This window comes from Ailuropoda melanoleuca, chromosome X (assembly GCF_002007445.2).
Source record: "Ailuropoda melanoleuca isolate Jingjing chromosome X, ASM200744v2, whole genome shotgun sequence".
Lineage (NCBI taxonomy): Eukaryota > Metazoa > Chordata > Mammalia > Carnivora > Ursidae > Ailuropoda > Ailuropoda melanoleuca.
Window position 1 is genome coordinate 73,736,334 of NC_048238.1, and position 144,179 is coordinate 73,880,512.

Consider the following 144,179-nt stretch of genomic DNA (forward strand, 5'->3'; position numbering starts at 1 on the left):
TGGAAGTATTCTAAGTTCTAACCAAAAAGCACCATTTAATTACCTCACATTCTATATATACACAAGTTGAAATACACAGTATGTATATACCTTACCATGAATATCCATGGAATATTCTAAGGAGAAAAGATGTTGCATAACCATGGGGCATAGTATGTTTCCTTTTAAATGAAAAGAAATTCAATGCACCATCGGGATGTAAAATTGAATATTGGCCTATATATGTTTGCATGCATGTGAAAAATAATATTAAAAGATAATCAGAAGCTTAAAATTAACATGTAGAGTGAAAGATCTATAGGGGAGATTACTAGTATTTCCTTATTGGTCAATAATTATGCTGAAATATTACTGCATTTGATATGGAAATTAAATAGAACACCATGCTCATATTTAAACAACTTGTTATAAGGTGTTCAATAAATCAGTTAGGCCATGAGAATTTCCCACATGTTAACAGGTGATCAAAGAACTGACTATCATCACGAGTAATATAGGTTGTATTAAGAGCAATAGTAATAGTAATAACAGGGATGATGATTATAAAAAGGATAAAAAGGATTTAAAAAGTATAAAAAGGATAAACATCTGTTAAATGCTTCCTTACCTTGCATGCAGTGTGCTTAGGGACTTAATGTAGATTAATTTATTTCATCATCACAACGAATGCATGGCATGGAAACCACATTGATCTGTAACGTAAGTTTGTTGTGAGGATCAGATGAGGTGACAAATTAAAATATTTTAGGAATCCAAAATGGGAAATCAGCAAGAACCATTATGTTATAATTACTTAGCATTCCATATCTAACAAAATAAATATAGTTATGTATGCATTTATTGTTTACAAATTACCTATGTGAAAGGAAGTTCTATAAGTGCTTCTTGTTAAAATTAACACCTACCTTTTCATAACTACACACACAAATGCACAAAAACACACATATACCGACATATCTACACAAAATATTTTAGCTTCTTCTATTAAGAGTTGATATATATTTGTTGGATCATAGGGAAGGTTTTAAAATTAGGGTACATGGCACTTAATTTTGTTATTCAGAGCTCTGCAATGTAGGACTTTCTCCATATTTTATGTAAGACAATGAGAACAATAGAGTTTTCACTAAAAGTTTGATTAGGTTATCAAAAAAATAGAAACATAGAAAGAAATCTATTCCACTCACTTTATGTAGGATGTTTAAAAAAATAAGAATTCTTTATTTGTTAAGGTTTTCATTCTTTTAAGATTATTAGAAATATTTAATATTATATTAATATTAAATTATTACAATTGACATTTATTTAATGATTAGTTAGCCTGGAGACTCTGGTAACCAATTGTGTATTATTTCATTAAATCCTCACAAATCCCCAATAATGTAAAATTTTTGTTAATTTTAACTCATAATCTTTTGAGTGTTGAATGAGGTGAAATATGTAATATATTCCTAATACTGTATTTGCTTCCAGACCAATTAAATCAAAATTACTAATGAAATTGTGATTTCCTTTTCGAAAACTCCTAATGTATACATCAATACTCTTTTCTATTACTGGAAAGAAATACTACTATTTCATAGCCCAAGCATGATAGCTAATGGTTGACTAGAATCCAAGTGGCTGCCAAGGTCCAGTTGTATTAACTGGTGGCAAGGTTTCCTACTTGGGTGTCTTAGTCAGCTTGGGCTGCCATAAAAAATACCATAGACCAGGTAGCTTAAATGACAGAAATTTGCTCAACAGTTCTGCAGTCTGGGAAGTCTAAAATCATGGTAGGTTTCACTCTGAGGCCTCTTCTCTTGGCTTGCAGATGAACATCATCTCACTGTGTGCTCACATGACCTATTCTTGTGTGGGGACAGATGGGATGGAGGAGAGAGCAAGCTCTCTGGTCTCTCTTCTTATAAGGGCACTAATCCCATCCAGACCAGAGGCCTGTCCTCATGAATTCATCTAAATGTATCTCCCAAAGCCCCATCTTCAAATACCATTACTTGGGGGGGGGGTTAACGCTTCAGCATATGAGTTTTCAGAGGACAAAAACATAACACTAGGCAATTAGTAGGTAGGCTCCACATGAAGTCTTTACATAATGACAGCCTTCTAAATTAACCACTGAAGGAAGCTTGACAAGGAGCATTGGCAATAGGAGGCACCAAATTAAATAATGGGCTGAGTGTACATCCTTTTAAAATGATGAAAAGCACCATGGAACAAAATGAACAGGTAAATTTATATTGATTCCTATTGGCAGCAATTAACTCCTCCCACAAGTCATTGTTTGTGGTTTCCAGAAGTTTATTTTAAAATTAACTGCCTATATCTATATATTTACTCATCTATCTAGTGATATATTCATCTTGGCATGGATCATGTTCGGGTTTGGTAGAACCCTTAAAGTGTCCCCTGGTGGAAGCATTCCCTCTTGAGAAGCAAAACCTCTAAGCTAGCAGAACCTGAGCATGTAGAAACAAGAAACACAAATTCTGTAAGTGGGTCATTGTGTTGGTTCTAATACATATGTATTCTAGCTATTAAGAATATAGTACCACATGGGGCACCCTGGCTGGCTCAGTCAGAAGAGCATGCGACTCTCGATCTTAGGTTCATGAGTTCAAGCCCCATGTTGAGTGTAAAGATTACTAACATAAAATAAAAACAAATATTAAAAAAAAAGAATACAATACTACATATCAGTTGTTGATATATGAGTATATATTCCTTATTCTGGAGGACAATATTCCAACTCTGCAAAGTGTTTTTCTCTGTCTGGTGACTTACCTAAGACTTTAACAAGCCATTCAATCAAAGTATTGGGCCAGCTGATGCTGGATTATACATTATATTATCAGACCAGTGGTTGTGTGTCTGTTGCCACACCTTCTTCACCATAGAATGAGTCCCATGAATCAGACATTTTGTAAGCTTCAAATTGTGACACCTGCAGAAATACTGAGGGCAGAGAAAGCAAGATAAACCCATATCTGGAGAAAGTATCAATTCTGTTAAGGACAAACCACACCATCCTCTATGGTAGAATTGTCTGAAATAATTAACTGACCCCAGAGATTTGGCTATTCTCAGTGAGTACTCCATGCTTTTGAACCCATGTATTGCCTCCTTCCTTACCATCATGGCTACTCCACTCAAACATCCATTGTGCAAACACTGAAGTGGACCAAGGACAGAGGCTGGCTGACAAGCATGGAACAAGTCAGAGGTAAGGTTGTGCAAATGTAATTTGGTGATCCAAATGTGTCTGCTGCTCCTGGACTCAAAGGTGGTCTCTGCTAAATGGAGTTGCCATTATTTTATCCATGACCTTGCCAGAAGCAACAACAGCAGGAAGATGTCCTCCATTTCACTTCTACCTCACAAATAATCTAACAAGTCTGTCTAATTGGTAGAACCTAATTCACTATCAGAGCTCTAACTGCAATTAGGATGGAGTTTCAGCTAATCAATTCTCAATATCTACTACATTTATTAGAAATTTATGTGCTTTGGGGCACCTGGGTGGCTCAGTCGGTTAAGCATCTGCCTTTGGCTCAGGTCATGATCCCGGAGTTCTGAGATTGAGCCCTGCATCAGGCTCCCTGCTCAGCAGGGAGTCTGCCTCTCCCTCTCCCTCTACTCCTCCCCCACTTGCTCTCTTTCTCTCACTCACTCTCTTTCTCAAATAAATAAAATCTTTTTAAAAAAAGAAATTTATGTGCTTTTACTCAAAAATGCAATTAGTCTATTATTCTTAGTTATTTTTACCAGGCTTGTGTTAAGGTTTTGCTAGATTCATAACATTAATTTAATATCTATGCTTGTTTTTGTGTGCCTGGATTAGTTTGCATAGCATAAGAGATACCTATTCTTTGAAGATGTTTGGGAGAGATTTAACAATCTTTCTAATTTCTTTTTACACTTAATATTTTTATAATAACAATTGTTTCATATATGTGAGAGGAATAGGATAGACCATGCCATGGTAACAAACAACAGACAACTCAACATAATCAAACAGCTGCATAGGGCAGTTCTCCTCCAAGTGGTAACTGTTATGTTGCTTTGAGTTGTGACACTGCTATCTCAACCCAAGACCTCCTCTTTTACCATAAAAAAGGAGGAAAGTACACAAAAGCAATTAAATGTTCCTGTCATTTGTCCTCACAACCCATTGGCCAGCATTAGTCATATGGCTTTATTTACATCCAAAATGATGGTAAATGTGATCTTCTATATGACCAAGAGGTAGAGGAGAAATTGATATTGGTGAACACTGATAATCTCCATCACAGTCTACCAAATATTTGTTTCATTCTTCTTTCCACAGGGAAACCATACTGGCCTCCTCTCCAAGGAAGACTGTTAAGAAGGCCAAGAAGTCCCTCAATCTGCCATCTACAAGCTCAGAAACCAGAAAAATCAGTGGTGTAATTCAGTCTGAGTCTGAAAGCCTAAGAATTGGGGGCTGATGGTGTAATTCCCAGTCCGAATCTGAAAGCCCAAGAACCAGAGTACTGACATACAAGGGCAGGAGAAAATGAATGTCTCAGCCTAAGCAGAGAGAATGAATTACCCTTTCTTCACCTTTTTGCTGTATTAAGGCCCTCAATAGATTGATGGATGTGTACCCACATTGGTGAGAGCAATCCACTTTACTCAGTCTACTGATTCAAATGCTGATCTCTTCTGGAGACATCCTAACAGACACACCCAGAAACAAGGTTTTACTGGCTCTCTGGGCATCCCTTAGCCCAGTCCAGCCAACACATAAAGTGAACTATCACACTAATCAAAACCAGCAGCAATCACCAAACACTACTATCACTCCTATGACAGTACTAACATTTTTTTCTAGCCTCTTCCTCTATATTTCCCTACTAGAATTGTTATCCAAACTCTTCCCTTATATTTACAAATTCCCTAATTATATGTGCTAAGCCTATTATAAGTTACAATTTCACCAAAGTTTTGCCACTGAAAACTCCCACCACAAAACCACTTAGCCAATGTCACACTTCAGGTTTTTGTTAGGTCAATACCATACTTTCAGTACTGGTTCTGTATTAATCGGGTAGGTTAAGCTAGACTATGGTAACAAACAGTCCTACAATCTCAGTAGTTTAACACAACAAAATCGTGCTTCTGACTCACACAAATTACACTGTGGATTCAAGCAATTCTCCAGAATATCTTCCCTCTATATGGTGACTGAGTAATCAGGCTACTTTAATCTTGAAGCTCTAGCATCTCAACACAAGGCCTCCTCATTTGCTGCAGCTAGAGAAGAGAGGTGGTAAGAGAGTTGCACATTAGCGATTAAATATTTCTTTTTTTAAGTTTTTAATTTTAATTCCAGTTAGTTAACATACAGTGTTATATTAGTTTCAGGTGTACAATGTAGTGATTCAGCAGTTCTATACATCACCCTGTGCTCATCACAAGTGCCCTCCATAATCCCCATCACCTATTTAACCCATCTTCCCATCCCCCTCCCCTCTGGTAACCATTAATCATCAGATTGCTCTCTCTAGTTAAGAGTCTGTTTCTTGCTTGCTCACTCTCTTTCCTTTTCCTCATTTGTTTTCTTGACTTTCAGATATGAGTAAAATCATATGGTATTTGTCTTTCCCTGACTGACTTATTTTACTTAGTATTACACTCTCTAGCTCCATCTATGTCATTGCAAATGGCAAGATTTCATTCTTTTTATGGCTGAATAATATTCCATTGTGTATATATATACTACCTCTTCTTTTTTTTTTAAGATTTTATTTATTTATTTGACAGAGATAGAGACAGCCAGCGAGAGAGGGAACACAAGCAGGGGGAGAGGAAGAAGCAGGCTCATAGCGGAAGGAGCCTGATGTGGGGCTCGATCCCATAACGCCAGAATCACGCCCTGAGCCGAAGGCAGACGCTTAACCGCTATGCCACCCAGGCGCCCCTATATACTACCTCTTCTTTATCCATTCATCGATCAATGGACACTTGGTCAGCTTCTGTAATTTGGCTATTATAGATAACACTGCTATAAACATAAGGGTGCATGTATAACTTTGAATTAGTGTTTTTGTATTCTTTGGGTAAATATCCAGTAGTGTGATTGCTGGATCATAGGGTAGTTCTATTTTTAACCTTTTGAGGAAGTTCCATACTGTTTTCCACAGGGGTTGCAACAGTTTGCATTCCCACCAACAGAACAAGAGGGTTCCTTACTCCCCACATCCTCACTTGTTTCTTGTTTTGTTGATTTTAGCCATTCTGACAGGTGTGAGGTGATGTCTCATTATAGTTTTAATTTGCATTCCCCTGATAGTAAGTGATGATGAACATCTTAGCAATTAAATATTTCAACCTGAAAACAAAAAAATATAATTTCTGTTCGTAGCCTATTGTCCAGAACTAGTTAGATGGCCTTAATTACAAGAGGGCTAGGAAAAATACCCTTCCAATGTGCGTAAAATGGAAGAAGAACCAGGCACTGTTGAACTCCAGTAATGTGTATCTCAGATACTATTGGAAATATTATAGCTTATAGGTAAAGAGTACAACTGGAGTTCACAAGCCCTAAATTCAAGCCCTAGCTTTGCTATTTGCTATCTGCTGTCTTATAAATGGCTTAAACCCTGAGCCTTGTTTTAAAGTACAGATAATAATAGCTATCTAATTGGATAATTATTTATTTTAAATGCTATTATGCTTATACATTGCTTAGCACAGCTCCTGGCACACAGGAAACATTCAATTTATTGTTCTATATAATACATGGTACATTAAGACATTGTGATCCACTAAGCCTTGATCATGACCAGTAAAATCTGCTGCAGATAATCTCAGGGAAATCATGACAGTACCACTTGTAATATACACATTATGACAGTTCTCAGTCATTTACCAGTCTTTAGCTGACTGGGAAAATACCGACACTGTTACACTCCCCACAATAAATTAGAGTGAAGACCATGATGATAGCAATGTATTGACAAGAAGAAAATTAATGTGACAGAGGCTATTTCATTTTCCTAAAATATCAAATTTTGTAGAACAATGGTCATTTACTATAATCAGGAGCTACTCCAAAATTACATGGTGAAATAGAAATTTGAAAAGGAAACACATAGCAAAAGCAAGTAAATGACCCTGAAGGGCCTCTCAAAAGAGCTGTTTGTAACATCCTTTTTATCTGGCTTCTGCAAATGCTATTACAACACCTCCTCCTAAGTAATTTTGCCCAACCTTTATCTGTCATCAATAAGGATTTTTTAATAAATAAAATTTTATAATTCATACTACCGGAATGATGTTTTGGCCCTTCTAAGGAAATAAGCATATATTACAAATAGAGATTTTTCTGTGAAATGACTCATAAGTTAAACATATTTTGTATGTTCATGGCACTAAATACTCAGGGTTTATGCAATATGTTATTTTTTCTACTTTTTGGTACTAAATTTATTATAGGTTTTAAGCTTATAATGATATATTCATATCAGACAAAAGTTTTTAAAATTTGTATATTTTTTCAATCTGTGATTAAATGTTCTTTAAGAATTATAAAATTAGCATGTGTTCACTGAAAACAATGGAATAAATAATATAATGATCTTATTAAAAATACATATAATTCCCCCACACACACACCCCTTTCCTCCCTCACCTCGAAACTCCAGAAATATCATTCCATACTTTTCTCTATATTCTGTGTGTATGTATTTTACTTGGTATATCATGAATATCTCTCCAAGTCATTAATATGGATATAACTTATTCTTTCTCTGGTTGCTGAAGAAAATGCTCTGTTATAAATATACAACAATTTGTTCAGGCTTCCACCCATTGGTGAATAATGTTTTCCAATATTTTGCCATTATATATAATGCTTCACTAAGCATTCTTATATGATCCAGCAATTCCACTTTTGGGTATTTATCTGAAGAAAACTGAAATATTAATTTGAAAAGATATATGCACTCCTATGTTCATTGAAGCATTGTTTACAATAGCCAAGATATTGAAGCAACCTAAGTGTCCATTGGTGGATGAATGGCTAAAGAAGATGTGGTATGTATCTACAATGGAGTATGGTTCAGTCATAAAAAAAATGAAATCTTGCCATTTGCAACAACATGGATGTACCTAGAGGGTATTATGCTAATTTAAATAAATGAGAGAAAGACAAATACCCTATGATTTCACTTATATGTGGAATCTAAAAGACAAAACAAATGAACCAACAAAACAAAACAGAAACAGACTCATAGATACAGAGAACAATCTGATGGTTGCCAGACGGGAGGTGGTAGGGTTGGGCAAAATAGAGGAAGGGGATTAAAAGGAATAATTTTCTTTAAAAAAAAAAGGGGGGGGGCGCCTGGGTGGCACAGCCGTTAAGCGTCTGCCTTCGGCTCAGGGCGTGATCCCGGCGTTACGGGATCGAGCCCCACATCAGGCTCCTGCTATGAGCCTGCTTCTTCCTCTCCCACTCGCCCTGCTTGTGTTCCCTCTCTCGCTGGCTGTCTCTATCTCTGTCGAATAAATAAATAAAATCTTTAAAAAAAAAGGAATAATTTTCCAGTTACAAAACAAATAAGACACAGGGATGTAATGTACAGCATAGGGAATATAGTTAATAATACTGTGACAACTTTGTATGGTGACAGATGGTAGCTAGATTTATTGTGGTGATCACTTTGTAATGATGTATAGAGATGTTGAATCACTATGTTGTACATCTGAAACTAACATAATATTGTATATCAACTACACTTTAATAAAAATATAAGCATTCTTATGCTTAGATCCTGTATCAATAAAAAGTATGCATCTCACAGTGACATAGGGAGAGGAAAAGAGTTACATTTCTCTTGGTACTGAATCTGAAGTGAAAAATGTCTGGGATAATATATACCAAAACCATTTATAGATAATTTCTTGGAAATGGGCCTAGGAGTGGGGTCACAGGGCAACTAAATATTATTTTACAGATTTTCCCTCCTATTTGCTTATCTAAAACATATACTACCTTTATACTCAGAAAAGTAAATGAAATTAAAAATTTGAAGATAGACAGAAATTATTCCTTCTGTAACCAATTAATAAAGTAATGCTATGGGCAGTATGAACATGGAAGGATGCTAAATATGCTGTGGAGGGTTTTTTAAAAATTATTTTCAAATACTTTATTAAAAATGTATGAACAGGAGTCCAGAGTCTCTCGTGGTTTGTCTCCTGGGAAACAAATTGAAGGTTGCAGAAGGGAGGGGGTGGGGGGATGGGGTAACTGGATGATGGGCATTAAGGACGGCACGTGATCTGATGAGCACTGAGTGTTATACACGACTAGTGAATCACTGAACACTACATCAAAAACTAGTGATGTACCATATGTTGGCTAACTGAATATAAATAAATAAATAAATAAATAAATAAATAAATATCCTCAACTGAAAAAAAAAAACCCAACTAATGATGTACTATACATTGGATAATTGAACTTAATATAAAAAATGTATGAACAGTATATTAGTTCCTAGTGCTGCCATAACAAAATACCACAAACTAGGGGCACCTGGGTGGCACAGCGGTTAAGCGTCTGCCTTCGGCTCAGGGCGTGATCCCGGCGTTATGGGATCGAGCCCCACATCAGGCTCCTCTGCTATGAGCCTGCTTCTTCCTCTCCCACTCCCCCTGCTTGTGTTCCCTGTCTTGCTGGCTGTCTATCTCTGTCAAATAAATAAATAAAATCTTTTAAAAAAATACCACAAACTAGATGTCTTGAAACACGAGAAATTTATTCACAGTTATGAAGGCTGGAAGTCCAAAATCAAGGTGTCAGCAGGTCCATGCTCTGTCTGAATGCCGTAGGGGAGAAATTCTTCCTTGCCTCTTCTAGCATCTGGTAGTAACTGGCACCTATTGGATTCCTTTGTTTGTAAATGCATCATTCCAATCTCTGCCTTTATCTTCACATAGCCTTCTCCCTTTGTGTCTGTGTCTTCCCATGGCATTTCTCTCTTTCTGCATCTGTATCTCCTTCCTTCACTCCATATAAGGACACAAGTCATATTAAGATCCTAATCCAGTATGATCTCATCTTAACTTGATTATATCTGCTAAGGCCCTATTTCCACATAAAGTCACAGTCACAGGTAAAAGGGGTTAGGACTTCAACATGTCTTTTGGGGGGATACAATTCAAGCCACAGCAATAGAATAATAATGTGGAAGTTTATAGACCTAAATATAAATACCAAATGTTTCGAGATGATAAGATTACTGATTACATATATTTCATTATTTATAATTTTCAACATCTTTTAAGATTTTTCAATGAACATTTGTTCATTTATAAAGCTGAAATGGCCTATTACATTTTATTATACACACACACACACACACACACACACACACACACACACGCAGCTTTATCCTTAGGTGAGGATGGAATTTTCCATGGGGCTAGTTTGGTTAGTAGAGTGTTGCATATGTACTTGATATCAAGAGTTGTCTGACTCTTGTCAGAGTGTGTTTCTCTTAACATCTCTCTTCACAGTATTATAATCAGAGTAAAGGGAACTGAAAATGCTACATCCCATTTTGTTAGACACACGACTTCTCTTCACACATGAACACATATACATCCTTGTATTTAGTTAAGAATGGAACTTTCCATGGCTGAGCAGTGCAGTCTGTACATCTTTCATTTCTAGTTGCCTGACTGCCCTAGGGGTGTCTTCCTTGTCATCTACCTATATAGATGACTAGCTCTGGTCAGCAGCTGCTACTTATCAGTATTTCTATGCTTTCCAAGGAGAAGAAGAGAGATCACGGAGTGAAGGGGAGAAAGAAAGAGAATAAGGAAGAAAGAGAAGTTATTAAATTTTATTTTTCTTACTGGTTATGATACTGTATGAATTATTTGCCTATATACATATACACATACATACAATGGAATACTAAAGTAGTCTGATAAAATGATTGAAGTCAAACTCCTTGAAGTGATATGGAGTGATATTAAATTATATAAAAGAAGTAAATTCAAAAATAGCATAAATGATTCCTTTTTTTAGGAAAAATGATATGAAAACTGACCTCATCATGTTGCACACCCCTCTCCTTGTTTTTCATTTATGGTAGAGAAACTGTCCCTAAATCTAAGAAGACTACATTATAGCCATAGTGCTTTAGTTGAATTGTGGTTCTGAGTCTGATTTCTTGCCAACTAGCAAGGCAAGCTGCAGTTATGACTTTAACACATTCATAATTTCTACTTTTCAAACAGATTTGGAGGGAGAGTGAGAATTAGCAACTTGAAATGTAGCTCATGACACAGTTTGTAGCATGGTTAGGGCTACCTTCAAAGATTCTACCACAAAGATGGTAGACCAGGAGTGAGTCATGAGTGATAGGAAGAGCAGGCCCACCTGCTGTGACTACAGATAGCCATGGGCTCTGATTTGGGCTTCCCCACTTCCCACATGAGCCCAATAGCGTTCAGTTCCTTGCCCCACTGCAACACTGTGCTAGGTCTTCCTTTTTCTAATTTGCATATCCAAATAGGTGAAAAATGAAATCTCTTTATTATTTATATTTGGATTTAGTTAATTGTTAATGAGTTTGAGGAGGTTTTTTGGAGGCAGGGGAAGGCGGTTTGGTTTTTACATAACCACTGGTTTTTATTCTGTTTGTAGGAATGTCACTTCCACCCAAATTTCATTGGCCAAAGTCAGTTTATAGCAACGCCTAAATCCAATGATGTTGAGAACAATCCAACCACACACCTAAAGTGAGAACCAGAATATTAGGCAAGTGATGATATTGACTACTATAGACAGATTTCCAGAAGTGGAATTGCTTGGTCAATGATAAGCATATTTGAAATTTCCATAAATATAACTTTCAATGTTCAAAAGGAATATAGCAACCAAATTTCAATAAAAATGTGCAAAAGTGCCTATTTCTACACATTCTTTCCAGCTCTGGATGTTATCACATTTTTTGCAAATATTTTTAATGAAATACAGCATACATGAAGTATCAATGTACAGCTTGATACTTTGGCTACAAAATGAACACACTCATGGAACCAACACATAGATCAAGATATAAAACATCACCTGCACACCTCCATGTCCCTCTCAGTCATTAGCTCCACAATGTAAACCCTATTTTGACTTCTATCACCATACATGAGTCATGCCTTTTTTTGGAACTTTATATAAATGGAATCATACATGCATATTCTTTTGTATCTAACTTCCTTTGTTCAATATTGTATTTGAAATGTATCCATGTTGTTTGTGATAGTACTTCTCATTCCTTCCACTGCTACTACAATTTTATTGGATGAATATATAACATCATTAGTTTGTTGTTGATAGCCATTTGGGTTATTTACTATTTTGGACTATTACAAATAGCATTGCTATGAACATTTTCATTCTTTTATTTTGGTTCACATATATAGACATTTCTGTTGCGCTTATATACCTGACTGGAATTACTGGGTAATATGGTAAGCTCTGATATGTATAGCCCATCAGTTTTCCAAAGTAATTTTGTCAATGTATGTTCCCACCAGCAATGTATTAGTTCCCACATCCTTGCTGACATGTCTATTTCTTTTTTAATTTTAGCATTCCTCAATGAATGTAGACTATTATCTGATTGTGATTTTAATTTGCATTTACTTGATAACTAACAAAATTGAGTGCCTATTTATTGTCTTATTGGCCATTTGGATACTGTATTTTTGATACAGCTGTTGAAGATTTGTCACTAAAAATAATTGGGTTGCCTCTTTCTTCTGTCACTCCTGGTGCTACTTGTGTGCTCATTAGATGTGAACCTGGTACCTATTTTGTAAAGCAGCAGCTGAGGAGACTCTGGTGCTCACCATGACTGATGAAAAGACCAAGGGAGGATTCAAGACTGAGAACAATGACCATATTAATTTGAAGGTGTCAGGACAGGATGGTTCTGTGGCACAGTTTAAGATTAAGAGGCATACACCACTTAGTAAACTAAGGAAGGTCTGTTGTGAATGATAGGGCTTGTCAATGAGGTAGATCAGATTCCTATTTGATGGGAAGCCAATCAATGAAACAGACACACCTACACAGTTGGAAATGGAGGCTGAAGATACAATTGGTGTGTTCCAGCAGCAGACAGGAGGCATCTACTAAAAAGGGAACCTGCTACTTTACTCCAGAACTGTTCCTCCAAACCAAGAATGCATTCTCAATTAGAAAACTGAAATTTGGGGGGCTCCTGGGTAGCTCAGTCAATAAGCATCTGACCCTTGATTTCTGCTCAGGTCATGATCTCAGGGTAGTGAGATAGATTCCTGTAATCCAGCTCCACACTAGGTGCGGAGCCTGCTTAAGTTTCTCTCTCTCCTCCCTATGTACGTCCCCCTCTCTTTCTCTCTCCCTCTCTGAAAAAAAAAGAAAAAAAAGAGAGAGAGAGAGAAAAAAAGAAAACCACAATTTAGTTCCACCGCATCACGCCTACTACAGTGTGGTTTTCTCTGTTCTTTCATGTTCCCCTCCTGTTGTTTTATTGTACATAAAGTAACTGGGTATGTGCCCAAGCATATTGCATTTTTTTAACTAAATGGCCAGTGGTATGTTTTGATCGACATCGAATGGAGATGGGATGGGGAAAATTACTGGTTCTGTGAAAATGCCCTTTCTCCATAAGTGGCATGCTCATTCAGCTCTTATCTTTATATTCCAGTAAGTTGTTTTGTTCTCACTGTTTTAACAAAAAAAGAACATAACAATTCTTGCATAATTTGTTCAGTTGGAGAATTTTAATGTTTTTCATTTACCATTGTAAAACCAAGGACAATTTTATAACTTTTTTGTATGTAGCTGTTACATACAGGAAAATCTGTCCTTAAGTAGGGATTAAAAAAAAAGAATCCTTAGATAGTTTTCCCTTCAAGACAAGCATCTTGTTGTTTAAATAAACTTCTTGTTTAAAATGAAAAAAATAATAAGTGGGTTGCCTTTATCCTTATTGATTTGTAGTTCTGTATAATTCTGAATATAAGTCCTTTCTCAGATATAAGTATTGAAAATAGTTTCTCCCATTCTGTGACCTGTCTTTTACTCTCTTAATAATGTCTTAATTTTAATAAAGTAGAATTTATTTTTTTGCTTAGGGTAAGTGCTTCTTGTATCCTTTTTAAGGAATGCTTGACTATATTAAGGTCACTAAGACACTGCCTTATATTACCTTCAATAACTTTTATTTGTTTCACCTCTCACTTTTAATCTATGGTCCATTTGGAATTTAATTTTATATATAGTTTGAAATAGATAAAAAGGATCATTTAGATTTTTTTGGTAAGCCAGTTGGTCCAGAGCCACTTACAAAAGGACCATTTTCTCCCCTACTGCATTGTGATGGATTTTTTTAAATCATAAATTGAATGACAGTATACATGTAGATATCTTTTCAGACTCTACCGTTGTTCAGTTTTTCTATATTTGAAACAATAGCACACTGGTTAAATTCTTATAACTTTGTAAAATAATTTGGTTTCTGTAAATCTTTAAACTTTATTTTTTCTACAGGATTTTTAATACTGTTATTGTCATTTGTGATTCTATGTAAAATTGAGAATTCATTTGTCAATTTTAATTTAAAAAAGCTTACTGGGATTATTATTTTGATTCAGAGATCAAGTTAGGGAAAATTAGCATCTTTAAAATATAGAGTCTTCCATTTGCATTAACATGGATGGAACTGGAGGGTATTATGCTAAGTGAAATAAGTCAAGCAGAGAAAGACAGTTATCATATGGTTTCACTCATATGTGAAACATAAGGAATAACATGCAGGACCACAGGGGAAGGGAGGGAAATCTGAAGGGGGAGAAATCAGAGGGGGAGATGAAGCATGAGAGACTATGGATCCAGGGAAATGAACTGAGGGTCTCAGAAGGGAGGGGGTAACAGGGTGATGGGTATTAAGGAGGGCATGAGTTGTAATGAGCACTGGGTGTTATACACAACTAATGAATTGTTAACCCTACATAAAAAACTAATGATGTACTATATGTTAGTTAAATGAACATTGTAATTATACACACACACACACACACACACACACATACACACACACACAGAGAGAGAGAGAGAGAGAGTCTTCCAATCCATGGCCAGGGTACAATTCTCTTTTTATTTAGGTCTTTGTTAATTTCTCTCAATGTTTCTGTAGTTTTCTTTGTAAAGGTATTATACACCTTTTGTTAATTTTAATCCTCAGTATTTGATAACTTTTGAAACTAATACCACTGGTATTTTTCTTTCTATTTTCTGCTTGTCACTAACATAGAAATATAAATCATTTTTGTATACTGTGATGGTTAATTTTATGTGTCAAGTTGACAGGACTACAGGGTGCTTAGATATTTGGCTAAATGTTATTTCTGGGTGTATCTGTGAGGGTGTTTCTGGATGAAATCAGCATTTGAATAGGTGGACCCATGAAGTAGCTTGCCTTCCCTGGTGTGGGTTGGCATCAACCAGTCTGTTGAGGGCTTGAATACAACAAAAAGGCAGAGGAAGAATCTAGCCCTTCTTGCCTGATTGCTTGAGATTGGATATCAATCTTCTCCTGCTGGCCTGGATCTTCATTGTCAGGCCTTCAGATTGAATTACGCCACTAGCTTTCCTAGACCTCCAGCCTGCAGATGGCAGGTTGTGAAATTTCACAACCTCCCTAATTGTGTAAAGCAATTCCTTATAATAAATCCCTTCCTATATATATCCTATTGGTTCTGTTTCCCTGGAGAACCCTAACCAATACATGCAGTGATCTTATATCAGGCAAACTTGCTAAATTTATTTATTAATTCTAATAAGTTTTTTGTAAATACTTTCAGAATTTACAAACTCACAACCATGTCATCTGTAAATAATGAAACACTTATTTCTTCCATTCCAATCTTTGTAAGCTCCATTTCTCTTCCTTGATTTATTTCCAAAATATCCAGTTTGAGGTTGATTAGAAATGGAAATACAACCAGGTCTTATTTCTGATCTTAGAGGGAAAGCTTTCAATATTTTATTATTAATATGCCTTGTGTTGGGTATGTTTTATAACCTTATATCAGATTAAGAAATTTTTCTTCAATTTCTAGTTTTCCAGGATTTTTTCACATGAGTAGTGTTGAATTTTATCAAAGACCTTTTTTCTGCCTCTATTGTGATGATCATATATTCTTTTCTGTTAATGTGATGAATTACATTATTGACTTTTATTTATTTTTGTATTATGTTCAGGTAGCCACCATATAGTACATCATTAGTCTTTGATGTAGTGTTCAACGATTCATTAGTTGCGTATAACACCCAGTGCTCATCACCACACTGCCTTTTAAATGTTAAACCATTCTTTCATTCCTAGAATAAATCCAACTTGGTTATGATGTACTATCCTCATAATCCCTGGATTTATATTGCTAATATTTTGTGTAGGAGTTTTGCATTTACATTCACGAGATTTGGTCAATGGTACGTCTTTCTTATAATGTTCTTGATAGGTTTTAGTGTAAAATTATAATGGCCTCATAAAACACATAAGGAGATGTGTCATTGACTCTTTTTTTAACTTATGAAGTAGTTCAGGTAACATTCATGTTATTTTTTCCCTGAAATATTATTGAGAAATCACTGTGAATCCATCCAGGTCTGGTATTTTCTTTGTAGGAATATATTTAATTGTGGAACCAATTTATTTAATATGTATAAGACTATTTGGATTTTATATATCTTCTTGAAATCAATTTTGGTAAGTTGTGATTTTTACATAATTTTTGCATTTTATGCAAATTATCAAATTTATTATTCATAATATCTTCTCATCCTTTCAATGTCTATAGATTCTGTACTGATGTCCCTTTTTCATGACTGATTCTTGTAATTTATATTTTCTCTGTTTTTCTTGTAATATTGCTACAGATTTATCAATTTAATTGTTCTTTTCAAAGAACCAACTTTTGGCTTTGTTAATCTATTGTCTGTTTTCTATTTTTTTGATATCTGCTCTTATCATCTTCCTCCTCCAATCTTGGAAATTAATTTGCTTTTTTTTTTTAACCTTATTGAGGTGGATGTTTAAATCGTTGATTTTTAGCCTTTCATCCTTTCTAATATATACATATAAGGCTTTATGGCTTTAAAACTCTCTCTAAGCAATGCTTTGGATGCATTAGACAAGTTGTAATGTCATAGTTTTATTATAATTCAGTTCAAAATATTTTATAATTTCTATTTTAGTTTATTTTATTCTTTTTAAAAAGAGAGAGAGAGAGCGCATGCACATGCACGTGTGTGAGGGAGGGAGGGGCAAAGGGAGAGAGAGAAAATCTTAAGCAGGCTCCATGCCCAGCACAGAGCCCAATGCGGAGCTCAATCTCATGACCTGAGCTAATATCAAGAGTTTGACACTTAAGTGACAAAGCCACCCAGGCACCTCTATAATTTCCACTTTGAATTTTTCTTTGATATTGGGTTATTTAGAGTCATATTGCTTAATTTCTCAATATTTGGAGGTTTCTAGTCTCTTAATTCTACTGTGGCCAGAGAATATACTCTGATTTCAGCCACTTGATATTTGTTGAGAATTGCTTTGTGGCTCAGCATATGGTCAGTTTTGATAAATAGTCCAGGAACAATTTGAAAAGAAATGTGTATTCTACATTTTTTGCATACAATGTTCTAAATATGTTAGGACATATTTATTAGTCTTGTTCATGCTTCTATACCCATACCTTTTATTTTGTCTGCTTATTCAAAATCTCCACACGCATTTGTAGATTTATCTATTTATGTCTGGAGTTCTGTCAGCTTTCACTTAATACATTTTGGAGCTATTTTATTTTCTGCATACCACTTAAGGTTTTCTCTAACTTGTTGAATTGATCCTTTAATCATTGTGATATATCTAATATCTCTCATAATGCTTTGTGCCTTAAAGTTTTATTTGTCTTATAGTAGTTTAACTATAGCTACCTTATTTTGGTTCATGTTTGCATGCTGTTCTTTTTCAACACTTACTTTCAAATTTTCTATGTCTTATTTAAGGTATGTTTCTCATAAGTCACACATAGTTGTAATTTTTTTAAATCCAGTCTGACAATCTTGTTTTTCAATTGGAGTACTTACTCCATTTATATTTAATGTGATTACTGGGAAATTTGGGTTTTAAGCTACCATTTTATTACTTGTTTTCTATTTGCCCTCTCTTCTTTATTCTGTTTTATTTTTCCTTTACTGATTTCTTTTAGATTAACCAAGTTGTTTATTATTTTATTTTTAACACTCTTGTTGCTTCTCTGTGATACCTTTTTTTAATTAATAGTTTAGTTCTCACAATTATAACATCCTTCTTGGCTTATTAAAATCTACCTTAAGATAGTGCTTTCATCACTTTCCAGACAAGGTAAAAACCTTGTAACACTTCAACTCATTTACACCGTCTCATTTTTTGTGCTATTATCATGTATTTTAATTATACATATGTTTTAAATTTCAAAAGATACCATTGTTGTTCTTTTGAATAGACAATATTTGTGCAGATTTACCTATATTAACTCTTTTGGTGTTCTTCATTCCTTCTTAAATTACCTTGTTTCCATTTGGGATCGTTTTCCTTTTTCCTAAATAACTCCCTTTAGTATTTCTTTTAGTACATGTCTGATAGTAATAAATTCTCTCAATTTTTGTGTTTCTCTTAAACCTTTTTGATTCACCTTCATTTTGAAAGAATGCTTGCCTGGTTGGAATATATTTTGCTCAGCACTTTGGAAATGTCAGGTCATCTTCTTCTTTCATTATTTCTTTTGAAAATTCAGTTGTCAAGATTATTGTTGCTCCTCCTGGGTGGCACAGCGGTTGAGCGCCTGCCTTCGGCTCAGGGCGTGATCCCGGCGTTATGGGATCAAGCCCCACATCAGGCTCCTCTGCTATGAGCCTGCTTCTTCCTCTCCCACTCCCCCTGCTTGTGTTCCTTCTCTCACAGGCTGTCTCTATCTCTGTCGAATAAATAAATAAAATCTTAAAAAAAAAAAGATTATTGTTGCTCCTGCAAAGATAATGTGTCTTTGTTCTCTAGTTACTTTAAAATTGTTCTCTTTGCTTCTGGTATCCATCAGTTTTACTTTGATGTACCTATGTCTGGTTTTCTTCCTCACTATATTAGTTTTCTATTGTTGCCATAAAAATTACTATAAGTATAGTGACTTAAAACAACACAAATTTGTTGTCTTACAGTTTTGTAGGTCAGAAGTCCAGTATATGTCTCAATGGCTAATATAAAGTTGTCAGCAGGGATGAGTTTCACTCTGGAGGCTCTAGGGGAAAATCCATTTTTTTTTACTCATTTAAGCTGTTCACAGAATTCAATTCCTTGTGCTTACAAGACTGAGGACCCAGTATTCCTGCAGGCTGTAAGCTGAGGGCCATTTCCATATTCTAGAGACTACCTGCATTCCTTGGCTTATGACCCCCTCCTCCATCTTTAAAGACAACAATGATAGTTCAAGTCCTCATTTCACATCTTTCACCACTGCCTTCCTTTTCCACTTTTAAGGGCCCCCCTAGACTCAGGACACTCTTCTTAATCAGTTGATTAACAACATTGATTTCATTTACAACTTTAATTCTTTTCTATCATGTAACATAATATATACACAGTTCTGAGGATTATGATGTGGACATTTTGGGGGATGAATTAATCTGCCTGCCACAGTCATTGTGCTGCTTTAGATTCATACAGCATCTAGAACATGTAGCTTGAGAAATTCTTTCAGTTGTAAAAAAAAAATCCTTGACAAGTATTTCTTCAAATACTGTTTTTGCTCTCTTTTTCTCTTCTTCTCAGATTCCAAGTACATATATTCAGATCTCTCCACCATGCTATTTCTGTCTCATTCTTTTTTCTATATTAGCCAATGTTTTTCTCTCTGAGCTTTAGTCTGGATACTAGACCTATTACTGTCCTGTCCAGTAATCCTCACTTCTGTTCTGTTTAATCTTTGTGAAATTTATCCATTGAATTCTTAATTTCAGTTATTTGATTAATTATTGATTTTTCATTTGACTTTATAATTTTTTATCTCTGATAAAATTATCTATTATTTATTTATTGAACATATTATTCATAGTTATTTTAAAGGCCATTCACTCTATTTACTCCAACTTTTTAATCACATACGTGTTTGTTTCTGTTGTTTGTTTTCTTAATTTTTTTTGGTCATTTTGTCCTATTTCCTAGCATATCTGGTAATTTTTTTATTGAATGCTAGACTTTGTGCATAGAAAATTGTAGTGCTTATAAATAATATCTTCCTCAGAAGATGTTTTTTTCTAAACAACAGACATAGTGGGAGTAGATCATCTTAACACAGTTGAGGCTAGTCTATTGCTAGTTTAAGCTTACTCACATGGTGCAACCCTTCCTGAAGCTCAACTAAAAGCGTAGGTTGTTCACTAGGGTATTTTGGAGATTCCTGAATTCCTATTTTTGCCTTCCTAGCATTCTGTGATATTATGACTCTGTTTAGCTTTGTCAAATTTTAGCAGCTACTTTATGCTTGGCTTCTTTGCCTCTCACCCTGAACAGGCACAGGTTAAAAGTAAGGTAATGCCTCAAGAAGAAATTTCATGCAGAATGTTGATCATGCTTCTTTGCAGATATATATATATATATATACATATATATGTAATATTGTCTGTTTCAGCCATAAAGAAGAAGGAAATCCTGCCATTTGTGATGACATAGATAAACCTTAAGAGCATTATGCTAAGTGAAGCAAGTTAGAGAAAGACAAATACTGTATAATCTCCCTTATATGTGGAATCTACAAAAGCCAAAATTATAAAAGCAGAATAGATTGGTGCTTGCCAGGGCTGTGGGCTCTAGGGTGAGTTATATGAGGAGATGTTGGTCAAAAGCTACAAACTTCCAGTTATAAGAGAAATAAGTACTTAAGACCTGACGTGCAGTATGATGATTATAGTTAATAATACTGTAATGAATACTTGAAAGTTGCTAAGAGAGTAAATCTTTGTTCTCAGCATAACATCAACAAAAAATGTAATTATGTGAGATGAAGGTTGTGTTAACCTTATTGTAATCAGTTCACAACATATATGTGTATCAAATCACCACACTGTACATCTTAAACAAACAATGCTATATGTCAATTATATCTCAATAAAGATGGAGAAATGTAAATAGAGTAATGTCTGCAATTCAAAATATCAGCTGCCGTTTTTTGCAGGATTTGATAAGTTAATCCTAAAATTTCCATGCAAATGTAAGGGACCCAGAATAGTTAAAATAATCTTAGAAAAGAGGAACAAGGTTGGGGCACTCACAGTTTCTAATTTCAAAACTTACTACAAAGACACAGCTATCGAGACTGTGGGTCACTGGCATAAGAATAAATCTATAAATCAGTGGAATAGTATTGAGAATCCCAAAAGAAATCTTGAAATTGTGGTTGACTGATTTTTTTTGACAAGAGTAGCAAGACAATTCAATGGGGAAAGAAGTCTTTTCAACAAATGGTGATAGAACACCTAGATCCATAGACCAAACATGAAGTTGAACACATACTTCACATCACATAAAAAAAATTAACTCAATATGGAACATAAACCTAAACTAAAAACCAATGAAACTTTTAGTTAAAAAACATAAGAGTAAGTCTTTGTGACCTTGGATTATGCAACGGTTTCTTAGATATGACACTAAATGCACAAGCAAGAAAAAAAATATGTATATGTGAATTAAAAATTTTTATTCTTTGAAGGACTCCATCAAGAAAGTGAAAAGACAACCCACACAATCAGAGAAAATTTTCTGCAAATCACATATCTGGCAATTGGCTTGTATCCAGAATACGTAAAATACATAAAGACCTCTTGTGATTCAATAATAAAAAGATAAATAACTCGATTTTAAAATAAGCAAAGGATCTGAATTGACATTCCTCCAAAGAAGATATAAAGATATAAAAAGAAGATATAAAATGGTCAATAACAAGCACATTAAAAGATGCTCAAAATTATCAGTCCTTACAGCAATGCAAATGAAAACCACAATGAAATACCATTTCACACCCAGTAGGATGGCTACAATAAACCAAAATGGAAAATAACAAATGTTGGCAAGGATGTGGAAGAACTGAAACTCTTGTATATTGCTGGTGGGAATATAAAATGGCACAACACTTTGGAATACAGTTTGGCAGTTCCTCAAAAAGTTAAAAATAGAGTTGCCATAAGAGCCAACAATTTCAGTCCTAGGTATTTATACAGGAAATTTGAAAACACGTCCCCACAAAATCTCATACACTAATATTCATAATAGCCTTATTCACAATAGCAAAAAGTGGAAACAATTCAAATGTCCATAAGCTGAGAAATGAATGAACATAATGTAGTATAGCTATAAAATGAAATATTATTCAGCAAAAACAAATAATAAAGTATGCTACAACATGGATGAAACCATTATGCTAAGTGAAAGAAGCCAGACACAATGTTATGCTTCCCTTTATATGAAATGTCTAGAATTGGCAAATTCATAGTGACAGAAAGTAGATTAGTGTTTACAGTGGCTGGGGCAGGAAGTGGAATTGGGAGTGGCTGCTAATATGTACAGGGTTTCTTTATGGAATGATAAAATGTTCTAAAGTTAGATTATGGTGAAGGTTGTATAATTCTTTGAGTATACCAAAAATAATGGAATTTTCACTTTAAATTGGTGAATTGTATGTTCTATGAATTATATTTTAACAAAGCTGTTAGTTTTAAAATAAATTAACATGGACATCTTTAGGTAAATAGCCTATTGAGAACCAACTTTCTGGCCGAGGCCTATTTCAGGTAAGGTAACCCAGTATACACACAGGTGTTTGTATTTCCAAAATGTCGTCAAATTTAAGCCATACATTTCAACAAACAGAAATTCTTGAGAGAAGAAACACAAACACTGAAGCATGCTAGATACCACAAATGAGGATAAACAGGAATAGATTAATCTGTAGAATCTTGGGAGTTTACTGGCAGTCTCCCTTTCTTACGCAGGAAAACAAAGACCTAGTAAATTAAAACTGATCAAATCCATATTCTAAAATCCAAGTCTCTTACAGATATATAATACGGAGATTCAGAAGAAAAGCTAACACATTGAGATCTATAAAAAACAAAACAAAACAGTAGGATTTGAATGGACAGAAGAGAAGGGGGAAGAGCATCAATTAACTATTTATTGTTCATCTAATACGCACATAGGATAAACAAAGGCATGGGAACAGTATGAGCCTTTATCTGAGCTCCTGAGGGGCAAAAGGAGCCTAAAACCACAGTTATAGTGAGCTTGGGTTAGAGACCTTTGTTTCTAGATATATAGCCAACAAAAAATCAAAACATATTCGATATCAGATAGAAAGGTAACATAAGACTATTCTCGATTCCAGTGAGCTGGGGGTATTGTAATCTACGCAAATTCATCCTTGTATACAGAGGATATGTAGTTAATAAAATCATCAAGAGCAGCCTTAAAAATGAGAGATGTTGGAAAAGGGCAGCACTGAGCCGGAGGTTTTAGTGCTCTGGTTGCCAGGCAGCCACCCTCAGGCCCTCTTTTGTTACCGTGGTGATGTTTAGAGAGCTTACCTAAATACCCTTTGAGATAGCATCCTAACTCTCCGCATCTCTTTAACACCAACTAGTCACGCCATTTCTTTTTCTTCCGCCCCCACATCTCTACCCGCACTGTCATAATCTTACAAATGAGATGAACCGACAAGTGTACCTCCAATGCCCAATGCCTCAAGCTGGGAAATGATGTTGACTTGCCTCCCAAATGCAAATAAATGAAAGGATAGTGAAATGAATGAGAAGATTAAGCCAGATTATTCAAATAAAAATAACCAAAATTATAATAAAATAATTTTTTTCAAATAGAAAATTAATATATTTGGGGCGTAATTCAGGATCTGTCCAGCTTTATGTCATGGAAAGGACATGGGCTTAGTGATCAGTAGTTCTGATTCTCTGTCACTTATCCCTGTGTGGTCTTGGTCATGTGAGTTCCTTTTTCTGAGCCTCAATTTCTTCGTGCGTAGTCAAAGGGAGTTAACTATAGCAGTTGTTTCTAAGCTTTTCTGGCCAGAATCTCTAGTAAGAAAAACATTTTACATCATAATCTAGTACACACACACACCAACAAATCTGAAAAAAATTTTACGAAACAGTCTTTACCCTTATTTTATGTGATGCACTCTGACATTTTCTGTTCTGTTCTTTTTCAGATTTTTAATTGCTGGTTATGACTCAATAAATGGACTTCATGCTCTCATTAATGCCTCATGATGCAGTTTAAACTGAACTAGTGGCTATCTAATGGCCCCTACAGTTCTAGTACTTTATGATTTTATGTTATGCCATTATCTTCTTTTTAGAGTAATATTAACAATCACTAGCATACACTGTTTTAAGCACTTTATCCATATGAACTTACTTAATTTTTCAACAACCAGGACTACTTTCATTAGTCAAATTTTAAAGATGAGGAAAATTAATGTGGCTGTTATCTGCCCACCAAATTTAGTGACTACCAAAATTAATTTCATGATGTATTTAAAGTGTTTCAAATGTCTTAGAATATCACCATTTAATAAAATATTATCGTGTCTGCTCTTACTATTTTACACTCTGAGGGAGGGGGGGAACTATAACAGATCATCCAGATCGGAGGGGAGGAAAAAAATCAATAACCTAAATGATACCCATTACTGTCTCTAAAAGTCATTTACTTACTCTATTGTGTAAGTAACCCTAAAACAGACACTTATAATGCCACATCGGGGGACATTTATACATAGGCATGATAACTACCCAAGTGGACACCTTAATTCTTAGGGACAGGCACTATCAGCAGATTGTCAGTGGAACAATACGAGACCCCAAATGTGTGCCCATAGTCACTGTACATTTTTATTGTGTGTAGTATTGTAAAAAACAAAAACAAAAGCAAAAAACGTGGGTGCTATTTTTTCCTGATTCCACTAATTAACTGCTGAGCACCACTGCCAGTATCCATCTTTTATGAATTAGCTGGAAGGACTTCGAATATGATGATAGAATACTATTATGCACAAACTTTACCGAGTATATCGTTTGGGGCTGGTGATGGAGCAGATCTGAAAGATTTCCAACCAGTTCTTCTTGGATAAATAGAGATAGTTGGTATTTAATGTTTCTTGCGGTAAATGCAATAAAAATCAAAAACTTCATTTATTCATTTAATAATTACTATTGAGCACCTACTATATGCTACATACTTATTTTTGCACAGGAGATTCAGCAGCAAATACAACAAAGTACCAACACTCAGGGAGCTTAATTATTTTGTGTTTTGTAAGTTTGGATTTTTGTTTATTGTATTTGTTTATAGAGAGGCATGCTTATATATACAAATTCCCTTTGGCAGAGAGGCAGTGGGAATTACATGTTTCATTTATTTAAAATATTTGAGGGCCTTTTATGCATGGCAGCAAAGAAAGAATTATGCAAAACAAAAAAAAGGAATAAATCAGGTTTTTTGTTCTTAAAAAGCTTACAGTCTAGTTAAATTAGTGGTTCCTAACCAGGGGCAATATTGTTCCTCAGGGGACATTTGTCACATCTGGAGATATTTTTGGTTGTCATGACCTGGGGGGCTGGTGGGATTAGTCCTACAGGCGTCTGGTTGGTAGAGGCCAAGAACGCTGCTAAGCATCCTCCACAAGACATCCCCACAACAAATAATTTTGTGTCCCAAAATGTCAAGGGTGCCCAGGTTGAGAAACCCTGAGTTAGAGGGACAAACTACATACATTAGAGGTTTTGTTTTTAATTACAAAGTATTAGGTGATAAATGCTAAATGAGTGATACATACAAGGTGATACTGAAGAGAGAAAGAGAGATCATTCTAGAATGAATTGGTTACGGGAGTCTTCATGAAGGAAGTGGGGCTCAACCTCCTGCTCAATGCGGAGGAAAGCCTACAGAGCCCTGCTACCTCTCTGACTTCATCTCCTACCATTCTCCCTCTCACCCTTCTGCTCCAGCCAATGGCTTTTTCATTTCCTTGAAAATACCAAGCATTCTTTTATCTCATGGAATCTGCTTTTGCCATTCCCGTTCCCTCGGATTCAAATGTACTTTCCCAAGGTATCCATATATCTACTGCATCACTTCTTGTAAGTCTCCAACCTGTTCAGCCTTTTAATAGAGATCCCTTCCCGAATCATCATACTCCTCTATATAAAATATTATCTCCTGCCCCCTTCACTCCCTTTCCCCTTATTATGATCTTTGGTCTCCGTAGCAAGATTGTACCTGGCTTAGAGCAGATACTCAAGAAATATGTGTAGAATGAATGAATTTGTTAAATATTAATAATGTCAGGGTTTTTCAGCCCAAGCAAATGAGAAAAAGCTTGACTAAAGGAGCCTAACTACTGTTATTCCCAATGGCCTAGAACAGTGCCTGCCTCATAGTAGGGACTTCATAAATGGTTAATAAACAATGATGAAATAGAGAGCAAAAGAAGAGTTAGTATAATCAAAACAAGCCTATAACCATCTTTGAAAAGAATTCTTAGGACAATTACTACATTGCCTCATTTTATCGTGCTTCACTTTACTGCACTTCACAAGTATTTTGTTTTTTTTTTACAAATTTGAAGGTTCAAGACTTCAGAGGGCAAAGTAACTTCAGATGTGGTGGAAACAGCAAGAGAAGTAGAAGCAGAAGCAGAGCCTGAAGATGTGACAAAACTGCTGCTTTCGGGGATAGGGAGCTGCTTCTTATGGATGGCAAGAGTGGTTCTTGAGAGGGACTCTACTCCTGGTGAAGATGCTGTGAAGGCTGTTGAAATGACAACAAAGGATTGAGAATATTATATAAACTTAGTTGGTAAAGCAGCAGCATGGTTTGACAGGATAGACTCTGATTTTGAAAGAAGTTCCACTGTGGGTAAAAGGCTATCAAACAGCATCTCATGCTACCGAGAAATCACTCATGAAAGGAAGAGTTAATCAATGGGACAAACTTCATCCTTGTCTTATTTTAACAACTTGCCATAGCCACCCCAACCCCCAGCATCCATTAACCTGATCAGTCAGCAGCCATCAACGCTGAGGCAACCGGCGAAATGATTACAACTTGCTGAAAGCCCGGATTATGGTTAGCATTTTTAGCCATATTCGTAAATTAAGGTATGTTCAATGTTCTTTTTAGCCACCTGCTATTGCACGCTTAATAGACTACAGTATAGTATAAAACTTTCTATACATTGGGAAATCCCAAAATTCATTTCACTTGCTTTATGGCCATATTCATTTTGTTGCAGTGGTCTGGAACCAAACCTGAAGTATCTCAGAAGTATGTCTGTACACTAGCAAAGCTGGGTACATATAACAAATGGCTTATTTTTAATTTGGACTATTCTTATCAGCATTTTCACTTTATCGTCATTCTGCATACATACATTCCTTGTAGTTTAGAAATGCAGTTTCTGACATTCTATATCTTAGCTGCCTGTTAAGCCAGGTATTGTATAAAACATTAAGCACATTTTAAGAATTCTAACCTAAAGACAGCTCTTTACCAAGCCAGTTTTATAATTTTCTGTTTTCATTTGCACTTAATCACTAATTCACCAACGCTGCACTCAGGGAGTCACTACAGACAATTATGCTAATGCTTATAGCAATAGCAACTAACGTTTATGGAGGACTTTTTGTGCTAGGGACTTTGCTGAGGGCTGTGCATACATTATCTGGTTTCATTCATACTATAGGAGACCTGTGGTATGGCATTCATGTATATTAATGAACTCTAATTTACTTTCTGTAGCTGCCCCAAAGCCCAAACCCCCAAACACCTGAGCTAGGACTACTGATACCCCGCTTCCAGCCACTTTCTCTTTTCCATCGCCTCTCGGCACTCTCCTTTCTAGAAGAGCCACGAGTGCTCCTCCCCCTCCTTCTTGCGACGTTTTGGGAACCATGGCGACCAACGGAGGGCTCTTCCTCCCCTCCGCCTCCCCAGGCGACCCGGCTGGCACCAGGTGGGTGGATCTGCTACGTAACCGCGCGGGCAACTGCCTAGTAACAGTGCCTGCGAGTTGGAAGCGCGCCGGGAGAGGGGTGGAGCGAGAGAGCTGACGCGGGCGCGCGGAACATCTTTGCAGCCTCGCTTCGGGGGTGGAGCCTTACCAGACAGCCGGAGCAGAGCAGCTCGCGATCGTCGCCCGAGCGCGAGGTTTCTTAGTCCTCAGCTTTGGACGGGGCAGACTAGCTTTGGGGAGCGAAGAGAGTACGCAGTTACCCCAAAATGTCTGGTGAGTTAGGTCAGCCTCAGGCCGGCCCATCACATGCTGGGCTAGAATTTCCGAATCCTGAGAGAAGTCGGTCTGGGGTCCCGGGAGGGGTGATCCGAAGGGTCGGTGCCCAGGGGCGCAGGTCCTGGATCCAAAAGGTTCTTGAGCAGATAACGGATTCACCTCTGCAGTGGGTCACCCCGTCGGAGGTGGTGCCTGTCGCTGTGCTGGCCGTCCAGAGGTACCTGTTAGAGGATGAGCCACGCGACACGATACCCAAACCTCCCCTTTACTGCTATGATGTGACGATCTCGGACGGGGTGTACCAGGAAAAGTGCTACCTGGACCCCAGCCTGAACTTTCTCGTATATAAAAATATTCTTAAAGTTGGCATAGAAATGAAAATTTGCAGGGTCTCTTGTCTTTACAACGAGAAGAGGTTAGGCCAGGGGATCCTGTGCATAGATAACGTCCACTGTGGAGACACCCTGGAGGCTATTTCTCTAGAAACCCCATTCAGAAATAGTGCGCACAAGGAGATACCGGAGAGGCCTTTGAGAGGCGGAAAGAGTCATTACCTGGCCCTGTGGAATAACGAAGATCCATATGGAGATATTTGGTTAACCAACAAGCAGCCCGAGGAACACAATTTTAACAGTAAGTAATTGGAGGGAATGATGGAGGGGTTTAAAAAAATAGTTTTCGGGAGCTTGCGTCAATGGGAAAGGAAACCAGGGTGCTTTGGTATTGTTCATTTCAAAACCGCGGGTGGGAATAAACAAATGCTCCTGAATGTCGAATTGACGCTCGCTTAATGAAATTTGCACAGCCCGTGTCTTGCTTTGATTATTCAAGTGGCTATTCAGGAAGTGTCTGAACACATCTCAGATTTAATCTGGCATACATACTTGTGTGTGCGTTTGCCTATGGTGGAATTATCTTCGTTTCATTTCCAAACCACTTGTGGAAATAGTACTTTTCTGTGTTGGTTGGCGAGTGTATAGATCTGAATTCGTCATAAGAGTTGTAAATATTTGTGGTTTTGCGTGTTTTAACCTTCATTCAAAAAAGGATGTTGCGTGATTTATTCCTTAATAATTTGCATTAATGAAACGCCATTTTTTATGTCTTCGAGTGTAGCAGTTATGTAAATACTGCTGTTTTGAATGTGTCATTTTTGTGGACAGGCTTGGAATCTTCATTTTTATGTTTCTTATTGCGTATCACGGACAATATTGACCTGAGAAGTTTAATTCTTCTGTACCAGAAGTAGGAAGTTAGCCTGAAAATGTCTGTTCGTCATCAGCAACTGCTGCAAAACATGTTTTATCAGAGATGGAAGGGGAATGATAGAACTATAGGCATGTACGGGTATGGAATGGGGACCAAATAAAACGCAAAAAAATAAAAGCGAAAGTACTCAAGGAAGAAAGATGATCATTTTCTACATTTACTGCTTTTTAGTTTTTTTTCTTTTTACATTGCGGTCATAATATTAGCTCATATCTAATCTTGCTATGACGTGTATCAGCAACAGGCTTGAAAGTGAAAAGACAACTGGATCAAAAATATGCAATTAAAGGAATATCCGGTTATAAGGAAAAAAAGATGTTATAGAAATGTGTGGACAAGGATGATTTAAATAACTTAAGCTAAAAGCAAGATAATCATTTCGGGGATGAAATAATGGAATGGTTTTTATTTCAAGCATGGAACAAGGCAGCACTGCGTTACTACTCTTAAGTGTTGATCATTTTTATTTTAGGATTGAATACATAAATGAAAAAATGGTGTCTAGAAGAATTAAGAGGGGAATAATAATTTGTAAAAATAGATTTCATTTTTCTGACTATGACAGTGATATCCATTATTGAACACATATTTTTATTACAAAAGGCAATGTCCATGTGCTAAAAAAATCCAAACTATATTTAAAAGCATATTGTTGGCTAGCAAGAAAAAGAGCAATACAGACTGAAAAGCAAACACTTATTGAACACCTATGGGCAAGATAATATTAAAAGCACTTTATTTGTGTAAACATAAAAAACTATATTGTATTAAAAATGTAAGACCCAGGTATAGTAAAATTTTGATGGCAAAATCTAGAAGTGGGTATATATTGGTGTTCTTTCAAGTTTGCTGTATGTTTAAAATTTTTAATAATAAAATGTCGTGGTGGAGTGAAAGACCCCTTTACCTCCTCCTCTTATGCCTTCAAGTTCCCTCTCAAAACTCCAAAGGTTCAGCAGTTTGGTGTGTATCACTGAAAAAAAATTCTGTGGCGTCGCATGATTTGCTGTTTACACTTATCTCAAGCATCTTTAATGTACATCTGCACATACACACTTCCACAGTATGGGTGTACCTTAATTTATATAATCATGCCCATGTGAATGGTAATTATCAATTTTAGGCAGTTACTGGTTTTTCAGTCTTAGATCTGGCACTGAACATCATTAGGATATACACATACTTGTTCATTATGTTCAAGTGTTTCTGTTAAATGTATAGATTCCTAGAAGTGAAATCGCTGGGTTAAAGAGTATTTAAATTTTTTAATTTAATGGATATTGACAAATCATCTTCTGAAAATGTTTTACCAATTTACATTCCTATTAACATATGTATGAATGCCCATTTCCCCATATCGTACTAATTTTAAATTATATCTCTTGACTTTTCTAATTTCTTTGCTAATGGATAGTATTTGCTATATATTGCAAATTACATTCTCACACTCTGTCCCTTTTCTCTTTGTTTATGGTGCATTTTTGTGCTTTTTAAAACTTTTCTATTAAGGCATATGTACATACAAAGTGTTAAAGTCTTAAAAATACAGCTTGAAATACAAAAAAAATGCAGCTTAAAAATAAAGCTTGAAACCATTCCCCGCCCCCCCATCAAGACACAGAACGTTTTAAGCATCTCGAGAGTCTCACTAACGCCCTCTCCTGGTCAGTATCCTACTCCAAAGGTAACCAATATTGTGATCTCAAAGACAGCTTTTCAAAATGGAAGTTGCATCATGCCACTCTCCTATCTAAATCTCTCCGGCGGCTCCCCATTGCACTTAAACAACAACTAGACCCCCTATCAGTGTGCGCAAGGCCTTGTGGTGTGGGCAAACTTTCTTTAAACGGCCAGATAGAAAATCTTTTTGCCTTTGTCGGACATACAGTCTCCAGTCACAGCTATTCAACTTGGCCAGAGTATAGCAAAAGCAGCCATAGGCAATATGTAAATTAATGGGTTTGGCTGTTTTATGGTAGAACTTTATTTACAAAACCTGGCTGCAAGCCAGATTTAGCTCAAGGGCTGTAGTTTACAGACCCCTGCCCTACCGAATCCTCTTACTCACTTCTCTAACCCCTCTCCTCCACCATTTTGTTTCCAAAATACCAGCCTGCCTTTTGATCTCAAACCTCCTTGCTCTTTCCTGCCTCTAGTACGTTGCTCCTGCTTTTTCCTCTTTCTGGAAAGTTCCTTCCTATCTTCAGGTTTCAACTCGAATATATAAAACATGTTAGAAAAGGGTTGTTTAAATATGTATTCCCTCCCCATTTATTATTATTGTGTCACCATGGAAATGCCCTTCATAGAACTGATAACAGTCTGAAATTATTATTTCTGTTGTTTTCTTTTTCCTCCCACTGGTTTATAAGATCCATGAGGGCAAGGAGGCTGTTTTTTTCAGTGCTGTGGGGCATTTCTCCTATACCCAGAACAGTGTCTGCCACATGGTAGGCATTCAATAAGTGTTTATTGAATAAAGAAATGCATAAAATAAATTACGTTAGTGGATTTTCTAATGTTGAACCACTTCTGTATCTCTACTTGGTCACAGTTGTTATATTTACATCTGTATATTTAAAGTGAATTTGTTCCATAGATTTTATTTTTTTATGGGGTTACTATTTTAGCCCAATATTGATATCAGGTTAATTAATATTAGCCTAGTAGAATGAGTTGGGAAACTTGCCTGTTTTTCTGTGCTTCCAGAAATCATTTGTTCATTGAAGATTTGGTAGAATTTATCCCTAAAACTATTTGAACCTGGGGCCTTGGGCCAGGATTAGGGGTTAAAAAGAGAATGACTCCTTTTCAGTTTCTCATAGAAAAAATAATGAAATCAATAACACTTCTGGAGTCCATTTGTTAGAGTTGGTATTTTACTAGGAAATCGCATTTCACCTACATCTTAAAGTTGTATGCAGTAGTCTTTATTTTTAAATTTTAGTTTATATTTTAAAAATATTTTAGTCTTGTTTCATCCCATTTTACATTCCTAATGTTTATGTGTTTACCCTTTTTTTATGGTCAGCCTTGCCAGAAGCTTGTCTGTTTTATTAGTATTTTTAAAAAAGAATTTTAGCTTTACTAATTAAGTCTATATTGGGGAGATGTTTCCTACTTTATTAACACTATCATCTTTGATTTCTTGTATTTCCTTTGTTCGTATTTTTTGTACTTCCCTTCTTGAGTTGAATGTTTGGTTCACTTATTTCCTTGTTTCTTTCTTCCAAAAGCTTTTAAAATTTCAAAATTTCCCATGGATACTGCTTTGGCTGCATACACTAGGTTTTGAAGTGCAGAGATTTTATTTTTACTCGTTACTCATATTTTCTGATTTTTTAAATTTGAGTTCCTCTTTACCCTCAAAATTTTAGGAAAAGCTTAGATATGAAGTCTATTATAACAAGTTTTTAAAATTTTTAAAAGATTTTATTCATTTATGTTGAGAGAGAGAGCACAAGTGGGGGGGGAAGGGGCAGGAGGGACGGAGAAGCAGACTCCCCACAGAGCAAGGACCCCAGACTCTAAACTCGATCCCAGGACCCCGGGATCATGACCTGAGCCAAAGGCAGACACTTAACCAACTGAGCCACCCAAATGCCCCTGTAACAAGTTTTAAATTTTTAATTAAAGTATTCCATATTCTTTTTTTAAAAATCCATTTTATTTGCCCATTTCTCTGAGAGGAATACTGGCTTCTCTTTATGACAGTGGTTTTGTTCATTTCTCCTTGTAGTTCTGAAAGTGTTTGATTTAGGCATTACTATAATGTGTAAAGTTTCATAACATAGTAATATCTTGTTGGTGGATTTTTAACATTTTATCAGTATGGAATTTTTTTGTCCTTTTGTGCCTTGAATTCTATTTTGTCTCGATAGTACTATTTACTACTGCTGCTGTCTTTTAGTTGGCATTTTGGGCAGTGGTTCTCAAACATGAATGGACATCCCTATCACTTCAAAAGTGTTTTAAAATGCAGATTTCTGGGCTCCACCACCAGTCTCTAATTCAGTAGGTCTGTGGTAGGGGCCTAAAATTTGCATGTCTAAGAAGTTCACTGGTGATGATGCTGGTGTTACAAAGGCCATGTTTTGAGAACTGACCTAGTGTGCGTATCTTTGTCCATTTCTTTATTTCTATTTTGTTTTACATTTGTCTTTTAAAGAAATACATAGCCGAGTTTTTGGTTTTTGACCCAAACCAATTCTCTTTCTTTTAAGAGATGAATTTAATCCAATTAAATTTAAAGTCATTAATGATGTTTTTGTACCTGTTCTTGCAGAGCTGCTTTATGTTTTCTATACACCATGCTTTATTTTTTTTTTTGCTTTTGCAAGATTTAAATTCCTTTTTTTTAGTGCTTTAGAAGTGATACATTAATTGGTATTCTCCTACAAGTTACCCTTATTGTTTTAACAGAATTATTTAAACTTTGAATTTTGTGTCAATCTGCAGAATTACCACAATTTATAATATCTTCCTCTTGAACAATACAAGGTTTTTAGGACTCTACTTGGTCATGATGCAATTTGGCATATTGCTATATTGGTTTTGAAAGTTTTTGATTGAGGATATTTGCCATCATAAATGATTAGGATTTATGGTTTTTTCCCCTGTATACTACTTTTGTCATCATTTTTCAGGATTTATCTATGTTTATAAAATGAATTGTCAGAACCTGGTGCCAATTTTGGAGGTCATTATTTGTCAACTTTTTCATGTTCTTCCACAGTTATTGACTTAATCCAGTTTTCTTCTGCTTCTTAAGGCAATATTGATAATTCATATTTTCCTAGAAGATTATCAATTTCACTGATATTTTCGAGTTTAGTGATACACTATCATATATAATAATATTTTTCTCTAGGTTTATAGCTGATCACATTTCAGACATATTTTTGTTTTCTGTCTTCATGGTTGCACTTGTCAGAGGTCTACCTTTTCATTAATTTTTCCAAGGAATTGGATTTAACAGTTCTATGTTTTTCTAATACATTATTTTCAGCTCTTATCTTTATTCTTTTTTGCATTCCTTAGATTTATTCTTCTGCCGTGGTTTTCATTGTATGGTTCAAGGACCTCTAGAGGTGTCCCCAAGACCTTTTCAAGGAATTCACATCAAAACTATTTTCATAATAATAATACTAAGACTTCATTTACCTTAAAAAAAACCCTTCATTTACCTTTTTTTTTTAAAGATTTTATTTATTTATTCGACAGAGATAGAGACAGCCAGCGAGAGAGGGAACACAAGCAGGGGGAGAGGGAGAGGAAGAAGCAGGCTCATAGCAGAGGAGCCCGACGTGGGGGCTCGATCCCATAATGCCGGGATCACGCCCTGAGCCGAAGGCAGATGCTTAACCTCTGTGCCACCCAGGCGCCCCCCTTCATTTACCTTTTAACACTCTAATTCTCTGAAAGTATACGCTGGAGTCTTCCAAAGGCTACAGGACATGTGACATTGAAACAGACTGAATGCCAAAGAAATGGTAGTATCAGCTGTCTTCTATCAAGCCAGACTCTAAAAAGATTTACAAAAATGTAAACCAGTGCCACTCTTCTCACTAGATTTTTTGTTTTGGAAAATATCGTCATTTTGCCATTTATATTATACATAATAAGTTTATTGTTTTTAAGGGAGCTAGTGAATAATTTTTTATTTCTTAGTTTTACTTTATAATATGGCAAGTGTTGATAGATATTACCCGCATAAATAAAAGCTTTTTGAAGTCTTCAGTAATTTTTAAGAATGTAAAAGGCTCCTGAGACCAGAAAGTTTGAGAATCACTGTTCCATTGCTTGCTATCTAACAGTTTGTATTGAATATCTAGTTTATTTTCATTCTTTCTTTTGAAAATGAACACATTTCTTTTTTTTTTAAGATTTTATTTATTTGACAGAGAGAGACACAGCGAGAGAGGGAACACAAGCAGGGGAAGTGGGAGAGGGAGAAGCAGGCTTCCTGCTGAGCAGGGAGCCTGATGCGATGTGATGCGGGGTCAATCCCAGGACCCCGAGATCATGACCTGAGCCGAAGGCAGACACTTAAGGACTGAGCCACCCAGGCGCCCTGAAAATGAACACATTTCTATGAATTTGTACAGATTCTTCTTTGTCTATCTATAGCCTGTAATTTCTTTCTGGATTTGAGATATATATATATATATATATTCTATGAGGTTTGTGAGTTAAAAACCCAAACTGGGAAAACATTAACCAGGCAGATGTCTGTTCACAGCTAATTCTGTGGACCCTGTTAGAGCGGAAGCAGTGGCTCTTAGAACTCTGGTTTTACAAAATCATATAACTCTTGAATTTATTCTAGTTAGTGAAAGTATATGTGCCTTCATTGACCAAGAGTGTTCCACATACATTTCAGATAATTCAGAGCTGATCCACAATTTGTCTGACCTAATTAAAAAGGAAATCACTTAATTATGTCAGAGCAAATATTAAGACCTTTGATTTGGAGCTATTAATGTTTTGGAAGAATTTAGAAGGAAAATTATACAGATGTCTGAAGACTAAAAATAGTATGCTTTTTATGATACAGGTGTAATGACAACATTCCACTTAAATTCTTATTAAAAAGAAATTACAAATGTGGTTTTCATGTCAAATGTTGTGTAGGTGATACATTATGTAAATTAAAATGGAAGTGGGAGATACCTTGTGAAAGAAAACATTGGAATAAATACAAATTCAGGTTTTAAAAGTTGGGACTGGTCTATGAGAGAGCAAAATGTACAGGGAATTGCAGATGGAACCTCTCTTAACCCAAGGAAGAATAAAATAAAAAATACAAGTTAATCTTTTAAAGATGGTGAATAACTTTTAAGCAGTTTTTGTATTTTACAGCAGGCATGGAGATTAAAATTTCAAAGTAAATTATGTGGCATATGAGAAGACAATGAGTACTATGTAGAAAAATAAGACAGGATGGGGCATAAGTAAAGGGATCAATTTGCAATAGGGTAGTAAGAGAAAGTGACCTTTGAGCAAGACTTGAAGGAGAGGAGGGAAGTCACTCTGGTATCTAAGAAGATGTTCCAGACAGAGGGAACAGCAAGTGCAAAGCCCTGGTACAGAACTATGGTGGCATGTTGGGGAAATATAGAACTTATACATATAAAACTACAGTGAGGGCAATACAGAAATATGTCATAAAACAATTCTATAAATTAAATATATAAGTGCTTGGTAGTGGGAAAATATTCCATGGCATTGAGTTTTTCCCACAAAATTTCTTAAGGGAGATGAGTTTATTGAAGTATAATTAACATTCAATGTTATATTTGTTTCAGGTGTACAAGGTAATGATTTAACTATACTATATATTTCTCAGTGCTCATCAGAATATGTGTTCTTTTAATCCCCTTTATCTGTTTCACCCATCCCCCCACCCAGGGGGACATGAGTTTAGATCCTAATCTTTCAGGAAGTAATTACCCAGTTTGACAAGGCAGAGGGCATTCGAGATAGAATAGTATATTAGTTAATATAGATATTTACTTGTGTGCTGGGCACATAGTAAGGCATATTTCTATATTAGCTATTTTTTTTAGAGAAGGAGAGAGAATGCATGCACATGAGAGAGTTGGGGGGGGTAGGCAGAGGAAGAGAAAAAATCTTAAGCAGGTTAAGCAGGCTCTCCATGCCCAGCGAGATCATGACCTGAGCCAAAATCAAGAGTTGGCCACTTTACTGACTGAGCCACCCAGGCTCCCCTATATATTAGCTATTACTATTAATTATTAAGGATAGCATGTATTATTAAGTTTTGCATGTGAGAAGTATATCGACTGGCTTAGCTGGTGAGAAGGAGTTGCTTTGGGGATGATCTGGCTACCATTTTTAACCATTAAAACAATTTTTAAATTACCATGACATATTAAGTAGGATTTTTTTTCAATTCTATTTTTTTATTCTAGATACGAAAATAATTTCCCTGTCTCACCTTGAGATGACCTGGGCTAACAGAAGGAATTTTCCTGCATTGCTTGTGAGAATCCTGCATAAATCGAAACTGCGATACTATGGAAAACCTGATAAAAAGATGATTGAGCCATACCAGGTATTAAGTAATGACAAGATATTACATGTTAATGTAATGGTTATAGATTATAACTTACAGACCTGACTCCATATTAGGATAATTTATGTTCAAATAATATTTTATAAGTTTAATTTAATAATTTCAAAAACATACATAAATGTATATTTCAAGGTATTTTTCTATGTAATTTCTTATACAGAAAGAAATTATTTCTGTATTGGTACCTCGTAATTCCCTGATTCAGCTGGTCTCCTTCACACTTTTTTCTGTATCTTCAACCTTTTCTTCTCTACTGTGCTTTCTACACCAGCATAGAGACATACTCTAGTCTTTCATTTTAAAAAAAGACAAAAATCTCCTTTGACCTCAAGACTCCTCTATTCCCTCTCTTCTTCTCTTCTGGCAAGCTCCTTGGAGAAGTAGTCTCTGCTAGATGTTTTCACTTTCTTACTTCCCATTTACTTTTCAACACAATTATTGTGACTTTTTTCTTCAGCTGGTCACTCACTAGAGACCTTCTAATTGTCAAATCTAGCTGATACTTTTCTGTCATCTTGACCCTCTGTGCCATATAATGCCAATGAGGACTACCTTCTTGATTTCTGCCCTGTTTGTTTTTTTACTTAACATTTTACCATATTTTCACATGTTATCAAGAATTATTTTAGGCGTTTTATTAAGCTTTCATTATAACAGTTATACATACTTTGAGGTAATTTGGGAAATGCAGAAAGCTATAGAAATAAAGCTGATAAGTAATATCACCCCAAATTCTACCAGAGCCACTATTAATATTAAAGGGTTTTATTCCCTTTTTTGTACATATATATCATGTCTACATATATACACAGGATATATATGCACATATCTATATCATATGTATGCCATATATATCACATCTATGTGTATATGTGTGCATATCATATGTTGCATGACTATGTCATATATTAAATTATCTTACAAAATGGAGATGATACATACAATTTTGTGTCACTTAACATTTCCTTAAGTATTTTCTATCACTAAAAATCATAACTTAGTCATTCCCCTATAGTTTTGCTTTCTCAGTCTTAAAATTAGAATGCCCTGTAGATAAAAGTAACAAATATGCTGTGCTTTTTCACTCTTTTTTTCTAGACCTTTTTGGAAGTTGCTGACAGTTCAGGCACGGTGTCAGTGATTATGTGGAATGCCCTGTGTCCTGAATGGTATAAAAGTTTGCGGGTTGGTTTAGTTCTTCTGCTTCAGGATTATTCTGTTAAAAAGAGTTATCCATTCAGGATGCAGCCTCTGCCTGTGGATCCACAGATCAAACTAATTTCTACAATGGGTTAAGTATCCAATAAATTTATTGTTTTATGGCTCTTTTGTTTGTATAAATTTGCAAAGTACCATATCAGCCAAAGGCTCTGACAAATTGCTGAATCTGTTAGAACCTGGTAAGCCTTTAAATTCTTTATCTATAAAAATTTTAAGCAATCACTTAATAAATTATTTATTATTGTACTTATTAAGAAGAAGTAATGTGAGATATTTATTGTTGATTAATGAATGAGCTCCACTTAGGATGTACTTATTTTTGTTTTATTTTTTTATTTTTTATTTTTTAAAAAGCAATTTAAAAATTTTAATATAGTGGTTTATAAAGTGGGTAAGGCATATAATTCATTTTATAACACCTCAGACCAAAAAAAAGTATTTCATGTTTTATTTTTTTGTATTAGAGTACTAAATGAGTTGAATATACTTTTCTGTTACTATAAGGTGCTATTCAAAAAGGCTTTTGTCAGCATTTTATTTTGAAATAATTTCAAATTTACGTAAAAGTTGAAAGAATAGTACAAAGAACTCCCATACACCCTTTACACAGATTCAACAGTTGTTAACATTTACCTTTACTTTATCATTCCCCACCTCTCTCCATATATGTTTGTCCTCTGAAACATTTGAGAGTAAGTGGCAGCCATCACACATACCCCTTTACCTCAGAACGCTTCAGTAATACTTCAATGTGTATTTCCGAAGAACAAGAACATTCTATTCTATAATCACAGTACAGCTATCAAAATCAGGAAATTTAAAATTGAGAAATTGCCGTTATCTAGCCTGCAGTCAGTATTCAAATGCAATTGAATTGCTGCAATTTTGAAAAGGCTCTTCCTAATTAGTATTGAAATCAAAGTTTTGACATCTTGGCATCATCCTAAATATTTTTGGAGCATTAGAATTATTAAGTGGTTGTGTTCAGATGTGGATGTGAATTTTTTGCTTTTCCATTTTTCAAAATTATAGATTATATCACTCAACAAGTTTAAGCATTGATTTTGGCTCATAATAGTTTTATACTGGACCTGTATTTCTATGTATTCTAAATTCCCTACTAATACTAGTTACTTGGGAATGTGCAGAAAATATAGCCTTTGTCCACTGTTTCCTTAAATATAAGCTTATTTAGGAAAATTTCATATGATTCTTTATTAAAATCTTAAAGATTTGGTTGACATCAATCATGTCTTGCTGGATGAACAAGTCATTACCTAGTAGTTTGGTATAATTAGCCCATTATCTCATTGCTCTTTGTTATAGAAAGGTAAGAAATTAAACTAATATTGATGTTGGGACTTACTTGAGAAAATACAGGAAAAAACTGGCAAAAAGAAGCTAATTTGCAACATGTATTATTATGTCTATCAATTTGTAAATTCTTGCCACAACCAAGCATATCTAGGTGAAAAAAATGCCTTAGTAAAAATTGAGACATTTGTCAATAACAGATAAGGTAAGTAAATTTGTTGATGTCACATAATAAATCACTGGCATAGTGAAAAGTAAAACCTAGCTTTTCTGACCCCTAACCTAGTGTTCTTTTTATGAGATACACTGTTTTCCTGGTGTAAAGAGAATTAATTTAAATCACAATTTTTATATGGCTATGGGCAAATCTAGCAATGTGTCTGGTACTAATAGCTGTTTCTAAACCTTAAAAATATAAAGAAGGTAGAAAAATAGACCGCATGTGGTCAGTAGATAAACAGCTACTAAAAACACTGAAATTGAATCAAGCAGTATGCTACCTCTGCTATATAGAATTACAGGGTCAGATTTTCATAATGGAAACTCTCTTTAAGATATGAGAGGCTATTTATACTTTCAGGTAAATAATTGCAAATACAGAATTTTTTTTTAATGAGAGGCTTGGATGAGAATATATTGAAAATGTTTCTTTCAGTCTTTAAAACAGTTTTAATGTTATCAGTGTTAGCATCAGTCTACTTTATCCCATACCTTTTTGATAAGGAATAGGGCCTTTTCCCCTCTTTATCGGGAGTCAGTGTTCTATTTCTATAAAGGCAATATAGTTTCTGTCATAAGTACACAGCTCTGCCTTTATAGAGTGAAAGCAAATAGAGATAATATGTAAGGAATGGGCATGGCTGTGTTACAGTGAAACTTTATTTGCAAAAACAGGCAACCATCTGCAGGCTGTAGTTTGCTGAGCCCACACATATATGCAGCTCTCAACCCTGGCTGGAGGTTAGTATCGCTCGGGGAGCCTGAAAGAACCATAGGCATGCCAGGTGCAGCGATTTTGATTTAATTACTCTGAGGAGGGAACCAAGACGTTGGTGTGTCTTTAAAAATCCTCAGCTGATTCTAATGCACACCTAGAGTTGAGAACTACTGATTTATGATCTTTAAAAAGATTAAATGGATTAATGATTTTTTGAAGGGAAATGAAGAGTTTTGTAAACCATGCTAGACACAGGAGATACAAAGATAAGTAATACAGAGTTGTACCCTTAAAAAGTTAGTCTAACAGGGTAATATATTACACTGTGTGTTAACTAACCAGAATTTAAATAAAAACTTGAAAAAAGATTAGTCTAATGGTACAGATCAGTAAGATGAACTGATTACAATAAAATGAAGGATGAATGACAGTAAACAGTAAGAAGATGTGATGAACAAAAGGGGAGAGGAAATAAGCAGAAATGTAGTTGAGGAAAGAATGAATGGTCAGGAGAGTGGGAGAATGAGTTGGATAGGAGAAAGTGTGAGTGGGGGTTACAAATAATAACAGGGTAGTTTAAATGTTATGAATAGGATAAATGAGAAAAGGTATATATTGGGGGTCAGGGTTGGTCAGTAAGGGAATAAGGGTTTGTGGTACCATCACTGCCTTCTAGGTGTTGATGCTGAAAGACAAAATATTGGATAAATTGATCTTGATTTTTTTTCCATATTTACATGTGTAGTTCCAAGTTATAGACACTAAGATGTAATTTTTTAAAAGGCCAAATAAATGGAGGCCTATAAAGGTGAAAATTCTCTTGTAAAACATAGGACGTATTTGCTAGTCATGTATGGTTTTGTATATTGCCATTTTGCATCTCATTCTGTTCTACCTTTTATCAAATAGTATTCAGCTAGCATCCCAAGTAAACATTTTAAAATCTTGAGATTTTTCAGACTATATTATATAATACCTATTGAGATAATAGCATCAAGAGTTTAGGGTTTTGGTGGGAAGGGGCTATTTATTTCATTCAAACTCCTACTAGCATTTTGGAGCTGGAAGGGAACTTAAATATAATCAGGTAACTATGACTATGAAAGTGCTTTGTTAAAATGCAAACTGTTTTGTAGGTACAAGGTAATATCATGTAATACAAACTTTCCTCATTTATATATGAAAAGACTGAAACTCTTAAAGGTAAAGTGAATTTTCTAGTCACATGGCTGCTAATAAGCTGCTAATAATTTGCCTATTATATCCCTATCTTATACTGTATAAAAAGTCAATTCCAGGGGCGCCTGGGTGGCATAGCGGTTAAGCGTCTGCCTTCGGCTCAGGGCGTGATCCCGGCGTTATGGGATCGAGCCCCACATCAGGCTCCTCCGCTATGAGCCTGCTTCTTCCTCTCCCATTCCCCCTGCTTGTGTTCCCTCTCTCGCTGGCTGTCTCTATCTCTGTCGAATAAATAAATAAAATCTTTTTAAAAAAAAGTCAATTCCAGATACAGCAAATGTAAAAGGCAAAACTTTTAGAAGACTTATAAAGAAATATGTGTTTGACCTTGGGATAAGGAAGGATTTCTTAGGACACAGGGAAGAGCATTTGTAAATGAATGATTAATAAACCCAACTACATTGAAATTTTTTTTGGTTTCAATTTGTCTTTTTATTATAATATGAGCTAAATTTAAGAAATTAGTCTTTTGACTTCATTTCCCAGAGTTGTTAGATCTAAATGACAATAGAACTTGTTATGAAAATATACTGAAAAATACAAGAGCTGAAGTAAAATGGTAATCAAGGTTCCAGGTATCAAGGGATTAGAGAACGTGAAGAATGAAACCCGTCAGGCTGCAGCCTGACAGAGGCAGGACGGGCTGGTTTAGCAAGGTTCCATCAAGGAGTAGGAAGACCATCAAATGTGTGGTGATAAGTCCCAGCATGAGAAACATCTCCACCAGGCAACTTCCTACCCTTCTTTGTTTGGTAAATTGAGTTTTTCTTCATTTAATAACTTAGGATTCTCTTAAACTGACATTTCAAAATTAAAATAATTCATCAAACAGGAGTCATTTTTATAGGTAAGGTAAATCACAGGATAGTGTATTAGGAAAATTTTGTTCCTTTTTAAATCAGAAAGCCTTCAAGTGGTCAGGGATTGATGGAGTGAGGATGACAAATGTACATTTCAGATTTTCATCACCAGTGAAAAAATAAAGCATTTTTATCAATTTGAAACTGTCAGTGCATTTAGATTTTGGTGAAGGAAAATTTTAAATACCTCTACAATAACACAATGTTAATAAAAATTGGCCATGTACTGAGGTCATTTTAGTGAGCTACCATCATGTAAATACAAGAAAAGTAATTTCTTGGTCCAAATCTGAAACTTTTAAAAAGGTTGTCTCTAAAGAACATTTTTTAAGAACAGTGCTTTTTCAGACACATTCTGATATTCAAATTCACTTTATGACACAATAGAGTGAAAAGAGTAGCCCTAGAACACAGAATATGGTATGAGTTCAGCCATATAAAGTAAAAAAACAAAACTAAACAGTATTTTGTTGGGGCAAAAGCATATAAATGCTAAAAACCTTTTTTTAATTAAGAAAAATAACAAAACACAAAATCTAAAAATGGCTAACCTTTGACCAAGAGATAAGTAGATAGGATAATGTAGGAATAAGTAGAAGAAATATATTGATAATGGTCTAGTTCTTAACGTTAGTGGTGGGCTCAGAAGAGTTCAGACTAATATTTTGCTGTGCAATTTGTACACATGTATATTCTTTTATCTGTATGAAATGTCATATTAAAGTAATATATTTGTTTTCCAGAAATCTGCCTGAACCTTCGAGATCCTCCAACTAACATAATTATCATTCCAGAAAAGCAGGTGAAACCTGAATGGAGATTGCCAAAATTGAATCACCGCTTTATCACAAGGTAGAATGCTCATGTAAAATACCTCAAATATTAATTTTTAGCATTAGCTGAAATGTACTGAAACAGTGTGTTATTGTTGCTCAAAATCTACCCCAAATTATGCTATATCAATTATGCTGATATATGTTTTCACAATCATAATTTTAGAATGCTTTTTCACTGTTTAAAGATACAATATTGAACAATTTTCCTTTTTTTAGGTCCGAACTGGATGATGTGCCAGAAAATTACATCTGTGATGTTATTGGCATTTTAATTTTTGTAGGAAGGGTCCAGCGGTCAAAAAAGAAGGGTAAGTTTTTAAAATTGAAAGTTGTAAAAAGTATTTCAGTGAATAGTTCTGTGCTCATATATGCGTAATTGTTCACCTTCATTTATTCTAATATCCTATCCATATAGAAAACCGTGAAGATTTTTGGTCATATCGCTGGATTCACATCGCTGATGGGACTTCAGAACAGCCATTTATAGTGGAGCTGTTTTCTACATCTCAACCAGAAATCTTTGAAAATATTTACCCAAGTACTCAATCCAGTATTTGCACTTTTTTACTTTTTGGGTTTGGGGGTGTTAACTTAAAATGTTTGAGTGTGTACTGACTTACAGAGTGGCATGATACTGAGTTAGCAAATTCAAGCCGTGTGATAGCATGTTTAAATTTTTTTCTATATTAATATCATATTTGGTATTACAGACATTAACCACCTTCTGGTTGTCTATTCAGAATTAATTTGGGATTGAAACCAGTTTTTCAGGAAACAGGTGCTCTTATCAATTCTCATTATTAGCATTTCAGGCATAAAAGCTTAACACTCAGTGAAACTAAAACATGGGCAATCAGTTCCCTTTGTATGCATTTTGAAACTGACTAGAGCACAAAAAAGACAATGAAGACTTCACTAATGTAGAATTAATTGGTAGAGGATTGACAGACTGTAATTAAATAATGACAATGGTAAGTATGGTTTCATTTGAGTAGTAAATTAATATTACATTGGCAATGTTATACCAGCTGGTCAATATTTTAGTTACTTTGGTGTTGACCTTTCCCCCTTGCATTTATTCAGATACAGAGGCATTTTTCCCACTAATTTTATTCATTTGAAAACATTTTGGGTATGCTTCAGATCTATTACGATAAGAAAAAAGTATAATTAATACTCTTTAACAACTTCAGTGAATTTTTCCTTGTATAACTTGTAGCATAAAGCTATTATAGCTACAGTGTGCTATTTTACTATTTTTCAAGTGGTTATATGAATAAAATACTGATCGTTAAATGTTTGCCAACATTGGGAAAACTCCCAATCTTGACCATATGTACTTTTTAAAATCAACAACAAGGTAAAAATTGTAGAGCATCAGGATACCTAGAGACCGTATAAAAGGCTGTTCTGCTACCCTTTTATTGGTTATTGCAAAACAGCATTCCACACCATTCAGTTATTACCTTATTAGATTCTACCATCTGCTTGTGAGATTAAAATTTTAAAATGTGTCTGGACGGAACTAAACCTCACCCCAACTATTGAGGGAGAGGGAAGAAAGAGTTTTAGCCAAAACCAAGGCATGGGCTTCCAAGGTGAATGGGGCTATGATTTCTCATGTAACTTCTCTCAGGGTGTAAATGATTGATAGTGATGACTTCTGATGACAATTCCATTACCTCGTTTTAGGTGGGTTTTATGGCTGGGGCCCTCTCTTTGTTGCCACTTGAAACCACAAGCTGACACAAGTTTTAGATAATGATTCTTCACAGAAATGTTGCCAAGTATGCATGTTCTATTTCTTCGGATAATGTGAAATACATCTTCCTAAGAAAGCCTTATACGGACCTTGGTGAGATTTACCCTGGTACAGTAGTTGACAACATTCGCAATTTATGTTCATATTTTGACCAAGGTGAAAAAAATTATCAAATGAATGGTGAGTATTGAGGGAGCTTCAGGCCCATGAAGGGGAACATGACCAACTGTCTTCTAGAATAATACCAGAATCCTTTGGTAGTAGGAAATCTTTTTCACTTTTGATTAAGGAGAGTGAAAAACTAAGGAGAACTAAAATTGAGTGTTTGCTCTATACCAGATGCTCATACATGTTATCTCATTTTGTACTCTTAGTTACCTTCTTAAAAGTTGGTGTTTTTACAGATTTACAGGTGAGGAAACAAAGGTCCAGAGGAGTTAAGTAATTTCTTAGATGTCAAACAGCTGGAAGGTGTCAGGTTGGAGTGTCTGATTTTTAAGTCATGAAATGAGAATTAGAAGTTTCTTTAATATTGCTATATCAACATCGTTAACCACAAAGACTGACATATTTGTACAGTCTTTTAAATAAAGGAAGAGTGATGTAAATTGAGAATAATTCTTAGTCATTTCAACAGATTTCCTTTATTTTTGTTGCTATAAGATAATGAATTAGGAAATGTTAGATATAGAAAATGAATTTATTGTTATTATCATACTCTAGGGAAGTATTTATCTCAAATGAGAACTTACCATTATTGTGAGACTACGGGTATTTACATTTATTTCTTCATTTCCTAGTTCATAAGACCGTAACCGTTTTGGCATGTGATGAGTTAAAATTTTTTAAATGTTGTTAGCTTAATGCAACTTTACCTAACTAACTGATAGACAGTTGAAAACAATTCAGCAAGGTGAACAGAAAAGAATGGGTCGTATAAGCCCTGTCATGGAGACTTAAAGTCTAATTAAGATAAACACCTGTAAAGCACTTGCATAAGCAATTTCAAGTTAATAGTGTATACCCCTATCTGGTGGAAGGAGTCAGACTAATTCAGGGATCAGTGTTAGATTGGGTTAATCAGTAAAAACATCCTGGAGAAACTAGGCTTTTTTTTTCCTCTGTAGGAAATAACTGTTCACACTCAGTTGTATGCCTGATTAGAGAGACTCGGAGTCTTCAACTGTGCAGCGAGCAGTAACTTCAGTTAGGTGCAGCCATTGTACTTTCTAAAGGAAATGTAAGTGTTAGATCCTTTATCTAAAGAAAAAGGTAAGTGTTAGATCCTTGTTGCTCCGAGTGTGGTCAAAGGACTGGCAACACTAGAGCTTATTAAGAAGTAGAGAATCTCAGGCCCCACTCTAAAACTACTGAATCTGAATTTGCAGTTTAAGAACTGTCCCAGGTGATTCCTATGTTCATTAAAGTGTGAGAAGCACTGTGTTAGATACTGATCTTGGTAGGTCCTCTTTGAAAGGCAGAAGTTTCTTCATAACTGTTTTCATTTTCTGCAGTGACCTATTTCGTGTGTACACAGTTGAAAGTTGTCAGGAATGACCATCAGGTACCTAAACTGCTTTACCTAACCACTACAAATGAGAGTCGAGTGTTCATTACTGGTGAGCAATTTCTTGGTTTATACTTTATTGGAGATTTCATATATTTTCTGTTCATTAAATTAAGTTTTACATTACAACATTCAGCCACAAGATAGCTTTGTTTTGACCTCCTTTATCACCATAAGAATGTTTTAACAAAAAATATTTAGCCTATGAAATGTATTGATTCTAGATTATTTATGACTAAAGAGGTGATTTTGTGACTCACTGGAGAATTGCATTTATGTCCTTCGGTTAACTTTAATTCCTGCTTGATGTAAGGTAGATAATCATAAATTGTTTTGATAGATAGAAGACTGTTAGGCCCTATATCACAATATGGATGCGATAAACAATATTTTTAAATACTTAACAATATTTTTAAAAACTGTTCATCAAATTTTGGTACCTGATCTCAAATTTTACTTATAAAGCAAGAAGAGTCTTATTTGTTGTCTGCAAGCACATTATTTTTCTCTATTCTTTCTGATAACGGGGTCAGAACAATAAAGATAAAAGTTTCCAGATGAGTGAGGAAGTAGTGTGGAGTGGTGTGTTTACTAAAATACTACCACATTGGTAATTAAGAAATTTGTCAAAAGGAGAGTCCTAGGAAGGATGTAATACACATCTTTGGCAATACCTCATTTTATAAATACTAACAATATCAGATGTAAATGGCACTGTTAAATATGTTTTAAGAACATGAATTTAAATGCCGAGCTATGTTATAGGCAATTCAGTTCAAACGTGATGCCATACCTTTAGGTTAATATATGATTTAAAAGTCAAATTTTTAAGAAGATGCCAACCATTTTGATAGTTAGAAAATCCAGATTATTGGTTTTCTTTTGATTATGACTTTACAGTATCCTGTAGGCAGTTATGGTTTATTCCACTTGAATTCTAATATGTCTGATTTCCTTCTCGATGTAGGATTGGTTTACTGTCTTTGATAATTTTTGTATACATATTAAGTGTAATCTGCTACACAGTAAATAAATGAACTTCTTTTCTTGGTGACATAAGAGAGTATTTTGATATTAAACTGTTGTTATACAAAAAGGCCCATACAGTTTATTACAGTGAGTTTTTTTTCTCATTTTTTGGTTTTACCCTTCTTGCAAAAAGGTCATAGAGGCCAGCCATACACCAACGACACCAAGGTAAAAAACTTTATTCATTGGATTAAAACAAGGACCGATTCTGAGGAAGTGAAGAATACTGTTATTGGTGGCTATTACCCCTATCCACCAGTGCCAGAGACATTTACGAAGTACAGTAGTTCTGTCAAAGGTACTAATGTAATTACTAGTCATGTATGATATGTTTATATGCTATAGGTGTGATATATATCATGAGCTAATATGTAGCAACACTCACTGATAAAAATTTTGTCTTTATGAAAATCTAAAAATACATGTCATACCTTCTAAAGGTTAATATTTGGATTTTATTAAACTAGAAGAAGGGAGAACATAGATGATGACTAACTGGACATCATATCTTGATTTAATGTTATTGACATCAAATCTGGCTTTAGTAGATTCCAACTCCTATGACATTGCATACAGAGACTAAAGATATCAAGGAGACACTGGATAATTTGATAACAAGATACTGACACTGTATTATGCTACTCTTGTGGAATGATAGTCATTGGATATCACACAATTGAGCACTATCTTTAAATAAAAATGACACCAAAATAAATGAGATGCAGAATAAGTACTGATGAGAGGCCTAACAATTTATTTTAGTAGAATTAACATATGATGGTTGAAAAGTTTAATATAAGTATATTCTTTTTTAAAGAAGTGCGTGGTTTGGGGGGAAAAAAAGAAACTTTGAAATACTAACCTACCATCCTCTAAATATTGGCATCCTCTTGTACTTCATAATGCCAGCATATGTAGTATATGGTCGTATGTATTAAAATGTATATTTCTGTGCAGCAGCCAGCGGCTAGGCAACACTTTATACTTTGAAATATGATGTGTAAATTACAGGTGACCCTTGAACAGCACAGGGTCGAACTGTACAGACCCACTTATATGTGATTTGCTTCGATAAATATACATACAGTACTGTACATGTTTTTTCCTTAGGATTTTCTCAATGTTTTCTTTTCTTTAGATTGCTTTTTTGTAAGAATACAGTATATAATATATATACAAAATATGTATTAATCAACTGTTTATTTTGTTGATAAGGCTTCTGGTCAACAGTAGGCTATTAGTACAGTTTTTGGGGAGTCAAAAGTTATACATGGATTTTCAACTGCAAGGGGTTTGGTGTCCCCAACCCCCCTGTTGTTCAATGGTCAACTATACATTCAATATGCAAAATTTCTGTTTCAAATTAAGACTCCAGACTAGAGGACTGTATCACAATTTAACTGATAACTATATTTTGCCTGTTTTACAAAAATTGCATAAGGGGATGATGCCAAGCATCAACATAAGTTTCACAAATTTAAGTTATGTCGCAAGTTTGTGATTTCATGTTGTGAAATGACATTGCAAATCTAATTCTTATTTTTATCATTTCAGTTCTTTAAAACTTACAATTTCCTTGGAATTATTCTTTTGCAGTTGAGTCGCTCTTGACAGCTATAAGTGAAGTGAGGAAGGAGATTGAAGACTTGCAGTATAGGGAACAAAAGCGCATTGCAATTCAGGGGATAATTACTGTTATAAAGTATATCCCCCATGCCAGTGCAACTGAAAATGCCTCAGCATCAGAAACACCTCGGGTATGGTGCCAGAGAATTAATAGTATATCTCTGAATGCACTGCGATCATAATTACAATTGGTACCTTGTACATTTTATTCAGAACTCACATGTATTGACGTTTAGAAGAAAAAAAAATCATTTATGTTTTCCATTTCTTTCCTTTTTCTATCATTTATTTTGGAGCAGCCTGGGCTGAAGGTCACAGCCTCTGATATTTCCCAAGGCCTTCAACACTTGGTATATTATTTTTGCTTTCTGCATAATTCGAGCCTATGATTCTCTTTACTTAAATTCCCAGGTAGCATATATGATTATATTCTTTCCATTCCTCTTGTCCAGGCCAGAACTATAGGAACACTTTCACAGGAAGTTTTTATCTTTATATCTGGCATGGCAGTCTCACCCAGATTTTTTAAGATGTATCAATGAGTCTTGTAGGATAAAGGCTCTAGTAAAAAAGGCCACTACTGGAATCTAGGCACAATCAAGACAAATAAGTTAATTTTTTCCTGTGAATTTATCTTTTTAAAAATTATTTCTAAGATTTCTGTTCATATGGAAATAAGCATCTAATCCAACTTTTCAGTTATACTAGTGTAAGAAGGACTTTTGTTTACCTTCCTTTAAAAATATTTTAATACCAGATGCATTAGGATAAATATAATCCTATCTATAAATCAGCTTTATAAAAGCACTTTTATGATTGTAAAAATGTCATAACTCTTAAGATTATGAAAAATAGATGAACTAAAATTATAGTCTTGTAAGAAAAATAATTCTTGTGAATTAGTTTAAAATGTTTTCTCTAAATATTTGGTTTCAGAGTGCTAACCAACCTTCAACATCCCAAGCAGCTAGAAGAGAAAATCAAAGTCAGGAAAGAGATAATAATAATAAACGACATCAAGATGATGATCCTATGAGCTCTCAGGGTTTTCAAACTGCATATACAAGTTTGAGCCCTACCAAGAAAAAAAGAATTGTGCAAGGGCCAAATGCCAAACAGTAAGTCATTTGTATTAAGTATACACATAGCATATTAATTTTTTTGTTTCTTTGTGAGATCACAAAGACTTTAGCATTTTTTATCATTATAAATTAATTTGCTTATATTAGCAATTTCTCGAAAAACCTCTATCTTCTGACGCTTTTTCTATAGTATTTTCTGTTTTTAATAGGTAGAAGTCACCAAGAATATTCCTTCATTTAATTGTATAGAGAATTTCAGTATACGAGGTGAAATTATTTCTATTACATCATTTGATCCTCAACATCCCTGTGGGGCGTAGGATAAGTATTTCAATTTTATAAAAGAGGAATCTGAGATTCAGAAAAGATAAAATATAGGATTTACACATGTCTGTATATATATTAAGTACTTTTAATTTCTCTGCATCAAAGATACTTTCTAAGACCTCAATAATATTAATTATAATCCTGATATAAAGATGAGGGAATGACATTCTATAGAATCTGTATGACATTTACCCTAAGGTCAATAAGTTGATGAAAAGGGCAGGATTAGAGTACAACTTATAGTCTCTAACATAATTTTTATAATATTATGCCACTACCCAGCATATGCAGTGTTCTCTTCTTTTAGCTCTCTTTTCCCTTACTTCCTCAGTTATTTTTCTATACTTATCTTTTCACTTTTCATCTCTCTTTTTTCATTTTCCTCAGTTGATACCTGTAGACATTGTATACCTCCACTTCTGTCAGTTAGCCCCTCACCTTTAAGACATTTAAGTCCTACAAATGGATGATTACGTATTCCAATAAAAATCTCCTAAGCCACCTTTTAAAAGTTCTGTACAATGTAATGGTGCTGTTAGGCTTTTGAAAACTATTTCTTCCAATTTGTTTCAGATGGAAAAACTTGCTTCCTAATCACATGTATTAAAAAGTAGATACACGCTGTTTACACATGTAATTTAACTATTTTTAGTTAGATTACATTCACAGTTGATGTTTTCAGCTTTCTAATTTCTAAAAATACCATGTTTTCGATGAATGAAAGAAGTTCAAATTACAACTATAAAATATGTTTTTAGGGGCTTAAAGGTAAATAAATGGATGCATGCCTCCTTCCTGAAAGCTATTTCTTTTTAGTTCATTAATAACTCATTAGCAAAATAACGAATACTACCATTATAAGAAAAAATCCATTGATAAAATAAGTTGAGCAATATTATGTGGCATTCAACAATGTGACATTCTGTTTTACTTCATGCTTGTACTTTTGGAAATACAATAGAAAAAATCTCATGACAGAAATATGTGAATAGCCCACAAGATGGAAATCTTTCCTTATAAAAGTAGGCTTCTCCTCAGTTTCAAAATAAGATACTTCCCTTTTCCTCCATTTATTTCACTTCATTTTTTTATAATAATTTTTTTATTATATTATGTTAGTCACCATACAGTACATCCCTAGTTTTTGATGTAAAGAGAAGAAAGGGAAGAAGAAAGGGGGGGGGTAAACAGAAGGGGAAATGAACCATGAGAGACTATGGACTCTGAGAAACAAACTGAGGGCTTCAGAGGGGAGGGGGGTGGGGAATTGGGATAGGCCCGTGATGGGTATTAAGAAGGGCACATATTGCATGGTGCACTGGGTGTTATACATAAGTAATGAATCATGGAACTTTACATCAAAAACTAGGGATGTACTGTATGGTGACTAACATAACATTAAAAAATTATTATAAAAAAATAAAAAATAAGTTTCTTGTTCACATACCACATTATTCCAAAGAATAAGTGGTACAGCCACTTTGGAAAACAATGTGGAGGTCCCTTCAAAAGTTAAAATTGAGCTACCCTGTGATCCAGCAATTGCACTACTGGGTATTTACCCCAAAGATACAGACGTAGTGAAGAGAAGGGCCATATGCACCCCAATGTTCATAGCAGCATTGTCCACAATAGCTAAACTGTGGAAGGAGCCAAGATGTCCTTCAAAAGACGAATGGATAAAGAAGTTGTGGTCCATATATACAATGGAATATTACTCAGCCATCAGAAAGAACGATTTCTCAACATTTGCTGCAACATAGACGGCACTGGAGGAGATTATGCTAAGTGAAATAAGTCAAGCAGAGAAAGACAATTATCATATGGTTTCTCTCATCTATGGAACATAAGAAATAGGATGATCAGTAGGAGAAGAAAGGGATAAAGAAAGGGGGGGTAAACAGAAGGGGGAATGAACCATGAGAGACTGTGGACTCTGGGAAACAAACTGAGGGCTTCAGAGGGGAGGGGGGTGGAGGATTGGGATAGGCTGGTGATGGGTAGTAAGGAGGGCACGTATTTCATTTCAATAAACAGTTATTGAGTAGATATTATATAGAGATACAAAAATAAATAAAGTTTATACTTATGTAGACCTTATAGCAGAGCTTATAGCAGAATCTGTTGGAAGAGACAGACTCATAAACCTGTAATTTCAACATGAAGTGATGAATGCTATCATAGAAGTTTATTTATGGCGCTATGACAGCAAATGCATGTACAAGGAGCAGTGAGCTTTGACTAGAGGTCAAGCACGACTTCTTTTAGGAAATAATGCTTGAGTTAAATTTCAAAGCAGGAATATAAGTTTGAAGCAGCATGAGACTTATAGAAAACTTTGAAAAGAGGCTAGACAGGCCAGATAGTTTCCCAGAATATTTATATATGTTCTGGAAATATAACATATATTCATATATACATATTTTATATTTATGTATTTATATTTATATATTATATAATGTATATTATATTTATATTATGGATTAATACAATATTATAATATATTAATAAATTAATATTAATATAATTTATATATAAATTATATGTATATAAATATGTAAATAAATTATATGATTTACATATAAATTATATATAAATATCTCCATCAATATATATTTATATATATAAATATCTCCATCCATCTTTAGTTATTATTTAATAAAGTTAAATACTTCCTTTCATGGAATACACCTTATTAAAAGAACATTTAAATCTCCAACAGTATTTGGGGTGCCTGGGTGGCTTAGTCGGTTAAGCATCAGTCTTTTAGTTTTGGCTCAGGTCATGATCTCGGGGTTGTGAGATCAAGCCCTGTGTCAGGCTCCGTGCTGAGTGGGGAGTCTGCTTGGGACTTTTTCCCTCTTTCTCTCCCTCCCCCTCTGCCCCTCCCCCGTTCTCTCTCTCTGTCTCTCTCAAATAAATAAATAAACACAATCTTTAAAAAAATCTATTGCAATATTTGAACTAGGTTATATATGCATATTTGTTCATAATTTGTATATATTTTCCTTAAATTTTTAGTGCATTACTTTAAGAAACTATTTTATAAACTTATTGAATTAGAATAAATTCTGAATGGAACCAGTTTTTTTTCATTCAAGTGTCTTTTTGTAATTATTGGTTATCTTTTTTCCATCTTTTATAGAGTTCCCGTGCCTCAGCCAGAGACTTCTGCACAGACAAAAGGATATAAACCAGACATGCCAAACATTTTCCAAAGTATGTTTCTTTGATGATGATTATTATTTATGAAATCTTTATGGAACATTATTATATACAGATTACTGATTGTTTTTATTCTGCATTTTTGTGTCATACCTGTCTCTAGCATAATATAAGTACTTTATTTTTTTAAATTTTTGTTTTATTTATTTTTTTATTATCTTATGTTAGTTACCATACAGTACTTCATTAGTTTTTGATGTAGTGTTCCATGATTCATTGTTTGCGTATAACACCCAGTGCTTTAAATAGATATATAGCTGGTTATTTTTGTTTTTGTTTTTATTTTTTTATTTTTTATTTTTTTTAAAGATTTTATTTATTTATTCGACAGAGATAGAGACAGCCAGAGAGAGAGGGAACACAAGCAGGGGGAGTGGGAGAGGAAGAAGCAGGCTCATAGCTGAAGACCTGATGTGGGGCTCGATCCCATAACACTGGGATCACGCCTTGGGCCAAAGGCAGACGCTTAACCGCTGTGCCACCCAGGCGCCCCTTGTTTTTGTTTTTAAATTTATATTAGCTTAGGTCCTTATCAAAAGTACTGGTCCCAACTTTAAAACAATTTGGTATCATCACCAAAGTGAAAGTAAATATAAACAAACCCATACTTATCAGTTTGTTTATTTGATAATACATCCCTTCAAACACGAAATTTAAAATTTAAGGTTATGCTAAAAGAATAGGTATAGAGGGTATAACTTTCAAAGCAGCAGCACAGAAAAAACGGAGAATTGTAAAAATTTAAAGAGGACAGTGGAAGGTAGAGAAGAAGAAAAAAGGAAAGAAAAAGCATGATTAAGAAAAAACACAAAATAACATAACTGAAATAGTTCCAAATACATCAATAATTTCAATATATGTAAACATGTTAAACTTTCAGGTATCAGTTTTAAAAATTAATCTAGTTATATGCTGTATATAAGAGACACTTAAGCAAATTTATATAGAAAGGTTGAAAATAAAGGAATGGCAAAAAATATACATGACTTATCCTAAAGAAAGGTGGTATATCTTAATATGAGATAAAATATGAAGCAGAAACTAAGTAAAGATAAAGAAAACAACGTAGATGATAAAAGTGACATTCTATCCAGAAGATAACAACCAGGAATGTATACATCTAATAATATAACCTCAAAATGTAAATAACCTGGTAGATTTTTTTTATTTAAATATTTTATTTATTTATTTATCAGAGAGAAAGAGAGAGAGAGAGAGAGAGTGCGTGCACAAGCAGGGAGAGCAGCAGGCAGAGAGAGAGGGTGAAGCAGGCTCACCCGCTGAGCAAGGAGCCTGATGCAGACTTGATCCCAGGGCCCTGGGATCATGACCCAATCTGAAGGCATACGCTTAACCAACTAAGCCACACAGGCATCCCAACCCAGTAGATTTAAAAGGAGCAATTGACAAATTTATAGTCATAGTAAGCTCTTCTCTTAAAGTAATAGAACGAGGAGACAAAAGTTTATTAAATAGCCAAACACACATATATTGATGAAAACCAGTGATAAAAAGCAATCTTAAAAGAAGCCAAGGGGAAAAGAAAAAAAGACACATTATATACAGAGGAACAAAAACAAATATAACAACAGATTTCTCTTCAGAAAGTATATTATCCGAAAGACAATGAAAAGACCTGTAAACCCAGAGTTCTATATACAGTGGATGTATCTTTTAAAAATAGACAAATTAAAGATCAAAGCAGAAGCTGAGAGAATTCATCACCACCAGCGCTGCACAATGAAAAATAATAAGGGAAGTTCTTCAGGCAGAAAAATAATAATACAGATGGAAATTTAGATCTAAATAAAGGAAAGCGCCAGCAATAGTAAATGTACAGGTAAAATAAAATATGTTTTCTCAATTTTAATGTCTTTTAAATGAAAAATAATAAAAATGTAAATTTTTTAGTTTATATAGAAATAAAATATATGACAGCAAGAGCACAAAGGCAAGAGAGGATATGAAGATATATCGTTAGGAAGTTCTTACACTATATGCACAAAGTGGCAAAACATCACTTGGATGTAGACTGTAATAAATTAAAGTTGTATATTATAAATCCTATAGCGACCCCTAAAAAAAAGCAGAGCTAATAAGTCAATGGTAGAGCTAAATGGAATTATTTTTTAAAATAGTCAATCCAGGAGAAGGCAGAACAAAAGGAAAAGGGACATAAAGAACAAATGAGTCAAATAGAAAAAATAGCAAATTAACAAATTGAAGCCCTATCATATTGTTAATTAAAGTAAATAGTATGAACATCCCAATAAAAAAGCAGAGATTATCATACTGGATAAAAAAAAAGTAAGACCCAGCTATATACCATCTAAAAGAGACCCACTTTAGGGGCGCCTGGGTGGCTCAGTCGGTTAAGCGTCTGCCTTTGGCTCAGGTCATTAACCTGGGGTCTTGGGATGGAGCCCTGCATTAGGCTCCCTGCTCAGCGGGAAGCCTGCATCCCCCTCTCCCTCTGCCCCTACCCCCTGGCCTGTGCTCTCTCTCTCTCTCTCAAATAATAAATAAAATCTTTTAAAAAAAAGAGAGACCCACCTTAAATTTAAAGACACAATATAAAAAGGTGAAAAATAAATAGCATGTAAAAGAAAGCTGGAACAGCTATATTTACATCATCAAAGTAGATTTCAGAGCAGGGAATAAAGAATATAAAGAATATTACATTATTTACAGTTGTCCAAGAAAACATGCCGATCCTAAATGTGTAGGCACCTCACAATAAAGCTTCAAAGTGCATGAAAACTATTAAATTGAGTAGAGAAACAGACAAATTCACGATTATGTTTGAGGACTTCAGCATCCCTTTCTCAGCAATTGATAGGAGAACTAGACAGTAAATCAGTAAGAATATAGAATACATTAACACTATCAACCAACTTGAGCTAATTGATGTCTACAAAACACTCTACCTAGCAATGGCATAATACATATTCTTCCCAAGTACACATAGAACATTTACCAAGATAAACCATGTTGTGGTCATAAAACAAGTCTCAGTAAGTTTAAAAGAATCTAGTGGAGAAAAATAAACTCAAATAGATGGAAGGAAATTCTGTATGTCATCAATTCCAAGATATTCATTTTTGCATATTTTAACATCTCTGAAATTGGGATGCACATTCCAAAATGAATTATATTTCATGATTTCATTGGCAAAGTATTTTTTTCTTAGTGGAACATGAAATAATGGTTTGTTTTACAATTTGCTGCATTTTATTTTATTTTTAAAGACTTTATTTTTAAGAAATCTCCACACCCAACATGGGGCTCGAATTCACAACCCCAAGATTAAGTCACATGCTCTCCTGACTGAGCCAGCCCGGCACCCCTACAGCATTTCACATTCAATAAAATATGAAAATAAAATTGAAAACAAACTAGTAAAATATAAAACAAAAAAGAGAATGGCAGAACCTAAAGTTGATTCTTTTAAAACATTTACACAATAGAGAAACCTCTAGCAATACTGACCAAGGATAAAAAAGAAAGCTACAAACAAACAGTTGTAGAAAAGAGTATAAAAATTATAATACCCATTTTTAAAACTACAAGAGTATTAGAATTTAATTTGTATACATTTCTAAAATCATCTGAAGCCAAACAATTTATTATTCATAGATATATATATAGGAATCTACTCTGGAATGGAAAGATACATAGCTAATTAATGGTATTAGTTGTCTCTAGGGAAGGAAGGAAGAGAATACGACCAGGAAGAGTAAAGAAGGATTTAAACTTCATCTTCAATGTTCTATTTATTTCATTATTTTATTCATATTTTGTATGAAACCAAACCAATGCAAATAATTTATGAGACAATTGGAAAAATTTGAACAAAATATTTGATAATATTTTAAAATTATTATTAATAATGGAAGTGTTATATCATGTTTATTTTCTTTTTTAAAAAGTCCTTATCTTTTAAAGATACACATTGAATTATTTATAGGTGAAATGACATCTCAGAGATTGGCTTTAAAATAGAGCAGTAGAGTTGGGAATAGCGTAGTATATACATGAAAGAATGTTGGCCATGTGGTGACAAATGTTAAAACTGGGTGACATATACATGGGGGTTCACTGTACTCTCCTATCTACTTTTGATGTTTTAAAACTTCCACAATAAAAAAATTTTAAACATGAAAATATTTGAAGCAAAGATGGTAAAATAAAAGTTTGAAAATGTGTAATTCTAGGTATTGGATATACTGGTATTTACTATGGTATTCTATGTATTTTTCCAATTTTTCTGTCTAGAGAAAGTAAAAGATAAGTTTAAAACACTACAGTGTACAGATAATACCTGAACTAATTCTTAAAAGATGAATAGAGTTTTGTCTAATTAGCTAAGTGTATATAAGCCTCCAACAGTTTTACCACAGGTACAAAGATCAAGACATTTCATGGAAATCTCAAGGAACCACCAACTGTTGAGGTGTTACTAGAGTGAATATGAAGTGTAAGGCAAAAAGTAGTCTAATGACTGAAGAAATGTTAAAGATCAACGTTAATGGAGGACCTGGTATGCCATATGAAGAAACTTGGACTTTATTCTCTAGACATTAAGGGAGAGATTTTGGAAAACATTAAGCAGTGGTGTGGCATAATTTAAATTACATATTAATAGCTAACTCTGATGGCTATATAGGGGACGGGTTTAAGGAAAACAACTCTAGAGTCAAAAACACCAATGAATGATGATAAAGGCCAGGAATAGAGCAATGGTAAGAAGGAAAAAAAGAGGAAGAGATGAGAGAAAAATTTGAAAATACAATCAATCATATCTAGGTATTGATTAAAACTGGAAATGAGAAGAGTCAAGGATGCCTCATTTACCTACTCCTTGTCTTAATTTAAAGGACTTGGTATTCTAGTTGGGGTAGGCAATTATATCAGTTTGCCAGGGCTGCCATAAAATGTCACTAACTGGGTGGCTTAAACAAAAGAAAAAAATTTTTTTTCACAGTCTGAAGGCTACAAGTCCAAGATCAAGGTGTCAGCAGGATTGGCTTCTCCTGAGGCCTCACACTGTGGCTTTTAGATGGCCATTTTTTGTGCTGTGTCCTCACTTGTTTGTCCTCTGTGTGTACACATCCCTGGTGTCACTGTGTATCCAAGTTTTCTTATAAGGATACCAGTCAGATTAGATTAGGGCCCACACTAACAGCTTCATTTTAACTTAATCACCTCTTTAAAGTCCCTATTTTCTTTATGCAGTCACATTGTAAGGGATTGGGGTAATGGATTCAAAATATAAATTTTGGGGTAATAATATTCAGCTCATAGCAATAATGTCATTAACTAAGAAATTTTTATTATGAAAAATTCCACATATATGCAGAAGTGAGCAGAGTAGTATAATGAACCCTCATTTTAAAATATAGGTTTTTATTTGGGTATGGCAAGTCCATCAGATCAGAAGACAACTGCCACTGAAAAAATAGTCACTATAATCACAGATCCCAAGAGAAGGGGACACACAATGAATGCCATGGGAAGCACCAGGGTCAGTCAGGAGGCAGAGTGACAGGAAAACAAGGGCATGAGCCTTTATTGTGGCTTCTGTGGGAACAAGCAAGCAAGGCAAATGAGCAGATTTAGGATTGACTGGTTTCAATAATTTCAGCAGTCTCTGGGGTGTAAGGGCTGACGCTAGTTGTCTGGTCCCTCTCCCCAGGTGATTAGGACAGGGGATTAGTGGCTTAGAGTATGAGAGCCCTATAAAGGTGGTTGGGGTGTGGGCTCTGGGTTGGTTGTTTTGCATATGAAAGGTGCAGCTCCAAGGCAAATTGTTTACTGTCTCTAAGAATTGGCTAGCCCTGGAAGGGGCAACCTGTCCAGGGTCAGCAAGGCCCCAGATGTCAAAGCATCAGAAACACATGGTTAAGATACATAGTGCATGATCTCACTTATATACAGAATCTAAAAAAGTCAGACTCATACAGGCAGAGAGTAGAATGGTGGTTACCAGGGACAGGGATGTGGGGGAAATGGGGAGATGTCAGTCAAAGAGTACAATGTTGTATTTATGGAGGATGAATAAGTCTAAAGATCTAATGTACAGCATAATAACTGTCGTTAATACTATATTGAATACTGGAAATACACTAAGAGTAGATTTCAGGTGCCCATCATGTATGCGAGGACATGATACATTAATTATATAATAATCACTCATTTTACTGTATATATGTATATCAAATCATTATGTTACAAACCTTAAGTATATATAAATTTTATTTAAATATAAAATAAAATATTAAAAAATGGAAACTGAAAAAAAGAAAATTTATAGACTAGCTGAGGATGGAGAGTAAATGTTGTCAAGATACATACCTGACAAAAGACTGGTGTGCAAGACACAATGAACTGCTAATATGCATAATTAAATATGTGAACTAACAATTAAACATGGACAAAAGATTTTAACAGATGATTTACAGAACAGATTTATAAATACTCAGAAAGGATATGAAAATGTATTCAACATTATTAGTCATCAGGAAAATTCAAATTAGTACCACAATAAGATACTACTACATTCCCACCAGAATGGCTAACATTCAAAATCTGATAATAGCAAATGTTTGTGGGGATGTGGAGCAACTGGAAGTCTTATACACCAACAGTGTGATTGTAAAATGATACAACACATTGCACAAAGTTCTGGCTGGCAGTTATAAAGCAAAATGTATACCTATCTTTGGACCCAGGATTTCACTCCAAGAAAGATAAAAACTCTATATTCACAAAATGCTTATAAAGAATGTTAATAGTAGATTTACTTAGACCAAACTGGAAATAACCCAGTTGTTCATCAATGGGAGAATGAATAAACACACTGTGGTATATTCATGCAGTGGAATACTATTCATCAACAAAAAGGAACCAACTACTGACACATGTAACAGAGTAGATGAAACTCTAAAATGTTATTAAGAGTTAAAGAAACGTTACACAAAAGAGTATATAGTGTATGAATTAATTTATATTAAATGAAGAAGGAAAACTAATCTGTGGTAGAAAGACCAGAACAGCAGTTGCCTTTGTATAGAGGTTGAAGTGATGCATGGGGATTGACTGGGAAGTGGCACAAAGAAAATTTTGGGTGATGACAATGCTCTATATCTTGAGAGGGGTTTTGGTTACCTAAGTATATATGTTTGTCAAATGCACATAATTAAGATTTGTGCATTTCATTGTAAATTTTATATGAAAATATTATAAACAAATATTAAATTGGTTTACGATATGTATGCCGAACCACTTATCAGAAAGGAAACAGAAATCTGCAATTTATTTGAAAAGAATACAAACAAGGTGGATTAATGGATGGATAGAGATGGACATAGCCTGTGCATTAAAATGGGAAAAACTAAATAATAGACATATAGTGTTCTTGTAAAATTCTTTTAATTTTGTTGTGTATTTGAGATTTTTCATATAAGTTGATGGAGAAAATATACTATGATGGAAATTCTTATATGGAAAAATGCATGGATAATATACCCATGTTATCCATCACCCAGTTCCCAATAGTTATCAACTCTCCACCAATTTTGTTTCATCTATACTTACACCCACTCATCCCATATTATTTGGACACATATTATATCACTTCATCTATACAAATTTCAGAATATATCTCTAAAAGATAAGGACTATTTTAATATGACCACAACATCATTATCAGACCTAAAAAATTGGCAGAATTTCTTGATATCATCAAATATCCACCTGCCATTCCAATTTCCAGTGGGATATAAATATCATTAAAAACTTTTCATTTACTTGAATTAGGATCCAAATAAGGTCCTCCTATTGCAAGTGACTGATAAATCTCTTACAAATTCTTTTTTTTTTAATTTATTTACATTTTAGTTAACATAACAGTGCAATATTGCTTTTAAGAGTAGAATTCAGTGATTCATCACTTATGTACAACACCCATTGCTCATCAAAACAAGTGCCCTCTTTTTTTTTTAAGATTTTATTTATTTGACAGAGACACAGCAAGAGAAGGAACACGGCAGGGGGAGTGGGAGAGGGAGAAGCAGGTTTCCTGCTGAGCAGGGAGCCTGATGCAGGGCTCGATCCCAGGACCCCAGAATCATGACCTGAGCTGAAGGCAGATGCTTAACAACTGAGCCACCCAGGTGCCCCAAGTGCCCTCTTTAGTACCCATCACCCATCTAGCCCATCCCCTACCCACCTCCCTCCATCAACCCTCAGTTTGTTCTCTATCCTTAAGAGTTTCTTATGGTTTGTTTCCCTCTCTCCTTCCCCCCGCCATGTTCATCTGTTTTGTTTCTTAAATTCCACATATGATTGAAATCATACAGTATTTGTCTTTCTCTGACTAACTTATTTCACTTAGCATAATATGCTTTAGCTCCATCCGTGTCATTGCAAATGGCAATATTTCATTCTTTTTGATGGTTGAGTAATATTCCATTGTGCATACGTACCACATCTTCTATAATATTTGTTCTTTGTGTCTACTTATTTCACTTAGCATGTTTTCAAGGTTCATGCATGTCGTAGTGTGTATCAGAACTTCATTCCTTTTTATGGCTGAATAATATTCACACATACATATATATGCCAATATAAATAAATAAATAAATTATATATATATATATATATATATATATGCACCACATTTTGTTAATCCATTTATCTGTTGATGGACACTTGAGATGTTTCCACTTTTTAACTATCGTGAATAGTGCTGCTATGAACATTGGTGAACAGGTATTTTTTTGGGTTCTTGTTTCCAATTCTTTTGGGTATACCTAGAAGTAGAATTGCTGGGTCATATGATTATTCCTTGTTAAATTTTGAGGAGCTGCAGCTGCAGCATTTTACATTCCCATCAGGAATGTATGAGGGTTCTCATTTCTCTAAATCCTTGCCAGAACTTCTTTTCTTTTTTCTCTCTTTTTTTAATTATAGCCATTCTGGTTAGTGAGAAGTGATAGAGCATTGTGATTTTGATTTTTATTTCATTAATGACTAATAACGTTGAGCATCTTTGCAAGGGCTTTTTAGGCATTTGTATGTTTCATTGAAGAAATGTGCATTGGCTTCCTTTGCTAGTTTTTTAATTGAGTTGTTTGCCTTTTTGTTGCTGGATTTGGGTTTTTTTTTATTCTGCATGTTAAATCCCTATCAGATATATGATTTGCAAATGTTTTCTTCCATTTTATAGGTTTCGTTTTCACTTCCCTGATTATGTCCTGTGATGCACAAACAGGTTTTTTTTGCACATGTCAATGTTTACTTATGACAATTAAACAATAAAACAGTGACAGAATAAAAATTCCTAGACTTCAGTAATAAGAAGAGGAATTTAAATCCATTCTCTACACTGGCGCCAAAGCAATCTTTTCAAAACACTAAAAACCAGTTCATATTTCTTGCTTAAAACATTTCACGAGCTTCCTACCATTTGTAAAATAAGTCCAACTCATCAGCAAGGTAAAATACATCCTTCTTGGTTTACTCTTACTTATTTTAATGAAATATAATTTATCAATTTTTCTTTCTTTACATACTTTATCAATACTTTATTAAATATTTCTTTCAATCTCATGATTTTAGTGTCACATCTAATATTCCATCGTCAAATCCAAGATCGTGAAGATTTACTCCTGTTTACTTCTATGTGTTTTATGGTTTTAGCTGCTATATTTAAGTTGTTGGTCCTAAATATAAGAATATAACCTAAATACATTGTTTTGAGTTAATTTTCTATATGGCGTGAAACAGGGATCTAGCTTTATTCTTTGGTATGTGGAAATTCAGTTATCACAGTCCCACTTGTTGAAAAGACTATTCTTTCCCCATTGAATTGACCCTTGTTGAAAATCAAATGGACATAGATGTATGTGTTTCTTCCTAGAGTCTCTTTTCTATTCTATTGTTCTATATGTCTGTCCCTATGCCAGCCCGGATCACATTATTTTGATGACTATAGCTTTGTATTAAGTTTTTAAACTGGGATGTGTGAGCCCTTCAACTTTGTTATTTTTATTCAAGATTGTTTTAGCATTCAGGACTCCTTGTAAGTCCACATGAATTTAAGGATCAGTTTTTACCATTTCTGCAAAATAGGCTTTTGAAATTTTGATAGGGATTGCATTGAATATGTAGATCACTTCAGATAGTATTGATATCTTAATAATATTAAGGTTTCCAGTCCATGAACATGTGATGTCTTTCTTTTCATTTAGGTATTCTTTATTTCAGCAATGTTTTGTAGTTCTTAGTACACAAGTCTTTTACCTTATTGCTCATATTTATTTCTGGATATTTTATTCTTTTAGTTGCTATTATAATTGGAATTGCTTTCTAAATTTCCTATTCAGATTATTTATTGTTGGTTCAGAGAAACTCACCTGACTTGTGTGTATTGATCTTGTAATCTGCAAATATGGTGATTTGATTTGTTAACTCTAGTTGCTTTCCTGCAGATTCTTGTAGATTTTGTATACATGGGATTATGTGATATGCATACAGAGGTCATTTTATTTCTTCCTTTTTAATATTGATTCATTTTATGCTTTTTTCTTATCTAATTTATTTGAATAGAACTTCCAGTACAATGATGAGTAACAGTGGTGAAAGTGGGCATCCCTGTCTTGCTTCTGTACTTAGCAGGAAAGCTTTCAGTACTTTATCACTGAGTATTATGTTAGCTGTGCAGTTTTTATAAAAACCTATTTTCATATTGAGAACATTCCCACCTACTGCTAGTTTTCGGAGTTTTTTTTTGTGATGAACAGGTGTTGGATTTTGTCAGATGCCTTTTTTAAAGTTTTTATTTAAATTCCAGTAAATTAACATACAGTGTAATATTAGTTTCAGTTGTACAGGACAGTGATTCAGCACTTCCATACAACACCTGGTGCTCATCACAACACAAGCACTCCTTAATCCCTGTCTTATTTCACCCATCCCCACACCCACCTATGCTCTGATAGCCATCAGTTTGTTCTCTATAGTTAAGAGTCTCTTTCATGGTTTGCCTCTCAGTCTCTTTTTTCCCTTTTGCTCATTTGTTTTGTTTCATAAATTCCACATATGAGTGAAACCATATTGTATTTATATTCTCTGACTAATTTTGCTAGGATAACACTCTCTAGCTCCATCCATGTCATTGCAAATGGCAAGATTTCATTCTTTTTTATGGCTGAGTAATACTCCAGTGTGTGTGTGTGTGTGTGTGTGTGTGTGTGTGTGTCTCCATTGTGTGGATATCTTCCTTATGCATTCATCAGTTGAAGGACACTTGGACTGCTGCCATAATTTGTATATTGTAGATAATGCCACTATAAACATCAGGGTACATATATCCCTTTCAATTAGTACTTTTGTATTCTTTGGGTAAATACCTATTAGTGCAATTGCTGGGTTGTAGGGTAGTTCCATTTTTAACTCTTTGAGGAACCTCCATACATTTCCACATACTGTTTTCCTCCATAGTGTTTTCCACAGTGGAACCTCCATACTGTTTTCCACAGTGGCTGTACCAGTTTGCATTCTCATCAACAGTATAACAGGGTTCCCTTCTCTCCACATCCTCACCAACATCTGTCGTTTCTTCTGTAATTTATTTTAGCCATTCCTACAGGTATGAGGTGATATCTCATGAGTTTTAATATCTAATTCCCTGACAATAAGTGATGCTGAGCATCTTTTCATGTCTGTTGGCTTTCTCTATCTCTTCTTTGGAAAAATGTCTATTCGTGTCTTTCGCCCGTTTTTTAATTGGATTATTCATTTTCTGGGTGTTGAGTTGTATAAGCTCTTTATGTATTTTGGATACTAACCCTTTATCAGACATATCATTTGCAAATATTTTCTCCCATTCCATAGGTTGCCTTTTAGTTTTGTTGGTTGTTTCCTTCATGGTGCAGAAGCTTTTTATTTTGAAATAGTCCCAATAATTATTTTTGCTTTTGTTTCCCTTGCCTCCAGCAACGTGTCTAGTAAGAAGTTGCTACAGCTGGGGTCAAAGAGGTTGTGGCCTGTGTTCTCTTCTAGGATTTTTATGGTTTCAGATCTCACGTTTAGATCTTTAATCCATTTTGAGTTTATTTCTGTGTATGGTGTAAGAAAGTAGTCCAATTTCACTCTCTTGCATGTTCCTGTCTAGTTTCCCCAACACCATTTGTTGAAGAGACTGTCTTTTTCCCATTGGATATTCTTTCCTGCTTTGGCGAAGATTAATTGACAACATAGTTGTGGGTTCATGTCTGGGTTTTCTATTCTGTTCCATTGATCTATATGTCTATTTTTGTGCTCACACCATACTATTTTGATCACTACAGCTTTGTAATATAACTTGAGTTCTGGAATTGTGATGCCTCCAGCTTTGCTCTTCTTTTTCAAAGTTGCTTTGGCTCTTCGAGGTTTTTGTGGTTCCATACAAATTTTGGGATTGTTTGTTCTAGTTCTGTGAAAAACGCTGTTGGTATTTTGATAGGGATTGCATTAAATCTCTCAATTGCTTTGGGTAGTATAGACATTTTAACAATATTTGTTCTTCCAATCCATGAGCATGGAATATCTTCCCATTTCTTTGTGTCATCTTCAATTTCTTTCGTAGCATATAGTTTTTCATAATATTCTCTTATAATTTTATTTCTGTGGTGTTGGTTTTCATTTCTCAGCTCTTGTTTGTGATTTTATTTGGGTCCTTTCTCTTTTCTTTGTTATAAGTCTCATTTACTAATTTTTAGTTTACTGATTTTATTTACTAATTTTATTAATTTTTTCAATAAACCAACTCCTGGTTTCATTGATCTGTTCTATTGGGGTTTTTTTAGTTTCTGTATCATTTATTTCTGCTCTAATCTTTATTATGTCCTTCCTTCTTTGGCTTTAGGCTTAATTTGTTGTTTTTTTTCTAGCTCTTTTAGGTGTAAGTTTCAGTTGTTTATTTGAGATTTTTCTTGCTTCTTGAGGTAGGCATGTATTGCTATATAGTTCCCTCTTAGGACAGCTTTTGTTACATCCCAAAGGTTTTGGACCATTGTGTTTTCATTTTCATTTGCCTCCATGATTTTTAAAAATTCTTCTTTAATTTTCTGGTTGACCCATTCATTGTTTAGTAGCATGTTATTTAACCTCCATGTATTTGTGGTCTTTCCAAATTTTTTCTTGTGATTCACTTCTAGTTTCATAACGTTGTGGTCAGAAAAGATGCATGATATGATTTCAATCTTTTTGTATTTTTCGAGGCCTGATTTGTGACCTAATATGTGATCTATTATGGAGAATGTCCTATGTGCACTTGAACAGAATGTATATTCTGCTGTTTTAGTATAGAATGTTCTAAATATATCTGTTAAGTCCAGTGTGTCATTCAAAACCACCTTTCCTTGTTGCTTTTCTGTTTAGATGATCTGTCCATTGATTTAAGTGGGATATTAAAGTCTCCTACTATCATCATTTTATTATCAATTAGTTCCTTTATTATTAATTGTTTTATATATTTGGGTGCTCCCATGTTGGGTGCATAAATATTTAGAATTGTATGTCTTCTTGTTGTATTGTCCCCTTTATTATGTATGCTGCCCTTCTTCATTTCTTGTTACAATCTTTGGTTTAAAGTTTAGTTTTTCCAAGATAAGTATTGCTACTCTGACTTTCTTTTGACAATGTTTCTCCATTCCTTCTCTTTCAATCTGCAGGTGCCTTTAGGTCTAAAATGAGTCTCTTATAGGCAGCATATAGGTGGGTCTTGGTTTTTTATATGTTCTGACACCCTGTATCTTATGATTAGAGCATTTAGTTCATTTATATTCAGAGTCATTATTGACAGATATGTATTTAGTGCCATTTTATTACTTGTTTTGTCATTGTTCCTGGAGATTTTCTCTGTTCCTTTCTTATCCTTGTCGCTTTTGGTCTTTCCCTTCCACTCAGAGTCCCCCTTAATATTCTTGAAGGGCTGGTTTAGTACTCACAAACTCCTTTAGTTTTTGTTTGTCTGGGAAACTCTTTATTTCTCCTATTCTTAATGATGGCCTTGCTGAATAGAGTAGTCTTGGCTGCAGATTTTTCCCATTCAGTACTTTGAATATATTATGCCACTCCCTTCTGGTTTGCCAAGTTTCTATTGAGAAATCTCCAGCTACCCTTATGGGTTTTCCCTTTTAAGTTAAGGACTTCTTTTGTCTTGCTGCTTTTAAGATTTTTTCTGGATCACTATATTTTGCCAACTTGATTACAATATGTCTTGGTGTTGGCCTGCTTTTGTTGATTTTGATGGGTGTTCTTGTGCCTCCTGGATCTGGATGTCTGTTTCCTTCCCCAGATTAAGGAAGTTTTCAGCTGTTACTTCTTGAAATTAATTTTTCTCCTTTTCTCTTCTTCTGGGACATCTATAATACAAATGTTATTATGTCTGATGGAGTCACTGAGTTCCCTAAGTCTATTCTCTTGTTACATGAATCTTCTTTCTCTCTCTATTTCAGCTTCATTATTTTCTATTATTTTGTCTTCTAGGTCACTAATTCATTCCTCTACTTCTTCCAGCCAATGCTCATTGCATTAAACCTGTTTTCAATCTCATTATTTCATTCTTCATCTCAGATCGATTCTTTTTTAACTGTTTTTTCTCTGTGGTAAAAGTATCACTGATGTCTTCTATTCTGTTCTCAAGCCCAGTGGGTAACCTCATGATTATTGCGTTAAATTTTCCATCAGGCATGTTACTTATATCTGTTTAACTTAGATCTCTGGCCATGGCCTTATCTTGTTCCATCATTTGGGGTAGATTCCTCCATCTTGGCATTTTGTCGAAGTTTCTGCCTTCTGTGCATTAGAAAAGCCAGTTGTGTCTCCTGCTCCTTCTTTGGTGTGGGCTCTTCTCTCCCTTTAGTTGTGGAGTTTGTTCTGTCAGTCTTCTGGTCTATGTAGGGGGTATTTAGGATGATTTCATGGTTTTCTAGTTGTTGTCATAGGACAAGATGTGCCTAGGGTCTTCCTACAATGCTGCCATCTTCTTTCTTCTTTCTGGAATGTTTGTCTTACCAGAACCCTTCCTGGTTTATTAATTATTTACTTATAGCTAATAACTTTCTGGTTTCTGATAATTTAACCCATCCCGGGACACAATGTCTGTTCAGCTAGGGAATGTGCTCCTCCCACATGTGCCTTCCAACTCAGGCTCTCAGATGCCTTTTTTGGCATCAAATAAGACGATTATGTGGTATTTCTATCATTCTATTAATGTGGTGTATTATATTTACTGATCTTTTTTGTTGAACTACCCTTCCATTTCTTGGCTCGATTGTACTTGGTAATGGTGTATAATCTTTTTAAGAAGTTACTGGAATTGGTTCGCTAGGATTTTGTTGAGTATTTATGCATCTATATTATTAAGAGATATTAGTCTGTCACTTCCTTTTCTAGTGATTTTTTTTTTATCTGACCTTGGTATCAGGGTAATACTGCCCTCATAAAATGAATTAGGAAGTATTCTCTCATCTATTTTTTGGAAAATGTTTGAGATGGATTGGTATTAATTATTTAAATGTTTGATAGAATTCGCCATTGAAGCCATCTGATGTTGGCCTTCTCTTGTTTGGGAGATTTTTGAATATTCATTCAATCTCTTGTTACAGATCTGTGGGGATTTTCTATTTCTTCTTGCATGAGTTTAGGTAATTTATTTCTAGTAATTTCTCTATTTCATCTAGGTTATCTAATTTGTTGGCATATGACTGTTCATAGTATTCTATTATAATACTTTCTGTTTCTGTAATTAATTCCATTTTCATTTCTGATGTTAATTATTGTGTTTTCTCTCTTTTTTAGGGAGTCAGTCTGGGTAAAGATGAACAATTCTGTTGATCTTTCAAATGATGAACTTTTGGTTTCATAGATTCTATTATTTTTCTCTTCTCCACTTCATTTATATCTGCTTTAAGCATCATTATTTCCCTTCTTAACTTTGAGTTTAGTTTTCTATGTTTCTCATCCCTCAAAGTATAACGTTAGGTAGTTGAATTGAGATCTTCTTTTTAAATTCTACTATTTAAGCTATAAATTTCCCTCTGATAGCTATTTTCACTGCATTCCATAAGTTTTATGTTGTATTTTTGTTTTCACTCATCTCCAGGTATTTTTAATTTCCTTTGTGATTTCTTCTTGACCTATTAGTTGCTTAAGAGTGTATTATTTAAAGAAATCCACATTTGATGCAGGTTTTCTCTGTAGCTACTGCCCATTTTCAAGTCAGGGGTTAGAGCCATAATGGTGGGCAACCCAGACTGTACACACACATATAAACACACACACACACACACACAAGTGTATTGTTTAATTTCCACATATTTGTGAATTTTTCAGTTTTATTTCAATTATTAACTTCTAGTTTCATTCCATTGTGGTCATAGAAGAAACTTTGTAAGTGTTGGCAAAGATATGGAGAAAAGGAAATCTTGTGTGCTGTTGGTAGGAATGTAAATTGTACATGATATGGCCATTTGAAAAACAGTATGCAGGTCCTTTGGTAAACTGAACATAGATCAACCAACCATATGCTCCAGAAATCCTAATTCTGGTATATATCCAAAAGGAATAAAAGCAGTATCACAGATATATCTGCACTTCCATGTTCATTGCAGCATTATCACAGAAGCCTATAATGGTAACAACTTTCTTGTCCATCAACTGATGAATGGATTAAAAAATGTGATCTCTCTGTCTGTCTATCTATATATAATGGAATAGCATTCAGCCATATAGTAGAAGGAAATTTTGCCATTCTGACAATGCAAATAAACCTGGAAGACATTATGCTAAGTGACATAATCCACACATAGAAACACAAAGATCTTAATTATATGTGGAATCTAAACAAGTAGAACTCAGAAAACCTGAGAGAACAGAGGTTTCCAGGAGCTGAGGGTCGTGTGAAATGGGGAGAAGTTGTCCATTAGATACAAACTTTTAGTTATAAGATGAATAAGTGCTAGGGAATCTAATGTACAGCATAATGGCTACAGTTAATAATACTATAATACTTTAAATTTGCTAAGAGTAAACTTTAGACTTTAGACCATATTCAGGCTCTCTTTCAATACTTAGCTAGACTTGCACCTAGCCTAGGAATCAGCCCAGGATGAAAGGTTGAGGTCTCAGGTCTTTTCTGCATATATATCTTACCCTGAGTGTGCACTTGGCTTTCTAAATTTCCCAAGATACAGGAATGCTTTTGAATGCACCATTTCCCAGCAAAACTTTGTCCCTGGCTTTTCTTCTATGGCCTTAGGGTGTTTATGTCTCAACTGGAATCTTCTGCCCCAGGTGTCTGTGGGTTGTTTGTTTACGTTCTAATGTTTTCCAGCAATGACCACTGCTATTCCAGCCTGCTTGAGTTCCAGATTAGTTGAAACAGAGACAAGAGTCTTGTATCAGTCCTTCAGAAAGTTTCCAGATAGGTTAGAACAGACCTACACAATAATTTGCGAATAACATCTGCTCTGCTCCCTCTAGAATCTTGGTCCAGGATCCCATACTAGAAATGCAGGTTGCTTCTTCTCCCTGCTGGGGAATGGGTGGGACAAAGGCAAGTAAAAATGCCACAAAGTTTTCCTAATATTTTTAAGTGACCTTTTTTTTTTAGATTTTATTTATTTATTTGAGAGCGATAAAACAATTGGGTGGAGGGGCAGAGGGAGAGGGTAAAGCAGACTCTCTGCTGAGCAGGGAGCCCAATGGGAGGCTAGATCCCAGGACCCTGGGATCATGACCTGGGCTTAAGGCAGACGCTTAACTGACTGAGCCACCCCGGTGCCCTGCAAGTGACTTTTTTCTTGATTCGGCATTCCCTTTGTTGCTATAAGCATTTGATTGTTTTCTAGATTTCTGACAAAGTCATTTCTAACAGTTTCTGCATATTTTTAAATGTTTCTTTGGGGGGAATGGAAGCTTTGAGCTGCCTACTCTGCCATTTTGCTCAACTCATAAAGTTTTGTTGTTTCTTGATATTGTTAGTGGTTGCTGATAATAAATGCTTAGGTCCATTAATTCATAAGAGGCTGCAAAGTGGTCATAACCTAATTCTATCATTCCTTCTTCATTTAGTAGCTGAAATAGCTTTATAAGGAGAAACTTCTAATTTATTATTTGGTTACTAATATGTACAATTCATTGAGGAAAGGCAGGATCGATGCTTGATTCTTTCTCTTTATAATAAATTTATAAAATAATGAGTTGGATCCCTAGAATTTTCCAAAGATCACCAATTAGTTTTTTGTTTGTTTTTGATATTTTTAATAATGTTATGAACTCATGGATTTAAATATATTTGATGTGTTTTTTTCTATTGCAATTACCATCTTCATTACTTGTCATGCTATTTCATCTTTGACTAGTAGGAAACTATTAAAATTTGCTTATGAGTCCCTTTGATATGACTCTAATGGTTTGCAATAGCTTTTTGATATCTGGTTTGACAAAGTATATCCATGCTCATTGTGAACATTTTCTGCCCCAGACATGGAATCAGCTATTTCTCCGCAGAGCTCTGGTATATAAAGACTACAGATTAGGCATTATGGGTGTTGATTGATATTGTTCTAGTTATTATTTCTAGGCCTTTGCAGTGGACAGAACTAGAAAATGTACTCAGCTGACTGGTTGGTTGCTTAGTTAAGACAAAATATGTCATGATTTCATTTTTATATTTTCAATTCAAATTCACAACTACAGAATTTTGACTTAGGAGATACAGATAGAAAAGGCTTTTTTCCATTGCAAGAGTCCTGGCTCTGAAAACCCTGGCGATGATAGAATCAGAATATTACATAGTAATTTTTTTGCTTTCACTCACCGCATATAAAAACAGTTTGAGAATAATCACCTCAACATTTGCATCAACAATTTTACTATAAACAATTTAAGGCTTCTTTTGTTTGTTTTGCAATTATTTTGTCTTTAGGATATGACCACTAGGGATTCATGAATTATTATTCTCTAAAGCCACTTGTGATATTTCTTTCTGTATGATTATATTATCAGGTGGATAGATATTTAGGTTCATATCTTTTGATGCTTAAGGATTGCTTTCTTTAAGTAAACACTTAATTTTCTAAATTATTTTCATGGTTCAATAGCCAAATATAGAAAAACAATACATATTTAAAGAAGTTTAGCTTTTATCCCTGTCCCCTGCACCTGATTCCTTCTCACCCGCTGTAGGTAACTTTTAATTCATTCTGTGATGTATTTTTCCATTGTTTGTTTTATAAGTAGATATGTGTGTATTTCAAAGAAAAGAAGTCATGCTCCCCTTTCTTATATAAATGTGGTACTACTACTTTTGAGAGTAATTTGACAATACCAAATATGTTATACCCTCTGACCTATATGTTGGGTACACAAGGAGACATGCTCTGAGATGTTTATTGGAGCTATTGTAAATTATGTGACAATGAAGATAGGGGTGTATGTATCTTTTCAAATTAGTGTTTTTGTATTCTTTGGATAAATACCCAGAAGTGGAGTAGCTGGATCTATATGGTAAATCTATTCTTAATTTTTTTAAAAACCTCCATGCTGTTTTCCTAGCAGCTGCACCAATTTTCCCACCAACAGTGTGTGAAGGTTCCCTTCTCTCCATATCTTCTCCAGTAGTTATTTCTTGTCTTTTTGATAATAACCATTCTGCTATTTCGTTGTGGTTTTGATTTGCATTTTCCTAGTAATTAGTGGTGTTGAACTTATTTTCATGTGCCTATTGGCCATCTGTATGTCTTCTTTGGAAAAACGTCTATTCAGATCCCCTGCCCCTTTTTAAATCAGGTTTTGTTTTAATTGTTGAGTTGTATGAATTCTTTCTATATTTTAGATATTAATTCCTTATCAGATAGATGCAAATATCTCCTCCCATTGAGTAGGTTGCCTTTTTGTTTTGATTATGGTTTCCTTTGCTGCACAAAAACTTTTTAGTATGATGTAATCCCATTTGTTCATTTTTGCTTTTGTTTCCCTTGCCTTTGGAGTCATATCCAGAAATGCATCTCTAAGACTGATGTCTTAGTGCCTTAAGAGCTTAATGCCTATGTTTTATTCTAGGAATTTTATGGTTTCAGGTCTTACATTCAAATTTTTAATGTATTTTGAGTTAATTTTTGTGTATGGTGTAAGTTAGTCTAGTTTCATCTTTTACATGTGGCTTTCCAGTTTTCTCAGCACCACTTATTGAAACAACTGTTTTTTCTCCAGTGTATGCTCTTGGCTCCTTTGTCATAAATAAATTGTCCATATATATGTGGGTTTCTTTCTGGGCTCTCAGTTCTGTTCCATTGATCTCCATGTCTGTTTTTATGCCAGTACCATACTGTTTTGATTACTGTTTTGATTGCTCTGTAGTATAGTTTGAAATCTGCCAGTATGTTATCTCCAGCTTTGTTATCCTTCTAAAGATTGCCCTGGCTATTTAGTATCTTTAGTGGTTCCATACAAATTTTAGAATTACTTGTTCTAGTTCTGTGGAAAATGCCATTGGAATTTTGATGGAGATTGCATTGAATCTGTAGATTGCTTTGAGTAGTGTGAACATTTTAACACTATTGATTTTTCCCGTCCATGAACACAGAATATCTTTCCATTTACTTGTGTCATCTTCAGTTTCTTTCATCAGTGTCTTATAGTACAGGCCTTCACCACCTTGGTTAAATTTATTTTTAGGTATTTTATTCATTTTAGTGCAATTGTAAATGAGATTGCTTTCTTAATTTTTCTTTCTGATAGTTATTAGTGTATAGAAATACCGCACATTTCTGTATATTGATTTTGTATCCTGCATCTTTACTGAATTTGTTTTTTAGTTCTAACAAATTTTTTTGTGTGGAGACTTCAGAAATATATATATATTATGTCATCTGCAAATGGTGACAGTTTTACTTCTTCCTTTCCAATTTGGATACCTTTTTTTTTTCTTGCTTTATTGCTGTGGTTAAGACTCCCAATACTCTATTGAAGAAAAATGGTGAGAGAGGGTATCCTGCCTTGTTCCTGATCTTAGAGAAAATGCTTTCAATTTTTCGCTGTTGAGTAAGACAATAACAGTATTAATGAGATCAAAAAACATTACAGGTAGCCTCTGACTTACATACTTTTTTAAAAAGTCTATTTTATACTTGCTACTGAGTGAAAAATACCTTGTTCTTTTTTAGCCTTGTAGATCTTACACCAAGGTGGAGTTAGTGGATACAAGGGGGAAGAGGCAAAGAAAATAGCTCCTTACCCTCCCAAGTATTTCCATACACCTCTGCCCATCATTTTTATCCATATAATAAAATGCTCAGAGTAGATTTTGTGAAGAAACAAAATCACCATGCCTACATACATACATTTATAATGTGTTCTTGTTTTTTTTTTTTTACCTCACAACCTTAATGTGGTCTTCTACTAAATTTTTTCCCCACTAAAACATAAGTCTGTTCTCACCAGAAATTAGGGTAAAATGACTCATTAAAATGTTATTATTATAATTATAACATATAATCATATATATGGATATATATAGATATATACATATACACAAAAACATAATTTTGCTAGGTAATTAACTGTGTCTTTGTTGTGCATTAGGCTTAAAAACATAATGTGTTTCATATGGTAATTTTGGTAGTATTCAAACTAAAAATGGAAGAATTCCAGTTCATAATTTTCCATCATATTTTCAGAAAAACCTGAACTCTAGATGTATTTTTGTCTCCTAATTATTGCCTTTGAAATCTTGCTATTCACAAACAGTGACTGACAGTATCTCTTGTATTGAATTCATGCCCATTTGTAATAATTGTGAACATATAATCAGGGTAGGTACTTACAGTCCCAAGTTACTAAAATAAAAAAGCAAGATTTTTCAGAGGAAATTTTCAAATAAACATTTGTACCTTGCCAGTCCTTGATATCAACACTCAAACAAAGCATAGCAAATATTCTGACTTATTCCTAACAGGGTCAGTCATAGGATTTTTTTTCCCTGTAAGGTAGATGTGATTATTTAATTTTTAAAAATTGGAATAGCTTACAACTTGTTATTTGCATGCTATATTTTAGAACAAATAAGTCAGGAATGTTCACTGTAACTTGAATCATTGTAATAGCTACTTATTGTTGTTCTAATTATGTACTTTTATTAGTTTGGGGAAAGGAGACCTATTTTAGAAAATAAAAAAAGATTAAATCATTCTACAGTTCTCAGTTTAGTTCTATTAACTGAGTTTTTCTCTTGGCTTTGATTAATTCCATTCTTTTTCATATGCAATTACATTTTTTATCCTTTTTGTTATCAAACATTATAATAGGAAGTTAAGTGTGTTCATCAACTGAATTTTTAATTAAAGTCTTTTGTAATATTGGAGTGGTTTGAATTCTTGGAGAGTAAGAAATGTGTATTCAACTTCTTTATCTTCTCTTACAACTCAGTCTAGTACTTTACCCCATAAGAAATTTTTAGTAAGTCTCTGGCTAGGTTTAAAAAACTAAGAAGGGCCGCCTGGGTGGCACAGCGGTTAAGCGTCTGCCTTCGGCTCAGGGCGTGATCCCGGCGTTGTGGGATCGAGCCCCACATCAGGCTCTTCTGCTGCGAGCCTGCTTCTTCCTCTCCCATTGCCCCTGCTTGTGTTCCCTCTCTCGCTGGCTGTCTCTATCTCTGTCAAATAAATAAATAAAATCTTTTAAAAAAATAAAAAATAAAAATAAAAAACTAAGAAAATGGAGTGGAAATAGGGTATGTTTCAAAAGCAGAAGTGGTATATTAACCACACTGAAGCTTTGCTGTTGAAACCCCCTTCAGCCTTAGCAAGGTTTTTTTATGCTAGGATAATAATGAGCACCAAAGCATAGGCAGCCTGCAAGGAAGCAATTCAGCAACCTTGATAAACTCTGAAACAGAGTTGCTATCAGCTTCCCTCAGCTAGCAGAACTGACAACGTGAGAGTCTTGTTCCAAAATCAATTTCTGATTCTCCCATGTGTCTGCAGTTCCTAAGGTGTACTATTCAATTAAAATATCATTTTACCAAATTCTCTAGCACAGTATCTGGAATATATATAATAAGTGATCAATAATTATTTGCTAGATGAATGAATGAATGAATGTCATAATGTGTAGGGGAGAAATTATATTCTGCCTTAGAAACTAAATATGTTAGATAAACCGTACATAAGTGATAAATTGACTTGATAGAAAACAATCAAGAATTGAAGGGATCTTTCATCTGAGTTTGGTTCCCTCTTTATTTTCCATGTTATTTAGATCTGAAAGGAGTATCATATATAATAAATGGTTTTCTTGAAGGAGAGTTATATCCATGAAAAAGAATCTAGTTTGTATCTGTTCAGGCTCCTTTTAGCAAAGATTAATAAATTTAATTTGAAGCTTAAATTCCGCTAATAGTGAGTGGTGGTCCCATCTCTAACAGTTATAAATTTGACTTAACTTGAATTTGTCAATGAATATAAAAGGAATATGTGTTTATTTAAGAGATTTTAGAAAATACAGAAAAAGTATAAGGAAGGTAATTACAAATCTTCATAATTCCAGCAACAGAGAAAAAACAATATCGGTTTTTAATATTTTGGAGGAAAAGTTTATTTTGAAAATGAATTTGGTTCTCTCTTCATTTTAATAAGAATTAACTTTGGACATTCAATTTACATTTTATATGTGGTTGTTTGATTTTTAAAGTTAATTAAACTATTCCTCATTAATCTGTGCTTTTTTGTACTCTGTGACTTGATTTGGTTAGTTCGCAGGTCACCCCATTGTATCTATCTCATTTTGTCTTTAACAGATAGAGAAAGCACAAGCGCTAGTGCTGCAGGAAAAGGCAGAAGACCCATAAGCGATAGGTGGGAAAGTCAGCTGTGGAAAGAGAAAAAGTTTGCCTTAATTGATCACCTGCATTACAGCCATGTTTATCCTGAAAGTATTCCACGGAAATTTATTTTCGAGCAGAGAAAGTTTCTTACTGAGCAGTTTAATTCTCAGCCTGCCAAGTACATACCCCCAGAGGGAAGGCCCCCAAACCTTGATGACTTTAAGAGTGCCCGAAGCCTTGGACATTTTGAAGTAACCATCCTAGGTAAGTGAAGTGTTCTTTTCTTTGAATGTCATTAATTTAATGTATTTTCAATATAGATGATACTATTTTGCTTGAAAAAATTAAGCTCTCCCCCCTAAAAAAATAAAGTCCAAGGAGAGCTCCTGTTTAGCTCAAACCAATGGAGGAATGGAACACTAATTCTGGAATACATTAAGCTCCAGTTGCGGGCTTTTATTTTTTTAATGATATTTTTTATTATATTATGTTAGTCACCATACAGTACATCCCAGTTTTTTATGTAAAGTTCCATGATCCATTACTTGCGTATAACACCCAGTGCACCATGCAATACATGCCCTCCTTAATACCCATCACCAGCCTATCCCATTCCCCCACCCCTCTGAAGCCCTCAGTTTGTTTCCCAGAGTCCATAGTCTCTCATGGTTCCTTCCCCCTTCTGTTTACCCCCCTTTCTTCTTCCCTTTCTTCTCCTACCGATCTTCCTACTTCTTATGTTCCATAAATGAGTGAAACCATATGATAATTGTCTTTCTCTGCTTGACTTATTTCACTTAGCATTATCTCCTCTAGTCCCATCCAGTTGTGGGCTTTTAAACATTGACAAGTCCTAGGAAAGTATTTGGGCAGAGAAGAATGGGAAACAAGGGAACTTTCCTCACCTCTGACTACCTGACTACTTCTAAAACTGATTTTGTTTTTCTCTAGCCACCACTTTCTTGCTCATGGTCTCTGCCTCTTTCTCAGTGTATCTGAACCGTTGAAAGGTAAAGTGTAGGTTAAAGAGAAAAGGGGTACTGATCCAGAGAAGCTCCTATGAGCAGTGGTCTGTTTAGCCGCTGAAAAAAATAAAATTCTCAACTAACTCAGGTTGTAACAGAAAAAAGCTAAAAAACTTCCCTGGTCTATAAGCGAAAATAAATGGATTTTCTCAGGTTGTTCAAAACTGTGAAGTAGCCATAGAACTTCCAGAAATTTAAAAGTCAACACATTTTTTTTAAGAAAACAAACTGATGGTTACCAGAGGGAAGATGTGTGGGGGGATGGGTGAACTAGGTGATTGATGGGGATTAAGGAGTGTACTTATTGTGATGAGCACAGGGTGATGTTTGAAGTGTTGAAGCACTATGTTGTACACCTGAAACTAATATTACCCTGGATGTTCACTAACTGGAATGTAAATAAAAACTTTTAAAAAGTCAACACATTTTTAAACTTATATTTAATTTTATGTTTCTTTCCAATGAATGAAAAACGTACACAAAAAATTAATTCTAAAATAAAATCTTAGCCAAAATAAGCTATTCTCAGAGTCAAGGAAAATGTTTATTTGTATTTGTATCTTAAAGGAAGGTCTTGTTACCTTAAAATAAAAGAATGAGGAAAAGTCATTAACATTAATTTAATGGCTGAAAGAAAGTGCATTTCATAGATTTTTACATCTATAGTACTGGAATGAATTACCTTGACTTTTATCGAGATTCCTTTTTTATTTTTACTCTCTCCCACTCTGTTTTCTCTGCCTCCTCACACATATGTACATACGTGTGATTGTGTGTATGTGTACAATCTATAAAAAGTATGAATTTCCCCTGACTCTGTTAGACATGTCAGACCTGTTTCAAATGCTTCCTTTTACTAGACTACATTACTTGATCTCTTTACATCACTTAAAAAGCAAGACTCAAACGTGAAAAGGGCAAATGTGTCATTCTGTCCAATCAGCTCTAGTCCACATTAGAATTATGCTGTTTTATGTCCTACCTGCTTTCAGGGACTTAAGGTGGTTTACAGGGATAAAAGTGAAAAATAAGTCACGGATGGATAAAACAAAACAGAATGTTTAAACGGAAACAGAAAAAGTACATATTACCAGGTACCTGCAAATAACTAAGTTACCATTTTGCAGTAATTTTTGGTCAACTTTCTGGCAGGAAGAAAGAAAGGGATTTTTTTCCTGATGAGGTATTTAATTGTAAAGTTAAAAGAAGTTTGGATATCATCTAGTCCTACACCCTGGCTAGGTAGAACCCAGGCCATGATTAGAAATCATGTCTCCTGAGTCTCTAAACATATCTCCTATTACAGAGAAAATAAACACTCATATATAGGAAGCCTATTATTTTTTCCTCTATTAAAATTCAAGTCAGATTTTACCATGTAAAGTTATTGTGTAAATAGGACCGAAGAACAGTAGGTTGATATTTTCAGTTACAGTTTTCTTTTTTTAAAGGTATTGAAATGCTCTTCAAATAATTGATTCTTCCATCAAACTTATAATTAGTCAAATCTTAGTAACACATTTCTGTAAAAGAGTATATTTTCAACTTAAGTATCACAAAATCCAAGTACTTAGCTCTCTAATGGTTAACTTAATACATAAATGAAATCTGGAGAACTAAAATAAATGGCACTGATCCATTGATTCTTTTTTTTATATATCAAGTTTTTATTTAAATTTTAGTTAACATACAGTGTAATATTAGTTTCAGGAGTAGAATCCAGCAATTTATCACTTACATATAACACCTAGTGCTGATCCATTAGATTCTTATAGAACCTTGAAGGAAGGAGGTAGCCTATCAAAATCATCTGAGGGAGACCTTCCCACACTCCTTAAAATTCTGGTACACTCCAGAGAAGCAGCCTATTCAATGTCCCTTACCTTCCTAAGGGAGACTTACTGCCTCACCAGAGCCAGTGACTGACAAGAATGTGTCCTGCTTGTTAGGTATGCAGGAGTAGAATTAAGATTGAGAAATACTACTCTCTTGATAGGACTTGAAGTATAGATATTCTCAGATTGGGTTTTTTTTTAAAGATTTTATCTATTTATTTGAGAAAGCGAGAGAGAGAGCACTAGAGAGAGCAAGCACGAGTGGGGATCGAAGGGAGAGGGAGAGAAGCAGGCTCCCCGCAGAGCAGGGAGCCCAATGCGGGGCTCGAGCCCAGGACCCTGGGATCATGACCGGAGCCAAAGGCAGACACTTAACCAACTGAGCCACCCTAGTGCCCCAGATATTCTCAGATTTTGGTTAAAATAAGTGGTGAATATCAGATGTGAAAGTGGTAAATTTATTATACCTTTTGTGAAAGTATGAAACCTAAGTTGTATTATGAGACCAGACAAATGGCCAATCCATTGTAAGCATGCCATGAGCAATGAATTCAAAAGAGATGATTACATCTCTTAGTAATGTACTATTTGTTAAAAGATATAATCCTAAAACCGAAAGATACCTTTTATGTGTTCAGTACATGGGGGTACACTTGTTCTGTAAAGGGCCAAGTAGTAAATGTTTGAGGCTTTGCAGGCCATACAGTATCTGTCCCAACTACTTAGTTCTGCTGTTTTAGTTGTGAAAGCAGCCATAGACAATATATAAATGAATGTGCATGGCTCTGTTTGTTTAAAACTTTATAGACACTGAAATTTGAGTTGCTTATAATTTTCACATATCACAAAATATTCATCTGATTTTTTTCAACTATTTAAGATGAAAAAAAACATTCCTAGCTCATGTGTTGTACAAAAGCAGGAGCAAGCTAGATTTGACCCACCCAGGTCATAGTTTGCTGACCCCTGTTCTAGACCTTTGTTTTTAGATAAAACTAGCTAAACCAATCCAGGCAGATAAATCTATATGATACTCAAATTTCTTCCAACATGAAGTTGGTCCACCTACATTGATACTATCTTCCAGTGATTGATTATCCCTCTGCAGTATCTTACTGATCTCTGGAGGACCCAGTAATTTTGAAGTGTCTTATTCTGCGAGCCAGAAAGGTTATTCACACTACCACTCTGTTATAATCATTAATTCTGACTGGTCTAGGGTGAATCATTATTGAGAACATTGAATAGAATTATTAATCTTCCTTCCTACAATTCTAATGGCTCCCAACAACCAGTGGGACACTGTTTTAACATCAGAAACCTATTCCAAAAATGCTGGTTCTTGTATTAAAATCTTTGCTGTGCCATCTCACTTGTCTCAAATAAATGTTTTCAGTAAGCCCTGAAACCTCAGTCCATTGCTTATTATGAAATAACATACATTTCAAAAAGAAGATACTGGAATGAATTAACAAACTAAATTTTCAGTGCCTTTAAGCCCAGTTACAAAATCTATTGGTCAATGTCTCCTAATTTTAAGAGTTATTCCCCCCTTAAGTATAAGAAAACAGTTTTCAAAACCTAGATTGGACTTCTAGATGGCATTAGTATATGATTGGCTCTACTAATATTGATTTAGTTGCCTATGAAATGCTGTAAGTCAATCAAAGCTTAAGAGTCCTCTCTTCAATTTGCATTTGACTAAGGCAATAAGGATCATAATTCAGCCAGCCTTTTATAAACCTCTGAAGATCGTCAGCTTTGTCTCTTGCAAGTTAAGAGAGAGAAACCCCCCATATTTTTTATATGGTTTGTTCTTTTCCTTTTTTGCAAAATGCATTTAAATAATAATATGCTGTAGTTATATTGAAATAATAAGGATTTATTTACCTTACTTTTTTCCTCTATTAAAGCAACCAAGCAAGCCAACATAACTCCTCCCCACCTTGGTACTAGCCTGCAGGCTCAGGGCCAATTATTTTTACCCATAAGGTATGCCGCCTTCCTTGTTGAAGCCTATTTGAACCATTAACTGAGTAGCACTGAGTTTTCTCACTGTTGGGTCCCTCACTGGCTACAGCCTCAGGATTTCCTCTCCCACTGAGATGCCTCCCCACTCTTGTATCTCAGTAGAGCTGTACAACGGATTATATGGGTTCCAGAGCTAGATTACTGTTGCTACACCTTAATTCTGTCCCTTATTACATTGCATAATGAAAGTAATTATAATTTAATCTTGAAACCTGAAGTACCTACTATCAGATTTCATCATCAAAAGACACCCTTTTCCCCCATATTTTAACATCTTTGAAATCGGTATGCATCTTACAATTGAAGTCATGCCTTTGTTCAGTTGGTAGCATTTTTCTTAAGGGCATCTTAGATTAAGTAAAATATGGTATATTGCAAGCAATAGGTGCTGGGATTATAAATTGCCTCCCCTCCAATGCGTGCACACGCACGTGCGCGCACACACACGCTTTCACGCTTTTTATTGGAAAAGAAATTCAGTGATCACAAAGAATTGAGGAAGAAGATACATAAATTGCATATAATACACATTACAAAAGAATAATATGAGCTTACTTATTTGATTTTATACTTTCCTGTAATTTTGAACATAGTGCAGATGTATGATCACATTTACCTAGACAGTAAGGTGTAAGTTACTTACTGAAGTAACACATAAACAGGAAGTCACCACTGAAGTGCATGTGTATGCACACGTGGGAAGGATATTTGTGTTCATCTCCTTTGGTAACAGGAATACAGATGAATTCATATTTGAATACTTAATGCACAAATGTCTTAAAGTCTAGTATTTGAAAATTATAGGTAAAAAATGCACAAATGTACATTCATTTGCTCTATTTAACAAATACTTACTGAGCATCTAATGTGTGCCCAGCACTGTTCCAGGTCCTGAGGTTACATGAGTGAACACAACAAATAAAAGAGCTTGCTAATTAAAGAGATGGTGATAAATGCTAGAAAGGGGTTGGAGAGTAAGATAGTAGGAAAGGATTACATTTTATCTTTTTTGGGGGGGGGCAGAGGCAGAGGAAGAGAGAGAATCTTAAGCAGGCTCCACACCCAGTGCAGGGCCTGATGTGGGGCACAATCTCACAACCCTGAGATCATGACCTGAGCCGAAATCAAGAGTCAGAAGCTTACCCGACTGAGCTACCCAAGCGCCCTGGAAAGGATTACATTTTAATAGAGTGGTCAGGGTTAGGGTTAGGTCTCCCTGAAAAAGCAACATTTCACCAGAATCCTGATGGGGGTGAAGGAACAATCTGGTTATCTGAGGAAAGAACATTCTAGGCACAGAAACAACAAGTATGGTGGCTCTGAAGCCTGTTTACTTATACATTTGTACCCGGAACCCTAGTTTTAACCAAAGAACTCATGGCAAATTTCATGAGTAATGATGAAGTTAAACTCACCGTATTTTATAATTTAGAAAATAATTCAGAATAGTATCAATGACACACTGATAATCAAACTACCTTCCTGAGAATATCAGGATTTCCAACTTCTGATATTTTCTCAATTCTAAGGCATACTTTCTTTTTTTTACATTTGCAAGTTGGAAAGCACCTTACGGATGCATCAATGTGTACATTTAATGGAGAGTTTCCTTTTTATTAAAACTGTTATTAAGTTGATGGTATGTTTTAGAGTTAAATTTGGTCTTAGAATCAAGGAAATAAGATACCAGCATGTGCACTGCCACATGAGTTTTGCAACATTGATTAGAGTTATGGGATAGTTATACATCTTATACAGAATTGAAATCCTCAGTAAATTCTAGATATCATGACTATTATAGTTTATGAATACCAAATTTCAGTAATCCTTAAAACCTTTAAGTAGCCATTAGTTGTATGTTAAATTAAAGCTGTGGAATTTTAGTGTCATTTGCCCCCCCCAAAAAAAGCAAAAAAAAATAGGGATGTCCAGGTGGCTCAGATGGTTAAGGGTCTGCCTTCGGCTCAGGTCATGATCCCAGTGGCCTGGGATCAAGCCCCGCATCGGGCTCCCTGCTCAGTAGGGAGCCTGCTTCTCCTTCTCCCTCTGCCATTCCCTCCATTTGTGCTCTCTCGCTCTCTCTCTCAAATAAATAAATAAAATCTTTTTTTAAAATGCACTTGTGTTTCTGGATCCGTTTGCAGCTTAACAGGAAGGAGTTTGTTTACCTATCATTGACCCATGCACAGTAGTTAAGAATTGCTGTAGTGATGAGTAGAGGAGATATTAAGGTCATAGAATCTATAAAACTTGCTGGCTAAATATCAGGGAAGAACAAAAGGAAGGAGTTAAGGGTAACCTCCAGGGTTCTGTTTTGGGTGACTGGGTAGAATTCATAGGGTTTTCAAGCTGTGCTCTGTGTATTTACCCTTCCTCCCGTCAAGATGGTCTCCTTACTCTGATCTATAATTTTGGCTACTCCTTGCCCCGCCTGAAATACCTTCTGTTTATTAAAATGCTATTCATCCTTTTGTACCCAGCTCAAAGCCTTGCCTCTAAAAAGTCTTTTTTTAAAAAAAAAAAAGATTTATTTACTTATTTTAGTGAGAGAGCATGCAAAAGCAGGGGGGAGGGCAGAGGGAAAGAATCCTCAAGCAGACTCCCCGCTGAGTGCAGAGCTTAAGACAGGGCAAGAGTTGGATGCTTAACTGACTGAGCCACCCAAACACCCCTAAAAAGTCTTTTATATCCACCCTAGTAGACATTGACCCATACAAAGAGATTACAGTCACAGGTCAGGGTTTGCTTTGGTTGTTCCCCCATAGCCCCTTTTTCTACTGCAACCTTTTATAGCCCTAATGGTGAGTAAATGAAGTTTATGTTGTATAATTAAGGGCAGATGGGACGTTGTTACTACCATCCCTGGCTTTGCTTGAGTCATACATCTTTAAGTCCAAATAGCAATAAGGGAACCAATAGTCATCTCTGAATTATTCTATTCTGTAATGGCTCCTGACATAATGACCAAGAAAATATTCTACATGTCTTCATTTATGTGACCAGGCCATCCTCTGGATATTAAAATTTAAACCTTCTGTTAGTAGGTAAAACATTTTGGGGTGTTTTTCTTGGGGGGGTGTTATTTTTGTGGTTTTTTTGTTTTTTGTTAAACATTTTGGATTGTTATTTTCAGCAGTGGTGATAGACTGTTCTAAAGCGTCTCCTCTTTCAACCAGATGCATGTATTCATAAAGTTTTACACAGCAAAGGGTTTAGTTCCTAGCTTTGAAACCATGCATTTACATGTGTGAAGCTATTTGGCACGTGTCAGGATCAAACCAGCAAACCTGGCTTCATTAGCCTCCTGTACTAATCTACTTTTAACAAAGTGTGGTCTTTCTATACAGGTCTGAACCATGAGATCGCAATTGATGTTGCATTCCTGCCCATGTATTCTCCAGAAGATCTCCGAACATCTCAAATTGACTCGTTACTAAGCTGCATGAATTACAGCTGTGTGTATCTGCAGGATACACCTGGAAATGACTCAATGGCAAGTCCAAGAGCACTTGCAAGTAAGACAATCTCAATATTCTTTTCACTTAGAAGATAAAATTAATATTGTAAATGCTTCTAATCCTAAGATATGATTATATAAACAGTTCTAGACTTAACATTCAATATAAAGGGTTGTTTGGTAAATGTACCCCAAGACTTATAAATGAGAATATATTTTTAAATAAAACTGGACAAATTAATGGTTTTGATTCCAGACAGACATTAAGAATGTTCTCTTATAATACATTTCTAAATGCAAGTATTCATTAGATTTAAGTGGTATGCACATGGAGCAGTGCCAACTTGACTCTTCTCTCCTTTTAACTCAGGCGAGATGATCTGTCCTTTCACCTTACAATTGCCTGAAATTTTAAGACCTCCATGGCGTAGTACAGTATGGTTGTTTTCTTTTATATATGCTTAGTTATTCAAGTGTTATGCAATAAATTCCTTGAGGACTGCTAGGAGTTCATGTAATCCCAATAGTGAAACCCTTCAACCAACTAATTGTTTAGGCTGCTACATAATTTACTGAGCTCTAAATTATTCCTATATTCCTGTAAAATTATGTACCTAGTTATAATTATCCACTTCCTGTTGCATCTTTATTTCACGAGCAGGTAATAAAGTTTCTAGCAGTTCTCATTGAGCTTAGAAGGATATTACATTTAAAAGAGCTTTTAAGACAGCCTTTATTATCTTGGGATTTTGTGGTGGGTCTTTCTAAGCTGATGAAACTCTTGAGTGCATTTTGTTTTTAAACAAGTCTTATGAGCTGTGCCTGATGATGAAGTAACTTTTGGCAGTAATGGTTACAGCAAACTGAGCTTGCATATCTGATTTTATAAGAGTCTTTTATTTTTTCCACAGTTCATTTTAGAGGTGATATGTTAGTTGACTTTGCAGTATTACTTCTTACATTGCAGCTCTTTAGACTTCCAGAAAGTCCAGATTTCTTAATTAGTGCCCTAATACATAGTTTAAATATTTGTGTATTTATTTTCTTACTGCATACAACATCTATTTCCATCACATTTCTTCTGCTATGTGTGTATGTTATTATTGGTATGAAATATCAAGGCAAAATTCTCAATTGTCAATGCCAGTTGTTCTCCAGAAGTCACTAATCGTCACCTGAGAAAACCTAGTATCATACTGCCAAAGCAGTTAATATTTGAGACATGAAGGGCAAGAACCACTCAAAAAGTGATGTGGTAATCAAAAGCAAGGTGATTTGTTTCAAGTAGAATATGTTCCAAACCATTTGTTGAAGAGACTTTTTCCCATTGGATATTTTTTCCTGCTTTGTTGAAGATCAATTGACCATATAGTCGTGGGTTCATTTCTGGGTTTTCTATTCTGTTGCATTGATCTATGTGTCTGTTTTTGTGCCAGTGCCATACAGTTTTGATTACTATAACTTTGTAATATAACTTGAAGTCCAGGATATGATGCCTCTAGGTCTGCTTTTTCAAGATTGCTTCAGCTATTCTGGATCTTTTGAAGTTCTATATAAATTTTAAGATTGTTCTAGTTCTGTGAAAAATGTTGTTGGTATTTTGGTAGGGATTGCATCAAATCTGTAGATTGCTTTGGGTAGTACAGACATTTTAAAAGTATTTGTTCTTCCAGTCCGTGAGAATGGAATGTCTTTCCATTTCTTTATGTCATCTTCAATTTCTTTCATCAATGTTTTAGAGTTTTCAGAGTACAGGGCTTTCACCTCTTTGGTGAGGTTTATTCCTAGGTATCTTATTATTTTGGTTGCAGTTTTGTTGGTGTTGTCTTCTTAATTTCTCTTTCTGCTGTTTTCATTATTACTATATAGAAATGCAACAGATTTCTCTATGTTGATTTTGTATCCTGTGACTTTAGTGAATTTTTTTATTAGTTCTAGCAGTTTTTTGGTGGAGTCTTTAGGGTTTTCTGTATATAGTGTCATGTCATCTGCAAATACTGAATGTTTTACTTCTTCCTTACTGATTTGGGTGCTTTTCATTCCTTTTTGTTGTCTGATTGATGTCACTAGGAGTTCCAGTACTATGTTGAATAACAGTGGTGAGAGTGGGCATCCTTATCGTGATCCTGACCTTAGGGGAAAAGCTCTCAGTTTTTCCCATTTAGGATGGTGTTAGTTGTGGGTTTTTCATATATGGCACTTATTATGTTGAGGTATGTTCCTTCTAGAACTACTTTGCAGAAGGTTTTCATCATTCATGGATGTTGTATTTTATCAAATGCTTTATCTGTGTCTAGTGAAATGATCATATGGTTTTTAGCCTTTCTTTTATTGATGTGATTTCTCACATTGATTGATTTGCAAATATTTAAACCACCCTTGCAACTGGGAATAAATCTCACTTGATTTCACACACACACACACAGTCTTAAAGTAATACACATAAATGGAATTATAGTAAACATAGTTCCATAACCACCTTTTTCCTCTTGACAATGTATCTTGAATAGTTTTCATGTTAGTATATAGATGTCCTAATTGATATCATCTTTATGAACTACAGGGACTTACACACACACACACACACACACACACACACACACCCCTTCCTCCTCTTTGATAAACACTTCAGAAGCATAACATGATATAGAAGAGTTTTAACATATGTAAGAAAACAATTTTGTTATTTTTATTTTATTATTCTCTAGGTAATCAGGGTTTCCTGTATTATTTTGCAGGCAGGAATACCGCACTGTGTTACAACATAGGTTAGATGGTGAAGCACTTACAAAGCCATTTCAAAGTCTCAGTGACTTTAACACAATAAATGTTTATTTCTTGCTCAAGTTAAATCTGATGCAATAGTTATTAGCTTTCCTCTCAGTGGTAATTCAGGAATGCAGTCTGCTTCCATCTTCTTGCAGCTTCAGCAGGAACAAGTGGCTTCTAGGGCTGTCTAAGCAGAGGAAGGAAGAGATGAAGGAGACACTGGCTTTTAATTGTTAGCCTGGAAGTGACACATCATTTCTATTCACATTCTCTTTCACCAGAACTTACTTACATGATCCCAACCTAGCTACAAGAGATGCCAGGATGCTTTATCTTCTATATAGCATTGCCTTTGTCACACTCACCATGTGCATCTGTGACGTTTCTTAAAAAGTACAGTTTTTGTACACAATTCTAACAATTTAAAGTGAAATGTAGAGAAGCTCATTTTATAGGTAAAAATCTATAGTCCTTTTAAGAGAATCCCTATGTGATGTAAATAATAATATCTAAATTTCATACTAGTTTTTTTCTTTATTTTTTAACTTTTTGTTTGTTTGTTTAATTTTTTTATATTATGTTAGTCACAATACAGTAGATCCCTAGTTTTTGATGTAAAGTTCGATGATTCATTAGTTGTGTATAACACCCAGTGCACCATGCAATACGTGCCCTCCTTACTACCCATCACCAGTCTATCCCATTCCCCCACCCCCCTCCTCTCTGAAGCCCCCAGTTTGTTTCTCATAGTCCATAGTCTTTCATGCTTCATTCCCCCTTCTGATCACCCCCCCTTTCTTTATCCCTTTCTTCCCTACCTATCTTCCTAGTTCTTATGTTCCATAGATGAGAGAAATCATATGATAATTGTCTTTCTCTGCTTGACTTATTTCACTTAGCATTATCTCCTCCGGTGCCATCCATGTTGCAGCAAATGTTGAGAACTCGTTCTTTCTGATAGCTGAGTAATATTCCATTGTATATATGGACCACAGCTTCTTAATCCAGTCATCTGTTGAAGGGCATCTCGGCTCCTTCCACGATTTAGCTATTGTGGACAATGCTGCTATGAACATTGGGGTGCATATGGCCCTTCTCTTCACTACGTCTGTATCTTTGGGGTAAACACCCAGTAGTGCAATGGCTGGATCATAGAGTAGATCAATTTTGAACTTTCTAAGGGACCTCCACACTGTTTTCCAGAGTGGCTGTACCAACTTGCATTCCCACCAACAATGTAGGAGGGATCCCCTTTCTCCACATCCTCTCCAACATTTGTTGTTTCCTGCCTTGTCAAAATAGGTTTTCTTAAGTAAAAAATGATTGCTGCTGTTAACCTGAGTTCTTGCTATGTGTCAGCCACCAATCTAAGTGCTCTATATCCTGAGTATTTAATCCTCACAATATTTTCTGATGTAGTACCAGATGAGCAGATTAAGAGGTCATCATTTGCTCAATGCATTAACACAAGTAGGCAGTCAATCACCCAAACAGTAGATCTACTTATAGTTTTGTTGCGGGCATTCTGTAAGTCATTATTTGTAAAAGCCAATATATGATAACAATTAGAATTATTAAGGTTTGGGTTGTTGCTGTTAGCATCAAAGCTAGAGGTCTCAAAATCTTTCCAAAGCATTAGGTCAAAGTCCATTGCATTCAAAGAAGAAGAAAGTTATATAGTTATTTTCTAGATTTGTCATTATTATATTCATTGTGCATTAGTGAATTTGCACAGCTGTAAGTCATTCATCGGATTTCGTGACATGTCTAGCAGAGGTGGCTTTAATTGTGAAGCTAACAAAGACTAAGCTTGAGAAGCCCTCACTTGCTTCAGTACTCTACGTATAAAAGGGGCATCTAAATAGTATGTCCTTCAGGCCCCACAAAACCTAGATCCACCACTGGCTTTGGGGGACAGTTTTACAGAGATGTAGCCCTAGCCTACAAAAGTTAAGAGCACATGCCTTGAAGCCAGACTGTGTGTCTTAGATCACCATGGGACTTCGTGTAAGTTACTTAGCCTCTAAATGTTTTCATTTTCTTATACTTAAAATGAAGTCTTTGTCATGTGTAACCACTGAAGTCTGTGATCGGTTAGCCTCCTAGTGGTCAGTTAGTGCTTTGGAAGAGTTTCTTTAAACACCTGGAGGAGAGAAAAGGAAAACAAGGACAAAAAATTATCTCCAGTTTTCGTGGTTGAATCTGTGTTCTGTGCTTACCAGGCTGTTTACAGCCCTGACTTAACGTTCACTTCCTGCTCTGCAGAGCCTGATGGTCAGCCAGAGGTGAACAATTGAAGTTTTTCTCAGGCCTTTTTCTGAACATGCATCTAGCACTGGGCACACGTAGTTTTCTTGATGCCCTAGTGTACACAGGAGCTCTTAAAAAGCCCTTATCCCCCCACATGTGTCTCTTCCTACCCCCTTCCTCCTCAGGCTTTTTGATCTGTCCATTGCTTGTCCCAACTTTATGCTTTGCCCCAGCTGCTTTGGCTAATGTTTTTGCCTTCATATGCTTTCAACAAAAGCCATTGAGGAAGCTACCCCAGTCATGGGAATGCCCCAAATCAGGTGAAACGAAAGCAGGCTCTTGCATCTGCCCTTAAGGCAGCTGCTTAACAGGTCCAAACTCACAACCACGTCTTTGAGAGTAAGTTCTGCATCCCACCATCTGGTGCTAGCAACCTACACCAGGAGTGCAAGCTGCCGTCTTCATGGCTGCTGCTGATTCACGTAACAGATGGGCACTTTAAAACACCACAGCACATTCTTACCACAGTGCAGCAGCTCTTCCTCTATTCATCTTTCCCCTGATTGTTTTAAGTTTTTGTGTGGATTCCAGAGTTCTGCAGCAGTTGATCTGAGAGTGTTTGTCAGCCTGTAAGTTGTTTTAGTGGAGGGACACAGCCCTGGACTTGCCTACTCTGCCATATACAGCAATGTCCCTCACCTGATCCATTTTTGATAAAGCTTCTTGAGAGTATCCAAAGCTAAGTGTTAGTTAATAAAGCTATTTCAAAGGAAATACACTTTGAAAAAACTTCAGTTACATGTATGTATTTGGCTTTGTCTTGTAAGTTTCATAAAGATAATTAAATTTCAAAATAGAAAAAATGATTTTTGTACTCCCTTGAAGTGTAAACAGTAAGTTGTTTACTTGGTACCATATAAATAACCTTGAAAATATATAGACTTACTTTACTCCACCAAGAATATTTAAAAACTAAAAATAACTAGATATGGCTTTGGAATACCAACCCGTATCTTGACATTAGTAGTAGCATCTGTATGATATACTCATTGTTATGTGCAGAAATTAACTTTGTAATTTATAATAATGTAACTTTGATGAATGTGTGATAAATTGGAGGAAAGAGGGAGAAGATGAGGGACATTCTTAATGTTATAAGAAAAAAAATCAGCTTATGTGATACTAAATCCAAGTAAATATTTAACTAGTTTACAATACTTACCATCTGCTTTTTACTTTTAGGTGATATTATAAAAGCCGCAAGTAAACTGGATAAAGCACACATCGTCGGTATCTTGGATATCTGTAATTTGGGTAACGATAAAGTAGAAGTCTACCTGCACAGGATTTACAGTCCAACTAATGCTTCTTAAAAATTGGCAAGTGAAATGATTATAGGTTATAAGGAGGGCACTGCTTTAAAGATATTCTGTCATTTTGTTGGTAATTTCAGCAACTGTTTTTCGACAAGAATATTACATAAGCTCTAAAGTTACTACTAAGTGGTTTTATGTTCCTCTTGTGTTTGAAGCTAACGCACCTACTGAAAAGTTCATCAAAACAATTTTTGTGTATCAAGAAAATTTACCTTACTTCTATATAACTATTATCTTGACTTGTAATAATTTGTGGTCACTACTCTATTTGTGAAGTGCTTTTATTCTCAAGCCTCAGCCTAAGGCATCCCGACTTACAAGAGTAACTTCTCGTGAATATGTAACATCCTTCTACTTTTATTCACTCATAGTGGGAAATTCTGAATTGCTAACTTAAATATTAAATTCTCCTAAAGTGGTCAACCTGCATTTCTCATGACTATGGTGGTTACTGTCATTTTCAAAAAACACACATGGATTGTTATGGTCCAGTTGCCTTGGTCCTCAGTTTGGTCAGCTGTACAATGAGTGCGTTAAATTGTCTTAAGGCTTTCCACTCTCTATCGTGACTTCTTACCCTTTGAATTTCTGAATATTTTGACCAGTGTGTGAGCTTAAAAGCCAGAGGCTACAGTAGGTCTCTATTTTTGCTGTATTCCTTTGTAGTTTTGGTACCTGTAATGTGAATTTAAATAGTGAAATTTTATCTCGTATTAACATTTTAAGTGTGCAAATTGAAAATATTAAAACAATGACTAAGGGGATTCTATTCTGGTTATCTATTATACTTCATTTTAACTGTGAATCACCATTTTACATTTGCAAAGCCCTATGGTTGACATTTGTGTGGTTAGATGGCCAAAATGACCGTCACGTGAGTTAAAAAGTATTCGGTGTCAAGATCAATCCGAATCCAGTTAAGAATTACCTTGTGGGGTTTTCTTCTAGCCCTATGGTTCTGTGACTTCATATGCTATAGATTTTAAATGTTTTGGGCAGCTCGTGAATCTAAAGACAGATGCTGTACTTTATTCATAAATGCATTCAGCATTTTCTTCCTTATAATTGTGTTTAAGTGTTAATTAAAATAGTGAATCCTTCTTGTGTTAAAATTTCGAGTGTATTATTAAAGTTAAAACACAATAATTTTTTTGGTCCCTTGTCTCATTTTTAATGTATTTGATGTCCCTCCTCCGTATTTTTTGGCCTGTAATAGACCTACGTATACTTGCTAAATGAGCCAATATGATTCTTCCATATGGGTTGAAGACTTGTTTATCAAATGGAATCTGGGTTTCTGTATTAAACTATTAAAAACTTCAAAATGCAGTTCAATTTTACTGACATGTAAATGGTCAGGAAGGGAAAACTAATACTTACATGGCTATTGACTAAAAACCTCAGGCTGAGCCCTTCAACAGACAAATGGATAAAGAAGATGTGGTCCATATAGAAAATGGAATATTACTCAGCCATCAGAAAGAATGATTACCCAACATTTGCATTAGCATGGATTAGAGGGGGTTATGCTAAGTGAAATAAGTCAAGCAGAGAAAGACAATTATCATATGGTTTCACTTATTTGTGGAACATAAGGAATAGCAGGGAGATCGTTAGGAGAAGGAAGGGGGAAATGAAGGAGGGGGAACAGATGGGGAGATGAACCATGAGAGACTATGGACTCCAGGAAACAAACTGAGGGTTTTAGAGGGGAGGGAGAGGGGATGGGCTAGACTGGAGAAGGGTGTTAAGGAGGGCACGTATTGCATGGAGCACTGGGTGTTATACGCAAACAATGAATCATGGAACACTACATCAAAAGCTAATGATGTACTCTATGGTGACTAACATATCATAATAATAATAAAAAAAACCTCAGGCTGAGATCTCAAAGCTACACGCTTTAACAGGTATAATTTCTGTTCTCATATTGAAGGAGAAATATGAACAATTTTTGAAAATTTAGGATCTTTAAAAACAACTTCCCTGGCAATTTATTTTATATTCTAGAAGCACTTCTAACTAAATTTAGAGTTACACATCTGTGTCCACATTTCTGGTTGTTGTAAAATGGGATAGGTATGGTAGCACTTCCTAAGAAAAATACCAAACTACCATTGGAAGAACTCACCTATAAGTGACAATATGTGTTCATTAATTCCAAAGCCACACAAATATATTACTGTGATGTCACCTTCAAATTAAGGAATCAGTTAGTAAATTATGAAATATTATTAATATTATATAATCTACTGGAGAACCACAGTCTCTCCCTTTAGATGGCACATGAGATATACACATTGAAATCCTTTGGTAAGCTATTAAAGAAAGAATCTGAGCACCTGTTCTCTCTGCTATTTTTATTTCTTTATGCATTCATTTTATTCATATTAAGAAAAGGACTTTTAAGAAATTAGTGTCATCCTTATTTGATGACAGTAATAATATTTGATATTTTTAGCTATATACCCTCTGCCAATATGGACGTCGATTATAACCAATTCTCTTATTCTAAAGTCATTTCTATGATTTATACTGGTTGCTGTTTCACTGGTTTGCTTTTCAGGTACATTTCCTTTTCTTTCTTTTTTTCTTTCTTAAGCATTGTTACCCGAGAATTTACAGGTATACTGATGGGAAGTGAAATATGTATTATTCAGTCCTGATTATTTTATTTTTTAAATTTTATTTATTTTATTTATCTTTGAGTCAAGTCATATTATATTTGTGTCTATTGTCCAAAATAGAAACATTACATATAAACTCATCTCTTGGTCCATGTCATACCACTCATTATGTTATCTTCATTCTTACATTATTATGTTGACACCACTTCTATCCCTAAGTTTTTGTTTTCCTTTACACTAAAGAAATAAAACATAGATTTTGAAAAAAACAATTTAAAGCTAGCCATGCCTCTGTCCCTAAATGCCTGAGAAATTTTATGGAAAGCCACTTAAACTTCTAGTATTTAGTTTCCTTATTTGTAACATTTGCAAAATAATGGTCCCATCCAGTTCTATGATTCTTTGGGTCTATTAATACAGTTATTAGAACACTAAAAATTTGTTTCATGAAGATGTGATTTTCTTTGAAGGACATTTTAATATGATTAGACCATTTATCAATCATAGCAGCTCGTTGTAATAGAAAACAGTTGAAATTTTTTCATCCCAGAGTGGTGGTGGTGGTGGTGGTTTGTACTGCTAGCGTTCTTCCTAACTTGTTGCCTTTTCAATGATATTTTTTTCTCAAAACAGAAATCTGAAATATTTTAGCTTTTTTAAATGATATGCACATCTTCATTGAAAATCAAGCAACACTTTTTAAAGAATTTTGAGTACCTCTGATGCTATTCTGAGATGATTGCATCTGACTCCTAGTAGCTTAGGATCTAGAAGTTGCCCCCAAGAATGTTTTAATATCTATTTTATACATAGGGAACAAAACAGAAGACGACTAAATGATTTAATGTAAAATTGTCAAAGCAATTAAATTAGAAAGGCTTATAACTCCAAAGTCTGTTTTTTTAAGCTCTAATTTGCACACAAAGTAAAATGTTTGAATAAGAGTAAAATTTCACATAGTGTATCAGATCACTGTGAGATAACCCAAACCCTGGGGCTCATAAAATAATAAGCCAAACTTTTGCAACATATATCCAAGCGTTTGAATGCTTACTCTGTGGCAAGCACTGGGTTAGCACTAGGAACACAACACAATACAAGCAAAAACACACGGCCCCTACTCTCAGCGTTTACAGTGTTGTGGAGGAGACATTCAAATAATTGTACAAATAAGCGAGCTAAGTGCCGCAAAGGGAAGATATGTGCTTTATATTAGAGCTTTTTGACAAAGGGAACCAGGTTGGGGTGGGGGCACTGGGAAAGTTTTTCCTGAGAAAGTGAATGTGTGTTTGGGGACTTGAATGAGAACTGATATGGCTGGAGTGCAGAAAGTGGGATACAAGAGGAGACAAGCAAATAGACCAAGGCTCTTGCAGGCTATGCAGAGCCTTGTAGGACATAGTAAGGATTTTAGTTTGTATCTTCAGAGCACTGGGAAGCCATTATACAGTTTGTGGCCAATATGTACCATGATTCAATTTATGTTTTAGAATGCTCACTGTCTCCTGGAAGGAGAATGGATATAAAGAGGTTGCCAGAGACTGTTAGTTGGACCGTAATAACTATTCTCTTCTATAGTAGTAGATCTGTCAATTTTTAGCTGGGCACATAGCTACCTACAATAAAGAATACTTTCCCCTGGTTCCTTTGTTGCTAGATATGGCCTGGTGACTAAGCTCTAAGTTCAGAAGTGAGCATAAGTGATCTGTACAATTACTGAACCAGTTCCTCAAAGGTTGTAAGAGAATGCTCTCTTTCCCTTTTCTCCCCTTCCTAGTGGCTAAAATGTAAGCATGGTGGTGAGACATCTTGTATCTTGCAGAGGAAGAACAACATTCTAGGGATGTCAACCCAACTAGCTAGTAGGAGCCTAGATCCCTGATATTGTGGAACTGCCATACGCTTTGTATTTCTTACATGTTTGGCTCTTACATGAGAGAAAAATAAACTATCTTGTTTATGTCACCACTATTTTGGGTCTCTGGCCAGCAGTCCAACCTGTATACTACTAACGCAGGGGGCAGAAGTGAAAGCAAGGGGACCAGCTAGATGACAAATGAGATTGGGAGCAGATATAGTCCATATAAATTTCAGAGATAACATTAAAATATAGATTCAGGTGTCTCGCCCAATTCTAATGGTCCAGTTCTTAAGAAATTCTCACTGAAAGAAAAAAAAATTTTTTTAAAGATTTTATTTATTTATTCAACAGAGATAGAGACAGCCAGCGAGAGAGGGAACACAAGCAGGGGGAGTGGGAGAGGAAGAAGCAGGCTCATAGCAGGGGAGCCTGATGTGGGGCTCGATCCCATAACGCCGGGATCACGCCCTGAGCCGAAGGCAGACGCTTAACCGCTGTGCCACCCAGGCACCCCCGAAAGAAAAAAATTTTAACACTCACAAAATTCTTCCCCTCCCCCCTCAAAATCACAAAGGCAATTTCTTAGTTACCAAGTAAAATGTAGATGACTTTTATGTATCCTTGCTGTCATATGGTCCTAGGCATATTTGACTTTGGACATCAAGTGATTTTGTAATATCAGATCTCAGTTATTTCTTTTATTCGGCTTGGGTTAATATTTTTATTCCTTTTGAACATACACCAAGTTAGAGTCACCCCACCCAGAACTGAAAGTTTGCTATGAATAATCAAGGGTTACCTGTATCCTATTAGAAACACAGCTGTGTGCTTCCTCATCTTTCGGTGGCTGGTTTGCCATAACTGTTGTTCAATCATATGGAGAAATTTGAAGTATTCGTTGCCTAAGAGATGAATAATTCCCTTCCCAATGCCTTTATTAATATTAATTATGTACATTTGCTAAGATATTTAATATTTATTAAGGTACTTAATATTAAGATACAAGTAATCGAAAAAGTCCAGGAATATTAAATGTTTGAACAACACTGTAGAGCAGTGGTTCTCAAACTTGGCTTCATATTGGCAGTACCTGGCAAGTTTTAAAATTACTAGGTGACACCCCCAAGTTTCTGGTTGGGGTGTAGCCTGGGCATCAAGGTGGTTAACAGCTCCCCAGGTGATTCTAATGTGCAGACAAGTTTGAAAACCATTGTTATATGGTACCGTTTAAAGCACTTGTCGGTTTTAATAAAGCTCAAGCTTTATCTAATACCTTGAACTTACCTCTGCTTTAGGTTACAGCTACTCTCAATGCAGTTTCATCATGCATTGTGCTGAAAGGAAGGAAAAATTAAAAATTGATTGTTTCTAGGGACACCTGGGTGGCTCAAACATCCAACTCTTGAATTTGGCTCAGGTCATGATCTCGGGGCCATGAGATCAAGCCCCATGTTGAGCTCCACGCTCAGAGTGCAGTCTGTTTGAGATTCTCTTCTCCCTCTGCACCTCCCACTTGTATGCGCGCTCTCTCTCTCAAATAAATAAATAAAATCTTTTTAAAAATTGGTAGTTTCTAAACAACTTTTATTTTAGAGTTCTAGCATATCAGATCCGGAAAAGACCTTAAGGATAAATAAATTCTAATCCAACCTCTTTTATTGCGTAAATGAAGAAAAATTCCTAGAGTGGTTTCTATTTTCCTGAGGATGTCATGGTAGTTGCTGCAGAATCAGCATTTGTGCCAAATTTGGGTTTGCAATATACTTCAAAAATGTTCAGACTACCACCTCAAGTACAAAGAAACATACAAATAGAGATTGTACAATATGTAGACATACACTATATAGATAATACAAATATAGATTGGAAGCTGAAGCACAATGAGGGTGAAATAAAATGACGGCAGAAAATCTGTCAAAACTACAACTAGATCCTGTAGTGTTTTCATCATATACAAGTTTATGACCTCAAGTTCTTAAATTGTAAAGTGCATAAGAATTATCTGGAGCGCTTATTTAAAATGTGAATTCCTAGATATTTCCCTCAGATTCTGATTCAGGATGATTAGGGGTGGGACCCAGAAATCTTCTTTTTTCATAAAATTCCAAGTGAGTGTAATGTAGGTGTTCCACAAAGAAAACTTTACGGGCATTTAGATGGGTTTTTTTGGTTGTTTGGGTTTTTTTATAATAATTTTTTATTATGTTATGTTAGTCACCATACAGTATATCCTTAGTTTTTGATGTAATGTTCCATGATTCATTATTTGCATATAACACCCAGTGCTCCATGCAATACATGCTCTCCTTAATACCCATCACTGAGCCAGCCTATCCCAGTCCCCCACCCCTCTCCCCTTTGAAGCCCTCAATTTGTATCCCAGAGTCCATAGTCTCTCATGGTTCATTCCCCCTTTGGTTTACCCCCCCCTTCATTCTTCCGTTCCTTTTCCTACCGATCTTCCTACTTCTTATGTTCCATAAATGAAGTGAAACCATATGATAATTGTCTTTCTCTGCTTGACTTATTTCACTTAGCATAATCCCCTCCAGTCCCGTCCATGTTGCTGCAAATATTGGCACCTAGATGCTAATTAAAAGTTAATTAAAAGAAAATACAAGACTGAGGCACCTGGATGGCTCAGTCAGTTAAGCATCTGCCTTCACCTCAGGTCATGATCTCAGGGTCCTGGGATCAAGCCCAACGTCAGGCTCCCTGCGCAGCAGGGAGTCCGCTTCTCCCTCTCCCTCTACCCTTCCCTCCCACTCATGCTCTCTCTCTTTCTTTCTCTCTCTCTCTCTCAAATAAATAAAATCTTTTTTAAAAATCTTCAAAAGCACTGAATAAGCACTAGACCACTCACACCCCAGCAAATTACCTTAAGAGTTAACAGAAAAATTGCACTGGCAGGTGCTTATTGTTCTGGGACTAATTTCACTTAACTGCAAAGTTTTAAAAACAAAATAAGATTACCTTTGTAAGTTACAACTCTCTCTCTCTCTGAAAGTCACAAAAAGAAACACAAATGCACCTATGTACAAGATATATAATGTTGGTTACCATATAAAGTCATGCACTTCAACCTTCAGAGCAATTTTAAATAGTTTAGTGAAATGATCTTTAATACACCAGGACTGCCACAAAGTGTTACAGAAAAGTTGTCATTTTTAAGGCCCGTAATGATTTAACTTCTGCAAAAAAATATAATGTGAAGATTTGAAACTATTAGGTTATGATGAACAAAACTTCTAATGGATTTAGCTGATTTGTCGCTAATCTGTTTTTAAACTATTTCATGAGAAATTTTTTGTTGAGAAGCAATTTAATACCTGGTAGGAAAAGCAAAATCACATTTCTAGGACTTGACTAATTATTTGCATGTTGCATGCTGATGTTGCATTTATCAGAGATGTCTATACACAATCAGCAAACTAATAGTTTCGGCAATGTAACACTTCCCTTTTCAATCTGACAGCTTTCTTTGTCCAGTGAGGACAGGCTTTATTATGAGTATGAACATTGAAATCATAGTCCTACTAGCAAATAATAAACTATTTGTGTTTACTCTTAAGTAGACCACAAGCTAATACATCTAGACCTTTAAACTTTCCAGTTCAATTCCATGAATAATTATTAACTGATTACTATGTGTAAGATGCTTATAATAATAGGTACTGGGGGAAGGGATATACAGGTGAGTAATCGACAGCTGTAATATGATAGAAAGGTTAAATCTGTAGCATGCATCAGTTGGGATTTATTCATCAGTTTCTATTGCACGTTTCCTGAACTCCTTCCTTCTGCTGAATAGAGTTACTGTTCATTCTTACCGCAGGGTCCACTCCCACGCTGTTATCTCAGTTGCCTAAGGACAGACAAGAATTAGGGGAAGAAATATCTTCATTGATTATCTCATTCAACAATGTCTATTTTCCTCTTTTCTGTTGTCCTGTTCCCTTGGCTCTAGTAGTCTTTCTAGTTCCAGACTACTTCCCTTGGACTTCAGACTGCCATTGTGCCTGCCTTCCTTTTGACCTGGTGTCCTCTGCTTCTCTGACAGCCTGATGCCTGTTTGTCTCATTTGCTGACTCTTGGCCCAGACTCCTGATATCTCTGTCGTCTTGTCCATTTATCTACTTCTTCACCAGCCCTTGGCACATATTGCAATCTCCCTATCCCGGCCACTTGCCCAGACCAGTTGACCCCTCAGCAATACATATCAGTTACACTCCTGATTAAAAGCAGAGCTTACAATAAAGGAAGTGACGAAATAAATAAGTCTGTCTAGACATCTGAAAGCACCAGAATTAAAAATATTAAATATTCAAAATTAAACCTTGACCAATCTTTTGTTACAGTATAATACCTGGAACATAAAAATTAATGGAATGCAGCAGCTCAGGTATCGGGCAATCAACAAATATTTGAGTGTCTGCCATGGGCAAGGCACTGTACTTGAAAGGATCCCTAGCCACTGAAATATGTTTGCTTTTCAACGAATAAACAAGGTGGCAGAAGATATTCCTTGGGGAGCCTGTTAAGAAAAATTCCACAAAGAAATAAGAGGGGGGAGGCTATAAAATCAATTCTACTCCTACCATAGCAGTTAAACTTCTGGATCTTAACTCCTGGCTGAACTGGCTGATAGCATATTTCAGCAGGACTTGGAAAACCAGTTTGGTGTTTTAGATATTCTGAGAGAGGTGACTTTCTGCCTCGTCACGTGGGATTCCCAAGAGTCCAGTTCCTCATTCCGATCCACTCCATGTTTATGAAAGTGCATTAGCCGGCACATTAAAAAAAAAAATCTCAGTGCAGGAAGTCACCCAATCCTGATAAGTTGACATGTAGAATAAAGTTTATGGTGTTATTTATTGCTAAGGTAGTCCTGGTTAAAGGTTACGTGTGTACAGTTGGAGGAGGGGCAGACAAGGGAGAATGTAGATAACTAAAGTGAAATAGAGCTGATGTATTCAGAGCTTATGTTGCTAGAGGTGAGATCAGTTACCTACTTGCAACTGAAATTTCAAACTTCTGCTTAGCAGGGACCTGAGTGGACAAATGGTGACTGATAGTTGGAAATACCAGCAGACATCTTAAAGTTTTATGCTCAGATGAATGAGCAATGAACCAGGAGAATAAGTCCAGTTGTTTTCGGCTGCTTGTAATTTTTACCTTTTTATTTAAAATCACAGCGTCTTTTTCTATGAATGCTTATGTGACTGTGACTTATTACAATGAAACCAGCAACTACACTACAATAGAGAGGTGCGAATGCGGTGTTTATGGATTAGCTTCACCAGTGGCTAACGCTATGGGGGTGGTGAGCATCCCTAAGAACAGTAACTACCAAGCCTGTGACTACAACACTGAGTTTACTAATACTAACAGTCCGTGGATTGCGCTGATAGAAAGAGGTAATTGTACATTTTCAGAAAAAATTCAAGCAGCGGGCAGAAGAAACGCAGATGCTGTTGTGATTTTCAATGTTCCAGACACAGGCAACCAGACGATACAGATGGCAAATTTCGGTAAGTAATGACCAAGTCCCAAAGAGAGTTTATGTCTTTGTTTATCTTAAAATGCTATTTCTATCTAGAATTACTCTAGGATCTGGCAATGACATTATAAAACGATTTACTTAAAAAATTTTTTGCCCAGCACTACTTGGGATCACTTTACTATTATAACTTAATATTTGTAATTAATGTGTTCCGAGGACAAAAGCAATTCATGGAGTGATCCCTATTTTCTTTCACGATTTTCTTAGTTTGTTCATTTGCTCACTGTTTCTTATGTAACTGCTTTTGAAGAAAATGTACCTGACCTCAACATTAAAGAAAACATAAATATTTTAATTCCATTTTCAATTTGTGCTTTTCAGTTTGATTTTTTGTTAAGCAGAAAGGATTGTACGGATTCAAGTATGCAGTAACTACAAAACTGATTAATTATTATGAGTAAACAATAGCATATTGTAAGTATGCAAAATGTTTACAGAAATGAGAATTCAACTATCTCCTGTGTGTGTACGAGATCTGAAACTGTTTGTGGGACTAATACATATAAAACTACTCTCTAAGAAAATTTTTACATTGGAAAAGGCACGGTAGAAATAGGATCACACTGAAATTTACACCAAAAGTAAAAGTTTCCCTTAGAAGTATTTACTTAGGACTTCATAAGTAAATATAATCATCTAATTTATTAACTTTATATTGGAATTTACTTCCAAGAATTACTGTTTTTATTTTATTTGTTTTGTAAAACAATGCCACTTTCCAAACAAATGGTGTTTAAACTAGTAAAGAAGTAGATTTCTTACTCAAATTTTCTATACTATGGGTGAAAATGGGTATTTTTTACCCCCGGACGGCTAAAGAAAAAAAAATGATAATAATTTCAAACAGGGTAAGAGCTGGAAGAACACAATAAAAGGATAATAATAGATTATCACCACCAAACTTGGCCCCTAAGGAAACTAATGTAAATTCAACACACTTCAGAATTGTAAAAGAAAGAAAATCAAACGTGTTAAGATTAGTAGCAATTGGAACATGCAGGTTGTACACGTGCAATATGGCAGCTTAGTACTAACGTGGAGAAGCAAGCTCCTTGTTTCTCTGGGTATCAAACCACCAGGTAAAGATGGTCTTTCAGCAGTACAAAGTATACAAACGTACAAAATTCCACTCGTTACCTTTTGTAACATATCCTGGACACTCCCAGAACTCAGGCATTCACACTTTTTTTCTTTTAAAGTTCAGAGAACTCCAGAAGCCTTCCCTGAGTGTTCCTACATTTTTACAGATGACTTTTATTTTTGTAGAAATAAAGAGAGACAGCCTTCTCATGAAAATCAGAAACTAAACTTGTTCTAAGGAACCTACTTCCCTAATGTTTCCACTTTGATTCTGAGTGCTCTAGGTTTCCTTTTGCAGGGACAATCACCTTGTTTTCACTCCCCTACTATATTTAAAGTCTAAAGCCCCAAACTAAATAGTAGATCGGTTTTCAAAACTTGCTTTACAACGTGCAGTAGAGGCCAACATCTAGCAGAATGTGGGTACCCAGCCACTGATTTTAAAAGATTTACCAGAGGTCACTTAAAGTAATTCCCACCAAAAGGCATGCACACAGTCATCTGAACGTCTGACTCCAAGCAGAGTATTAAAAACAAGGCAGTTAACTTTAGCATTCAATAAGTACTTCCTGAGTACTCAAGGATCAAAAATATTTTTATTTTAATTTTTTAATTTTTTTATAATTTTTATTTTGTTATATTAGTCACCATACAGTACATCCCAGTTTTTGATGCAATGTTCCATGATTCATTATTTGCATATAACACCCAGTGCACCATGCAATACATGCCCTCCTTAATACCCATCACCGGCCTATCCCAATCCCCCACCCCCGCCCCTCTGAAGCCCTCAGTTTGTTTCCCACAGTCCACAGTCTCTCATGGTTCATTCCCCCTTCTGTTTACTGCCCCCCTTCATTCTTCCCTTCCTTCTCCTACAGATCTTCCCTATTTCTTATGCTCCACAAATGAGTGAAACCATATGATAATTGTCTTTCTCTGCTTGACTTATTTCACTTAGCATACTCTCCTCCAGTCCCGTCCATGCTGCTGCCTGTTGGGTAATCGTTCTTTCTGATGGCTGAGTCATATTCCATTGTATATATGGACCACAGCTTCTTAATCCAGTCCTCTGTTGAAGGGCATCTCGGTTCCTTCCACGATTTAGCTATTGTGGACAATGCTGCTATGAACATTGGGGTGCATATGGCCCTTCTCTTCACTACGTCTGTATCTTTGGGGTAAATACCTACTAGTGCAATGGCTGGATCATAGGGTAGCTCTATTTTTAACTTTTTGAGGGACCTCCACACTGTTTTCCAGAGTGGCTGTACCAACTTGCATTCCCACCAACAGTGTAAGAGGGATCCCCTTTCTCCACATCCTCTCCAACATTTGTTGTTTCTTGCCTTGTCAATTTTTGCCATTCTAACTGGCGTAAGGTGGTATCTCAATGTGGTTTTGATTTCAGTCTCCCTGATGTCTAATGATTTTGAACGTTTTTTCATGTTGTCTGTTAGCCATTTGTATGTCTTCATTGGAAAAGTGTCTATTCATATCTTCTGCCCATTTTTTGATTTGATTATTTGTTTCCCGTGTATTGCGTTTGAGAAGTTCTTTGTTGATCTTGGATACTAATCTTTTACCTGTAGTGTCATTTGCAAATATCTTCTCCCATTCCATGGGCTGCCTCTTAGTTGGATTTCTAAATCAATATTATCCCTAAGTGGGGAAGACTGACCTGAAGCTAGAGCAATAATTGGTAAAGAAACAATAGTCACTCATGTTAGCCAGGATGGGAGATGTTTCATCATTTTTGTGGGTTGGACACTGTTCATATTTTGACTATGTTCAGACATGATTATGGAGTGGTCTTATTTTTGTCCTGATCCGTCATGATCGCAGAGCTACCTTCCCTAATGTTGATGTTCTGTAAGACTATTTATGTTCAACAAGAAAACACCAAGGCCCAATTGAGAGTGGCAGGCTGGGTCCCAGATGTCAGGGGCTGCTTGTCCCTTTCTCACTGACAACACACTATGCCCTTGCCTTACTGTGGTACAAATACATTCTCCTCCTTCTGCCTACCACCACCACCATTTTATATTTCTGGGCCTCCTCATCCCCACTAGGCTGCCTTCAAGGTCCCCAACAAGCATAAAGGATGCCCCTGCACTCCTTGCTCTCATGGTTTCAAGATGTGGGCACAGAGTGTCCTTAGTCTATTTATAGCCTCCCTGGTAGCAAGCTTCTTTTTTCTGAAGGGGGCAATTTGGTCTGAGAAGAGCTTCCACTGAGGAGGAATAATGGCTAGCCTAATGCTTGGAGGTGAACCTTTAATTCAACATTGCCCAATTTGCAGTCTATTTTGACTTCGCCCTCTGATGGTGTTGGGAACAGGAGGATATGCTTATGGTATCCTTAAGTAATGACACAACGTCTTAACAACCCTTCACAATTGTTTCAGACATCCATCCCGTTCTGTCCCAGACATGCAAGAAAAATCAAAAGGCCTGTTATTAAAGTCTAAAAGTTGGAGCCTGTTAAGTACTTTACTGGATAAGCAAACAGGTCCTGAAAGTGAACGATGCTATTAATAGATAAATTGCCTTAAGAAATGCTTAGGCTTGAATGCAGTTTATTTTAGCCAAGTCAATAATCTGGATGGGATAAAATGGTTCTTATATTTTTATCATTTTGCCTGTGTTGAATGAAGGGGATTTCAGGGTAAGGTTTACAGGATTTCAGAATCCCCCAAACTCATCAACTCCAGAGCAAGTAAGTGCAGGGAAAGGAAGGGTTTAATCAGAGCAGCAAATGCAAATGCAAAATGTTTTGGGAAAATGTCTTTAGAAATGAAAGAGGAAATAAAAACATAGTATATAAATGGAGAAAATAATTAAAAACTTCACTAAGGTTAGACTTAGATATACACATAAAGAACTTAATTCAAGAAAAGTAATCAGTTCCACTTCAAAGGAATATCAGATCTGTCTAGTTGTATTCATCTTCAAGACTTTATCCTCAGAACATTGCAATAACTTCCTAACTGATTTTGCTTCTCTTGTCCTCTTCCAGGCCACTCCCTACACTGAAGCCAAAGTGACTTTTGAGAAAAGATAAGTCACACCTTGTCTAAAATCTTTTCGTAGCTTCCCATGGCACTTAGAGTAAATTCAAACTCCTTCCCATGTCCTTACCTAGCCCTGAACCACCTGCTCCAGCCTACCACTCTGACCTCATCTCCGCTAACCTCCCTGCCTCCTCACCGCCACAGCTCCCCACCCCCGCCACTCACTCAGCTCTAGCCACACTGGCTTCCTTTCAGTCCCTCCATTTCACTAAACTCTTCCCTGCCCTTGAGCCTGGAAGTACTTGATACCTTCCCCTTCTTCACTCCTACATCTCATTAAACCTAATGTCCTATTGATTTGACTCCAAGCATTACTTTTTTTAAAGTCTTTATTTTATTCCAGTTAGTTAACATACAGTGTAATATGAGTTGCAGGTGTAGACACAGTGCTTCAACACTTCCATTTATCACCCAGTGCTCATCACAGTGCCCTCCTTAATCCTCATCTCCTATTTCACCCATCCCCCCACCGCCACCCGTCTGGGAACCATCAGTTTGTTCTCTAGAGTTAAGAGTCTATTTTTTTGGTTTCTCTCTCACTCTCTCTTTTTCTTGGCTTGTTTGTTTTGTTTCTTAAATTCCACATATGAGTGAAATCATGTGGTATTGTCTTTGTCTGACTTATTTTGCTTAGCATTATACTCTCTAGCTCCATTCATGTTGTTGCAAATGGCAAGATTTCCTTCTTTTTATGGCTGAATAATATTCTATTGTATATATGTGTATGTATATATACCACAACTTCTTTATCCATTCTTCTACCAATAAACACTTGGGCTGCTTCCATAATTTGGCTATTGTAAATAACGTTGCTATAGACATTGGGGTGCATGCATCCCTTTGAATTAGTGTTCTTGTATTCCTTGGGGAAATACCCAGTAGTGCAATTATTGGATCATAGGGTAGTTCTATTTTTAACTTTTTGAGAATCTTCCGTACTGTTTTCCACAGTGGCTGCCCCAGTTTGCACTCCCCTCAACAGTGCAAGAGGGGTTTCCCTTCTTCTACATCCTCACCAATACTTGCTGTTTCTTGTGTTGTTGATTTTAGCCATTCTGACAGGTGTGAGGTGATATCTCATTTAGTTTTGATTTGCGTTTCCCTGATGATGAGTGGTGATGAGCATGTTTTCATATGTCTATTGGCCATCTGGATGTCTTCTTGGAGAAATGTCTGTTCATGTGTTCTGCCTACTTTTATTGGATTATTTGTTTTTTGGGTGTTGAGTTGTATAAGTGCTTATATATTTTGGATACTAACCCTTTAACACTTATATCATTTGCAAATGTCTTCTCCCATTCAGTAGGTTGCCTTTTAGTTTAGCTGATTGTTTCCTTCACTACGCAGAAGCTTTTTATTTTGATGCAGTCCCAATAGTTCATTTTTGCTTTTCTTTCCCTTGCCTTGGGAGACATATCTAGTAAGAAATTGCTACAGCAGTTGTCAGAGAAGTTACTGCCTATGTTCTCTTCTACGACTTTTATGATTTCAGGTCTCACATTTAGATCTTTAATACATTATGAATTTATTTTTCTGTATGGTGTAAGAAAGTGGTCCAGTTTCATTGTTTTGCATGTTGCTGTCCAGTTTTCCCAAACCATTTGTTGAAGAGACTTTTTCCCTTAGGATATTCTTTCCTGCTTTGTTGAAGATCAATTGACCATACAGTTGTGGGTTCATTTCTGGGTTTTCTATTCTGTTCCATTGATCTATGTGTCTGTTTTTGTACCAGTACCATACTGTTTTGATGACTACAGCTTTGTAATATAACCTGAGGTCTGGAATTGTGATGCTTCCAGCTTTGTTTGCTTTTCTCAAGTTTGCTTTGGCCATTCAGGTTTTTTTGTGGTTCCATACAAATTTTAGGATTATTTGTTCTAGTTCTGTGAAAAATGCTGTTGGTATTTTGATAGGGATTGTATAAAATCTGTAAATTGCTTTGTGTAGTACATTTTAGCAATATTTGTCCTTCCAATCCATGAGTATGGAAAGTCCATTTCTTTGTGTCATCTTCAATTTCTTTCATCAGTGTTTTAAAGTTTTCAGAGTACAGATCTTTGGGTTCTGTAGGTTTATTCCTCTTCAGATAGGTTTATTCCTAGGTATCTTATTATTTGGGGTGTAATTATAAATGAGATTAATTACTTAATTTCTCTTTCTGCTGCTTCATTATTGGTGCATAGAAATGCAACAGGGGCGCCTGGGTGGCACAGCGGTTAAGCGTCTGCCTTCGGCTCAGGGAGTGATCCCGGCGTTATGGGATCGAGCCCCACGTCAGGCTCTTCTGCTATGAGCCTGCTTCTTCCTCTCCCACTCCCCCTGCTTGTGTTCCCTCTCTCACTGGCTGTCTCTATCTCTGTCGAATAAATAAATAAATAAATCTTTAAAAAAAAAAAGAAATGCAACAGATTTCTGTATGTTGATTTTGTATCCTACGACTTTACTGATTTGTGTATCAGTTCTATCAATTTTTTGGTGGAGTCTTTCAGGTTTTCTATGTATAGTATCATGTCATCGGCAAATAGTGAAAGTTTGACTTCTTCCTTAACGATTTGGATGCCTTTTATTTCTTTTTGTTGTCTGATTGCTGAGGCTAGGACTTCCAGTGCTATGTCGAACAAAAGTGGTGAGAGTGGACATCCTTATTGTGTTCCTGACCTTAGGGGAAAATCTCTCAGTTTTTTCCCCATTAAGGATGATGTTAGCTGTGGGTTTTTCATATAGCCTTTATTATGTTGAGGTATGTTCCCTCTAAACCTATTTTATTGGGGCACCTGGATGGCTCAGTTGGTTGAGTGTCTGACTCTTGGTTTTAGCTCTGGTCGTGAGCTCATGGTCATGGGATCAAGCTCCCAAGTCGGGCTCCCTGCTCAGCAGGGAGTCTGCTTGAGTATTCTCTCCCTCTGCCCTTCCCCCAACTTGCGCTCTTTCTCTCTCTCTCCCTAAAATAAACAAATCTTTAATAAAAAATAAAAAATAAACCTACTTTGTTGAGGGTTTTTATCATGCATGGATGTTGTACCTTGTCAAATGATTTTTCTGTGTCTATTGAAATGATCAGGTGGTTCTTTATCCTTTCTCTTATTGATGTGATGTATCACATCAATTGATTTGCAAACATTGAACCACACTTGCATTGCAGGAATAAATCCCACTTGATCATGGTGAATGATATTTTTAATATATTGTTGAATTCAGTTTGCTATCATTTGGCTGAGAATTTTTACATCTATGTTCATCAGGGATATTGGCCCATAGTTCTCTTTTTCAGTCATGTCTTTATCTGGTTTTGTAACCAGGGCAATGCTGGCCTCATATAATGAATTTGGAAGTTTGCCTTCCTTTTCTATTTTTTGGAAGAGTTTAAGAATAGGTATTAGTTTTTCTTTACCTGTTTGGTAGAATTTACCTGTGAAGCCATCTGGTCCTGCACTTTTGTTTGTTAGGTGTTTTTTGATTACTGACTCAATTTCTTTCTTTCTTTTTTAAAGACTGTATTTATTTGAAAGAGAAAGAGAGTGCATGAGCAGGGGCAGAGAGAGAGGAAGAAGCAGACTCCCCTGCTCAGCAGGGAGCCTGATGCAGGACTTAATCCCAGGACCCTGGGATCATGTCCTGAGCCAAAGGCAGATGCTTAACCGACTGAACCACCCAGGCATCCCCCAAAACTAAAATGATTCTAATGCAACCAGTTTGGCACCAGAAGACAATAAAGACAAATATGAAGGATTATTTCCAGATGGCTTTGGTTAAACCACATGTATATAATTTGGGAGGGCTTTTTAAAATACTGTTTAGCCTTCTTTTTTATTATCATGTATAATTAGCCAGCATATAGTACATCATTAGTTTCTGATGTAGTGTTCTACGATTTATTAGTTGCATATAGCAACCAGTGCTCATCACCACACGTGCCCTCCTTAATACCCATCACCCAGCTACCACATCCCCCCACCCCCCTCCCTCCTGTAACCCTCAGTTTGTTTCCCAGAGTCCAGAGTCTCTCACGGTTCATCTCCTGTCTGATTTCTTCCCATTCAGTTTTCCCACCCTTCCGCTATGGCCCTCCATGCTATTCCTTATGTTCCACATATGAGTGAAACCATATGATAATTGACTGACTCAATTTCTTTGCCAGTTATCAATCTGTTCAAATTTTCTATTTCTTCCTGTTTCAGTTTTGGTATATATGTTCTTAGGAATTGTCCAATTTGTTGGCATATAGTTTTTCATAATATTCTCTTATTAATGTTTGTATTTCTGTGGCATTGGTTGTTATTTCTCCTCTCTTGTTTGTAATTTTATTTATTTGAGTCCTTTCTCTTTTTTTCTTGATAAGTCTGGCTAGAGGTCTATCAATTTTATTTATTTTTTTCCAAGGACCAGCTCCTGGTTTCACTGATCTGTTTTTTGTTTGTCTGTTTGTTTGTTGTTTTAGTTTCTATATAATTTACTTCTGCTCTCATCTTAATTATTTCTATTCTTCTGCTGGTTTTAAGTTTTGTTCATTATTCATTTTCTAGCTCCTTTAGATGTAAGGTTAGGTTGTTTATTTGAGATTTTTCTTGCTTCTTAAGGTAGGCCTGTATTGCTATAAACTTCCCTCTTCCCTTCCACTTTTGCTGCATCCCAGAGGTTTTGGACTGTTGTGTTTTCATTTTCATTTGTTTCCACATATTTTTTTTTTTACTTCTTTGAGTTCCTGGTTGACCCATTCACTATTTTGTAGCATGTTATTTAACCTCCATGTATTTGTAGTCTTTCCAGATCTTTTCTTGTGGATGACTTCTAGTTTTATAGCACTGTGGCCATAAAAGATGCATGGTATGACTTCGATCTTCTTGAATTTGTTGAGACTGGTTTTGTGGCCTAATATGTGATCAAAATGTCTCTTATTTCAGGCAGTCTCCCTCAACCACAGTATTTCCCGTCAAACCCTGCTGCTCATTTCTGTTTAAATGTCTTGTGATGTGTAATTATTTTGTTATTTGTTTGTTATCTGCTTCTCCCACTTGATTGTAAGTTCCAGGAGGGCAGAAACAATGTCTGTCGTGCTTGCCATTGTATCCATTGTACTGAGCATAACTCATGGTCTTCACTAGTTGTTGAATAATCAAAGTTTAAGAAACTAGAAAGCAATTTCCTTTTATGTATGAAAACATGGGAAAATTTAAGTGAAATTGATTAGGTGAATTCAGCAAACTATTGCATTTTTAAATTGTTTTTATTTTTACCTACACAAGTAGTACTTTCTTCTTTCAAAAAAACCACTAGAGATTAAAGTCCCCCTTGATTTCCACCCCCAATCTCAGTCCTCTCCCAAGAAATAACCATTGCTATTCATCCAGTAGGTAAACTTTCAGACTTTTCTATCGATTTTCATATATATGTATATATATATATGTATATATATATATATATATGGCCTATAGAAAATAAGTCAACTTGTGTTTTATTTCTAACTTTGATGAAGTTATTCTGCAGCTTGCTTTTATTACTCAACTGTAGGACTTGGGTCTATTTCCATGTCAATACATTTATAGTTAGATCTAATTAATTCATTTAACTATTGCATAATATTTCATAGTGTGTACCCACACATAATTTTCTTAACCACTCCCTTATTAATGAACACTTAGGTTGTTTTAAACTCTGCTCTTTTACTTCAATGAGCATAATTATTGCTGATACCTAAGGAAGCTATTAACATTGAACTTGCATCATTATTGATGTGGATCTTGCCTCTGACCACATTGTTGAACTCATTAATTTGAATAGTTTGACAATTGATTATCTTGAATTTTCAAGATAAATGAAAATTCTCTCCACAAAGTTTTGCCTCATCTTTTATATTAATTATATCTCTTAATTCTTTCCAGTGGTCTTATTCCATTGTCTAGGGCTCTAGTAGTGATAATAGTGTATATCCATCCTTGACTTGATCCTGATTTTACTAACAAATGTTCCCACTGTTACACTATTAAGTTTGTTGTTTGATAGAAGTTTCTGGGAGATGCCCTTTATCAAGTTTCAGGACTTTGGTAAGGCTTCTGAATCTTGTTATTCTTATTGACAAGCTAGAATATAAATACATATGTATATTGATACATCTATGTGTAGATCAATGTAGATACAGATCAGATATATTCACTATTGTAGAATATGACCCAAAGGAAAATCCAATCGTTTACAGTCCGCTTAGGGTAAATAATAAAGTGATACTATGAAATAATAAGTAAAAGGAACAGTTTTGTTTTTCCTTTTTTTCAGACATAATTTTATTTGTACCTTGAATTAAAGTGTTGAAAACATTTTTGTTGCTTACACATATGACTCTGAGTGTCAAGTTGTAAGACACAAAATGTAAAAGCCTTTTGACGAATTAGAAAAATTGTTTATTAAAACAAGATAAAGTGAACAGTAGTGAATAATAAATGTAGAAACAGATGTAAAATAGAAAAACATGGGCAAAAAAAGACAGGTTTATTCACAAAATATTTGACAGTCACATTGTACCACAAGTTAAATAAAGAATGACACAGGGGCGCCTGAGTGGTGTAGTCAGTTAAGCGTCTTACTCTTGGTTTCGGCTCAGGTCATGATCTCAGGGGAGTCTGCTTGGGCTCTCTCCTCTCTCCCTCTGCCCATTTCTCTCTCTCTCAAGTAAGTAAATATATCTTTCAAAAAATGCTCTTTAAAAAAATAATGACGCAGTTATTTTAAAAACTGGTTTGATCATGAGATGTACTAACAAATACATAACATGTTAGGTCTGGAAAATACCTCAGCTATGCTTGGAATTCATGAAACTGCAAACATCACAAGCCTTAATTTAACCTAGCTTACAGTAACAGGATTGTGGTACCTCTCTCTCATATATCTCTCTCTGTCTCTCTTCCCTCCTCTGCCTCCATAGAAGCACATACATACATAATTACATAAGAGTTTACCTTTTTATGGGGAAGACAAGGGTACAGTGTCTCTGGATGCTGGTTTCAGGGGGGAAAAATGAGTCAATTCATTATGAGGTCTTTAAAGTATATTTTATCTCCCTTTTCTCCATTTTAAAATCAAGACATATTTTGTAAGAGTAATTTGTTCATTAACAAATTCTTTGCTTAACTCTTGGCCTCTTCCTCTGAAGCTTTTAATGTTTATTTATTATATTATGATTTGCTGCCAGGACATTGATTTTCCCCAACATTACCGATAATTATTACGTGTGTGTGTGTGTGTGTGTGTGTGTGAATACACTCAGAGAAATGCCTGAGTGGGATTGTACAAATACGCTAGTTCCTCTTAAGAACTCTCTCCCTCTCTTTTCAGCAATCCATGGTTCCTAATTCCTCTTACCCCAACTACCCCTCTCCTGTTACTAAAGCCTACCTTCCCGAGGCAGCAAGGACTTCAGGTAAATCAATCCTACCCATTTCCATCTAAACTCGCAAATCCTATGTCCTACTCATTTACGGAATGGTTAGATATGCAGGAACTGGTTTGATCAAGTATCCAGGAGGGAACTTCACTCGTTGCCCCTGGAAACAACATGATTTTTGTGAACAAACCCGATTTCCAACTGGTGATAATAGCAGGACCTTTGGCAGAACCATGCAACACTAAAGTTGAGGAAATTGGATGTTAGAGAATCGTTCATCACATCATGCCAGCAACAACCTATTCCACCCACACTCAGGACCTGCCACGATCACATAAGTGTTTAAAATTATAATAATGTTAGTTATGACTTTTTGGATTTTTAGATGTATATCATATTTTTATCCAAATTTTTAATAACATATTCTCAGCATGACCTTCTAATGACTTCACCATGCAATGATAGTGACACCATGTGGTCAAATAAACCAGTCTCTGGCAAAAATCAATAAATAACATTGGCATCTCCTTGGTGGGCAGTACAAATAAAGAGAGATGAAAATTTGCTTAATAATTCACTTGCTTCCCATTTCCATTTTAAATGACTATCTCCCAGTATCATTATTCCTAATAAGTGGAGCTCTTTTTTCTTCCAATATTGCACCTAATTCCTATTAAAATCTGTTTTCGTTTGCCCTTTATGGAGGCAACTGGTAATAGTATTTTATTAGCTATGTACCAAGTTTTCTTCTAAGTGTAATCATCTCAGCAACTCCATGAGATACATAGTGTTAGTATCTCCATTTTATATATAAGGAAACTGAGGCATAGAAAAGTGAGTTAACTTCCCCATGGTCATGCAGCCCATAGGTTGCAAAATGAGGGTCTGGACCCTAATATCCTGACTCTAGAGTCTGTGATCTCATTTAGTACACGATACTTCCTCTCTAGTGAGCATATCCTATGCAAGGCCCTGTACAAAAATGGCAAAAAACATGATCAATGCCCTGGAGGAGGAAAATGTAGTAAGAAGAACTGACATGTATAAAATTTGTAGAAGGCAACATATGACACTATAATCGAAGTGTTAAGGGGCGCCTGAGTGGCTCATTCAGTTAAGTGGCTGCCTTCAGCTCGGGTCATGATTCAAGGGTCCTGGGATCAAGTCCCACGCCAGGCTCCCTGCTCAGTGGGGAGCCTGCTTCTGTCTCTGCCTGCCGCTCACGCTGTTCGTGCTCTCTCTCTCTTTGACAAATAAATAAATAAAAATCTTAAAAAAAAAAAAGAAGCAGCATTAATGTTATTGGAGTTGAAGCAATTAAGAAATTATGAGGTCACAGCCATTGCACTGCTGGGTGTTTACCCCAAAGATACAGACGTAGTAAAGAGAAGGGCCATATGCACCCCAATGTTCATAGCTGCATTGTCCACAATAGCCAAATCATGGAAGGAGCCGAGATGCTCTTCAACAGATGACTGGATTAAGAAGCTGTGGTCCATATATACAATGGAATATTACTCAGCTATCAGAAAGAACGAATTCTCAACATTTGCTGCAACATGGACGGCACTGGAGGAGATAATGCTAAGTGAAATAAGTCAAGCAGAGAAAGACAATTATCATATGATTTCTCTCATCTATGGAACATAAGAACTAGGAGGATCGGTAGGGGAAGAAAGGGATAAAGAAAAGGGGGGTAATCAGAAGGGGGAATGAAACATGAGAGACTATGGACTATGAGAAACAAACTGAAGACTTCAGAGGGGAGGGGGTGGGGGAATGGGATAGACTGGTGATGGGTAGTAAGGAGGGCACGTATTGCATGGTGCACTGGGTGTTATACGCAACTAATGAAGCATCAAACTTTACATCGGAATCCGGGGATGTACTGTATGGTGATTAACATAATATAATTAAAAAAATCATTAAAAAAAAAGAAATTATGAGGTCAGGGTATTGGACGGGTCATCAGCATGGATGTTAAAGTTAGAGAAGATGTTAGCACAGAAGTCAAAGATCAGTAGTGGGCATATTAAAAGGACGAGTGCTCTCTCTCTCTCAAATAAATAAATAATAAATAAATAAAATTTTGTTTTAATAAACAAGGAGAGCAACAGGGTAGGCCATCAGAAAATGGGGCATTTCCGTTAGGGTTTCAGAAGTTCAGCAGATAATGATAACAGCCAGAATATGGCCATGGCAGTGGGGTGACTGAACTGGAAAGGAGGTCAAGTTCCCTGAAGTTGGATCACAGTGAGTCCAGAGTATTGGGTGATGGAAGGACTTAAGGTAGAAAGGATGACTGTGATGCAAATGACAGTCTTCATATATGCAGGCGAATGCCTGGGGTGTTGGTCCATGACTAAACAGGCCAGGAAGACATAGAAGGTGGTCAAACCAAGTGCCATGAATCCCTTGACTACCCACGAGTCTCCAGGAAACTGGGGATTTATTCATGAGGGTGAGGGGACAGTGGTCTGGAACCCACGTGGGAGTAAGAAAACCCCGTATAGCCCTGAAATATGTGGGGTACAGAAGGATAAGCTGCCTCTACTGAAAGTAACTGAAGAAGTGGTATCTTCAGGGCAGGAAGATAGGTCGGGGACCACAGAGAAACGGCATAAGCCTTCATATAACCCTCACTGAAGAGATATGAGAAAACTGTACCTGTGAAGCATGTGTAAGGGAGCCAGAGATCTTGAAGATACAGTTTAAACTTCCAGGAGGGGAGCAGTGGAAGAAGAACAAGCAGTATAGAGAGGGGAGAACAGGACTGAATATGAACGAAATTAGCTTCCAACTGGGCTAATAACTAAGGATGGCAGGAATATGAGACCAGGGGGCATACAGTGTAAAGGTTTCAAACTAAATTCTGGAATCAAGGTATCTCAAACAAGTCCAGGACTTGGGGGAGCAGTGTAGAAGGCTGGCAGTGCACACAGAAGGTAAGAGAATGATTCACAAGAGAGCAGGCACTCTTGGAGGAGCTGAGAAGGGCAGAGCTGAATATGGCAGAGATAAAAAAAAAATATGAGAGAATTTAGACCAGAAGGGTCCCAGAGCTGTGGCTGCAGATTACAAGGGCGAGGGAGGGGTGTGTTTATGCTTGGGCAGGGAGGGGGAATACAGTGGAAGGTTAGCAGGTGCTGAATGGACTGAATGTCAAACTAACCAGCCGGAAGGTTCCAAATGGAACTGCTTTAACATCTGAAATCAGGTACAAGTTGGGGCTTGAGTTGAATGTTACCTGAATATCTGGAGGATGTTGCATAAAAATGGGAAATCATTATAAAGAAGGAGCACACGACAAATTCTTTCAGGCCATTTTAATCAATCAAATATCCTGGGAAATGATCTGTTTGTTATGACTAATGCTAATTACCTATCTCTGCATTGAGGAGATTAGGATTTTAGTAAAAACTGATAGAAACCTAGTCAAGGCCTTAGGATGTCAAAATTGCAATCATTAAATGCCTGGATGCCCTGCATTCCAGAATTGAATTAAATCCAATCTACATTTGCTTGTGTATATTTTTAGCTTTTAAATGGAAATGGAAATTGAGTTCTTTTCCTCAAAGCAGTCGATTCAGCAGAGGAGGAGAAGGAGGAGGAGGAGTGTATAATCAGTCAAATAGGATGTTTGACATTATTTTAGCTCTAAAAATGTCTACATGGACCAAATAACCATTTTTCAAAATAATTTTTCACTGATTATTTTTTATTAGCCTCCTGCAGGATATAACCAGCATTTAAATGCTCAGTAACTTATACATGGTAAGATTAGCTACAGTTGGAGGCCACAGGGGTTGATTCTGAGGAATTTAGGACCATTCCAAACGTAGAGGCAAATGCTCTTTAAAAAAAAAATTAGTCTTGTCAAAAAGCCAGAAGATACAGAAAGGCCGTATTTACCAAAGGGCTCTGTGGAGAATTTTTGGAACAGAGCTCAGATGGAGAGAAGGCTAAGTTGCATTTTGACTAAAGGAAGATGTATAGTTTCTCTGACAGTTTCACAAACATATCCTTTCTCCCCTGAAAACTGCAGCCCTTTGGCTCCACAAGAGGAATTCAAGAAGGCCTAAAGAGAAAGACGAGGGCTCTAACCTAATGCATATTACTCCATGATACCTGAGGTTAAACCCTAGCTAGCGTTGGAAACTCTGGGGAGCTATTTGTTCTTGTTTACATAGCCATAGCCTGGGCCCAGGGAAGCTCTGTAGCAGTAAGCTCTATGGGAATAACATGGGAATAAAATAAGACATAAAAATGTGGGGTTTTTTTTCATCTAAAAAGCAGGGGGCTTACTTACCCACTCAACAAATATTTACTGAGGGCCAACTATGTGTCCTGCCTTGCCACATTTTACATTTCATAGTTCTCTCTAAGCCCTCTAGCATACAACGTGGGTTTAACAAGAAGCAGTGGAATGTGGTAGTGATTCAGGGCAAGGGCTTTGTAAGGAGATGGATCTGGGTTTGAATAGCAGACCTACTATTTGTTTTCTAGCTGTGTGATCTTGGACAAGTTATTAACCTCTCTGGATTCCAGTCTTCTCAGTTCAGACATCTCATCTGTAAAATGGGAATACTACAGTACTACTTTACCGAGTGGTGGTAAAGACTAAATGAAATAGCACACGTAGGGGCTTCTGGGTGGCTCAGTCGATTAAGCATCTGCATTCAGCTCAGGTCATGATCCCAAGGTCCTGGGATCGAGCCTCGTATTGGGCTCCCTATTCAGGAGTGGAGTCTGCTTTTCCCTCTCCCTCTGCCCCCACCCCTGCACTTGTGTTCTCTCTCCCTCTGGTAAAGAAAGAAGGAAGGAAGGAAGGAAGGAAAGTAGGAAGGAAGGGCACATGGAAAGAAAGAAAGAAAGAAAGAAAGAAAGAAAGAAGAAAGAAAGAAAGAAAGAAAGAAAGAAAGAAAGAAAGAAAGAAAAAGAAAAGAAAGAGCACGTGTAAAGAAAGCAGCTAGCATGGTAGCTATTCTATAGTAGACACAAAAAATGGTGGTAGTAGTAAGATAATGCTGATGAAGGCATCCCCCTTCTTGGTTTATTCTACCTCTTCGTTGCTTGTCCATGTCTCTTTCTCACTTTAAAATCTTGGATGAAAGGTATGTCCTATTCAAAGCCTTTCCCAACTAACAGTTTACCTGATCTCTCCATTCTTTGGCACCTAGCCAACGTTGATAAACATGGGTCACGTTAATTTGCTTTTTGCCTATCTGTCCGTATTCTTATTATTTGTGTCCCTCCTGGATTCCTAACTATCTTAGACTAATAGATTCACAGAGCAAACATAAAAAAATATGTCTTCCATGTACATCACGAATCCCTTCAACTACTGTTCCATCTGGTGGCCATCCATTTACTACTTGAGCACCTTCGGCGACAGAGATCTCATCATCTCACCAGGCAGGCAACTCAGTTCATTGCTGGACAGCTTAAGTTTTCAGGAGGTTATTTTTCAAACTACACCAAAATGAACCTCCCTCTATCTTTTCACACGTTGTTCCTAGTTGTGCCCTCTTGAACAACATAGGACTAAATATAGGTTTAATTTAGGATCAATATAGGATTAAACTGTTCGCTACATGAAGTTGCCTTCTATTTGCTTTATATCATCCATTTAATTCTCAGTCAGTGGTATTGACTCTTTGGCTTTTTTACTAATGGCAAAGTTGAATGTCAATGTTTCTTACCGCTATAATCTTTTTTTTTCTTTCTGTCAATGGGGAGGGGGCATTGCCTTTGCCTTTTGAGAATGACTTCACTTTTTGAGTCTTGGAGAGGATTTGAGAGCCAGTCACTTGTGTGATGTGATTTGTTGTGTCCCAGGATTTCCCCTGCCCAACAAGATCCTCCTCCCTGTGATATCTGAAATTCCATCCATCATGAAAGCGGCATTCCTTTGGGTGTTAAAAAGCTCTAGGGTTTTTGAGGCCCTCTTTAAAAGGAATGTGCTCCTGGGAAAGGTAACATCTTCACCTTCACAACTGATACCCACAGTAGGGACTAAATCGTTGACAGTGACTTGAGAGCAAAGTATCGGATAGGATAAGACGTGACCTGGACGCAGTAGCAGAGTGCTGGAGGTCCAGGCACCTCGTCTCGTTCATCTCCAGGTACACAGCACTGAGCACAGCGACGAACACTGGGCCTTCAGTGATGAATGAATGAATGAACAAGGCTGCAAAGGGGAGTATATGCCCTTCCCAATAAATATTACCAACTTTCCGATTCTCTCTCTAGCCAATGGAGTGTGGTCACACCAGAAATTTTGGGGTTCCTCAGCTTGCTGACAGCCTTGCTGGCTATTAATGGTGTTCTTTTTCTATCAGCTCTCCCTGAAGCTATCTGGTGTCTCAGCTTCAGCTGGCAGCTGGGGACATGACTTCTTTGTTAGGCTGTTTCTATATAAAGCTCTGGCAATAGGAACTGCCTAGATTACCACCAGTGATTCACACACCTACACAGAGAGCTTACACCCGCACAGGGTCATGGAGTGAAGCAACCAGATTCCAGCACAGGCCTCATGTCGCTGCACAGTTCTGTGAAATTGACATCACTCTTTCACTGAGTTGTATGAGCTATTGTAGATGTAGCGATCTGCGTCATACTCTGTGAATTTGGGAAGAGTGTACTAAAACCCGCATCAATTCTCACCAGTGTTTGGTCTAAGTTAAAAATCTGGCATTGGCACTTAAAGGAGTGGGGAAATGATTAAGTGCCTTCAGAGAATAGAAACTCTTGTAAAAGCAATACATAAAAGCAACTATTTTCGGGCAAACAGTCTTTGCCTTCATTAAAGGACATCCAGCAGTGCTTCTCCTTGGCATGATTTTAGTAGCAATTCATTTGTGTTATTGTATTACTCTAAAATAATAAAGCTGCATTTTGTATTTTGTTAAAACTTTCAGAGTAAGGCCTGACAGAAAATCAATGAACTATGGAAGGGTATTTTTTTTAAATAGCTTTTTAGACATCTATAGTAATGTAATCAAAGCTGATGAAATATAGGACTCTGCTTCAAAGAACAATGGGAATGGTTTTAATTAATAGTCCAATTGCTTTTATGTAAATGAATATTTCCTAAGGCACTAGAAAAATTGGTTTTCTCATTCAAGGTAACTGTTCCCAGTGCAGAATTTAGAGACACCATGATTTCCCTTTCATCATAGAATGACTGCTAGCCTTTCTCCAAAATAACGAAATCTATGTTCTGTAATTCCAATTAAAGAACTTGCCAACTTCAAGCAAGTCTGATTTAGTAAAGTTCTACTCTATTTGCAAAATAATGTCATAATGAAAGTAGAGTTCTATTTTCTTTATTCTGTATGCTTGGACTGTACTTCTAGCAATGAAAACAAAGTTAAATCTAAAAGAATATCCACATTGTTTCCGAAAACTGTTTAAACTATTGGACATACTATTAATAGTTCTCTGAAGAAATACTTGTCCACAGCCCGTTAATCCTCACTCTATGAATACTTAAAATGTTAGTGAAGTGGTAAATACTGACAAAATGTGTCTCCTCCAAGCAGTAATACATTACAAATCTGGGACTTTAGGCTTCCGTTTAATGGCCTGTGCCCTTAGCCTGTAATTACATTTTAAAAACATGAAGTTGCAGTGTTTTGTGGGGTTTTTTTTTTACACTCATCTGGGACATTCTATGGTATAACTTCTTATGAGGATACTTCCATTTCTTTACAGTAAGACCTAAGATCTCGGAGAGAGTATATTCTCTAAGAATGTCTTCTGAAGTCACAATACCCGTTTGCACTTTAAACAAAGAAAACATTACTCAGAGTAGAGGGGTGATTCAAGATTTCTTTGCCTTCTGCCAAACAAGAGGGCAAAAACAGACAAATAAAAACTCTTACCCTTAATTACTGCATAGATGGTATTCTGATTTCTGAGAAGCTAAACAGTAAAGTACCATGTTCTACTGAAATATGAAAAAAATGTATAATCCCAATTTCTTTAAATATACTTGTTTTCCTGGCTGTACGCCAGTTTCACCCGTCTTTGACATGGCACTAACATCCATACCAGAAGGAAAGCAGTGAGAACTAACACAGCAAAAAGCAAATTTCTAGTGCTCCAAGCATTAGTTTTGCACCTGTTATTATTTAATAATGGTGTAAGCAACTGAGGACAATGTTTTAGAAAACTCAGAGAACAATGATTTAATTGAAAGCACTGACTGAAATAGTCCAGAAGAATTTTCAGTGTGATAAAATGAAAACCTTTTAGATTCCCAGGGGTGTGAGAAGCTGATCTTTGTGCCTTAGGGAGAAATTCATAAAGAAACTAGCCAGCTATATTCTGGCCAGTTCTATTTTTTGAGTGCCAGTTGGCGCTGGGGAGAGTAGAAACAATAGTCTCTCTAGATTCCGTGTAGTTTCAGGATTTGCTTCTTTTGAACCTATAAGCAGGAAAATGTGGTCAACTAAAATGTGGCTATGTGTACAATTTACACAACTGAGTTGTGTACAATCCCACTGACTGTAAAGGTTGTTGTCTGGAAGACAGTTGCTGGGTACTTGTTACTTTACCACAGGAAATGTTAAAAAATATTTTGATCCAAGAAAAATATATAAATAACTTTTGCTAAAGAAAACACTGAGTCTAATTCCCCAGTCTTCTTCATAAGTAAACCACCCACTTAATTTATGGGAATATTTACTGATTTACAAGATCGGACCTCAGATAAAACCACGGGGCTGAGGGTAGTAGATGGAAATGCATCTTTGCAAACCCTGCAAAAAATCTTGAATTCAAATTCACCTCCTCACAGCTGTCCTCTTGTGGCAGAATGACTGAGTTGGTTTATATAATAATGTAATAATTATACAATAATGTAATGATGGTAGAATTACTTAGTTGGTTTACATATTTATGGAGAGATTACCTGACAATAAAATTATTTCATTTCATAAAACACAGAGGATTTCCTAAGCACATAACAAAGTTTTGGTTTCTTTGCATCTGGATGGCATTTTAAATCTTCGTTTTGAAACTAAGTGAGCCAGATTTATCCATTCCAGAAAGACTTGTGAATTGATATTTATGGTTTATTCATTGCACGTAGTAGTTACAGGGGAATTCCTTTCCTCAACCCACTATACAACCAGATGACACAGCATTTTTCTGCTCCAACATTAGAAAGGCCCAGCAGAGGGCACGTTGAGCATTTTTATGCCTAATCCAAACACCTGGGTACTTAAGCATATTTAAATAGTAACATGCTATATTGGCATCTGAATCAAAGTTTCCAATGTCTTTTGACACCATATGGCAACTCTTTCAATTAAGAAAACACCAAGATACTCGGTTAGGCAAGGTCAGCCAAATAGATTTGAACAAAACAAAAATCAATCTAATTGATTACTTTAAAACCAAGCACCTTGAAGATGTAAATAAATTCCCGGAATAAATAAGACCCATGAGTCTATTGACTTTCTTTAGTGGTTACATGCTCACGGGGGTAAGGTGATATACAGAATATAAATATGCTAAGTTATGCCATTAATTTAATTATCTGAATGCAGCTAGTCCACTGGCACTGTTGAGATCTGAGGCTAACTGTCTTTGATCACTCATGCTACTTCAGAGTCACCTCTTATGGGTCTGAAGGGAATGCCTGAGTAAAACATAAAATGAAAATGCACTGAAGAAAGGATTTCAAAGCCAACCCCAAGTGTCTTTTGATCGTCTGTTGTTTTGTGTTATCTACATCACTGCTTCCCATCTACTAGTATCTATAATTGAGATCAAACTCAATTCTATTGTAGGAGACTGAGAAACAATGACCCTGAGAAAGCTATACATTCAAAATAATAATTCTGGTGTGTACCTAGCTTTAGGTGGAAAATGAATTTCAATGCAGAAAAGAAAAAAAATGATTTCAATATTTGAAGGAGAAAACCAGGAATGTAAGGATATTGTTTACGTTTTAAGAATATAATTCTTCTAGGGGTGCCTGGGTGGCTCAGTCGGTTAAGCATCCGACTCTGGATTTTGGCTCAGGTCATGATCTCAGAGTTGTGAGATCGAGCCCCATGTTGGGCTCTGTGCTGGGCATGGAGCCTGCTTAAGAGGCTCTCTCCCTCTCCCCTCCCCTGCAAAAAAGAATGTAATTCTTCTAATAAGGGAAAGATCATCAGAGCTTTTATAAATGACTACCATTTAAAGCATGAATGCCCTCTATTCCTAAACACTTGACAAATTACAATGAACCAGAAAGCTACTTATTGCAAGACAGGAAGCTACTTATTACATTTTCTCTACCTTTTTTTCTGCCTACACATCTCAAAATGTGAGAGAGGAATCCATCAAAATCCTAGAGGAGAACACAGGCAGCAACCTCTTTGACCTCGGCCACAGCAACTCTTACTAGATATGTCTCCAGAGGCAAAGGAAACAAAAGCAAAAGTGAACTATTGGGACTTCACCAAAATAAAAAGCTTCTGCACAGGGACAGAAACAATCAACAAAACTAAAAGGCAACCTATGGAATGGGAGAAGATATTTGCAAATCACCTATCAGATAAAGGGCTAGTATCCAAAATCTATAAAGAACTTCTCAAACTCAACATCCAAAACCCAAAAAATCCAGTCAAGAAATGGGCAGAAGATATGAACAGACATTTCTCCAAAGAAGACATACAAATGGCCAACAGACACATGAAAAGATGCTCAACATCACTAATCATCAGGGAAATGCAAATCAAAACTACAATGAGATATCACCTCACACTGGTCAGAATGGCTACAATTAACAAGTCAGGAAACAACAGATGTTGGTGAGGAGGTGGAGAAAGGGAAACCCTCTTGCACTGTTGGTGTGAATGCAAACTGGGGCAGCCACTCTGGAAAAAATTATGGAGGTTCCTCCAAAAGTTAAAAATAGAACTACCCTACCATCCAGCAATTACACTAGTAGGTATCATCCAAAGGACACAAAAATAGTAATTAGAAGGGGCACATGCAGCCCAGTGTTTATAGCAGTAATGTCCACAATAGCCAAAATGCGGAAAGGGCCCAGATGCCCATTGACTGATGAATGGGTAAAGAAGATGTGGTACATAGACAATGAAATATTACTCAGCCATCAAAAAGAATGAAATCTTGCCATTTTAAATGACGTGGATAGAACTAGAGGGTATTATGCTAAGCAAAATAAGTCAGTCAGAGAAAAACAAATACCATGTGATTTCACTCATATGTGGAATTTAAGAAACAAAACAGATGTTTTGTTTGAGGAGGGGAAGGGGAGGAAAAATAAAGTAAGATAAAAACAGAGAGGGAGGCAAGCCATAAGAGACTCTTAAAATTCTAGGGAACAAACTGAGGGTTGCTGGAGGGGAGGTGGGTGGGCGGATGGGGTAACTGGGTGATGGGCATTAAGGATGGAACTTTTGGGGATGAGCGCTAGGTGTTATATGCAACTGATGAACCACTAAATTCTACCCCTGAAACTACTAATACACTATACATTAACTACTTTGAATTTAAATCTAAAAAAATTTAAAAATGAAATATTACTCAACTCAGTTATCTCTTTTCCCATCACAGGATTTAAAATCTTGTTCTCCCCCCTTTCTATGTTAATAATCTTTGCCACAGTTAGTGTGGTATGTGTTTACACGACACTAAAATAAATAAAAGATCCTAGTTGAACAAAGCAACTGAATGTTCCACTTTTAATGGATTGTTTTGCTATTATGTAGATGAATCTGACTCTTGACTATCTCCTAATATCTATTCATCTGTACCTATATTCTCCTCCAAAAGTACATCATGCACTTGAAACAATGCTTCCTACTTGCAAATGCCAGCCCTGTCTTCTTCTGCCTTTGTATAATAATTGAAACGATAATAATTTTGGTCTATAGCCTACTTAATTCAAAGGGGATTTAAATTAGTCCCTTGGTTAAACCCAAAAGAAAAGAAAACATTTATGGATAATATAGAATCCGTCTAAAGAGGAGGTTCTTAGGCTGGGGGGGAGGGGTCCTTGGAGGTGCACAGGTGGGTCACACAGGGTCTTCACGCAGCTGAAGTATCCTTGAAGTTCTAAGTACATGGAATTGCTTTTTAAAAAATAAAGTAAATATTATTCTAAATGTTCTACAGCAACTCAGCTCACTAGAACATTCAGTTCTGTCTCTGCCACAACTAGCTACCTGTGGCCTTTGAGCACTTGAAATATGGCTAATATGACTGAAGAACTGAATTTTTTATTTTATTTCATTTTAAATAGTCACATGGGGCTATTGGCTACCACATAGAACAGTAGAGCAGTAGACCAACATTAACATGGGGTCATTGAATAAACTTCACGAGGCCCATAAAACCCCTTGAAATTGGGCACAAAACTGTGTGTGCTCATTTATTCTGTAAAGTTTCATCAAATTTTCAGAAGTAGCTCTGACTCTTAAAAAAGGTTTAGAACTACTCTAGCAGAAGCAGAAGTAGCTGCCCTCTTTGAGCTCCTTGTTTCCTGGCAACATAACTGAAACTAGAAACATGGTGAATTTTACTGTTGGGTTTTTTTTTTAATGCCGTAAGAAAACATCCGAATTCCTTGGCAAAAAAAAAATAATTTCCTGAAGCTAATTCAAGTAATGCAGTATACATTTCTACAACCAACACATATTCCTCTCATTAAAAAACTTTTTATTTTGAGAAAATTGTAGATTCACATGCAGTTGTAAGAAATAGAGAAAACATAATAATAAAAAAAGGAAAAAAAAGAGAGAGAGAGGTCCTTTACCATTCATCCAGATATCCCCAGTGGTATTACCTTAAGTAACTAGAGTACAAGAGCACAACCAGGAAATTGACATTGATACTATCCACCCATCTTCTTTGGATTTTACTAGTTTTAAGGCACTTATTTGCATGTGCTATGTAATTTTATCATGTCTGTAGGTTTGTGTGACCATCACCACAGTCAAGATTAGGAGCAACTGCATCACTATAGGCTCCTTCGTGTTGCCCTTTTATACCCACCCACACCTCCACCCCACACGCTGTCTTTAACTCTGGGCAACCACTAATCTGTTCTCCATTACTATAATATTTTCATCTCAAAAATGTTATGTAAACGGAATCATTCTGTATGTAGCCTTTTGGGATTGACTTTTTTTTTTAACTCAGCATAATTCTCTAGAGATTCATCCAGATTGTTCCATATATTCATAGCTCATTCCTTTTTATTACTGAGTAGTATTCCAGGGTATGGATGTACCACAGTTTAATCATTCATCTATTGAAGAACATCTGGGTTGTTTCCAGTTTCGGGCAATTATGAATGAAGCTGCTATGAACATTCGTATTCAGGTTTTAGTGACCATAATTTTTCATTTATCTGAGATAAAGGCTCATGACTGAAATTGCTGAGTCATGTGGTAGTTGCATGTTTAGTTTTATAGGAAACCGCCAGACTTGTTCAAGAGGGGCGCCTGGGTGGCTCAGTTAGTTAAGCATCTGCCTTGAGCTCAGGTCATGATCCCAGATTCCTGGGATCCAGCTACACATCAGGTTCCCTGTCTGCTTCTCCCTTTCCTGTCCCTTTCCCCCTCTCATGCTTTCTCTGGTTTTCGTGCTCTCTCAAATAAATAAATAAAATAAAATAAAATAAAAAAAAGGAAACGACCAGACTGCTTTCCAGGTCGGCTGTGCCGTTTTACGTTCCCATCAACAACGTATGTGTATATGTGATCCAGTTTCTCCACATCCTCCTCATCATTTAGTGTTACCACTTTTTTTAAGCCATTCTGGGACGCTTGCCGTGATATCACATTGTAGTTTTAATTTGCATTTCCCTAATGGCTACGGATGCTGAACGTCTCATGTGCTTATTTGCCATCTGCATATCCTCTTTGGTCAAATGTCTGTTCTTGTCTCAGAGAAAAATCATCCAAAATAGGAAGAGGTTCTTTTTACGTAGAAATTCGGGTAATACTGGTGGGTAATATGGTTTTACAAAAGAAACTAATGCTGTTAAGTTGGGACTTGTTTATCGGCTCTCTGCTAAGATAGAAGCCCTAATGTAAATTCTTACTTCTGTGAGGATGTTTCCATGGAGAATTAGGAAAACAGGATCTAGGAACAATACTTGGCTTTTTGATACCTCGACTATAGAAAGAATTGAGAGAATACAAATGAATGGAGAGATAAGGGAGCTTTTTGTAGGTGTTGGATTCAGTCATATCATGAATACATATTCTATCAAGTACCATTAGTGCAGATATTTTATATCTTTGGTATGCTTTTGATATATTTCGATGTCATTTGTTGCCCCGTTTTAAGAGTCACAGATGTATTCTCACCCTGACAGAGAACAACAATCTACTTCAGCTCTGGCGGGGTGGCGTAATCACCTGCAGGCAGAAGTACCACCCTCCTCAAAGCAGAGTCTGAATCAAAAACCTGCAATGGCCGACTACTGCCTCAGAAAATCAAGACCAAATGCCTAAATATGTATTCAAGGTCAACAAAGCCCTAACCTACCTTTTCTGGCCTGTCTCCCACTACTCTTCCTCTTGAGCGCTAACCAAAGTAAAACAATGTTTTCTAAATCCACTCTGCTCTTTCTGGACTCCGAGCTTTTGTTCCTGCTACATCCTTTACTGATACATCTTCCCTCGCCATTCATACCTATAAAAACCCCACCTGTCCCTTAAGGCCCTGCTCAGATGTTACTTTCTTCATGAAATCTCCTCTAATTCCTTGAGTCAGAAGCAAACATTCCTGCCTCTATACTCACACAGGACTTTGTACCCCCTCACAGCACCCATCTCTTTGACAACTCTTTTGTTTAAATGTCATGCCAACGCAATGACATGGGTGAATCTCAAATGCATTTTGCTAAGTGAAAGAAGTTAACACAAAAAGCTACATACTGAATGACTCCATTTATCTGACATTCTGGAAAAAGCGAAACCATAGGGACAGAAAACAGACTAGGGGTTGCCAGGGTAAGGGTAGGGGTCAGGGTTTTGACTATAAAGGCATAACACAAGGGAAGTTGGGGAGTGATGAGAGTGTTTTGTGTCTTGATTGTGGTCATGGCTACACAACGTATGTTTGTCAGAGCTTGCAGAACTATACAGTGAAAAGGGTGAGTTTTACAGTATGTAAATTATACCTTAACAAAAACAATGGGAGAAATTCATGCCATATAGACAGCCTGCCCTTCAGTTCTGGTCAGCCATTTACTTGTTCTTCAAACTTACTCTAATGTGTCAGGGTAAGAGCTGGGGCTACAAAGAAGAAAAATCTGCGGCCCCTCCTCTCAAGGAACTCAGTCTCTGATGGAAGTGATAGATATGTAGGAAAATAAATGTGGCAGACTCTGGAAGATGCTATATATATAATACAGGTCCAGTCAGGTACAGTGGAGTCATAAAGGAAGCATTAGTCAGATGGACCTCGATTGTGGAAGGGCTAGCCTTTCAAGTTTAGAAATTTATATTTTATTCAATATACAATGAGAAGTGATAGAATCATAGCTATGTTTCAGAAAGCATAATACGGCAGTATGATGAAAGATGATGTGGAGTGGGCAAGAGACAAAAAAGCAGGGAGATCAATTAGAAGGCTATTTACAATAGTCTAAGAGAAAATTAATATCACTTCTCCATTAGTAGACATTTGAGATTGGACAAAGCTTTCAATTAAAGCTTGTATTGCTGATAATCTAGATGCATGCAGGCAAAAACAAAAGAGAGGACCCACATTTTTCTTGATACAATTTACCCCCAGTATCCTGAGGGATGGTGTTGCATTGATCTTTTTATCTTCCCCGGCAACTGTCGGCAACTGTCATAAGTCTTTGTAGACATGAAAAGCTCTAAAAAAAGTTTATTATTTTTTTTTCAAGATTATTTGTTTGATGGTGATGGGTAGTAAGGAGGGCACGTATTGCATGGTATACTGGGTGTTATACGCAACTAATGAAGCATCAAACTTTACATCGGAATCTGGGGATGTACTGTATGGTGACTAACATAATATAATAAAATTAAATTAAAAAAAAAAGATTATTTGTTTGAAACGGTGAGTGAGCACGAGAGAGAGCACAAGCAGGGGGAGGGGCAGAGGGAGAGGGACAGGGAGAGTGAGAAGCAGGCTCCCCTCCTGAGCAGGGAGCCTAATGGGCATGGGGCTCTGATCCCAGGAACCCAGGGATCATGACCTGAGCTGAAGGCAGATGCTTAACCAACTGAACCACCCAGGTGCCCCCCAAAATTTATTATTCTACTGAATAAGTTAGAGAACAGATGAATTTTAAATTACTGAAACTCCAAATGAGAAAATTATAAATTCTGCATGCCCAATGATACTCACTGCTTACAATTTTGTATGTCAGACAGCCCAAAGGGTCAATGTTAGTAAAAATGTTTCGTTCCTAAATTTATATACTGACTGCAGTGATCGGGTGGAATTAATCTGGCACTTGTTCCCCCAGAAAGTCTGCTTCTTCTTTGCTTGTTAACTGCTACCTAATACAAATTACAGTGACAAGAGTAAGATTCTGTGAAAAAAAGAAAGCAGGCATAAATACACTTTTTTTTTTTACTATTACCTCTGTTTTGGAACTTAGAAATCTCTGCTGAAAATGCCTATGAGGGGCATAACTGAAAGCACTGATTGAAGATAGCCACCTTCTTGAAATGTGTGTGAAGTTTTCATCCCATCTTGAATCCAACCAAATAGCAGGTCCTGAAATCAGCAGGGTGCTGTGCCATAAACCCCGGGTGTAGGGCACAAACATCTGCTCCAGTCAGGTCTCTAAACACCTCGGCCATCCCCACCTGAGAAAAACGAAGACATTTAATGAACTGGTGGGATTATTGAAGGTAAACTTGTTGAGCCTCTTCTTCAAACAAACAAGAGCTTCAGGCTTTCAATTTCTGCTCTCTCTTTTTTTTTTCCCTCGTGAAGAGCAAACATTACTGAGCCACTTCATTGCCTCTGGTGAAAGGCTTTCTGTGGCTCCAGAGTTGACAACATCCAGAATATTAAGCAGTCACTGACTTCCGCGTCTGAACTAGTTCGCTAGGAAGAACATGAAGTATACTGATGCTATCTGCCCCCAAAGTTACGCAGAGACAACTTAGAAAAAAGTGAACCTGCCCCCTGCTAATTGGAAGATTGTCAGCTAAGGGAGAAGCGATTTTGTAGATTCCATTGGATCTGGACATTTTTGTTTTCCTTCAGATGTTCCCTGTAGCATTTTTCCTCATTAAAGTTCCTAGGCTTTACACTGAATGATTTGTGATGAAGTCAAACCAAAGTAAGTTTTGTAGGCACAAAATACCCTTTTGTTGAAGGCCTGCTTGTCCCTTGTCTGGTTCCTGCAACCAATATAACCATAACACTTACCTAATTCTGGTGTGACAGAACTTAATTACTGTGTGAGTTATGAGTGGTAAGCCAGCCAATTTCAGTTGTCTCAACTATGTGATAGTGCCCGGTCATTTATTGCCAACTACTTGTTTACTACGTGTTATTGATCAGTTTTGAGCCCTGGCCAGCTGTGGCTAATCCTAATGCATATAGTTGGCAGCTGTGAATTTGTGACTTTGCCCCTTGGAATACAAAGGCTGCCTTTGCCCACACTCAGGCAGACTTGAGCTTCTAAAAAAGCAAGCCTTGGCCTCATTAGGTGATTGTGATACAATATCAGTATGTTTATTCTTAAATTGCTTTTCAGAAATCCCAGGTCTACTGGGAATTAGCAAATTATGTTCCTATTTAAAAAAAATGAATCCCATTCTGTCTGTAGGTTAAACAAAAGCCTAACAGCCCATGTACATTTTTAAGAACTCCCCTCCTTCCTAACTTAGCAAACGGATCCTATCCTCACCTGCCAGGCCCACTCCCTTCTGTCATTTGTCCTAGGCAGTGGCAAGATCAGAAATACTTCTTCAGATATACTATCTGATTTGTTAGGCTTTAATCTGAGGGAACATTACATGGTTCAAAGTATAGCTATGTAATTTTGCATTATTATTATCCCTGTTTTGTAGCTGAGCAAGAAGGAACAGAAACTTCCTCAGTGTCACATAACCAGTCAACAGCAAAGTTAAAAATAACAACAAAGGCTGGAATGGGCGAGTTCTGTGAATCTAGTCTACTAAGTAGCAGGAATGGGTTGGAAGTAAAGTTCAGATATGTGGTCATATCTGTAGACTTCATATCATTAAAAACATTTTTCTCAGGACGCCTGGGTGGTTCAGTTGGTTAACTGTCTGCCTTCTGCTCAGGTCATGATCTCGGGGTCCTGGGAAAAAGTCCACATCGGGCTCCTTGCTCAGAGGGGAGCCTGCCGCTACCCCTTCTTGTGCACTCTCTCTCTCTCTCTCCCTGACAAATAAGTAAATAAAATCTTTTTTAAAAACCACATTTTTCTCTCCCATTTTCTCCCAAGTAATTATTTTCCTGTCTTCCAATAGCATATATGTAAATCTCTTATGGTCACAGATTTAATGCTTTTGAAATCTTTGTCTTAACAAATCTGAAAAGGAAAGAGAGGAGACTGCCTGAGACCAGATGAGTTTCCCAACTAGGTTGTCCTGATAGTGGCAATGGAGGGTAAAAACCACTCCCGTCATTTCCCGCCCCCGCCCCCAGCACCAGCTCTGCCCAATGTTCCCTTGAAGCCCTTCCTTCTCCCCATACCTTGGGCTCTTCCCCACCCTTGTTCCTCTTTAGCAATCCGGGATCCCCTCAATTGTCTCTCCAAACTCAAGATAGCTAGTCTGATCCCCCAGTAGCAACCAAGTCGACCCAGTATAAGCACAAATTTTCTGCACTGTCCTCCATCGATACAATTCCTTTCTGTACCAGTTTTCATCAGTGGACACAAAATGCCCTTTCTGCACGTGACACATTTTCAGGCACTCCTCTCCACACACTCATGAGTGTGAGTGTGCTCAACGGAAGATGTAGGCATTTATAAATGACAATGAAGCACTTGACTAAATGTACTTTCATAATCTCAGTTTAGGAATTTGGGGGCTGTACAGCAGGAAATCAGGACACTCTGGTGAGGGGATTCTTAGAATACTAAAGTATGTCACTGGATGTGGCTGTAAAAATACCCGTTCCTTATTGAGGGGGGCATGTGTTATGATGAGCACTGGGTGTTATATGCAACTAATGAATCATTGAACACTACATCAAAAACTAATGATGTACTACACAGTGGCTAACTGAACATAATTTAAAAAAAGGAAAAAAATACCCATTCCTTCCACCCTCTAATAATATCCTTACCATGTATGTGGAGAGGTAGTACAGCAGAGCGAAATGGCATAGAACTTGAAGTCATCTCCCAATGTGAGTTCCAACTCTGCCACAGACTGGATGTGTGGCCTTTGGCAAGATACTGTACCTTTCCGAGCTTCATCTTCCTCATCTGAAAAAAGATGAGAATTCTAATTATTATAATGGGATTTTATCACCTGTTGTAAGAATCAACAGATAGAATTAAGGCACGTAAAGTGTCTGGTGCATAGTAGGTTCTCAATAAATACATTGCCTTTCTACCTCTATTTTTGAAGGCACTGTTGGATAGAGTGGCAAGCTGGTGTAATGGGAAGAGTGTAGCTTTGTACTAAGACATTGGGTCAAATTCCAATTCTGTCATTTGGTTACCATGGGTGACTTCAGCAAGTTACTTAACCTGAGCCTCAGTTTCTTCTTCTGTAATAGGCAGCATATAATACTTACAGGTATAAAGTACCTGGCCTATGGTATGTTCTCGATGGTAGCTATTAACGTTATGGATATGAGAAGACTACTTCAGATATAGCAGCCGCACTGTTGTAAAACCCCTCTCTGAAATTCTGTCTTTTCTTTGAGCGCATGAAAGCTTGGTTTAAAAAAGATCCCCTGTTTTCTAATAGCTGTACACCCACTTGAGCTGACTGAGATGTACCTGCACTCAGAAATGATGTTATTTTAAAGTATCCTGCACCATCCCATTTGGGGCTTTTGGTTTGGTGCAGCTGCTTGCTCTCTCCACATCCCCCATCAATTTCTTCTTGCTATCCACAGAACAGCTGCCTAGAGCAGAAATGTGTTGCCATCCCTTCTCTGTGCATTCTCTACACCTATGTTGTGGAGTTGCATAGCCACAACATTGCTTAGATGCCAGGACACTATTTGTCCCACATGGTGCCTTGCCATTTATCTAATGGTAAGAAGCCAGATGTGATGTCTCATTTCTTGCAGACATATTAAAGGCTGAATGCTATCGTCCATCTCTGTGCCTCTTCAGAGACTCAGTGTGCCTGGAAACTTAGTCGGCCACAGTGGTGCCCTGCTGTTGCTTTTGCAGGATGCTGCTCTGCTTATTAGTTCATTATTAGATAGTGCACCGCTCAGGGCAGCTTTCATTCCAGTATTGCTGATACAAATATTTGGCAGGGTGAGCCTTTGTGGTAGGATTTGAGGAATTCAAAAAGGCTCCTGGCCCAAGTGTGTCTCCCTCATGGGTTACAGTGCCTGAAATGCGTACAAGAAACATTACACTTGAACTTCCTTTGGCATAAGGCAGTGTTAGAATGTGAATACCACCCTCCAGTGGGAAGATACTGAGCTGTTATCAGCTGTTAATGCAGAACTGCACTGGAATCCTGGTTCTGTGACTAGTTATATGACCTTAGGCAGGTTGCTAGTTCTCTCTGAGCCAGTTTCCTCTTCTGCAAATGGGGATAATAATGGATGATTGTGAGAATTAAATGAGATAATACATGCAAAGTACATAGTAAACGCTCAATGAACAGTAGCTGTTATTAATTAGCCTTGGGGATGGTAGGACCCCAAGGGAACACATCTAGGGCTAGGACATTTGGTTTGAGGGCATAAGGAATGTATATATATGAATAAGGTGAGGTCCCGGGACTGAAACAAAATCAAACTACACTTACACGAACTTTCCAGCAAGAAAAGTGTAGCACTACTCAGGATGCAATGCTCTGGCAGGCGGTAAACTCTGACACTGGGAGTGTTCAGGTAGAGGCTAGGTGCTGCCTACCCATCAGGAATACTCTGGTCTACCCCAGGGCTTCTCGAACATACGTATGTGTACAAATCACCTGGGGATCTTGTTAAAACGTGGGTTCTGACTCAGCAGGTCTGGGGTGGGACCCGAGGTTCTTCATGTCTCACAAGCTCCCTGCTGATGCTGATGTCCCTGATCCACAGACCGCATTGTTAGCAGCAGGGCTCTGTTGCAGTTTGAAAAGAAATCACAGCGAGACAGAGGCACAGGATTGGAGAAAGCCATGGAGTTATCCAGACAAGTCCCCACAGAGGGGAAGGACTTTGATGCAGTCATGATGCGCAGTCTAGTTCCTAGCTTTGTAGGCTTTGAAATTTGATTGGTAGTATAACCAGAGACTGGGCTCCTGGGGCCTGACTCACACTTCACCAAAGTCACAAGAGACCAATATATACGCCAGAATGCCAACTGATTAATTTATAATGAGAAGTATAACTTCCAAGTGGACCAGATACTAGTGTCTGCTGATCAGTGCATTATCTCCCTGTAGGCATATTTACATGAGGCCCTAAAGGATAATAAGGTTGCTTGGTGAGAACAGACTCATAGCAAGGGGAGTTCACAGGATGATTTTAACGGATCATGTCTTGAAGCTATGATTGTCTGATACCTCCATCTCCACAACTGGGCTGGACCTCCTGAATAGTGCTGTGGAAGTTAGCTTCCTCACTAGTCGCTCTGCCTCCCATCTTGTCCTCATACAACCCAGGTGCTCCATTTAAGCCTAGGTCTGACAATAATCATCTATTTGCTCCACTGACTTCCATATAAATTCACAATTTAAAACTCATCATTGCAAAATGCTTGAAATACAGAGACAAGTTGAAAAAATAGTACAGTCAGTACCTACAGACCCACCATCTAGACTCAACAGTTGTTATCATTTTGCCATATTCACTTTATGTGTTTGTGCGTGTGTGCGCATGCAGGTATGCACATACGCACTGAGTCCACACTCTTTAGCACAATTTTCTAAACTCTTCATGTTCTGGCACAACCTACTTGACCAGTTTCACTTACCCTGGCTCTCCCTTTGCAGCTTGCATCCCAGCCACACATGACTAATTAACGTTAGTTCCCTGAATGCTCCTGGTGTTTTCAAGTAACAGACTATTGCCTCTGCCTGAATATCCTTACTTTCTTTGCTTGATTAACTCCATTTGTTCTTAAAGACTCAGCCACACCCATGTTGCCATAGCACCCCATGCTTTCTCAGTCATAACATTTATTAAACTGTACTGTTATTTACTTGTTTACCTCTGACTTTCCTACTAAACTGCGAACTCATTGAGGGCAGAGACCTTTTTTTCTTTTTTTCTTTTCTTTTTTTTTTTTTTTTTGGTCTCTGTATACCTACATCTCTCCAATAGCTTGCACTTGGTAGGTGTTCAGTAATCAGAAAATCCAATGGCCCAACAGACAGTCTTACTTAGTTACATCATAGGCACCGTAAGATCAACAGATCTACACTGAGCTCATCTCTCCTCCTACCCTTTCTACACATTTAAAACCCTCCTCCCTATTGAATGCCATCCAGTCTTCCAAGCCAAAAACCTCAGAGCAATCCCTATAACTCATTCCTCTCTTTTGTCCTCCAAAATACATTTCCAATCTCTCCACTTGTCTTCATCTCCTGGGTCTTGGCTGGGCCACCTTCATCTCTCATCTGGACCACTACCAAAAATCTTCTCTCTGGGCTCCCTGCTTCTAGTCTTGTCCCCTCCAATCTATTATCCACAGAGAAGCCATAATGATCTCTCCAATTCAGATCTGATTATATTACTCCATGCGTAAACCCTGATTGTATTACTCCTTGCTTTTGGATAAAGTCCAAACTCCCTAGCTTAAATGAAAGGACTCTCAAGAACTGACTTCTGTGTACCTGTAGAACTTTATGTCTTGTACTCTGGGTTCCAACCATTTTGTGTTTATAGAGCCTGTTGTTCTTGCTGTCTCCCAACATTGTCAGTTTCATGCCCCAGTGCCTTCATTCCCTTGTATTATTCTCAGCCTAGGAAGGCTAACCCTTTCAAGCTCAGCACAAGTGTAACCTCCTCTGGGCAGCTTTTCCTTACTTCCCAGTCTGGGTGAGGTTCCTCTTTTCTGTTACCCATTACTGCCCTGTGCACACCTCTGTCATAGCATTTACACTATATACATATAGCACTCTATATTGCAACTATCGGTTTGCTTGTTTGTCTCATCAAAGCTAATTTATGAATTTTTTGATAGCAGAGTTAATGTCTTATTGGGTTTTTTTTACGCCAATGCTTAGCCCATGGCTGGCATACAGTTGATGTGCCATAAATATTTAAGAATAGATACTAACAAATATCTCTCCAAACTTCATTTTTGTAGATGCCTTATAATAGATCTCTTTAATTTTAAACACAGTGTTTCTTTAAAGTACAATATAGTTGATTGCCATGCAGGCAATATTTATTGAATTTTGAGTGTTCTTCACCAACAAATTCAGACAATTTCTAGAACTCTACCATTTCTTAGAGATGATCCATCCTACCCTTTCTTTCCTTTCCCCCTAGGTAATTTTTATCCCGGAGATTAACATCATCAGTAGTTGGGGGTGCCATGCTATTGGCCTCCCATACCCGCCTTGACCTCTAACATAACGTCCTTTACAGTATATAGGGCTCATGCTTCACAGAACTGCCCATTTATTTGGATTCTGGGGGCTGTTTAGTTATGGTGTTGATTTTCCTCTAGGTTTCTCTCAAGCCATAAGAGTATCAAGTGAAGAATTGTCCCATGCTTTATCTTTGGGAATAATATTGATTAAGTAAATGTTGGGCCAGGGACTGAGGGGAGTGATTGATCAGGAATTTAACAAGTGCTGGGCTGGATAAAGTGAATTATATCCCTTCGAAGTGAAAACGTGAAAACATCCTGAACATCATTTTCTCTGATTTTTATCTCAAAGTGACAACTTTAAGATTATTTAAAAGGTATGGTGGGGTCCCTGACTCTGTTTAGTAATAGTAGTATTGAACAGATGTATTTTTTACACTCTGCTAAGCACTGTTCTGAGTGCTTTACATGTATGAACTCATTTAATTGTCTGAACAACTTTATGAGGTAGGTAATATTATTATCCCCATTTTACAGATGATGAGGAAACTGAGGCACAGAGAAGTAATTTACCCAGGGTCCAAAGTTATCCATCGCTGTCATACAACAGGTGTATTAATTCAGTTTAAACCAACGCATTTTTTCTGGAGCACCTATTAAATGCAATAATTGACAGGGTAGATAAAGCTTATACAGTTAAAGGAAGGAGGAATCATAACGCAATAGTGCCACGAGTGAATCGCCAAGGTGAGTCAGGCTCCTTTCAGTTGGTGGGAAATGGGGAAGGATTGTGTAGTTAAGGTTAGGAATGGTACAGATGTATAGATTTGGGTAAACCTGGTTTCTGGAAGATGAAGAAAAGAGGCTTGGTTTTGAGGTGTATGGAAAGGGTAACTCTTTTCTGAGGACTAAGATTACTTTCAGAAGGGACTTCTGATGCAGTCAGTCTATTTAGCATGAGGTAAGCCTAAGAAAATAGTCAGGCATGACGCCTGTCTGGAGCAGGAAAGGAGAAAGGTTCCTCCTCCGCCCCCCCAAAATAACAACGCGCTTTTCCTGACTCTCCCCCCTCTAGAGAATCAATAAACAGCCTGCCCCCAGCACCACCCACCTACCCAAAAATCCCTTGACTCCAGCTCAGACCCTTCGGATCTGTGGTTTTTAGAAGTCCTTGGACATTCTGGCACCTAAAACCTGAAACGGCCTTTAGGCAAATGTTCGGAGCGAAAAACCCATTCTCGCAATCCAAAACGGACCCGGATCCTACCGGAGAGCTTTTCTGGTCGCAGATTCTCTAGTTCCCGGCCTGTCCTTTCTTTCTTTCTTTCTTTTTTATTTATTTATTTTTTTTACGACACGCCGCCACATACCTGGCCACACAGCCTGAGAGCCTACTCTAACGCCTGCCCATCCCGTTACCCTTTTAAGAGGCGGATCCCGCAGTGTCCTTTCCTCCCTCCCAGCCACCTCTACCCCCAGTCGTCTGGGCGGAGCTTCTTGCTAAAGCCCCAGAACCCGACGCGGCCGCAGCAGTAGCGGAGAGGACGGGAGCTGCGAAGAGCTGCCTCTGCCGCAACCGCTCGGCCCGACGCTACGTGCCCCGCGGCTCCCACCTTGCTCCCGAGCGCTCCGGCCCCTCCCCGCCCCCTCCCCACCTGGCGCGCACCTGGGCCCGGCCAGGGTCCTGCCGAGAGCCGGGAGGGCGCGTGCCAGGGGCCCTCGGGAACCACAGAGCGCGCGCGCCATGGGGCCGCCGCCCGGGGCCGGGGTCTTGTGCCGCGGCGGCTGCGGCTTTTCCCGTTTGCTGGCGTGGTGCTTCCTGCTGGCTCTGAGCCCCCATGCCCCCGGCTCCCGGGGAGCCGAGGCGGTGTGGACCGCGTACCTCAACGTGTCCTGGCGGGTTCCGCACACCGGAGTGAACCGCACAGTGTGGGAGCTGAGCGAGGAGGGCGTGTACGGCCAGGATTCGCCGCTCGAGCCTGTGGCTGGGGTCCTGGTGCCGCCCGACGGGCCGGGGGCGCTCAACGCCTGTAACCCGCACACGAATTTCACGGTGCCTACGGTCCCAGGGGACTGGGGAAGCACCGTGCAGGTCTCTTGGTTGGCCCTCATCCAGCGCGGCGGGGGCTGCACCTTCGCCGACAAGATCCATCTGGCTTACGAGAGAGGGGCGTCTGGAGCCGTCATCTTTAACTTCCCGGGGACCCGCAATGAGGTCATCCCCATGTCTCACCCGGGTGAGTGCAGCTACTACATTGTGCCCCATCAACCCCCTGCCGAGGCCAGTTTTTGTCCTTTTTATTTTCCTCCGTGCTGTCTTCCTCCTGTCCCCCTGCTCCAAAGGAAAGCGAGTGCCCTTTCTGTCCCCACCGAGTGAGGCAGGGTCCTCTCCTTCCCGAGATTTCACTTTGCGCGGGGGGCTGGGCGACAAAATCCTCCAGAATTTGCCTGTCTGGTGGAAAAGGGTAAGACAAACGGAGTGCGGAGGCTGGCAACTCAAGGACTGTTTGGGCTCTTCGCGTCGCCTTTTCCTGGTGTTCCACCAAGGGTGCCTTGCACGGGCTGCTTTGGTGGTGGGCACTGGCTTTGAAATAATGACTGGAGAGAAGGCGGCCTGGAAATCCTTTCCTCACTCTTTTCCTGTTTAAGGGCCTCAGGCCCAAAGCAAGGTTTTCCCTCCACTCTCCCTGTTTTTCTCTCCATGTTTCCTAGTATCAGGTACGAGCTTGTGTTACTGTGCCCTGTTAACCTCATTGCAGTTCGGACGGAAACTTTGCCTAGTTCTTGCGCTCTTCTCTAACCCCGAGGGGTCTTGGGTCCCAGGTGATTGTCGGTATCAGTGCTTTCGTTGGCCTTTGAAAGATCCGATTTAGGTTACTGAGTGGCGAAACAGGTGATTAATGTTGCTGAAGAAAGAAGAGCTTTGTGCATGAGGGTAGCAAAGGCCCAGACTTTGGGAGAAAAAGTAGCCCGGGTGGGTCTTCAATTTGCGGAGATGTTGTGGGTTACTGTTTTTCCCTGCTCGGAGATTCTTCCAGAAACCTTATTTGTGATTAGGTAGTCTTAGCATATGTATGATCCTAAGTCCCAAAGGACAAAGAAAAAAATTGGATAGAAGGGAAGGGACACAAATAGCAATATATCATAGTTGTTGAGAGCTGGGGCCCAAGTCAGACCTTGGTTAAATTCCGGCTCCATTGCTAACTAGTCCTGTGACCTTGGGCAACTTATTTGAAGTCTTTGAGTCTGTGTTCCCTCATCAATCAAAAGGGAAAGAACTAAGAAAGAACTACTCCCACAGGTTTGCCTTGAGGATGAAATGAAATAACGCCTGTAAAGAGTTTAACACATCATCCTTCTCAGTAAAGGCTAGCTGATAGGATTAGCCTTTTAGGGAATCACTGGGGAGATGAATCTGCTTATTTAAGTGCTGGAGGTTTTGTGTTTTTCTTAAAAGCAGTGGGTTTGGCCCTGCCTAGAGAGAGCATTGGCTTGAGTGGCTGGGTGGCATAATGGGAAGAGCACTGAACTGGAACTCAGGAGATCTAAGTTCTTTTAGTCTCTTTTTTGCCTCTAGCAGCTTTGTGACCTTGTACAAATTACTCACTAGCCAAATGATAGTAGAGGGGGAGAAGGTGGAGGCCAAATCGGCAGAGTGTGCAGAGGCAAAAGCGAACTAGATGAACACTTAAGATCCCTTTCAGCTCTAAACTGCTGTGATTCTTAGATTTGAATACTGATTAAAGGAGCAGCTGTATCTCCCTTGGTTGATAGTTCATTGGTTAGAATGAAATTGCTTTTTAAAGCTTAATAAAAATGAAGACGAAGGATTTGGTAAAATTTAAAGTCCTTACATTTCCATTAGCTACGTAATGCAAAGGTTTGACTTTGTCTCCTCCAAATGAGATTCATGTGCATGGATGATTGGGAATTGAAGAGTACCCTTTCATTAAAGTTCCCATTTAGGGTGCTTTCATCCTAATTCTGTTAAGAATGTAAGCTTATTTGTCCGATAGCTTTTGAGGGACAATAAAATTAATTTTTGTTGAGCTCGCGCTGAGTGCCAGGCACTCTCCATACATCTTACTCATGTGTTATTCAGAGACCATATGGTGCACTAGGAAAAGCACAGGCATTGTAGTCAAGAATGGGTATCAAATTCTGGTTTTACTACACAATAGCTTTGTGTCCTTGGTCGGGTTCTTTAACTTTACTGAGTCTCCGTTTCTGCATCTGTAAGATGGAGATACTTACATTGCCATGATTCTTAATAATAAATCTAAACCACCTAAGAGATAATAATTACACTCGATTAAAGTTATTACAATAGGTTAATGCTAACAAGATGCAAAAAACATACAAATAAATGTTCATGCAGCTGTTTGAATAATCATGGCTGTTTTGTTTCAGGATACTATGTAGAAATAAAGCCCTACGTATTGACCACCTAATTAAAATCCACTCAGAAAGGTATTTTGGGACTTTAAAAATTTCTTCCCGACGTAACTATAGTAAACTTTACCATAAGGGTAACTAGCCATCAAAAAACTAATTACTTGGGGCGCCTAGGTGCTTAAGACTATATAAAGATGAGGGGCGCCTGGGTGGCACAGCGGTTTAAGCGTCTGCCTTCGGCTCAGGGCGTGATCCCGGCGTTATGGGATTGAGCCCCACATCAGGCTCCTCTTGAGAGCCTGCTTCTTCCTCTCCCACTCCCCCTGCTTGTGTTCCCTCTCTCGCTGGCTGTCTCTATCTCTGTCAAATAAATAAAATCTTTAAAAAAAAAAAAACTAATTACTTGAAGTATAGAATCACATTTCTTCCCTAAACTCCTAGAGAAACTGGGAGACTGCTTTTCAACACAGGGGGGGAAATCACTTTGCATTTCATGCACGTGTGTTGTTGAACATTTGTTCCCAAAGTTCTGTGTGTTTTGCTTCACTCATTCCTGAGAGTAAGCCTAGGGTTCATTGTAATCTCTGGTCAGAAACAACTTATCCGAGATCTTCGTGGCAAAGAGGTGGGATTGAGGTTTCAGTGTTGATTAACTCACTGTGTATTGGCTTGAATTATACAAGGGCCACCAGGTGTCGAAAAGCCACTGCTGTCGTCGTTGTTTATGAAACCTCTCTTGACCCACTCTTCCCAGAGCCTGTGCTTGAATTGTTTGTCCTTTGAGTTTATGCTGAACATCCATCCATACTCTCACCTATCACAGGCCTGGGGACATGAAGACCCATTTCTTTCAAGTAACAGAACTAACTGGTTTAGAGCAGTTGCTTTAAAACTTTTGTTTATTGGAGAGAGGCTCCACTTTAAAGAGCAATCAATTAGGAAAATGGACTGTTTTTAAAGATTTATTTATTTGAGAGAAAGAGGGAGCATGAGCTGGGTTGTGGGGGGAGGGCAGGGGCAGAGGGAGAAGCAGGCTCCCATGCTGAGCAGAGAGCCAAATGTGGGGCTGAATCCTAGGACCCTGGCATCACAACCT

At 36.6% G+C, this 144,179-nt stretch overlaps 3 protein-coding genes and 2 long non-coding RNA genes across 7 annotated transcripts in view; 4 read left to right on the plus strand and 1 right to left on the minus strand.

The window, feature by feature from the left end:
• Window positions 1-4,801, plus strand: part of LOC117797369 — a 133,805-nt gene extending 129,004 nt beyond the window's left edge. The window contains exon 3 of the long non-coding RNA XR_004622320.1: window positions 4,328-4,801. This is a non-coding gene — a long non-coding RNA (uncharacterized LOC117797369). The remainder of the gene's footprint in view (window positions 1-4,327) is intronic.
• An 8,094-nt stretch (window positions 4,802-12,895) lies between these two features.
• LOC109490129 (small ubiquitin-related modifier 2-like) lies at window positions 12,896-13,199 on the plus strand. The gene is made up of 2 exons (XM_019803114.2): window positions 12,896-13,034; window positions 13,107-13,199. The coding sequence occupies exons 1-2, from the start codon at window positions 12,896-12,898 to the stop codon at window positions 13,181-13,183; spliced, it is 216 nt and encodes a 71-aa protein (XP_019658673.1). The 3' UTR covers window positions 13,184-13,199.
• A 15,066-nt stretch (window positions 13,200-28,265) lies between these two features.
• On the plus strand, window positions 28,266-94,564 carry RADX (RPA1 related single stranded DNA binding protein, X-linked). 2 transcript variants are annotated; one of them, XM_019803115.2, is made up of 14 exons: window positions 28,266-29,055; window positions 37,626-37,768; window positions 38,888-39,080; window positions 44,104-44,212; window positions 44,413-44,504; window positions 44,612-44,746; window positions 47,473-47,577; window positions 48,688-48,852; window positions 50,151-50,311; window positions 51,117-51,298; window positions 54,735-54,808; window positions 78,663-78,953; window positions 86,928-87,095; window positions 93,299-94,564. In XM_019803115.2, exons 1-14 carry the CDS (start codon window positions 28,413-28,415, stop codon window positions 93,427-93,429), a joined length of 2,592 nt encoding a protein of 863 aa, XP_019658674.1. In that variant the 5' UTR covers window positions 28,266-28,412; the 3' UTR covers window positions 93,430-94,564. The 2 variants fall into 2 exon arrangements, with proteins under 2 accessions (XP_019658674.1, XP_002922643.1); XM_002922597.4 differs by having other exon boundaries at window positions 44,612-44,734.
• Window positions 94,565-102,832: 8,268 nt separating this feature from the next.
• The window catches only part of RNF128 (ring finger protein 128), a 94,141-nt gene continuing 52,794 nt past the window's right edge, over window positions 102,833-144,179 (plus strand). Inside the window, exon 1 of one of the 2 annotated variants that reach the window (XM_011229123.3) lies at window positions 102,833-103,451. In XM_011229123.3, coding sequence (XP_011227425.2) covers window positions 103,046-103,451 — 406 coding nt within the window. In that variant the 5' untranslated portion in view covers window positions 102,833-103,045. Of the gene's footprint in view, window positions 103,452-140,203; window positions 140,926-144,179 lie in introns of those variants that run through there. The other variant, XM_002922587.4, reaches the window with a different exon arrangement.
• LOC109490130 lies at window positions 131,629-139,999 on the minus strand. The gene is made up of 3 exons (XR_002143372.2): window positions 139,956-139,999; window positions 134,311-134,452; window positions 131,629-131,843 (listed from the first exon to the last, which is right to left on the minus strand). It is a non-coding gene; the product is annotated as an uncharacterized LOC109490130 (long non-coding RNA).

Excerpts from the sequence above, each read along its gene's own strand:
- RADX (XM_019803115.2), top strand. The coding sequence starts at position 28,413 with ATGTCTGGTGAGTTAGGTCAGCCTCAGGCCGGCCCATCACATGCTGGG. Across the intron at positions 47,578-48,687 it reads GAGTCGAGTGTTCATTACTG|GTCATAGAGGCCAGCCATAC; the intron begins GTGAGCAATTTC and ends TCTTGCAAAAAG. Across the intron at positions 54,809-78,662 it reads CATGCCAAACATTTTCCAAA|ATAGAGAAAGCACAAGCGCT; the intron begins GTATGTTTCTTT and ends TGTCTTTAACAG.
- LOC109490129 (XM_019803114.2), top strand. The coding sequence starts at position 12,896 with ATGACTGATGAAAAGACCAAGGGAGGATTCAAGACTGAGAACAATGAC. Across the intron at positions 13,035-13,106 it reads TAGTAAACTAAGGAAGGTCT|ACACACCTACACAGTTGGAA; the intron begins GTTGTGAATGAT and ends TCAATGAAACAG.